We start from the raw sequence: 119,649 nt of genomic DNA, 5'->3' as shown, positions 1-119,649 counted from the left end.
GAATAATGATACGATCATATTAATTATTGAGAGTACTATGATAACATAATTTATTATTACACATACAACGAAAATTAGTCGTGTTGTGTTTTGTAAAAAAAAAAAAAAAAACAAAAACCCAACAAAACAATGAGGGACATAATTATTTTTTAGTATGATTAGACTCCTGCTTTAGCTGAGTATCTACTGCAGGCGTAAAACCATTTCTTAGCACCTACTATACAGTGTCAGGGGATGTACCTATACGTAAGCGATGCCGGATGCACCGCAGTGCGCCTACAGAATTACGCAGTAGCTTATTGACTACTCGTTTTCAAATAGAGTCCGTTCGGTCGTGATGGTCACTGATGAATGGATACGAAACACGAATCGGGGCAAGTTTATTTATTTTTCGTTCGTTAATTTACTATACAATAACACGATCTGACCGGCTCTATATAGGTACCATATACGTATGTATAAATAAATTATACGTGTAACATTGTAACTGACTTATAACACTGTACGGTACCTCTTTTGAAATTCGAATTAAACGTCGGTTTGTGCGAGCGATATATATATATGTATATCTTCCGACGTAGGCGTGTGCCATTGTACGAGCCTTAAAAAGTGTGTCCATTGTTAAGTCAATACTGCCAGTGGGTCGTTGCGGCTACGGCGGCTATATTCGTATGCGCGTTCGCGATTCCGCCGCGAAACGTTCACCTCGTGGATGAACTCGTTTGGCGTCCGATATTATAAACGTATTATATACATATTAATATATTATACTATTATTATTAATAGTATAGTAGAATAAGTATAACCGTCATGGCGTCATTGTCATATAGGACCGCGCGTGTATGTATCATACAATATTAATATTACACGAGCGTGCACGTCGAACAAATTCGTGGGTAGAACAATTATTATACTTTTGGACTTGACCTTTTATCTATTTTTGAAGTTTTTTAACACGACCTTGTATATTATACATACAAAATATACGTACCATATATGAATACATTGGCACGCACGTAGGCGGATTTGAGGGTGAGCATTGAAGGGGGCTTAGCCCTCGTCATTCGATACGCGAATTATAGACATATTATTAATAATATAATAATTTAATATTATAATCAGTTTTAAGTTAAATGATTTATTTTCTCTTGGTAATTAAAATAAAATGTTGGTCTTAACTATAAGGCCTGTTGAAAAATACCTTCAAAAGTTGAAAGTGAAATTATAATATAAAATTTTGTACAGTTATTAAATTGTTCAAATTACCATAACCTCCATATCTTTTTAACTCATTATCATAGACTTATTATTTTTAGTTTAAAAAGACAAAGTTGAATATTTTAAAAATTACATCAAAATTTCTAAAAACAATCATTTTCTAAGCAATTTACTGTAAAAAGGGTGATTCTCATTCAAAAAATATAAGTTTGTTATCGCCAACAAAAGACTCTTTGTATGGTATAAACAATCTATGTACCTAAACCTATATAGGTTATAATATGGTATTTTAGTAATTAGTATATTTAAAAATTCCAAAAATCACAGTTTGAAAGAATGCGCATTATTAAAGTTATGTAGTTATGAGTATGAGTGAGCATCCTTAGTGAACGGTGATATTCACCCTGTATTGCATGTAAACATGTAATTATTAATTATTATGATGTCTAGGGCCGGAGCTATGCTCAGCGTTTCCATTAGTATAGCTCCACATAATTTAAAACGTTTTATAATTAGGAGTTTGCGTTTTTATAATTTCGGAGTTCACTATAAAATGCAAGTTCACCGGCGTTTTCCGACGCAAATGAAAATACCGCGTATGTCTACTCGTCCAATATTTTAAAACAATTCATTTTGAATTCGAAAGCAAACACTGTGAAACATGCGACTTATGAACTGCGGTGGAAAATACTGTACAAACTGCAAAGTTCCGGCCTTTGACGTAGATATAACACGCGTCACGGTTAGGCACACGACGCACACAGTTATAAAACCAACGACGAAACAAATCCGATCTATGGACGATTGTCATTCATGTCGTATTAATTTTTTAATTTTATTATGTAATGATTCAATATAGTATTTTTTTTTGTATTCTTATCGTGTATTCGTGTATGTGTACCTAAATTATATATAAGTAATATTATTATAATTTATAATCAGTAATAACTAGAGTACGAATTTTAAAGCAATGAAGCTATAAAAACCAAAAGAAAAACACTTATAATAAAGCAAATAAGTTTTAAAACTCATCCAAAAAACCTTAAAAAATCGTATTAAATTTAAACCATTATAGCTTATTAAATAATTTAAAAAAAATTATTATATTAAAATAAATTTCTGTTCACAAGCCTACTATATTTTTCTTTTTCCACAGTTAATTTGTAAATTAATTTATTCTGTTCAAGATATTTTATAAAAATAAATTGAATAATAGTTACAATATGATCTAAGTACCTATGTTGGTTGAATTGGTCGAATATTAAAATTGTTTTTAAATTTTCAAACAAAAATAATTATTAACCTTTGAACCTTTAAAATACGTTTAAATCGTTTAATAAAAACGTACTCAGAAAAACATTATTAAATGTTAGGTACTTAAAAGAAAAAAAAATACTCCAAAAATATTAAAATACAAAAAAACAAAGTACAATTTCATACATTTGTTTCTAAGTATAGTATAAATCCAATTTATAGCTCACAGCTTTGTTCCAGAACAAAAGAAAAAAAAATGGCTTCAAAATTCGTTCCTTTACTACCTTTACTCCTTTACTCTAATACCTAATTTTGTTATTAACATATTTTATATAAATATCAGAATATGTGACATGCAAGAGTTGTGTTTTTTGTTATAATTTTTTTTTCAATTTTATATTGCTTTATTTTGGAAATCGGAATTCGTCATTAGATAACTATAAAAAAAACCCAAAAAGCATTAAAATGTTATTAAAACGTCTAGACATTTCAAAAAAATACTTAACTAATATATTTATATCATTCGTAATCCATGTATTTTAAAAGTGGATTTTTTTAGGCGGCATATATATTATTGTTCACGTAAAATACTTAACTAATAATATCTTTATAATATCACTAATATTGTTTATCGATTCTAAAAGTGGAATTTTGGGTGTAATAATGTAATATATTATACTAATATCGTAATGTTAATATGATGTAGACTACATGTGGATTTATATTTTTTGTTATTATCTTTTATTGTTGAATGTTGCATTATTTTGTCTTTAGATAACAATTTCAAAAAAAAAAATATAATCTAAATTGATTAAACATTAAAATGTTATTAAAACATCTAGAGTCCAGTGGTTTTCAAACTGGGTGCCGCGGTTTTTCCATAAATTATCGATTACATTGAATTGTGATATAAGAAAATAAATTAATAATTAATTCAAAACAATTTTGTTCATCTAAAAAAGGGTCAGTGTGCCGTGAACATTTTTTTAAGTTTACAGTGTGTCGTGTGTAATAACATTTTGAAAACCACTGGCTCTAGACATTCCAAAAAAATACTTAACTAATATCTTTATATCATTCGTAGTCCATCTACCTATTTTAAAAGTGGAATTTTTAAGCGTTATATAGGTATATTATTATTATTCATGTAAAATACTTAACTAATATCTTTATAATATCACTAATTGTTCATCGATTCTAAAAGTGGAATTTTGAGTGTAGTGTATTAGGTACCTATTATCGTGATGTTATAAGAATAGGTATGTGATGAAAATACGCGAAGTTGTTATTTTTTTTTGTCATTTCTGTTACATGTTGTATTGTTTATAATTCGTCTTCAGATAACTATCTTTTACAAAAAAAAAAAAAAATATTCAATCATTATTTTCAATTAAAATATTCTTAATGTTGCCATTTTTTATTGTAATATTACCTATATCTTAGTTAATATTATGCTGCAGACCCGGAGGAGATATGATACTTTATGATATACCTCTACGCGTTGGTGAACGGCCACCTAGATCCCGTCCAAATGGATCCCTATGATTTAAATAACACAGTGAAATTCAATTGACAGGGTCTAGGGGATCTAGTCGACAATATCTTATTTGGGGATTTAAATTAATCTTATATATTAGTCAGTCTTATCGATTGTCCTTTATAAAAATCAATAATTTACTATTTATTATATTAGATACGCAGTAAGAAAAATCTACCGGAATTTATGTGGAGAGGCACTTGCAACGTAGTTATGCGTACAGAGTTTGCGATCGATGAGATTTTTGATATAATGATTTTGCCAAACTTTATTGTCTTGGTAGACGGCATGCGGTTTATCTTATTAAAGATGGTTGGACGTTTGCGAGCTGGCAAAGTGTAAATATATTATTTTAATAGTTTGCAAAATCTTAACCTTTGAAATTGGCTGGGTGGCTTCTTTTGCAAAAAGCGCATCTGGCTGGATATTACAAAGCAGTAATGTGTATTTTATGTATTTTCTAAAAAAACTAATATTAGCTTTTTGAGTTTATTGAGAATTTAAACATTTATTCAACCCCACAAAAAATATTTTAAAACCAACATGATTTTATTTTGGGATTTTATCATTAGGTAATTGAATATTTTCAAATGTTATTTGTTTACTTTTATTGTTACCAGATAAATTATTTAGAATTATTCATTTTATTTTAATAAGTGCAAAACAACATAATACGCAAGTGATTTTCAACCCTGAGTCACTGTAAGTTTCATTATTTTGGCGAATGATTGGATTTTTCAAAATAATGTTTTTATACAACATATTATCGTGACAAAAAAAAAAATAATAAATACTTAATATGTTGATTTATTTATTAACATATTATGTTAAATGTATATTATGTGTGTGTGTGTGTGACATGTCCAATGTTTTTACAGACAATTTTAAGTATAGAGAGGTTTGTTAACTTACCCCTAAGTGAATGGTTGTCACTCAACCAAAAATATGTATATATATTTAAAATTCAATTTTTTAAGTATTGAACTTTGGTTAGAATTAATAAAATAATATTTCATTATTCAGTTCAGCGCACTGAAATTTATAGCATTAGGTTATAAAACCTGTCATTATAGATTTAACTGATTTAAGTTTGTTTTTGAACATATAAATTATAAAGTATAGGAACATCGGACCAGTGCATGATGGGTCACCTAATATATAAAATATTCATTTATTTACCAACATTCTATTATTATATCATTCAAAAGATAAAATTCTTATGTGCTAAAAAATATTTCTTGAAAAGACATAATTTGTATTAATGCAATAATAAAACAATTTTTTAAAAGTTTAAAAATGTCCTCGTCATTATTTAAAATGGGGTAAAATTAATGAAGATAAAAACCATAACGTAATTATTTACAAATGTCAAAATATTTTTTTTATATTTCAGTTAACAATTATAAATGTGTAGGTACCTAAACTAAATTATAAGGAGCGTGTTTCTTGTATTGAGTAGGTAGGTCTCTATAATTGTAACTGACATTCAAATGTCTAAAAAAAAAAAATGTTGGATTATGTGTATTAGTAGTGTTTTTAAATTACCGTAATCATATAACCAATGATAAGTCTTATATTAAATTTCTAAGTTTTAGATATTAATATTGTAAATTGTATATTTTTCTATCATAATGTATCTAATTCTATCTAATTTTTATCATAATTAAATATCATTAAACATCATTTTAGTGGTGTTGACGAATTTTGTCAAATCTAAATGCTTATAAATATGTGTCCTTAATGTATTCTTATAATTAATTTTATCTAATTTTTATATTGATATAATAACAACTTATCAGAATCTTGTATTAAACTTTAGAAGTTTTAACTTATGAGATAAATATTAATTATCATAATTTATATAAAAAAAACTAAATGAAGGAGACAATTTAAAATGTCTATAAATTATTCTATGAAACATTAATATAATTTTAGCATAGTAAAAATTTTAAGTGTCTTTATTTTATGGTATTTGTACTCAAGCTTAAATTACAACAAATATAAAGTATCAATTTTTTCGACAATTGCAGGTGTTGCGTAAATAATTATTCCTGTGTTTTGTAACTTTATTTTTTAGTTCTTCCGATTGTTTTGGTAAGTGAGTACCTATTTGGAATTCTTTATTTTTGAAAAAATATATTTATCTAGATATTTATAAATCCATTTTTATACTAGTAACCACCATCAAAGTAGTGTATTGAAATGTTTTTATTGCTCCTATAAAGTTGATATCGTATATACTTATAATTGTAAAACAAATATGTCTATCGCTCCGTTCAGAACCTTTAACATTCCTTTTATGATATTTCTTATAATTTTATAAGTTTTAATTACTTTTAGTTGTATAGCCAATTTCAGGTATAATAGTTATTAGTTTATTACTTATTAAAAAGTTATGTACAGTTAGTTTGTTTTAAATGTTTAAGTTGTTTCTGAATATTTAATAACAGGAGGCATTATGTTTTACATTATACTTTATATGAAATGTTTCATTTATGCCCCTCATCATTTAAATTGAATCTTCAAAATTGAAAACTGTATTTATTTTGGGTAAAATTTAAATAAGTTGTACAATAAGTGAACACGTTAAGTTTTTTTAAAATTGATAAATTAAAAAGTAGCTAATTATTTCTACTTAATTGATTAGTTTTTTCGTATTGTATATTATGTAAGTCACTTGTTGATGAAATTTAAAAAACACGGTTTCTATTTACATTATTAATATCTAATATCAGTAATTACTGATTTATTTTCATATTATAATCTCATTTATCATCATAAAATATTTTAAAGAATATTTCCAAACTTATATTCGTGGTTATATCGCTAACTTTGGTCTCTGGAAGAAATCGCTTGTCCCGTCTTACACCAGGCCAACCCACATTCCCCTATCAGGCGTATCATTATAATTTATATTAAATTCTATTAGTTGGTCATTAAATTCAAAGGGTTCATAAATCAAAACAGTGTTAATTATGATCATAAAATAAACAACGATTTTTTTACATCCGTATGGCGTATATAGATAATAATAATATGATTTTTTAATTTAATATTTGGGGTCAAAATGTAGAAATATCATCAATAATTATTTTAAATTGGTTTAACACTATGGCACTATGGTCGTCGAGGGAGATTGGTAATTTATACTTCTCTCTATAGCCATAGAGTAGAAGATAAGTTCCGGAGGTAGTTTCAGATTAATTTTGTACCCACAGTACTGAATTTATACGGGCACTCCTGCATGTAGTGCGTAGGCAATATATATCATATATAATATATTAAGCTTTATACACATTACACGCTTGTGACTTGTATATACTATATATTGTTTTGAATGGTACAAAAAAGTTTGATGGCTGAAAAACAATTTGTCTCTTCTCATTTCACCACTACACCCTCACATTGTATATTCCCTTTTAGGCTTTTAGTAGTATTAATAGGACTTACATATTATAAATTTAATATATATATATATATATATATATATTTGTAAACATTATATAACAGGAAGCTTGTGCGCAAATGGCCGGAACGTCCGTAGTTCGATTTTCACGGTAGATCGAACGATGCCATACAGATAACTTGAGATAAGTGTACCATTTTGTACTTGTACACCCTTATTAATATTTACTTGGGGTGTATTGTGTCTAAATATATATATATAGGAGTATATTGACCTCGAAAATTACTATCGGATCGACGGTTGAGGAGTATCTTATACATATAATATGTACCTAGGTATACTAGCTAGATGCATCCGCATATGATGTCACTATATTAGTGGTGTTTGTTCGCTCATAGATATACAATCGTGCGCAGATTGTAAAAGCTGCAGTCAGTGCTAAACAACTGAACCGACTTACTGCTGCAGTCGGCAGACTTATAATAAATATTAATCTCGTTTTTAAATCATCTTGGTGAATTTGATTTCATAAATTCAATGGGAAAAAATATCATTATTTATTGTTCAAAAATAAAAACAATAATAGGTCCAAAAGGTTTAGGATTTGAAATGCTGATCCCTTCGTGATTCTTAAGCTACTATTATATTTATAAATAATAAATGTCACACCCTATAGTGTAATCTTTAATAAAATATATTCATTTAGTCAAAATAACGTTTATACATTATATTTGTTTGTATCTTTTTGTGAAGTGGATAAAATTAAGTACATTTATAAATTTTGCATACTACAATTTTGTTATATAATATTTTTTATAATATTTTATTAATTAATTTTTTTTTTCATGTTAATTAATATTATTATTTATTACTATAGAGTATAGGTACAATATGACTATTGCTATATTAATATAATAATATTTAATAATTACTTGGTAAAATAAGGTATTGATTTAATTATTTGAATAATTTTATAGTATAAATGCATAGGTATACCTACAAGTTACAACTTATCGAAATTAATTTACATTATATTTTACGTACTAAAATTAATCAAAACCAAAATTATATTTATTGAAACAACGTACAATGCGACAAATATGACTTTCAACTTTCAAGAAAGTCAGTCGGCTTGTTACTACAGCAGTACGGCACCCGTAACACGCGACCAATATTTTCCCGTGTTTTTCGTTCCATTTCTATTATGTATACAATTTTATTCAACATTTGGTACTCTAATTTTATGCAAACCTTATTTAAAATAAGTTATTGTTATATATTAATATAATATTGTTTAGAACATAGTATTCAATTAATTACTTATAAAATAATAATCATAAGATAACTAATAAAAAGTAAATGTGCTTATGTCATATATTATTAATAAACATAATATATTCAAATAAAAAAATAAGATATTACACAATAAGGATACACTTAAATTCATTAGAGAAATGGTTTTTTTAAAGTCAAACAAATTGTCAATATAGTATAGAAAACCGTTTTTTTCATTAAATAGATATTATATTTTATGAAGTAGACATCAACTTCAAGAAATGTACGATTTCACCGTATAAATGCCATATATTATATTATATTTATATTTTTACACTTTATACACCTACGTGTATAAATGTATAATACTCGTGTATATAAATGCGTACACAATGTAAGCTATAACATAAATTATGATAAATACAATATAATATTAATATTTATTATTATTTATAATAATACAATATCAGAAAGATCATAGCGATAGTCGATAGGTCAGTAGACACCAGGAGTTAATAAGTAATATGTAGTTAAATATTAATAATAGAAACGCTATTATATATGTTCTGATGTTCAATACTTCATCAATAAATATTATAAATTATAATACCTAATACCTGGTTGAAATAGCAAAAATAATTTATTCAAAATTCAAGAATATGTTATCAGTAAATTTAGTCTTAAACTCTTAAATTTTAATTTATTGATTCATGATTGTAGTGTATGTAATTGCTATACTTATAACTTATTAGCTACTATGATTTTTTCATTAGATTAGCATAATATCTATTTATTAGTCATGTTGATAGGTTGAAACTAATTAATTTAATTATATGTTAAATATTAAAGTTAATGTAGATTTAAATTATATTATATTGTGTAATTAGACTAAAGAGCAAAGGATTAAAAGTTAAATACTATTGAATTTATTTAACGTGTTCAATGTCCTGATGTTCAAACCTAACTTGATTTTTAGTGTGAGTTTCAAAACTAATTACTATAAAATGTTATTATATAAATGTCATACCTCTATATTAGGTCATTACATCCTATTTTAAGAATTTGGTTTTTGTTTTGTATTGCGTTTCTCAACTAATTAGCTTTTCAATTATATTTGAAAAATCATCGTATATGTTTTAATATTGTAAGATTTATGTTTCAGAAGTATTTTTTTACGACCGCGATGGCAATGCAGGTTATTAGTAAATTGCTCTCTCTAAGTCCGTTGCCGGCCGAGAGTCTAGGAGTTAATACCATATCGCGTGATTAGGTTGCATTTTCATATATAATATATATTGTAAGTACAAGATACAAATAATGTATGAAAAAAACATCTGTCCTAAACTCCCATACACTATTAATACTTTACACTTTAATATTGTTATTAAGTAGATGCACTAGTTGCAGAAGTCATCGCGGAACCTCGTTGCAATCGCTCAGTCTTGTTCTATTTTGTATTAAATGTGTTAATATTATATACTAATTTAATTTCATAACAAGCTACATAAATTCACTGAATTGCTTCTTATTATCTTTGAGTTGTAATTACGTTCTGGTACCCATTTTTATGTGTGTAAATATATGTATTTTTTTTTTGCTGTTGCCGAATTACCGCTTCTCCACGATTTTGCGTTTTTTTAAATTTAATTTTTTTTACGTCCAATTATTATAGTATTCGAAACGACCTAGTAAATCAGAAATATAATAATAATTGCATCCCAACTCAGGTTTTATACCAGCCTTTATGCACTTGCAATGTTTCTTAGTAAATGGTTTTTTCCCCATTTATTTTTAATCTGTAGAGGCCTTTGTGGACCTTATATATGTATAGAGTGAATTAATATTGCTACAAATTCACGAGCTTGAGTGTGCGTTAATTTTGACGGTCGAATATAAAATAAAAAATAATTACATTCAAGAGTTCGGACAAACACCAAATTAGTTCGTGATTTAGAATTTTTTAGTTTAATTCGGAACAGCTGTACTTATATAGAATGTTAGAGCGAGTTTTATTTATATATGTATATAAATTATATTATATAGCTATATATGAACGATTTCTTATACTCACGTGGTCCTAACCAGTAACATATAAATAAATATAACCTGTAACGCAATTATAGATTTAACTATAGATTTAAAACCTACTTAATTTAATTTGACGATGGAAATAACTAGGAATTATAATCATTATTATGATTAGGTACGATTTATTGAAATGTAGATACACTTCGTAATTTCTCATTTTTAATCAACATATAAATATTGTAATCTAGTATCATGCGTATTTGTAACTATATAGTCAGTGTTGCATACATTTTAAATACGTTTTTTACCTAGTTGTATAATGTGTTTATTGCAATTTGGAATAAAATATAGAACTTTCTCAAAAACTTTAAAGTTTTACTAAATTAGTTTACCAATTATGCACTGTCAAACTTTTAAGCCATACATATTATTATTATATGAATACAATATTATAAAGATTAATCACAAAATTATAATATTTCAAAATGTTGCATAAAAAAAATAATAATATGTTTTTGTTTTTATACAATTCTCTTCGATGACTATTGAGTAAATAACATTTGAATTTGATTAAAGCTCATTTAGATTCTATAAATTATAGAAATTCTATATAATAAAACAACTTACTGTATTGCTTAGATATTTATATCTAATTAAACATTTTTCAAATATAAACAAAGTATGTCAAAAATATATAATAGTATTAGGTATAACAGTACATATAATAATAGTTGGTAGTTGATACGCTTTTGTCAAAACTATTATCATATTTTTACACGCGATTAAAAATAATTAGTTATGCATATTATATGTACGTATATATTTATTACGCTTAGGTTTCAGGAATATCAGAGAAAAGGTACCCATTATATAAAAAACAATTTTCTCGGGTGTTTAATCGTGCATTCGTAATGAGTGTGAGTGTGTGCCACGTGGACACTGGCTTGTAACGGGAAATATTAATCATTTTTTGAGTGCTTGAAAAACAACAAGTATTTACCAGCAAAACTTTTTTTCATTGAGAAAATGATATCTTCAATTTGTGTTCAATAAAATACAATAAGTAATAAGTATAAAAAAATGAAAACTTACCGAAAAAAAATAGATAATATTTTATAACAAAGGATGATTATTATTATAGTCTCATAGAAAATGATAATAAATCAAACATTAATATTTATTGGTGTAAAAAGAAAAACTTAAGTGAATTTTTAACTATATCGTGAATCGCTTTTCTAGTTTATTGTTTTTTTTTCTATAATATAATATTATTCAAAGCATATAGTGTAGTATAGTATTTATCATATTTTTGAATTGTGGAATCATTCGCACTTTTCCTTGACTTGGAGTTGATACCTTACTCGAGTGATTGGATTGTATGTTCAATGTTGTATACTTGTATATATAGATATTCAAACAAAACCTCTGTAGCGAGATACAGCGCATGGTTTATAAATTGAAAACTAAAATAATGAACGTCAATATGTAATTTTTGTTAATAATAGTAACACGTGCACAAAATTATAATTTAAAAATTGTTAAGTTTAAACGGTTAATCGAATAATTGTCTGAATCGAATTGTTGTTTAATTAACTTAATTGGCTATACGTTTTGTTTAATTGTGCATATAATAATATTAAATATATTAATATGTATATTGAAATTTGTAATATACATACGCATAGAGTGTGGATCGTGTATGCGCAGATATCTCGATTCAAAATTTTAAACGATCGTCGACTTCGTTAATACTCGTATTATTATTACAATATTAAACACTGTAAATCGGTGTCATTGTACGGTTTGATATTTACTCTCGAAGACCGTAAAAAAACGGTCTATAACTGATAAAGTTCTTCGAAATTTCCGTTTGGTTTGCTATAGATTTGACACGCGATCCCACCAAAGATCATACGGCGTACACTCAAACAATCTGACGCAGGCCAAACGTAAAGCTAAGCGTTGGTAATCGGCAGTAAAAGTGACGGCCGTATAAACATGCACACACGCGCACGCCGCGCAGTCTTTGTGTCGTATCTGCCTGACGTGTACCTACCAATGTCCTATACACAAGTACAGTATATTATACTATTATTATTAAATTGAACCGTCAGCTGGTCGTTGTGCTGACCTAGAAATCAAAAACGGTATCCGTCCGCTCCCCCACTCGCCACTATTCTACGTCCAACGGGTTTGAATGCCTGTGCGGCGCGGTCGGGCCGCGGCCTAGTAATGACGGTTCCCGGAATCGATTTTCGGAAATCATTTTTCTCGTTTGGAATAAAGGAAAAATAAACACGGAAAATGCGCGTCGGCCGGAAAACGGAAGACCGCGGCCGAAACACTATACGTACACTTCGACGGATATTCATCAAATCGTTGGGTACTATATCGCGTCGTCGTTTCCGCGGGATTATGCCTTATGGCTTTCGACGGCGATCGATGTGTGAAACGTGAACAAAAATCGGAAAAAATCGAAACGAAATATAAGACGTCCGAGAGAGTAGCACAGTGGCTCGTGACGCGATCGAGTGTGAGGTTGTTCACCTTTCACCCTGGACGACGGGCACACGATGTTGACCCAGTCAGATTTCCCCACTCTCTCCTTTATATACGTACGCCACACAACCAACTTATCTTACTCCTGTGTAGTAGTGTATTATTAGTAGTAATAGACAATAGTAATGGTAGTAATGGTTGAAGTATAGTAGTAATATTGTAAGGTGATAGTATATGACGAGTAGTGTGTACGTAATAAAAATAATGATAATAGGTACGTATATATCAATCGAATGTAATTCGTAAACAAAGAATAACGTATGCAATTGACTTGAGGCAAGGCCACAGGGAACACGGGGTGATTTATTAAATTAACTCACCCAAAATCATTTAAAAAAGCTTAATATTACCCAGAATGTATTGAATGCGTTTAAAATGTTTTTAATGTTTAAAAATTTACATATTGTTTCATATTATTACATGCTACTTAAAAATTATCTCTTCCAATACGGAACTGTATTCCGTATTTAATCGATGAAACGAATATGACGGCTGCTGCGAGTGCTGCGACGAACAAAAACTGTTTAATATCGTATGACGGTTTTCAATGGTAAACGGCACTGCAACGAAACTGTTTTGTGTTGGTCCGATGATGCGGGTGCAGCGATCGATTGACAACGAAGTTATGAGTGACGACAAAATGATTAATACCTGTCTTTTTAATTTCACATATAAAGGCCTTCACATTCACTACTACAATAGTTTATTGAAATAGAATATGTGGCCGATGTATTCGTTCTATGATTGTGTTCTAAAAGTCAGAAACCAAAATGGTTGGAATATGTACAAAAATTAACCGAAGAAATCTTGGGAATAAAATATAACGTTAATAAATAAAGTGTTATTATTACGAGTAGGTACCTACTTCATAATGAACAATTATAACGTGGTTCTCAATTTTTACATTTTATTTTTCACAAAACATATACCACTATATATTTAACATTTATTTATTTAAATTTTAGATCCGTTGGTTAAAATTCATCAAGGAACCTTTTTTTTTTAATGATTTCGATAAGATTAATTTTATGTATGTATAGACGCTTGTTAATAATAATTAAAGTGGAATTGAGAGACTTAGTATAATATTGTACCGCAGAATGGGAAAAGGACGTGCAAGTTAAAGTAATATAATATTAATATCAAACGATTGCGGTTATATAGGTAGATATTAGGTAATAGTTGTATATAATATATAATTTAACAGTCAGTCGTGATGTTCACAGTATACCACTGATGCCACTCGTGTTAGAAATATCTATGTATTATATAGGTAGGTAGGTACGCATAGGCACAATGCACCCATCAGTGCACGGATCTATGACGATAAAATACCGTGTAAAAAAATAATATTGCGTAAATTCACGCTGCGCGGGGTCAAGTAAAAGTGTGTACCCCGCATAATCATAATATTCCAACTAATACTTATAATTTATAAGTTATAAAATGAGGATAATATTGCAATATAATATTATAATAAGAGGACGATTTACACACACAGCAAATTCGTTATGATAAATTTTAGAACCCTGCCATCACTTTTATTTCCATTCCCACCTCTAAATAGATCTGCAGTGGCCAATGTGAGTGAACCATTCAATAAAAGAATTCTCACTATTGTAATTGGAAGAAGGGGGGTTTTTTAGTGGTGTAAGTTGTATATAATATGTATACACATATAAATTGTATATGTATGTATTGTATCTGACCTATCTGTATGATTTCAGTTAGCAACAGTTGGTGGATACGTGGGAGAAGTATTTTCGTTATAAGTTAACACTTCAGGTTAAAACTCTGCTTTTCAATAAACATATTATCCAAAATCTAGAGTTACTGCAAAGTAAAAAAAAAGTCGAGATTGTTCGAGACCTAATCTTTTTAGTTTTTTTTTGTTTAATACCAAACTTCCTAACCTAACTGCGAGTAGCCATAGTCTGATCTCGTTTATTAAATAAACATTACAACTACATAGTACACATTAATTGCAGTTAAATAATTACGTACAAACATGAAAAATGGGGGCTTCTAACCACCTTAATTTTCTATTAATTTCTCGTTTCCGTATCTTCTCAGAACACATAATGACCATGACCCTCTTCGTGTATACATAACCTAACTCAACTTAACCTAACCAAATAAATATGGCAGAATATATAAAAACAAGCTATGAACTAAATCAAGTAAAATAAAGTTTGATTAAACCTATTATACAAAATAATTTTATAATTTTCTGACATGAAATTCTGTCGTTTATTATAGCTTTTTAGACTTCTTTAGTTATAGTTGCCAAAGGAGTACCTATTCTTAATAATAAATATATATTTTTTGATAGTAATTTTATGGCGTTACCTAAATTTTTTCCTTGGAAAAATTTACATTAAAAAATAAAAAAATTAGCACTAGTGCCGGAGTTTACATGCGTCCGAAATGAGCACGATTTAAAATTTAAGCCTTAAGGACAAGCCGGCGATGGCCTACGACATGACTTGAATATACATTATGTTTATAATATATTATCATTTTTATACGTGTATTCGCGTGGGAATCGCGTTTCGGCTTTTCGCTTTACAATGATTTGGTCTAATTTTTCGTCTGTTTGATTGTATGTGTATATTATATTATTATTATATATACTATCGGGGAGACGCCGCCGAGTTCACTAGCGTTACTAATTTTTGGTTCTAGTAAAATCAGCGAATGTACCACGTATATATAAATATAGTGCTGAGATGTGTTTTTTCAACTCTACTCTCTATTATATACATATAAGCAACGACGATCGTTTTTTGTTACTCAAATTTATTCTTAAAAAAAAATCACAAGCGTATGTACTATATATAATATATATAGTAGGTTTCTATTATAGGTTATTACTTTATTAATCTATTATAATATGTATTTAAACTTACCACCGCCATAGTATGCATTATTATTTCCAGTGGTTTGGTGATAATCATTGCTACCTATACATATATAATAATAATACGTATTAGTGAAGTAACATATTATAGAAAACATGACACTATAATATATTTTATATAATCCTAAAACAGTTGGGTGCCGGAAAATAGTGTTCGTCTAAAATAACGACTGTATTGGTATAATATTTGCTACGTTAACAAACATGTACTAATTTTAAGTACCCATATCAGTATTTTGTGTAATGTAAGGAAATCATTCTCTTGTTTATATTATATTATTAGGTGTTTTTTATTCAACGTATAATCGTGAGAATTTGATATCGCGGTTTTACAATTGAATTATGTGCACTACGTTATGTATCTATGCAATGTACTAGTGTCTAACGATTAACTTACTATATTATAAATTATAATATGTAATGTATTTAATATAAATTATACATGATATTATAATGCAATGCTATCATTTATTTAGAAGTTATCACTTAGTGACACAATAATTTCTACGGTTTATTGCTAAACAATTGAATTCCAAAATACGCAATGAAAATAATTTTGATTATTGTAATACATTTTGATGATTTATTTGGGTTTTGAATATTTAATTTATATGAAAGAAATCTGCGTATGACGTAGGTATCAAACCAAGTTTTTTAGAGAAATTAAAATAAATATATAATGGATTAGTTTATTTATTAAATTTCACGCTAGGTTATCAAATATAATATTATGTACACGTAAACAATAAAAAAAAGATAATTATTAGAAAAAAAACATGTGTATAATATTACATGATATTTAATGTAAGAGACTTACTATATAATATAGGTAGTTGTGAATAGTGACTTTATTTTTATGAAGTGTCTATAACTAATATATATTAATTTGCATTTGCCCTACTTATAAATTCGTTAAATACATATGAGACATATTCGTTCTTCGTTCCGTTTCCCATTGGCGATTGGCCAATAATTGTATAGTTGTAACTCGAATATAATACGTATATATATGTGTCTCATACAGTAATATATAACCATCGTATAAATAGGTAATATATTTGAATTTAAAAACTCTTTAGGGAAGTTCGAAATATTTAAATGAATTGTTTTTTTTTTAACAAATCTTCTTAACTCACCCATTAGGTATTTAGTAAGCAAAACGTTTAAACGTATAATAACCCACAGCTAAAATTATTGTCTTGTTGGAAAATAATCAGCTGTTCAGGACATATCGCACTATACCTAACATACACGAAACTACAGTGTTTGTATTATATCGAGTACTAAAATATTTTATTAATATATATGTGTCAGCAATACATCATGAATAATTTTTTTTGTATAGGTACTTGTGTGTATGGACAGTGACGACTGGCGATGATTCGTATATTGTGTGCAACACACTGTAACAAAATATATTATGTTTTAATCGCGTACTATACCTATGTTACTACTATTTCACCTCGATTACTAAGCTTGTAACCGTGCAGGTAAAGACGGCGACAGCAATGGTGCAAGTGTACTTATACCAGTAAGTATAGTGTAGCCAGCGTATAGGCTAATACAAAGGAACCTATTGCTTATTGTATTTATTTATACCGGGTGATCTATTTAACATAAGACACTCATATTTGTTGTGTATAATTATGTTTTTTATTATCTTTGAAATTTTTATATGACAACATGTATTTTTGATTCCCTATTTCAAAGCATCATATTTTTCGAAGTACTTTGAATACCTATGTTATTCGTTATAATTTATAAGTATTTACTATTTATATAATATTTAGTTAAGCGGAAAGAAGTGACAAAGATGTTTTCCTCTGCAAAATGTTAGTTCACAGGTTCACTACTCCACTTTTAGAAACATAAAATACTTATAAAAAGTTATAACAAATAAACTACTTGTCTAAAATTTAATTTTTATAGATAAAAAAATACTCCTATAATATTTTTTATCAGAATATGAAATTAAAATGTACCTATGTTATCATTCAAAAAAATGATTAGAAAATTTCAAAAAAGAAATATTTTCAAAAACATTAGTGCTCATTGAAATTATGTTTTACGTTTAAATGGTTCAACCCGTACACAGTGTAATTTCTTTTAAAGATAACGTGAAATATTTTTGTCCTGTAACCTACTTTGATTGAAATAGAGCTAAGAAATCGTAATACTAAAATATACATTTTTACTAGAGCTACTTATAGACAGCTAAAATTTTCGATTTTTCTTAGTATTTTTTTTATACATATCGATAAAATATTTTTGGCTAAGTCAAAATACTTGGACATTTAATATAAAGTTCCTCGTAATTTAGACTTATTGTGATTAAAAAATGTTAAGAATACGTCATAGTCACAATTTTTTTTTTATTAACGTTTGAAGTTTAAATATTAACGAAATTTGTCGAAATCATAAATATTTACAAATGATTTTCTAGTGAAAAATTTATAAAAAATTTTGTATAAGTAGCTAAAAATTTAAAATTTAATACAAGATTTTCCATAATTTTGGCTTAATAAGACTCCCCAAGTTGAGAGTTGGCCGATAAAAAAAAATAATATCTTAAGATTAAATTTTTACGAAATCAAAAAATCACGCGTAAAATAAAGATTTTCTGTCAAATTATTTTAGATTATTGTTGTAGGTAGTTAAAAATTACTAGTCGTAGAAACTTGAAACATACACTAGTTGTTTAAACTGGTATTTTCTGTACCTACATGATTTAATTTTGGTGTATTCAGGTCATTAAAACATAAACCACCTTTTCACCACTCAGTATAAAATACATATCCTAGGTTGACAAATCATCTCCGTTCAGAATCGTTTTTTTTTATTATACAATTTACCTACATTGTTTTCAAATTTAACACACCCATTACTACACAGCAGAGCGTTACCCACTTGATCATCCTTTTAAAATAAAAATTATAATACGAATTTTCAACACCACATAATTTGGATAGACCTTATTTTTTTTATTTCTTATATCCACTGAACCATTGATCTAAAACCAAAATTGACTGAATTAAAATGCGATAAAGTTTAAATTGAAATGAATGAATTACTTAGATTTTCAATAATCGTACTTTAATTTTTAGCGTTACTGTCTTCCCTTCATTTCAATCCAATGTCACCGAGCAAAAACATTTCGTGTTACCTTTAAAAGGAAACACACTATATAATTTATTATGCATATGGTATACAGTGTATATTGTGTGTTGTGGGTTTCTTCGACGGCAATAGCAGCGGCTGCCGTGGGTGTGGGTTCGATGTCCCGTTATGCTTTTATCCCGCCGTGACTGTGCACCATCGTCAGTGGCGGCGAAATTATCTGCCGGCGGGCCACGCGCGTCGTCGACGTGGTGTTATTTTGCGTATTTTTTTCTTCGTTCATATACCTATGGTCCCTCGAGCTGATGATATTAGGTATTATTATATTATTATTATAGCATTGTGATATTATGATCGAAGCCAATTCTGACGATCCTGCATCACCGATACAATGTTATATAATCTGTAGCAGCATACACAGGTGTACGGTACTATACGGCGTATCGCGCAGTTATTTATAATATAATATAATATTATTATGTTACCAACGGATTTCGCTCTTGGCACCCTCTTTATTGTCATAAAATTATACGCGCCACTTAAACGTGTCATCGTAATAATCACTATAATACATTGCGATTTACAGCGGTCCAGTGCTGCAGGCAAGCGTATATTTTGTCGCGAGGCTTGGAAATAGTATATACTATTATGTATATTAAATGTTAACCGTTTTGCGTTATCGCGTAGAATTATATAGCTATCACAGCTATTATTCAATTCTATACTATGGCCTTCTCCTTCATACAGGTGGCTCACACCCAACACGCCACTATTTGGTTTTAACTAATAATGCGTTGTACCTACCTATATTTGTGTACAGTATTATATGAGCATGATAATATATTATATATAATAGTCTCGCTGGTCGATTTATAATTTATATACCTATTCCTATTTAGAATGACACCATAAAGTTCCAACGCGTAATATTATAGTATAGGTATACCTAGGTTTGCCTGTACATATCTACGATGTTTAGCGAGGTGGTTATGGGGGGATGATGATGATGCGGTACGAGTTTGGTCTGACGGCGTTAGTGATTCCACATTTCCACGTCCCAGACCCTGAAGTATAATTATTTGACTCGTCCCGCGCCAAGTTTAATTGTAAAACTTTTCACTTAACAGACTCAACAGACATACTATACGCATTGAGTATGTACAGTTTCTGTGTGCATTGACTCGTTTTAGTACAGTTTCTCTTTTTTGTGTGTGTGTAATATGACTTCCCGATCCTCACGTATATATACATTATAAAATATACAAATGCAATGAGAAAATAAAAAAAATACTGGCGTAATAAATTGATTTTTGTGTAAAAATCTAGAGTTATAAATAATGTACTTCAATCTATATAATAAATATATATTTTTTTCAAAATCATAAAAATCGTCTTATAAAATTAGTGTAACTTGTTATTAAATGGACCACCTTCAACCTTGTATTACGTTTCTATATAAAGCTATGTTATGTGGTATATATTATATTATGTGTAGTACATATCTATGATGGGAAACAATCGAGGAAAAATACATTCTATGTATTAATATAATTTTATAGTGGAAACACTCGTTGAACAATGAGAAAAAGCAAAATCACATTATTATAATATTATGTATTACGTGTATCTACGCAGCGATGTACATTTTTCTCAATGTTTTTTAAAGACTTCCTCGTCGTGGTTTGAAAGTTATCTGCGGTTGTTTGTTTTTATCAAATTCCAATCATTTTTCTTTAGAATATTATAAGTTTTTAGTTATTACACACTATACACAGGATAAAGGAAGGTAGGTACCTATTATTATATTATGTAAATGTTTTATTTGACGATAATTTTACCGCATAGTATTTACCTACAATTTTTTACACTTAAATAAATTATTTTATTAGGAGTGACGAAATAAATACATAATACAGCAAAACCTCAGATTAGCAGACATTTTAGGTTACCGAAATTTTGTCTACTATCGAAGGTGTTTGCTATTGGGGGGGGGGGGGGGGCTGTAAAATTTTGAAATGTATAAAGGGTAATTGTGTTAGAGGAAAAGATATTGGCTAATAGCTATGCAATTACAATACTATTATTTAATGTTTTAATGATATAATAGTTTTAATATTTTAACAATACATACTTAAAAAATAAAATAAAAAAGAATGCATAATATATAAAATTCAATTTGGTGTGAAAAATTGATTTGTTAATGAGTTCGTTATCATTATAGATTTATATAGTAGTATAAGCTCGTTTTTCTGTAGTCGTTTTGTAATTATTTTTAAATTATGTTTAAAATAAATGTCCTCTATTCCACTAAAAGTAATAAAAATATCTTCGTTCCCAAAAAAAACGTCCACTATTAAGAGGTTTTTGTTAGGAAAGTTTAATTGTATTATATATTACGTAAGTTTTCTAAAAGTACGCTCGAAAATTTCTATATTGAACAATATAATTTGCTTTTAAATTAAATATCATATTATGGGCACTAGGCAGACCTCTTGTTCAAGAGATGCCCGCTGTTATTATTTTGAAAACTTTTTTTTTACGTTACAAATATAGAAATTTTAAACTTGAAACAAATTTAAAACAACTTGAATCCATCATAAAAGTTATTTATTTATCATTTTTATTTTAAAAGTGTCAATACTTTCCAATACAATTCAATGTCTATCGTCTATGTATTTTAATTATTGAGAAATTATTCGTTTGAATTTTGAATTAAGTCCATCAATATTTTTAAAATAAATATCCACTAAATAATTTATGGTAAGAAGGGAGGTTCTGATTTGATAAATATAATTTTGCATCAGGAATACAGAACATCACTTAATTTGAATAAAAAATTGGGGTAAAAGTAGTGGTGAATCACCTTGTATAAAATAGTAAGTACTTATAGGTATACACATAACACATAGATATAGTATACATATGTATTATTATAATAAATATGTATGTAATATATAATATGCAGGGTAAACATCAAACAACTAGTGAACTATGAAACATATTATAGCCATCGTTTTTAAATACTAGCTGGATAGAAGTTTTGTGTTGCAAATTGAATGAGTGGAATGTATTATTTGAAAAGTTTTAAGTTTGGTCAAGACTATCCCTCAGTATAAATACCGACGATCGTAACTACAGCGCTATACACTTATACTTTAAAATGTGATAATTGTCATCACGTCAGTAACTTTGAATGCGAATCATTAACTATAGTAGTGAGAAACTATATTTAACCATAATGATGCCAAGTGCCGTGGTTTATTGTGTAGATCTAGAAACTCGACAATCATCGTAATAAACGTTTAGTGAGATCGAATTCCTCGGAGTAATTCCATTTCAACACAATTATTATACCCTATAGCGTTAAACGTTCATCGCCTAATACTTTTTGTAAAAAATTGTAAATAATTTTTTTTTAATTGTAAAACTGTAATTAATGTATCAATCGAGACTCCAGGTCTTATTTAGGAGGTGTGGTGGCCGATGAAGTGCCTCATACAAAACTTACAAAAACAAATAAACTAATTTTATATTACACACTTACTCTAAACAACTATTTTTGATTTTAGCAAAATTGTCTAAAATATTCATTTCATAAAGGTAAAATATCATCTATTCTATAAATGATTTATTAACTAAATGTTATTATAAGTAAGCCCTCAAGCTTAGTGAGGGGGTGTGGGCTCAATTCCTCTGGAAATCATGTGTACTTTATATGCACTCAAAAGAACCGTCATTGCAATCGTAAATAATATTTATTTTACTTAATTTTTAAGCATTATATAGAATTGTACATATTTATTGAATGTATTTTATAACTTTTATAACTTTGTAATAAGTCCTTGTGACTTTGATTGGTTTATAGTTTTTTTTTAGTAATTTTATACCATAAATGGTAATTGTATAGACTAGGATTTAAGTATCTTAATGACATGTTAGGTATATACGAAGTATATTAAAGTAGTCCCATTAAAAATACATTATTTTTAATTAGGAATATAATTTTTAATTTTTTTTTTTTAATATACAATTTCATACAAAATAATAAAGGTTTTAGGATAGTTAATTTCTTATTGTTAAAAATTTTAAAGATAAAAAAAAATATATTTTGTTAATACTAAATAAATAAACAATGATGTTTATTTTTTTTCTAAAAATTGTAGGTATGTTATACTACTTATTCTTATTTGATAAAAATATAACAGCTAGTATTTAATACATAATTTATACCTAGATACACATATTGTCAGTTTATCGGTTATTATTTGGGGAAAAAAACAATTACGAGGAAATCAAAAACCCAAAACTAACTGCGCTTATAATATAGTTTAGATATTTATTTATTTGTTTTAGTTTTATTGTTGTAAGTATGTTTTTACATCCATATTTAAGTTTCAGAAAAAAACAATAACAATTAAAAGACAATTTATGGATGAATTTTTTTAATCAATAATTTTTCACATTTTTGTCTGAATAGATTAGGATACACATTATTACACTGTATAGATATTATAGATACTCAACAATTTAATTTTAAACACAACAAAGGACTATTATTTTATAATATATGAACAATGAACATGGATAATTTAGACGTATTCATCACAACTTACTATTACCTACCTTATCTATATAATATTAATTAATTTTATGTCTGATTATTATGTTCTTTTTTAATTTTTTCTTCCCGATGACCAATTCTATTATTAAGAAATGACGGCTGGGGGAACAGCTTTATGATTTAATCTGTTTTAACTACCTAATTTATTTTTTGCAGTATAATGAAAACATAAATTTTCAGAATACACGTTTCACTGAGTGCAATTTTAGCTATTATTGCCTATTACATCGCATTATTATAATTTGGTATGCGCACAGTTTATGCTTTATACCCACCGGCCACCGACTTATTGCTGCTGCATATCTCGGTATTTGTCATTTGGCTAACCGCAATCAGTGGTATGACCAATCCCAACGTCTGTTTGTAACGGCCAGTTGTTGACTTATAGCTGTAGGTAAAATTTGAGTGTCATTAATTATTATATAGTTATTACTTATTACTTACAAGCTCATTATATATTATGTAGAATACATTGAACATCTGCAGTGGGTGAAACATTTTTATAATGGTCTCAAGTCACGTTGGTTTATAATATAATATTACGAAATATTTAAATGGTATTATAGGTATGTTACCGATTAAATAGGTCTATGGTATACCTAAGCTAACTAAAATATTGACAAACAGTTCTCAATAATCATTTTATAACCAAATGTCACATTGCCACTTAAGAATTTTGAAAATTTTTACTTATCATTCGGATCTTGCCCTCATTTTTTTTTTTTGCTTATCATTAAATGTATTTAAGTTATATTAAGTTATAATTACATTATTATAATATGTAGGATGTTGATATTTAAATATTTATTATTTCTAGTTTAAGAACTTTAGTTAGAATTAAATAATAATGAAAATATAAGCAATTATTATTTATTATAAAAAAAGTAAAATCTGATATTTTATTTTATTTGTATTTTGATGATGATCGTATATCGTGGTTTAAATCAATCAATAATAATTTTGATGTTATTTAAAATTAACAATAGAATGTTAATATTTCAGGATCTATATGGTAACCTTCAGTCTAAAATCATTCAAGTGAATATCGTATACGTTCATAATAATTTGAATTTTTTTCGAGATTTTCTTTGTCTATCAACTATGTGTGAGTTAAGGCTTTGAGCGTTGAGAACCACTGCCATATAGACTGGAGTATTTACTATAATAATAATATAATAAACAAAAATATAAGTACTATTTTTGATACTACTAAGTAACAACTGAAATATATTAGTCAGAATACCTGGAAAATGATTTTAACAGAAAAAAAGAAAAAGAAAAGAAATAGTTTTGAATTTCAATCTAGATAACTTTTCGTGCATTAGAAAGAACGGATTTATAAAACTATCATATTTTGAACTTTGTTTTTAAACAATTATCGTAATAGTAATTCGTCAGAAGTCAAATTAATATGTAAAAATATATTTTAGTTTATTTCTACAACGATAAAATTACAATAATTGTTAGTCATTCAAACAAAAACAAAAAGTATTAAGTTATAATAATTAATTGATTATAAAATTGAAATGTTTTGACTGTTTTGAGATAAAGAATTTGTTTGTGTTATACTCGATAGAGGATTTAAAATTACTTTTTACGATGGATGGAAATATTATTATATTTAACATAATATTTTAAAAAGGTTATCACTGTTATCAGATAAAAAGTAATTAGATATTTTTGTTCTATGGAAGCACAATAAGTACATAAATAATAAAATATTGTATTAAATCATTTTATGTAATTCTTATAAATAATAATATTAAAATAATTTTTGCATCGTAAAAATATTAGATTGACATACTAAAAAGGTCTATGGACTATGAATCAATAATCCATATTATCTATCAACATATACATAATATATTATTAAAATATCGTAATTTATATTTGAAAACAAATAAGGTACTTTATGTTCTTTAAGTTCTATTACATCTTTTATTTTCATCTAATATACTCGTACCTTTCTATTTGATATTTTTTGTGTTGTACACTTTGATGATCATTGTCTATAGAGTAGATGGTATTAAGAAAATAAGTACATTCAAGTTCTCAATAAAAATAACAATTTTGATGGGAGGTTATACATTCTTTTACCTATGCTTGAGTAGTAACTTTTAGCCTTTAGGTACACATATATTAAATTATCCTAAATTGATTAAATTCAATTTTTCATTGCTAAAAAGTAAAGAATGATAGAATTTACATAAAAATATATGTTATAAAAAATTCTTAAAACTACAAAGTTTTTATCGTGATACGTGTATATGTAATGGTTAACGTTTGTTAAAAACTTATTTTCAACTATATTTGTAATGTTATAAAAATAATTATGTTGATGATAATTGATAATATATTTGTACCTATAAACGATTATGTATTATTGAATCATATTGCATATTTTATTATGTACCTACTCCATAAAATCATAAACATATTTTCAGAAAATTGAGAATGTATAGAATCAAAATAATTTACTTTTTTGGTTGTTCAAAACAAATTTATTTTATTTATACATATATTATGGTTAAAAGTCGTTGTATCAGTCATCAAATAATAAATACTATTTATTATTTAGATAGTTTTTTCGAATTTTCTGACATTTATGTTTTAATGTTAATTTAGCCAAGTTAAAAAAAAATAGTAACAACACAAAATATAACCAAATACTATAATTCTAATTTCTAGTTACTATAAATGGATATTTTTTGCATTAAATTCAAACAATAGTCTTATCGTATGTCTGCATGCCTGTATTATAAGACTATCAAATTATTTGCTTATACATTATAATGCTTCAAAGCTTAAATACTACTCAATCTAAGGTTAATTTTGTGTGGAATTATTCAGTCTAAATATTTATTTAATTATAAGCATATTTTAAACATATTGTTTTATTATCTTTCTTGCGCAATATGTATTCTGCGAGTGAAACTACGCAATACATCCTTAAATGAATACATTTAAAAGATTTTTCATTTAATTTGTATGTGTAATATAAAATTGAAAACGTAAATATTAGGGTAAGTCTTTTGGAATTTAAATTTTAAATTAATAACATGTGTTATAACAAATTGTTTTATTTTTGGCGATTGATAAGATAAAGAAGTGGATAGGTCACAAATCTTGATAATCAGTAAAGATTAATTAAAGCATTTAAAAAATAAAAAAATAGAACGTTACCATCGTATACTAATGAATTTGAAATAATGCATAATACAGTTTAACAATTTATATAAAAACAGGTTTGTCACAGCATGTATAAATAATATTATTATCAGTTTTCATATGGATTTTAAATATTGCGCATCAGTTTTTACTTGACAGTAATATTTATTTATGAGTAGCAAAGTTATAGTGTATAATATCTCTAGAGGAAATCATTTTTCGATATATAATATTATATTCTATTATTTATCTTTGTTTTCTGTAGTGTGTTTATTGTTTATTTGTTTGTAGTTTATACTTAGATATAATGTTCAGAATTGACTATTAAATACACATATAACATTAAATATTTTGACTACCTAGTAATAATACGACATACATAATATACGATTTTTAGTCTGAATTTATTTTCGTTATTCTCGTACACATACTATTATAAAAAAAAAAAAAAAAAAAACAATAATAATTCATAGACACGTGCCTAGTATTTTAAAAAAGAAATTTTACTGCTACCAAAAGGTACCAAGGTAGGCAAGAGTGTGTAAGTAATTTTCATCATTCTATATTTACTATATTTATTTGACAATATTATAAATGTCAATATGTATTATTATATTGTTTTTTTAAATACCTATATAAAAACATATTTTGGTGTTTATTTTTTAATATACACTTTACCAATTAAAAATTTGTTCAAAAGGAATAATATACCATTAAAATGTTTATTACTTACAACACTTTAAGAAGAATATATCGTTGAACATAAAGCAAAAGATAAATAGTGTGGCTAATGAGGGAGTAACTACCGAATTTCAAAACTTTATAGAACTTCCAAGGATAAAAAAAAATAAAAACTGGTAAAACGTTCTACTTTTTCATTGAGATGTATATTTAAGATTTAACATTTATACGAGGATTTTTATTCGTGTCTTTTTCGCTTAAGAAATATTTTACCAAGTTTTTTTACTAAAAATTTGGCATTAAAGTTTTGATAAAATTAATCGTGTTTTGAGTTTTAAACTCTTAAATGATAAATTGACAAGGAAATAAAACGGTTCGATTTATTTATTATTAAAAAATGTAAAGTGATTTCTCCATGATATATTTCTAGGTAATTTCGTAAGATATTAAGGAAAATTCAACGACTATACATATTGATAAAAATTTAGCGTACACCTTTATTTTTGATTTGCTTTATTTTAGACTAGTGAGCATATAGGTGCCAAGTTTGTCAGACCTCTTAGCAATATATACTATATTATATTATATACATATATATAATTATATGGTATGCAATAGAATACTATCTGTTTAGTCGTCTAGGTAGTATATTTTAAATAAATTGATTATGATGGCGATACAGATTACTCAGATTACTGATGACAGATGTAGCCATGACGTATAACTTAACAACTAAATGTTATTTTAACTCTATTAAAAATTAAAATGATTTGGCGTAGTTGGGACGGGTATTACACTAATACTAATACCTATACCGAGCAATCGGCGCCGAATTTATCAGACCTCTGTACTACTACGTTATTAGTATTATTACGATTGTCACGTCGTAGATGTCCGGTATATAATAAAACATATTGTATTAAATTTAAAATATTTATGTATCTGCAGGTATAGTGACATACTATTGGAATATAAAAAAGATATTGGTCATTAGATACGGCCGGGCGTGTACAGATTTCTGTTTCAGTTACTTATTATAAATTAAGCTCGTTTCTTATACATAGTATATACTTTATACTTATGTAGTTATGTGTTTTAAATTAGTGGTTCTGAAACTTTTACTGGATTTCACTAACAAATCTTACGAAAAATAATAATAATTCTCAGTTTTTATATAATATAAATTAATCAATTTTAAAATATTATTTTGTTTAATATAACATATGTAATGCATGTAAAATACTTGCTATTGGATTCCATGCTCAATAATAAACGATTATTGGTTGTATATTATACATAATTATAATATCGTAATATTAATGTAACTAAATTTTTATTTTATTTTCTGTGTAAGAAAATATTCTTATTTATCTTATTTATTAATTGGTATAATCATAAATCATAGATTATCAACTCGATAAAACTAATTAAAAAGTCTGATAACTTTTTCTTAGAAAAATAATATAATTTAATTTTTACTCGGTGACTCGATTAAAAAGAGTGCATAATATCCACTACTGTTATAATGAGCAGGAATTAAAAGAACTAAAAATTGTAGGTATTTAAAATTTAAAGATTTCTTTGTTTAGAGAACAAAAAAGATTTATGCTACAACTTTTTAGGGTTTTGTATACAAATTTTGCAAATTTTTTACAAAAATTATTTATTACTCAAAAATGTTTTTTTTTTTTTTTTTTGTTTCAATTTTATCGACTGCTAATCATTAATAAATAATTATTTCACTTATTAATAAATTTATATTTTGGGTGTCGTGTGTAGTGGTACCGGTTACATTTTATCGAATTCACTTCTAAAATTCTAATGCATCTTATCGCGTTTTTCTGTCAAATTTTATCCGTTCTATTTATATTTTGTTTTGCGTCACAATTCACAATAAATAGGGATGTTCACTGAATATTGTTCAGTTATCGTCGCGATTTATAATAATAAATAGGTAAACGACCGTTTTATTGCCATTTCACGGAATTTAATATATTAAGTATAATATTATCGTTCGCGCAAATTCGTTTGGCGATAAAATACAAGACTGCAGTTTAACTGTAGGTAGGTAATATCCGAACGCGACGTTCGGTATTCGAAAAAAAAATGTGAATTCTGCAGCAGACGTGGGATTTCCGTGTACTTCGGTACCCGATCTGTACCTACCTACATACCACCCCTCATCGACGCCCTTAAGAATTATTTTATATTTTACTTGTGACCTCGTCGCGTTGGCGCCCGGCGGGTGGCTGAGGGACGGACCACGGCGCGGTGTACAATGCGTACCCGGCGCCGCCGTATTGCACCGGGGCTGGAGGAAAACGAAACACACAATCGCCCGCCGTCCCCCTACTCTACTTATCCACCTACCCGGCCGAAGACGAACCAGTTGCCCGAGACCGTGCGTGTTGATATTATATTATGGTGTGTACCTGTGCACGAGAAAAAAAATACTTACCTACGGCAAAGCAAACGCGTATAATACCTACCACTCGAGAGTCGAGATGATAATAGACGACGATCCGGCCGGGGGACGTCATCGCGTCGCCGTCCAAAGACGTCCGAAGCGGAGTCGTTCGTCCGTCGGTCGTCGCGCGAGCTCGGCCGCAGTGTGCGTGCGTGCAATCCGGTGCCGAGCAGTGTGCGTGCGTGCGTTCGTGCGTGCGCGTACGGGCGAGAGAGCGGCGGCGGCGGCGGCGGCCGGCTCATTCCAGAGGCGGCAAACGCAGTCAACAAGTAGGTAGTGCCGCGCGACGTCTCCACCGACCGGCCATCGGTAGTTCATACTGTTTCATAGTAGTAGTGACTTGTACGCGCGCGCGCGACTACGACGTGTGTTTCACGTTTCGTCGTCCGACCATCGTTCGCTGTGCGTCGTGGTGTTAATAATATCTGATAATTCGAAATTCGAAATCCGTTATACGCCCCCGTGTAAAAATAGTGCGTGCAGTAGCATAGTGAACCTCCCCCCCGCGGTCATCGGAATCGTGATATTCTAAAACCGCGCGTCTTCGCGATTGTTGTGCGTTTTCGGTCCGTTTCCTGAGATTTTTGCGCCGCAGAGGATTTTTTTTTTTTATCTGTTTGCGCGCGTGTGTCTGTGCGCGACCGTTCGCTTATTACCCCGCCGCCGACGCGGGTTTTCCCGGGAACGTGCGGCCCGTTGTAATGTTCTGAACCGACCGCGCCCGCACCACTTTGAACGCGCGCGCGGGGCGATGGTGACCCGACGAACGCCGGGCACGGTGGCGGCGGTGACGTTGCGCTCGACGCACGTCTTGGCCGCCACTGCGGCGGTACTCTTGCTGGCAGCCGCGGGATACGGTCGAGACGCTGGTGAGTTCGACGACTTTTTTTTTCTTTCAAACATCATAATATAATAATAATAATATTATTGTTATCGAATACCCGATTGTTTATTTTTTACTTTTTTTTTTAATGTTATCATCGTGAACGATGAGCGTCTATAATGTAACGTAAACTTTGACCAAACGGTTACCCGCCAGGACCTACCTATACCGCTGATTATTGAGAACGAAATATTGAGCTAATATACCGCAGGCAGGTAATGAGAGGAACGGATTGTGTCGTGTCGCGTAGGTACGTCGTAGTCGCTTTAATGGATTATATTATAATATTTTGTGTGTCTGGATTATAAACTCGCGTGAGTTTGTCGTCGAACACTGCGGAGGGATCCGCTGATTCTGATACAATTACATCAATCAACCGCCCGCGGGGTCTCTTATATTATACTACTACTACTACTACACTGTTATATTATATTATATTATTATGAGGAGACTCGTTTTTTATTTTTTATTATTATTTATTATCATCGTCATCATCATCATCATCACCGTCGTCGTCGTCGTAACTGAGGTCCTGCCACCGCCACCTACTCCATGAATCGTTTACTGTGCGGCCGCCGGCCGGCCAACGATTTGAATACGTATCCCAACAACAATGTAACGCCGCGTTACGACTGCGATATTATCCGTGTATTGTGTGTAGGTACCTAACGGAAATCGCGCCGGCGGTACTGCGGTAGACAACGTATACAATCCACTGAAATACTGGATCTACCGATTCATTTTTTTGGTGTTTTGCTTATACTATAAAACTCGACGCGTGGATTACGTTTGAGTCCCGGGGTTTTTGCTGTAGAAAACTGAGACGGAAAAGCACTTTCGTGGCCATAAAAAACAGCACTAACAGAATTAGGTATACTTAAACATTTTATCAAGTCGCGCGAACTTATTGATATGTTGTATTTAACTGCTGATATAAACATTTTTAAACTCGCTTCATTGTTCAGTTTTTGGGAGGGACAAATCTACGGACAAGGTTAGAGTTTACCGACGTTTGACTGAAAACGAATTGTTTGAATGCCCCCCTGTGCCCATTTCTATTAGCCCCCTCCCCCTATGGCAGGTCGTCCGGTTGTATATTGTGTATGAGTGCACGTCGATCGTCGGTGCTGGTTGTGCAGGTGCACGGTTTGTGTATTATAATTTATAATAATATGAATATGAGAAAAAAAATTGCACAGCTACTCTGCGATAATTGATAGGTATAACTGCCTCGATAAACTCGTTATTCGTCGATACGGGATACTCACCGATTGAACTTCGAAGTTCACCGATGATTATCTCTCATTATAGATTACCTAATATGTAGGTATTATAATAACATTATTTCTATATAGTTATTCGCCAGTTTGTTTAGGTTTTCAGTGATGATTTATTACTTTTAATATAATAGTCTTCTATTCAATTTATCGTCAGCATTTATATGTCACAACAATATCACGAACCAACGTAATGAATTTAGAAGCACAATGATTTTACAAAAGAATATTTAGGTTGTTTGTAAGACGAGTTTGATAAATAATATGGAATATAATAACTGTTAAAGTGTTAACTATATTATGTATTAGTTGAAAATGTCACGCTGCAACTTATAATCATAATTTATTATTATGTATTTTAATCATCTAGTAGTTACTAAATATAGTATAAAAAATATAACTTTAAAAGCAAACAAGTGTAAAAGAGACATTTATAAAAGTTAAATATCTAACTTAAAATAAAAATTAGAAAACAAATTGTCTTGTTTTTTAAATATACTATTAATATATACCCATGTTGAAGGTGTGATTTAATTAACCTACTATAAAATCAGCTTTTTTAATAATAGTTAAATATTTTTTCTGATTTTTTGAATGTGGGTTATTTCACGCTTAGTGACGAATAATCATATTTGGTCTTAAAACTGCGGGCTGTTAACATGTTACAAAGCGATAATAATGAATAAATTAAAAAGTTTAAACGTTTCGCGATTTGTTTTTACAAGCTTAAGTAGACAACACAGACCATTTTTTTTTTATAAAAAACCACAAATTAAATGAAATCATAAAAATCACTGACAAAGGGTTTTTGAAGAGGCGGATTACAGATAAAAAAGTTGGTTTTCAGAAGTTTCAACAACTAAAAACAACCATTTTTACTAACATACTTTCACACGTGCAAATAACATTGTGGTTTTATCTTTTAAGTAGGTATGTTAAGAGTTTAAGACCATATTATTTGCTGACTATTATGTTATTACACTGGTATCGCAGGTTTTCTACTTTATAGTATTGTGCAAATACCTAATTTAGTTATTTATTTTTCGCTCGTTATTATACCATTCAATGTTTTTTCACAATAGAACGAAAATTAAATAATGGATTTCATTTTAATTGTTCGTTTTTTTCTGTCTTTCTTTTTATTTTTTTTTTCCATTATTATTTTAGAGCCTGTAATCGACTCGCGAATACTTGTGGACAATTATCGAGAATCAAGTTTCGTTTTAAATCTATATTTTGAATTCAATGTAGATTATAGTAAAACGGTTTTTAAACGTTGCGATTAAATGCATACGTATGACTGTTATTTTAACATTGGGTGAATAAAAATATAACACATGTCGGACGATCAAATCTACATAATATATGATTTATGATCTCGGGTATAGTGCACTCTAAGCTTAAACTTAAATCGCGGTGTATGTGTGTGTGTGTGACCATTATAACTTCTCTGTTCTATGGTTATCGTCACTGTTAGACCGGATAAAAACTTCATAATATAATCTACATTTTCCTAATATATATCTATATATTTTTGTTACCATGCGGCATACGGATACGAGTTTTTTATTCCAGTGCACACGATACCGCGACCGACTGGAATCATCTGTTTTCCGTTAATTCTCTACCTGTGATGACAAATAGGAAAGATCACACGGTGAACAGTGTTGTAGCGAATGACGACAACGCTTCCCCTCTACTCATTCTTAATAACTCTTATAGTGTATCTTGGCTCGCCCTCGTAAAGAGACTTTATCACTGTTTGTGGTGTTAACGAGTGAACGATGTACACAATGATAATTAATATATGAATCTTTTGGGCCCAACTCAAGAACAGCACGGATTTAAATGACGATTAAAAAAACCGGTCAATACCGTTACGCGAGTACTAGTCGTCAATATTATACTGGTTTTAGTTACAATGAGTAGTGGAACGAAAGAAAAAACAATATACAATAATTTTACGAGGAAAACGGTTGTTTTTTTTTTTTAAATTTAATTCATAGTTTCTGCTTATTACACTTGGTATAGTTTTACATCCTAATTCTGAGCAAACAGGTATATACTAAACATAATGGTCGTTCGTCGCAGTAACGCGTTATAACAACGACGAATATTATAATAACACGTACACGATCTTGTTTACCTATACCGTTATAAAATATTAACGTAATTGACTGTACTCAAATACAATACGTATTTTTCAATATAATAATATAATTAATATAATACGATTTAAACCATCCCCCCACAAATTCGCAACTTTTTTTTCAAATCGTCTGTGGTTTTTAAATGGATATGACAAAAAAACGGTTTTATTATTATTACCTATACGTACATGACGTATATTCGATCGTTTAATCGTTTTAATATAATATTATACTATATTATGAAGTATACGCGGAGAAACTTAATATTATAATTTGACCGTAAACTATTGTTATAATAATTATAATATCAATCGATGTGTTATAATTTATTAATTTCGTATTTAGAAAGCGGATATTAATATAATATGTTGGTACCTAATAATTATGCATTTGTTTTTCTACCGTATATTCTTTTTAATTTTCCGAGTGTTAAACGCGTGCCTTTGCACGGTTGACATGTCAAGTGTTTCAATGCATTAAAGTTGGCGTGTTACCAAAATACCCACCGTCGTACGGTATGTTGTTTGGAGAATAATAAACGTGCTGATAACGAGAACCTATATCTAATCAGTCTCAATGGCCTATGCAATTGGATTTCTTTCTCGGAACGGGTTCCCGGGACAACCGGTTTTTCGCTAGCCAATATAATATAACGCCACCGCCGCACACACATCCGACGACGTGCTTTTTCCCCGCGAGTTTTATATTGTGCGTGTGCGCGCGCACACATTGCGTATTCGAAAAAATTACATTGCACTTACACGGCACGAAAACCATGACATTTTTTTTTCCACGAAACCATCAGACTTCTAGAAGTCTTGGAAAGGGCAAGGTAAACCGGCTATTTATGTATTTTTTTTTTTTTTTTTTGTTTGCTTCCCATTGTGACGCCCCAGCGTTGATTTCGTTTCGTTTTTTTTTTTTTCTTCGACAATATCAAAATAATATGTATTACGTCTTTATACGCGCATTAACGACGACAATAATGCACGACGCTAGGTTTTGAGGGGGTGGTTTTCGAACAGCAGGTCATAAACAACATAATATATATTACGGTCATATTGTACGCGTAGTGTATCGCGAGGATTTGACATTTTCTTAGGTATATAATATTCGTTATGCACCACCTTTTGTACTGCACTGCTGACTCATACACAGCACACACTGATATTAATCCGACCAGGATTGCTTTTTTTTTTTAGCTATAGTTTACGCTTCCTTTAAGAAGATTCTTGTCGTAATGGTTTTACTGTGTGTTACTAAACGACGAAGGACGTCGGTTACTCGTATATGCAGGGGGAGGCTCTCGCAGCGTGACAAACGTTGCTGCTGCAGCAGAGAGCACAGTGAGTTTTTTTCTCTCGTACGGTCCGTAACATGTGTTACCTAAATATCCAATTCACTTTTTATAAACTTATTCGCTTATTTTCGGACGAATAGATACGTACACTGCGATATAATATTATGTGTGGCAGTGTGGCACTTGTATCGTGTTAACGCGATTCGGACGGCGGCGAGGAAATCCCGTTCGATATTGTCTGATTAATGGTAATTTTTTTAAAGGTAATTTCCTCGACGTACGAACGAAAAACAAATTATTTATTATGCATCACGTACAACGACCATGTCATCCATAATATTATAATATATTTAAATAAAACAATATTTCTAAACAACCGCCAAGTCTGTTTCAAATGTATATAACCGTATAATAGGTATAACTATTTGAAATAACGTTTTATACCTATACGATATTCTTGTCATAGTCTTGACTATTGATGGTATTCGTAAAAAATTATATGCTTCTACTACGCACATGTAGTAACAATGGGTGTTATCTATATAGTTAATTTTACAGAGTCGTACTTGTATTATGACGTTGTGTAAACGTCCGTTAATGTTCGGAGGGGCTTATTGCGAGAAGCGATTTCGTATTTTTCCATATTTTGTACGACCATTATAACACATTTATTCCGACATGAGTATTCACACACAAAACCTCGTTTTATGGGTAGGAAATCGAAGAATACGTTTTTTTCCTTATAGTTCCGTGCTACGATAACGCGCGATAGCACCATTTGGGCATTATAATATATTATGTTGTATGTGTAACAAACGGGAAAAATATATAAACAGTCGACCGTGAGATCTGTTATTATGCATTTATGATATTCGCGTACGCGACTTCTTACTGAACACAAAGATTTATAGATAGCTTACTAGGTAATAAAATCGCAACATGAATATATCTATGGGCTCTTTGCGTGCCGTTATATTATTATAGCTATAATAACATGTATGAATCGGATTGCGCAACATTGCGCTTTTAATATACAGAGCCGTGCCGCGGGGGGCCTAGGGGGCATACGCCCCGGGCGCATGGTTTAAACTGTTTGAAGGGGGTGCCAAAACATTTTTGTAGAATATTAGGGGGCTAATATTTTTAATTTTGCCCCGGGCGCTAAATCTCATCGGCACGGCACTGATAATATATTATCATTATTTGCAACAATTAAGACAAAACGCCACGATATAGGTGTTGTAGGTACTATTATTATACGAGACGAACGCGTACAGGACAAAATGCGCCTTATTATTAAATTTTTTGAGACGAATTATGATGCCAGCGTGCGTTTGCAAGTATTATTTTTACATACGCTATGGAATTTGCGGTATGCACGTGTATATAGCGCTTATATTATTTGAGTTGACACGATAATCGACCAAAGATTTTTGTTCGAATGAAATAATATTAATACATTTATGGTTGAGTATAGTTTTTTTAAAACATAAGTCGTATACCTTAATGATGAACAATAGCGTTTGTTGACGAGTCGGTTTCTTAGCGACAGACTCAACTTATTATTGATCGATTGATCACCTCCCCGCCTCACACCTGCCACTCGTCGAATGTAATATGCGAAAACTATGTAACAATTAAAATATTATTTATTTTCTTCGTCGGCACCTTCACTGAATTAAGACAACAATGGGTGTTCTATGCGCCCACTAAAATGTTTAGTAATATACTTCCTATTATGTTATTATACATCACGCGTGATTGGCAAAACAATCGACTAACGAAATATATATTATGTATAATATAATATTCATCGTACGTTGTATCCGGTTATTTTTAAAGGTTTTGAGCAAACATTTATTTACACCAATTTTAGAATCGCTACTTCTTGAACTAATGTACGAGTATATGAGATGAACTTGAATATATTAGTTATTAATATTAGGTACTTATTGCACCTTATTTATTTATATTCTCTCTGACATTGATTATCATTAGGTTTAATATGTTCATAAATGTTATGTAACTACTTACTCAAACGAGTAAAAATAAATTGTGGTAGTTCATACATATATTAACGAAGATTTTTTATATTTCAAGGTGATCTTGTTTCTCTTGTAGATTCAATAACATGAAGTTAACAACAAGAAATTCTTTTATTTTTATTTTTATGCAGTTTTTAAAATTCAATCACGATACGGTAATAGATTTTCGTCCGTTGACGACGTAATAAATTTTCATTTCATAGAGATGAATTGCGGTCACCTTCTATAGGTATCGCATTACTTGTTGTGAATACATAAATGACACGGACAAGTGCAGTCACGGTCAACGAAAATATGGCCGGCGAGATATATAGTGGAGAGATGAGGAAGAAGGAAAATAAACCTAACCTATACATACCATTAATTAATATCCTATAATCTGAATTATGTATATAATATGTATGGCTCAATAATGCTCACGGTAAATTATTTATGTTTAGCTATAGAGTATAGACTAAAGTTAATACATGAGTTATTACTATGTATTGTCTCGACTAATTGAATATATATTGATTACAATTTACATGCAATACTAATTAAAATTGGCCAAGAATTCATATAACCTATTTATCTACGTGTCATTATTACCCAATTAAAAGATCAACAATTCTTACTTATTTTGTATTCAATGAACATTTTTAAATTGAAGTCTGAAGAATAAAAAAAAAAAACTCAATAGATAATATGTATAGATGGAGTAATTAGCATATTAAATAGTTAAAAAATACAAAACTAAAATGAAATAACTAATTAAATATATTTAAATATCATTAACGTACGTTTATTGATGTATGTTTAATGTTTATATAGTAATTGGAAACAAAAAATATTCGATTGAATAATTCTTAAAATAAATAATTATATGTTTATACATATATTTTTAAAATCATTAAATTTGAATTGTAACGAATTAGAAAATTGTTGATGTCCCTAGGAAATAGAGTTGGTTAGAAATTAAGAAATTGATAAAGTACCTACACTTTGCACTATAGCTAGGTACTACTAATTAGTATTCTTAAATTTGTCTTCAAACATCTTTACAAGATACTTTCTTACATCGATCAAAATTGTTTGTTAGAACTGAATTTCTGATGTCTGTTGAGAAATAATAATAGTTTTGAAATAATTGTCAGTGAAAATATAGCCCTTTCGTACCTAATAGTACCTCCAGGCTCCAGAGTTTGAAAAATGTTGTATTGTATTTACTTTAGATACATACGTACATTAGTGTAGCTGTGTAAAGCTATACCTCTATTGCATATAGTGGATTCTATACACTAAGTGCGATTACTTGTACATTTTTTGTTTCTGTATATCACGAACTGTTGTTATTAAATATCGAGTGATGTTAACCTGAGTGTTGTTATTGAAAAATGACACTCGGACATTTATTTATTTCCTATGCTGTAGACGCGACACTGTATGTGATAATAATCGACCGATGACACACTTACGGTGGCGTCGGGTTTATAAAACAATTCAATTTTACCATTCGGCGTATGAAGTATACAAGAAGAAAAGTCTACAAGTGTGTCACGCGGACTAAATTATTATTGTTATTATTATTACTATCATATATTCATGTATAAAATAATATCGTTATACTGTGGTGACGTCTGATATGTGCTTGAAAAAATACAAATGTCAATGTAAACATATATTTTTAGGATATTAAAAAAAAAAGTTAATGAGCCTATTTTATGTATTGAAAATTACAATGAGATTACATTTAGATTTTTTATTATTATATTTTTATCTGAGCGGACATTGTTGTTACGACGAAAAAACTATTTAAAATTTATACCTATTCAATTTTTTTGCTATTGTTATCAGGGTAGAAATATAGTGTTTTATACTATTTTATTTTCGAAACCGTTGTACAATCGGATATCCGGTCGGTCGGTTTGTACGTTCGATGTGTGTCAGTGGCGACCGTGAAAATCGGACTTGTCCACAACACACGCGGGCCACCGGAGAAGGGGTGACCCAGTTATTGGCCATGAAGAGATCACCAAAGCTTAACGATAAATACAAATTTATTAATACATAATATTGTACATGTTCATACTACAATAGTATGCTGGTATTATTAGATATACACAAGTATAATATTATGTTAACATATTATTCCTACCAATAATATATTTAATATTATAATATGCACCTTATATTGTATATTTTTTTCTAATTATAATTTACCGGCAATGTGTTTTCAAAAGTATTTAACCTACTTTTTTAAAAAATTCATGCGTTATACTTCAGTTTTGGATAATGATTTAAAAATAGATATCAAAATAGTCGCTTTGCTGGCTTTATTTTTTTCTAATCATACATCAGTTTAAGACTCGGGTAGTATCGATTTAAACGAAAAAGTAAACAATTTCTACGCCTTATCTAAGATAATGCTTAAATGTTTAATGATATATCATGATACAGTTCAATTAATCAAAGCAATCTTAAGTATTTGTATTGTAGATATATTAACACACCTATACTCGTATGTACCTAATAAGTAAAATCAAATCAAGTTTTTAAACAAAAAATATTAAAAACCAACTTTTATTTTAAAAACAACATTTTTATATTTTTATTTTTCTCGTATTTTAATTAGGTGTTACTAATATTACAGTACCTAAAAATAAAAACCACTACATTTAGACAATATATTAATATTTAATAATAACCTGTGGAATATTATGTATTATGTCTGGATATTTTTACATTTAGGATTTTCATTTTTCATTTTTTATTATAAATTGAATATTGTTACTATTTAATCAGTAATATTTTTAGTTTACGATTGCAGTGGGTCAGTGGGAATAATTAAGTAAAACTAAACATACTGTGTGATTTAATAGTAACATATATTTAAACGGGCGCATGTAAACTCCGCCACAAGTACCTACCTTTTTTTACTGTAAACTCCGCCAGAAAAAAAAAACAGTAAAATTAAGCTCATGTAATCTCCACCACTGAAAAAAATCAGGTAAAAAAATTGAGTTCATGTAAACTCCGTCAGTGAAGAAAATCAAGTAGTAGTATAAAATTAACATGATATATTATTAAAAAAAAAAATTACAATATAATATAATATCATATCGTTCACATTAAATATTTAAATCATAATAAAAAAATCTTAATACCTAAATAATCGTTATACCTAATAATATAAAATCATATGTTTTAAAATAATAATTAATAATCGTCTACATTAAATATTTAAATTAAAGTAGAAAATCATAATAAATAATCGTTATACCAAAAACTCCAAAAATATATAGTTAGGTATGTCATATGTGTAAACTAAAATGATGTGATATAATTTGTAAATATTCTAAGTCTTGTATTACTCCATTAGTGTACCTATTTATAGCATCCTGAAACACTGTCTTTATTTTTTTTGATTTCGAATTTCGAAACTAACGGAGTTTACATATACCCATTACAGGTAAGAAAAAAAAATTGCGAAGTTTACATTAGACCTTTTAATACCTTTTATCTTGACCAGTATTCTGGCGGAGTTTACAATCGCCCATTTAAAATTTTTTTTATTAATTACATTTTATCAATATTCTTAATCAGTTTTAATTACTTCGTTAGATTTCATAGAAGTCAAATAATATATATATTATATTGTGATACTTTAACTTAATGGATTAACTAATTATTTACAATTAAGCTAAATATTTATAACTTTATAAGCATTATAGTTACATGGAAAAAGCTATAATAAAAAAATAATAGTAATCAACTAAATTTGAACTGTTGAACGTAAATTTGTAAATTATATGCTTGTATAAGACTCATTAAAAATATGAATGTGTCATTGTATAACGATATAAAAATAATTCACAATAAATAATTATAATTATTTAGTATAATTTTATCTATAGGTACCTTTATTATTTTTGAATATTTAAAAAAAGGTTGCTATAAAAATTGGTATTGTTTTCCATTAAAAAATAGCTTATACAATATTTTTATATTAATTTTAGTCTAGAAAACAGAAAAAAATCGTAGTTGTGCCACTGCAGTGTATAATAATTTAGTTAAGATTCTAATCAGCGTATGGTGCATTGTCCTTTATAGATTTTACACACTTACGTAGAAAATGTATTTATTTAAATAATATTTTCTATTTCATAAGTGATAAATAACATAATAGATGATATATTTTTTCTTGAAAGTTATACATTTTGATGAGATTTATGACTGAAACAAACAGTATTTATTATTTTTACTTGGATACTATTATTTCGCATACAAATTAAATTATTAACTTACTATTAACACAGTAGAAATGTACAAATCACAAGTATTATGAGATTCAATTTTGGTTTGGTCATAGTATATGTGATTGATTGTGTGAAGTGTGATGTGTCATCATTTTAACTATTCGTCCGGTTCCTTTTTATATACATGTATACACATTACATAAAACCCTATTAAGTTATTATATTTTGTATTGTACAGAAAGCAGATTATGGTACATCTCCTATTATATATTCATATATACACACGTACTTATTTACGATAGGTATAACCGCACGTTTTTGCGTTGTTTTTCTCGTCTAATTTTTTAACTAACCTCACAACGTTATTAGTTAATACTGCGAAAAATGTCAATGACGAATATTGTAATTCGATTAATAATTTATTAGAAATCATTCAAATTATCAAGTACTCAAGGTATTTGTTTTACATGTAAGAATGGTTTTTTTTTTCATATATACTTTTTGCTTAATCAGTAATCAATAACCATACACATTTTCCATAAGCTATAAAATAAAATAGGTACCTGAATAACAATAATAAAAAAATAACTAATGGAATTACAAAAATAAATGAAAATATTAGTAGAATAATTATTGTTCGATTATGTATGAATTTAGATCCACTTTTAAAACATCAAATATGGTCGAATGTTCTTATTTATTTTTAATTATGCAAGAGAAAATATTGAATAGCTATTTATAAAAAATTGTGTCCATATTATAATTACATTTATGGTGTGTTCATTTCTCAAAAAGTTTTGTGTGTTTTATATCTATACCTATAGAATTGAAAAAAATTTTGAATGTCTGTGCTAAAAAATATGATTGTTATTATTTTATAATCCTATTGATTTTTGTATTATATAGATCAACAAAAATTATGAAATAAATCATTTATATATTTAATATTTTTATCACACATGTTTGATTCGAACATATATCTACCAGATTAAAAAATGATACAAATCAAGAGTTTCACACGTAGATGTAAATTTTTCATATTCCTGTGGTGTTGCTTAAAAAAAGCGAGTGGAATTTTTTATTTTTATGGAGTTTACATTTTTTTTTTTTTTTTTGGATTGGTGTGTTATTAAATCTCTATGATGAGAGTTTACTCGATGTGCACTGTGCAGTGTGAATTTTAACAGTAATTGGACAAAGAACTGTCGAGTCGTTTATTTTTCTCATCTGTGCTATAAATTATAATACAACTTATTACGTTTTGAGGAAAAAGCGTAATTATATGTGTGAAAAAAAAAGACAAACCGAAAGATTTCGAAAGTCATTATATTTTGTTAGGAGAACGGTGCTCTTAGACCGCATATGAGTAGTATAATATTCTGTTTCAAAACACTTTGGATTTCGAGCTCCAAAAATGTGTTATAATAATCGACATTGATTAGGTTACATGTCGTCCCTACTTATATAATATTATATGCACGCCGGTTGATTAAATCTCGGCTTAATCATTGCGCAGTATTATATAGCTGATATTATTATTGTTTAGTGTAGAGAGGTATACTATATTAATGCGTCGAGGAGTTAAACAAACGAGAAAGTAACTTAAACTCGCATCGTTCAATGGTGTTAATTATGCATATATGATGTACGATGTTCGGCGGCGGCAACACCGACGGCGGCGTAAGTGAGTTATAAGCTCGTTGTATAATACGCACGTAATATACTACTATTATACAGGTGGTATAACACCATCATATTGTAGCGCGCGAAGCGTCATCGTAATTTTCGTCCCTTTTTAATTGAACTACATATTATTATTATTATTGTATTATATTATATACCAAAATTGAATTTCCCGCCGGGGAACCGTTTCCAATTAATTACGCGATAAAAAAATCAAAAAAAATCTGTATAATTATTCGGGTTGGTGAACCCTTTTCGAATGGTGGGTGTGCGATCGCCGCGTCAAGGTCGAAACCGCGGGGTACACGCATCGCATACTTTCGTACACCGTACGCACTGTACATAATATTTTATTGTGTGTACATTGTGCGTACGCACATAATACACGCGAGTCGACGGCTTCTTTGTACGATTATTATTATTTTTATTATTAATAATGTATAAAATACACCTGTGTGTGTGTGTGTGTGTGTGTAGACGATGACGTAGACAACGCTCAAAAGCACTCGTACACCACCGTTATTGGTGAACCCTTCTCATAGACGATGAGATTGCCTTTGACTGAAGAATGCGCGTAAGCAATTTATTTGTACAATACAAAAAATCGTACGCGTAAGAAATGAAAAATATATATAGGTATAGGTAATTCGCGGATATAGGGTGATTCACCTAGTATAATATGCTCATTGCTCACCTTCGCCGTTTTTCCTTTTTCATAATGCATTTATTTGAATCCTGATTTTTGGACTTTTTTTTATATGTGATCCTAACATTTTTAAACATTATGTTTTTAATTACTTTCATTTTTATATAATTAAGTAGCGTCTTATGTGACAATACAAACTTTTATTTCTAAAATGAGAACATTGAGAATCACTTTTTTCTCTTTTTCTGTGATAGTTTTTTTTTTTTTTTTTTTTTTTGAAATATCGAGGTATAGATATCTGAATTGAAATTCGAATTAGTAGTTTCCAAGTTTCATTACAAAAAATCTAAGTATGTTTCATTATTTGATTTAAATATGACAATGTAAATATATAGTTTATACAAATAAATTAAGGTGGTTCACATCCTTACAAGATTATTTTAATGTAAATAGTGTAACTGTGAGAATATATAATATTTAATATTACTTATATACTAGCATTGGGTTATAATTTATAATATATATGATATAAATATATCGTATGATATATTGGTATCATGACAAAAAATATGGTATTTTAGTACCTACTTGAAAATTTCAAAAATCAAAATTTGAATAAAATGCATTATTAGAGGAAAATAAGGGATTTGTGAATATGTTTACGAATCACTATATAATAAATATCACTATATATCCTTTATATACCACATATTATTATGGTGTCTGGACGTGCGTATACAACATAAATCATTGCAGGATCATGGGTCAATCGATTTATTATAATTATCGCGTACGACGATATAATATATAGGACACGTTGGGTCTTAGCCCTTAGGTTTAAATATATGATATTACTATATTGCCATTGCCCACATAATGCTATTTTGGTCGTTCTGTGACGTTGGTAATGATATCCTCAGATCCTTTTCGATTGATGATCGATCGCCGTCACAATGATGGCGTGGCCTTTCGCCAAGTAGTAGACGTTCAAAGAATTTTTCGCATCGCTATACTTGGCGGAAAACGAGTAGAAAGGAAAAACACCAGATAACTCGGCAATAATCGAATTAGTTACATCGTCGGTCGTACTGCAAACGAGAATCATGACAAATCTGTAACAGATCGTCGCCAAGTTTCCGTATCGGTAAATTCTAAGCTCGTTTATATATACAATATATCTATATATGCGTGCGTGTGTATTGACAAGACGTTGGCTGGGTGCCTCGTAGTGACAATTTTTCAGTGCTAACTGTTTTACATCACGATTCCGGCATTTTGTTGCACCGTATAAATGTATAAAATATATTATTATCTTTATGATTATTACGTTTTGCGTAGGTATACAGCTCGAAATAGTATTATAAAAGCATTGGTCCGTAACAATGTAACACGCACGTTCTACATCGAACTCTTGTACAGTCACTTACAGTTTTTCAATTTCTCATTTTAGGTATTTACGGATTTGTTTGAAGACTTAAGAATAAACCGATTTCGCAGTGTACGAGTGTTGTGTTCGAGCATTATATAAAATATTATAACTACGTCATATAAATAATTGTGGGTTTCCGTTAGCAAAGGTTATTTTTATAATAGTCAATTCGTCGTTCTATTTTCACACATACATGTATAATATTGCAATTTAAGAAAAAAATTGCTCACGGTCTTCAATACAATAATCATTATTTTGATTGTGTAATATTGGATCTGTCTGGCCAAGTTATATCGACCGGAAGAATGTATTTTAAATGTAACAACGCGTAAGCGAAACGAAAATATCTTTCAAACTTCTGCGGTGCTCGCGTATTTTTGTCAGACATTTTCGTCCGAGTGGCAAGATTATGATGGTTCCGTTGCACGTTATACATCAATTATCATTTTTGGTAGCACTTCCCGCACTCGTATTTAACATAATATTATAACATCCACAATACACGACACAGCTTATTCTTCGTAACAATAATAATCATATTAATAACACGGCGACCTATAAATGTTAACAACCGCTGGACCGACGGTGTGTGCGTATCACTTAACTCTATAAAAAGAAGTGTCTAAACTAATTCTTCCGGCCAATTTGGTGGTCATCGCTCGTGTGCGAAAGCCCCCAGGTCTTACAATAATAACGTATACTATGTATGTGAATGATAATAATAATAATCGTTGTCGCCCTCCGGTGGCTGGAAGAAATACATTTCGTTTGAACGGCTGTCACTTCGTCAGGTCGTTATTAAAATAATATTATGATTAAATTATTTTTCTTCATTACAGTTATTATATTTTACTCAGATATAATGATAAAATCTTCGTTTCACCGACGATACTCATGACGTTAAGGTCCTCTGGGTTTAATGCTAAGTCGCGCGCTCTATACGAACACGGTCGTTGTGAACGCTTACAATCGAATTGTGGCGATTGGAATCATTCGGGATTCTGTATTAAAATAAAAAATAATGACGGTATAATTATTTATGTAGATGAAAACGGGTTGTACGGGTAAAATGTAATATGTGTTACGAGCAAAAGTCGAAATCGAGAAATCCATAGAAAACGTGAATTGCAGTTCGCGGACTCATGGTATTTGGGAAAAACGTCGTATTTCGACTATTGTTTGGGTAAACCTAGTTGTATTCAAGATTATTCGGTGAAACCGTAGACTGATAAAAACTGGAATCTGTACATTTGAATATTTCACAGCATTATAAAGTACAAAAAAGCGTCAGAAATATATTTTTATTATTAAATCATAATATGCTATTTTAGGTGTATATATAATCAATTTATTCGATAATAATTAGTTAGTGAATTTCTTTATAATTTTTTTTTTAATTATTAGAATTAACATTTTCTTGATAATGTATAGTATACAATTTTATCCGTACAATAATAATTTTATTGTTATTAATTTGTAATATTTAAAAAAATCTGTTATGAAATATTTAAATGTACCTATAGTTACTTTGGTTTTGCTAAAATTATGTTGATCACAACTAGGTTTGACTGGGCGAAAAGTTCTAGTTTTTTCAAACATTTTCTGAGGTTTACTGCTTTTGAGTTTTACTCGATATATATAAATTATAACATAATAATATGTTGTCAGTGTAAGGTGTTAACGTGTTTTATTTTTACCCTGTCCACGGCTTGCGAGATGTGGTAGTCATTGTCGACTTGACTTAAAGTCAAAATATCGCTGATCCGTGACGACGAAGACGTTCCTTCGAAACGATAAAAATTAAAAATCGAGGTAGAAATTCATATAATTTCAGTTTAAACGTGTATAACACAAGAAACGAGGGTGCCTATAAATTATAATTCGAAGGTATTTCTGCAGTTATCGTTACTTATTAGCCATTAATTTGTTTTAGGAAATATTTTTTTTTGAATGTAGGTACCTATCCATAAAAAATCATGTCGAAATAATAATATATGAATTATGCATTTACGACACATTATAAAACCACCGTGATCCCAAAATTGAGGTTGTAGTCTGAGGTTAAAATGAATCACTGAATGAGTGAGTAATGGTATTTTTATTATAACTATGTAATCCAATTAACATAACTTATTTGTTTGAATTTTAAATAAATTAGTCATCAGTTCATACGTATTAACATGAATTAACAGGTAAATACTCTATACCAATTTAGAGTATTTTTTACATGGGTTTTTAAATCATAATTTAACAGGTTATACTTTATGTTATACAAATATCGAGTTATATTTGAACATTATTATGTCGGGTAAAAAGTTTTTAAAATTAATAGGTTTTCGGATCAATAACAAGTTTTATAGTCAGTAAAATATGAGTTTTTATAATTTAAAAATATATTACTTTATAATAATTAAATAAAATGTATAAAAAAATGCATTTATATATGATAAGGTTTTATAACATGTTTCGTGATACTATTTTATGCACGCACAGAGGTATAAAAAACTAAAATTAATTTGATTAAAGTAGAGGCATTAATAATTAGAAATAAGTGGTTAACCTTTGATTATTGAAACTTGTATAGTTCATGTCAATTATTTTATTTTTTTTCAATCATATTAAAGTGAATGAATTATTATGATGACATGTAAACATGTAATTTTGTCCGAATTCATATATTATTATAAAACAAGTATTATTTTATTGGTCAATTAACTGAAAAAGATAATATATTAATCATTACCTACTAATTAATTTAACCTAAGTTCCTAATGTGGAGTATTTCTTAATATTCGGTTAATATTCATAATACTATTAAATTGTAATGTATTATACCTAATAGAAAATAATATGCAACTATAGATAATAACTAACATAAATGTATACAATTTCTGATTATTTTCGTAAATTATTAGTCACGGAATGTTCATATTGCTTATTTTGCAGCTTTGCCTATTAGGCTGAGAAGTCATGAATTATATTGGCATTTCATATTTCAACTACAAATTTTGTAGTATAAAAATAAAATTATGTTTAGAATAGACAACAATTTTGACATGTGTACCAATTTGGTTATTGTTAAATTTATAGAAATATTTATTTCTGAGGAACATATTAAAATGTACTTTTGTTAAAACTAATATAAAAAAATTTCTTTTTTCCATGATTATTCCTATGTATTTAATATTAATCGTACCACTATGATTCTGGTAGAAATTATATTAAATAATTTAGACATTTTAATAGACCTAAAATTGATTAGAAAAGAAGAATTACAAATTATATATAATATAAATTATATTCTAGCATTTTATGCTTTCGTAAAAAAAATATTCAAATTAGAATCTTGGAATATTAAATACCTATTACCTACAGTATATCAACTTAGGTATATTTTATTTTAAAAATAAAAACAATTTCCAATCTTAATATTTATTTTCGACCAAAAGCTCTAAAATCAATATTTTTTATTACGTGTATATTTGATATTGAATTATATTTTAATATTAATTATATTATATTTTTCACTAATTTTACGATTATTCAAAATATCAATGACCTAATCCGTTACCTATATATATAAAATTATATGTATGATAGGACCAGATGTAGTGTGTAGGTGATGTAAGCACAAACCTTAGGTAGTAAGGTGCCAATAACATCTTTTTGAAGGATAATCAAATATTATATTATAATATAACATTTCTAGGTAAAATATTCATAGATTACTAAAAGCAAATACTAGGTATGTCTTGATTCTTGAATAATGCAGTAAAATTAGTTTTCAATTTACACAAATGAAAATTGAAATATATTTTTAGACGGAATAGGTAAATAATATTTATTCTATTTTTCAAATAAAAACCAATTACTCCAAGTTATGCTATTGTATTACAAGTATATGCATTTTGGTTTATTATAGAAGAACACTTTTCTTACTCTGCTAGCTGGTATTCATATTTCATATTATCGGCGTTGTTTGCAGCGTATTCATAGGTAACTGCTACAAATAACAATAATCCTGATCAATGTACGAAATATATCACGTTTAAACTTAAAACTGCAAATAATTATAATTTTACCGTTATAGGCATCAATTCTAATATGCGTATATAGTAATTACACTATCAAAAAACTTCAGAAAACTGTATAGTATATACCATAAACCATAATCGACTACAAGCGACTACCGGTTGTTACAATATTATGGGTTGGGTCGTTAGGAGGTATGTATACCTAATATACATCCAACTTGGTATTAATAATAATTTAATAAATTACTACGTCAACGATGATGATAATATAATACTAATAATATAGTAATATAGAATGCCTATACGAGTGAAATGTACAATATCGATGAAAGAAAGTGGCTCATTAACGAGGGTATTATTATTTTAATAACTATAGGACGCATTTTTTGTACACGTTTATTATGTTTACATTACATACAGTTTGTGTCAATGTGATTGTTTCCATCAACACTTTTATTCAAAACAATGTTTTTTTTTTGTTGAAAAAGCACGATTTTGAATTATTGCATATGAAAAAATAATCGTTATAGTGACTTGCACGAGAAAGTTTTGTTTTATTTGAGCACAAAATTAAAATTAATTAATTATATTTTATTTCGGAAAATTAATTTTGTTTAATGTAAAATTATTCTTTACTGTTGTATATTGTATAAACTATTAAGTATTAAATTTTGGTGTACACTAACATGTACACACATGGTGTAACTGATTTGACATTTTGTATATTTTATGTATGCCAATTATTGTTATGGTATTTGTATATTATATATACCTACATAATAAATACTAATATTATTACGTATTTTATTATTTTACATATTTTACGTATTTTGCGGTAAACGAGAATTAGGATAAGTACTATATTATATACACTATAGGTATATTATAATATAGTTTCGTGTGAGATTTCCGAACGCAGCTGCGGCCAGTGCCAGTGTCCAGTGATGCTGCTCTGCCCGCAGGACGACTTACTAAGTGCGTCAATATAACGATGGACCAAGGACGTCCGTTATCGATCCATGTACGACGAATACATACGTCGTATACATAATATTATAATAATATTATACACCTTATATAGATGCAATTACCGAGTGTGCAAAGCGCACGCACACACACATACTCGCGCACGCGCAATGACGTATTAAGTATTTTATTTTTCTTATAGTCATGCGGATGTTTTCTTTTTTTCCAACACCTTCTTATTATTATTTCTCGCCTCTTGCCGCGCAATAGCGTTGTCGGTCTACGATGACAATGCGAATTTCGGACGTTTTTACCTACCGCCTATATACCTATACCTGTCGCCGGACGACTAATCTCGCCGGGCAATTATTCACGTTGTTGAACACACGTCGTGTTTGTCGTCACACAACGACGATGCATCCGTGCAGGAATATGACCTCGTCGTTATTATAATAATTTTTAAGCTTTTATAATGCACATTTTATACATATTATTAGCACACGTGCGATAAAATTGCCGCCGTATAAGAGTTTGCGCAGACCGTAATGACTTCGCCTCATCAAATTTCCGTCCGGTATGTGGTCGGGGTCGTACAAATTACAATTGTGTGAGTATCAGTAGGTATATAAATCCTATGCCACTGTCTCGACACTTCACGCGCTCCCGTGAGACTTACGCTTTACGTCTTCGATCACCCTCTGTATGTATAGGGTCAACGTCACGCGAGATTCAATTAGTTATCGTTGTACAACAACAACAACAACAATATTATGTGTAACAATATGTCGAGAAATGGACTACCTATAAGGAGTATTATATTGTTATTAAAATATTATCGATCTATAGATGGATATGGTATAGGTATTAAGTACCCGTCGAGATATTGTTTTGTATAGCCAACGAGGACGCGCTTCATGTGTGCGGCGGACGTCCTGCAGCGACGGCGACAGTTTGTTTACATAGTGCCGCGAGTCCTTGAGAGATCGAAGCGCGTGGCGTCCGAACCGATTTCGATCGACCCTCAAAAGCATTATTGTATCGGCGGCGTCGGTGTGGCGGGACCAATCTACTCGTATAGAATGACTGACGATCATAATCTATGAGATCGGTCGTCTGAATAACTGGAAACTTCCAGGGCTTAGAGGGGTTTGAAAAAGGGGCAATTGTCCCGGGCGTCAAATTTTCGGGGTTGGTATGTGTATTTTAACAAGATCTAGTGCAAAAAATCATTATTATTATTTTATTGTTTTTTCTAATACATACCTTTTGTGACAGCACTGGTTGAATTATTATTTGTTTTGAAATACATAATTTATATAATATATGCTCATAGTAAAACTGAAATAAAACGACTTAAGAACTAAAAACGTCGCTGCCATTTCATATAATTTGTAATCTTATGTTTTGCTGTTGAAGCAACCGTTGTCCGCCTATGCATTACAATTTTGAATAAGTTGGGAACTAGGGAAGGGTCACAAGTCTGTTATATCGTTGGACCAATCTATAATCAAAATGTCTAGTTTCGCCTATGTGCTTGCGATAATATCACCGTCGTGTATATAAATATATAATAGGAGGAGCGTGCACGCTACACGAATGGAATTACGAAACATGCGGAATTCGTGTCTATTACGTGTCTATGATGGCTAATTGAAGAACGTAAATGCGCAATTGCGTACCAAATCGTAACTATAACGTAGGTAGGAGTACTATAATATATATGCATACGCCCGAATAGACGCGAACCCCACATTATAATTTAATATATTAAGCGCTGTAGTCCTTCCGCACCTTTTCGTTTCCCGACAACGCGGTTTTATTATTATTGGACCCGCGGGCGCAAAGTGGTCGATTCGTTACGATGTAGGTATATTACTAATTACTATTATAATCTCGTGAAGAAAATCGCCTGTACGGCTGTGCGCCTTGCACGTCTGGTGTATTCGATACTCTACGCACAGCATATAAGTGCATACTATTGGATAATATTTTATACTATGAAACATGAATACATAATATAGTTACAGTGCAATTGTTTATTATATATATATATATAGGTACTTGAAATACTTGCACCTGATTCTAAGTACCTGCAGTAGTGCACTTTGTGTTTGTAGTTTATTGTTTATTGCTTAACAATAGTTTAACGAAAATAAAGTAAATATATTTACACGAATATACATAATGTCATATTGTATACAATATATTGTGTCTGGCGATCGTAAACAAAACACGTCGCAGTTTCAACGATAAGTCCCCGAAAACATTTTTGTGCAAATCGCTCGAACGCAACAATTGTTATCGTAAATCCTATATACGCAGGCACACTCGTCCGGTCGTTTTTGCTCTGAAAATATAACGCATAAATATTTAAGGTAGAAACAGACTTGGTCTCGCGTGACGGACGTGTGCATTGCATATCAAAGTACCGTATAGTTTGTGGCTAAACTGCTGCTGCAGCGGGATTATAAAACACGATCGTGCGCGCGTATACTCATAAAATGACTAGAGAAATATTTTTGTGCTCGTTGTCGGTGCGGCACAGTATGAAAACGTTATTCATCACGGTCTTTATATTTTTCGCGACTTTCAACGCACACTTTTGTCTCCTGCAGGCCTATTATATGTACGATTTTAAATTAGAAATCATATTCTCTTATTTTAGGTTTCAACTACTATGCGTTGTTCGTACACGGCGATTGGTGCGCGAAAACGGGAGTGAAAAAAAAACCGACCGTAATACCGTATCACGACCAATTATTATTTATAAATAATAATTCCAGTGCTTTTCCCTATTTGTAGACCTGGAGCGCTACTTTAATATACGCTTGTTCGAAAATCAATAATAATCTATGCGTTGCGATTGCGTCACACCAATGATTGATCATTATGGGGAAAGCACTTTAAATAAGTTGGTATAGCTATTATAGGTATATTGTAAAATTTATTTTGGTTTTTTCCATCCTAAAACGAAAATAGGCGACGCACAGTCGGCGGCATCATGTGTAATAATAATATCTAATGTATTATAATAATGACTTAGAAACGCGTTTTGTGTGTGTTGGCATGTCATATTTTGTAATGTTCTGTGGTTTTACGCATGTGTTTTACGCTGAAATAAATGCAGTTGGACCGCAAAACCCACGGCGAACGTTATACGTGTTTTAATAATATAATATACACACGTGTGGACCAAAAAACGTGTGTATTTAAATTGATGTGTTTTGACCGAGAGAGATTTGATTTTTCAGACAATCATTTATCTTTATGATATATCAGCTTAATATGTTTTAAATGAAGTGCGAAAATCGTGAAATCCGATACGACCTCCCAATATATATATTATATACGTAATGCGATTGTTGCATATAGAATATTTATTGTAGTTGTAGATCAGCGGTTCTCAGCCTTTTTATATCTTAGTACTACCTATTTACATTTTATTTTGAAATACTGTTACTCTAATGATGTGTCGTAAATAATTTAAACAGACAACGTTCGATAGGGTTTTGAATGAACAAAGATTCGACATTTTTAGTTTTATGTTGGTAACTTTAAGTCTTAAATCATTTTCTTTGTTCAATTATCCATTCATATTTTTATTTATATTATTTTTTATGTAAGTATATATATATATATATATATATATATATATGTATATTAATAAGTGGGAAAATGTATTTTTACACAGGTTATTGATACAAATAAAACGATTAGAAACTGTATATAGAAGAGTAGATAACGCCAATATTTAATGTTGATAAAAATTTGAACTTTTTTTTTATTAATCGAGATTTTCATTTTTAATTTCTTATAAATGAGCTTTCTGCGTACTTCAGGTTAATCATTGCGGTAAATCTAACAAACATATATTATAATATACTGTATATAGTGTCTCTGGCCGCCGGCGTTAAAGTCACCGTGGCGTATGGTTGATAATCGATTTCGTTAAGCGGCAAACGCGCGTTAATTAAAAACTTGGATTAGGTACTGGGTTCGTATAGAGTCATAGAGGTAATAGACTATAGGTGTATATAGGTATCGACTGTTATTGTATCGATTATTATTATTATGCAACAGTATTTTTAGCGGAAAAACGATAATCTTACTTAGTTACTATGTTAAGTCTTGAAGTTTTCTTTTTTTTTGATGATGATTAAAGAATCGTTAAATTTAAAATCCAAGTTATTTTAATTTTTTTTCCCGGAGATTTATATTCCAATTACCACCTTTCATCATTCCGTACCTGCAAATTTCAAATAAAAAAAAAGATACCAAAAGATTACTATAAAATAATGCGGATAAAGTTCATATAGGTACTGGTCATTTTCGATGTGAACACTATAATGTATATTAAACCTCAATTTAAATCTTGATTGTCAGCACTCATATAAAAATATACATTACGAGATAACCGAATTTACTGCTGCGTCCTCTCGAAGTGAGTTTTTTTTTACCGTTAGACTTGTCGGATTTTTGGTTTATTTATTATATTATAAAGCGGTATGGAAAAAACGGAAACCATTTACGTTATCGCACACTTGCCGTACTCTACATAATATTATATACATAATTCAGTAGGTAATAGGTATGTAGGTATGTATATTATTATTATTTTAAGTATACGATTTGTATCTATAATAATATTATATAGTTGTGTTTACGGCGGTGGCTTTGCGGTGCCGCTTAACTCTGCAACCACGACCACCATTCGTTATAATATTATTATAATAATATGACGTGTGTCGTCGTTGTCGTCGTGTTCAGAAGAACAGAGCGATTTTCAGTCTTAAATTAGAGTTAATGGTGTTGTTGTTTTTTTTTCAAAAATCTCCACCGCTCGCACGGGCCACCGATAACAATCACAACCGTCCGGGTTCGCGGTACCTATATACGTACCAGCTTACACCACCCGCGTTAATGGCGTTTTAACGATAAACACACGTATAAAGTTATTATCATATTATATATCATATACGTGTGCTTATAGGCTTGTGTGGTGTGCGTACACGACTCGGCGTCGGCGCAGCGCCGCTTACCCGAGTCATAGGCCCCCCTCCTTCCAGTGGCGTTGTTCTCCCTGCCGGGTACGAAACCAGTTAGAGGTCGACTCCGCGCAGATGGGTGTGACCTGGGCAACCGGGTGAACGAACTCTGGGCCGCTCTCGGGTTGGATGCAGGTCATGTGTGTTTGTGTGTATTATGTACGTCTTTCACGAGAAAAGAAACCAAAAGTACGGCAAAAACGAATGAAAAATGTTAGGTATATATAGGTATATTGACATCGTGAATCGGTAGATGGTCTAGAATATTCGGGGTAACCTGACGCGGTGTCTCATGTACAGTTTTTTGTTTTTTGTAATATTTAATATTGTTTATATTATATTTACAATAATTTTTTCGGCTTATTATTTTTTTTTTTAACGAGTTGTACCTATTATCACGAATTGCGATAACGTTATACGTGTACTATTTATGCGTGGCGGAGCAGTGATGCCGTCCTTCGATATCCACGCGGCGCACTATTTTCGATGGAGAGTGCGCTCGCGAGCTCACGTGTGCGTGCTTTACGTTTCCTGTAATTACCGTGTTTGATGGCCCTTCAACGATGGTATGCGCTCAGTAGAACTGTTTTTCGTTCGCGTTCGTCGACAATATTGCAAACTGTCCGCATTCCTATATGATCTATGGATTAGATTTTTATTGACGACATTAAACCATTATAATACTGCACTGCAGTCATATTATATTATTTATCCGATAATAATGTTGACGTGGACGAGAGGACTTAACCTATACATGACTCGTCCAATCACGATAGTCAACGTAATATTTTATCGCTATCTCTGTGGCTATGATATTAGTGATATTGTTGCGGGTCGAACGAAATGTACAAACGCAGTAGCCATGTGGGAAAAGACACGAAAAAGTCTGCCCCGAACGATAGCTGAAAACAAATTCTGGTTCTGTGAAAGTAGAGTATAACGAACGTTATAGATGGACATTTTCTCCCCGTGTACCTGTATTGTACGTGTACATTTTACACGTGGTGAGCATTAAAATTACTTCTCTTATGTGATTTAAACGTTGTTCAATTCCTTATTTAAAACTCGTCATTTGCTAACGACACGGCGTTCCTTTATAGCTGTCCCCTTGCACTCCGTTTCCTGTAAAAAATACCACCTTTTATAATGTATAGGACTTGTTAAAACTTATTTCATTATTGAATTACACTGTAAACTTTGTTAGTCCCCAACCCATCGCGTCATATTACCCACCCCCGTGATTACTTCGTTTCGTTTGGCGTTTTTGTGACATATTTTATTTTTGCTCAACCCCAAATAGGGTCTTAGCCTAACCTGCTTAACCTTCTTAAGAATTGGTCTATCCAACACCAAAATAATTTTTTAAATCTGACTAAATTAAACTAAACTCATCATCTTTATTATATCTATACGGTATAGATATGTATATAATTAAATATACACTTATATAAGGCTCATAGGCTTGGAAACCAATGAACCAATTGGTATCAAATTGTGCGCAATTATTGTTTAAAGCTAACGGAGTATTCATAATTTTGGTTTTTTTTTAACCCTTATTAGTTTGTCATAGGGTTTTAAACACATTAATTTCGTTTCGTTTGACAAAAATCGAGTATTTTTTTATCTATACCATAGACAGATGGCCTATATCGATCGGGTTCGCAAAACGAGGACGCGAAGTAAGCTAACGCTATTTTTCTTGTGAACTGTTATTTTGTAATTTATTGATAGAAATACAAAATAATATACAATTAAACTTTGGGACTAGACTAGAGAATTACTGTTGAGTATTCCTACCTACTTACTTATTGTTGAATGACTGGACAATAATGAACAAAATATAAATTATTGAGACATTATAATATAGTGTTGGTGTTATCAAAAATAAACCATACAAATATCTTTTCAAAAAAAAATTCAAATTTAAAAGAATATAATACGTGAAAAATGAACATTAAAAAGCATATACATATTATAAGCATGGAACATTTTAATCTTTATAAATAAATTAACAATCATACATACTTTTTCACTTTAGCAGTTCTGTATTCCATTATTATACTATTATAATTATAATCTGGGCAGAACATATTTTCCTTCAATTCAATTGTTCCTAATGAATGTAGAAATATGTAAAGTAATGTATGATAATTATATTGGTATCATTAGAATTGTTCCTATTTATAATAACCACGCACACCCGTAATCGAATATTAATGTTTTAATAGAATTTTATAGAACTTAATGATATTTAACCAGGGGGGGGGGGGGTCATCGGCTATTTCGTTATTTCCTCAGGTGCGTCCATTTTGTTCTTTTTATTTTTGACGATAATTTTGTGACGTTTTTTAAATGTATAATTGTCACGATTGCGACAATGCAACAACGCGCGAATGTGTATACTATATGTATATAATAAATGTATGCTTATATGGTGAGGCGTTTAATAGCTAGTGTAATACTGTAATATAAAAGTATAAAGGTACACATGATGTGAGATAAATAAGAACGTAAGAATTAATTATATATTGTTGATATTTATTTTATATATTTTAGATCAAAATGTTTCTATTTTGACTTACTGTATCAGTTTTATTGATATTTTTCGCATAAATTCAGACCGTCACCAATTTAAGTATATACACAAAAAATACATGAATAAAATTGCGTTTAGATTTCAATGAGTTCATATTGCATGATGCTCAATTTCAGAAATCAGATGACCTGCCAAATTAATTTTATGTGCTACTGCTTACCTGCATGCTATATGTATGCTATGTATTATGATGGGCGCATGTATCATCGTCAATAATAACTTCTTCGATTATCGTTATAATATCTGTGTAGTAATAAGTAGCAGTATATCGAATTAACGCGAGAAAACGAAGTTCTGAAATTACATTTTAACGAACCAGGTTTAAATAAATTGATAAATATCGTGTTTTAGGTACTTCGTGAATCTGCAGCGGTACGAAATGATCGTTTCACCAGAAGTGACGTAGTGTATTATAGTAAACTATATTTTCAAAATTTTCTGAAAATTCAATCATTGCCATCAAATGTTTTTATAATGTACACGCTTTACATTGTATTTTTACGTCCATTAGCCCACTAGTCTGATGCTTAATGATTTGAGCCTAATGGCCTAATGACTAAATGTTCGGTTTATACATTCTCTAGCCATTCCAGCATATGCGTGAAATCGGTGACATTGATATTTCGAAACGAAACGTATTTTATTTTAATAATATAAATATATTCTGCATCGACATTTTAACATTTTATGTTATAAAACGATGTTTAATAATGTATTCAATCTTGAAATAGAAAATATTATACATGCAAAATTTTGCTTGTTGAATGTTGAGTAGTGTGGGTCTGTTAAATGAAAAAAAAAATGGTATTAACAATATTAATTCGAAAAATGACGTCACGTTCGGAAAATACACTATCCAGGTCGTTAGTAAAGAAAACGAAAAACACGCCAATTATTATGGTCATAATATAGACGAGTATAGGTGATTATATATCTATATTTATACGTTATGGATTTGTTTTTTTACTGTGTATAGTGTATTATACATTATACACCTATCGGGGTTTCTCTTTTGCGAAGACGAAAATAGTGTCTGTGAAAACCATTATAATCGAATTTTTTTTTGGACATTTTTTGCGTTTTTCCAGCCATTATTGCATTACACGTGCAATTTCTTAAGTTAACCTATATCGTTATTACACGTATGTATATATATTTATACGTATACATATATAGTAGCACGGATACGTGGACTGGAAAAAATTACGAATCGTTATATTGTTATGGTAAATTTGCTTTCACTTCGGATGACACCGAAGAGAGGTGAATGTTGTGCGTTCTTTTTTCTTTTCGTTTTATATTATTATAAAACCGCGACCACCGCGCGAAAACAGTACCTTCAACCTTCGTTGCTCGTCACGACTACATATTATATACGTGTAGTATATTGAATGTGTGTGTCATGTGTGTGAATATGCAAATATTCTAAGAATCGTTTGATGAGTATTTCCGACAAAGAGAGCACGCGAAGGGGTGTAGGGATACAAGGAGAATGAACAGAGACTAGAGAGAGAGAAATAAGAGGAACGAATTTTTTATTTTGCTTATAAGATATGCGAGATTCCGAAAGATACGACGAACACTATTGTATTTCGTGATTGATTAATCGTATCATATATTGTTCATAAGACTCATTGTTTGTGTTCGATGGGTTTTCGGCCGTCCTGATGTTGAAGGTACACGAATATATTCGTCGATTATATTAGATATATCTACGCTTATAATATACAGAAATATATAATGTTCGTCTACTGCAGAAACATCAGTTTTAAAAATTTTAATTTGAATACCTTCTTGTAATTATACAATGTAACTGTACTGTGAATTATTAAAATTTTTTCAATTTTTTTTAGAGCTGCAATTTAAAACCCACAAAATGTATAGTTAGATTGGGTTTAGTTTTTATATATATATATAGTTGTGTAATTTTACCGAAAATTATGAAACAAGTGTAGACGTAAACATTTTAAATTACTAAACGAAATGACGTAGTTACTTATATTGAGTTACGGTCATTATATTATTATGTATTATCAAATTTCTGTTTATCTTTGTTGTATTTTTTGTTATATACAACCACCGATCAAATCGTGCTTGGTCGGTTGGAAATTAATCTGTTATCATCATTTTTCCGATGTTATATTATTTTAAACTGGTATTGTATTCGCTGTTTTTATATAATTTAAAATCGTAATTTTTTTTATGGAAAAAATGACAGAATAATGTAGTATAATGAACCAATCTGTCATCGTTTTTCGTGATGTTCAATTTGATCATTATTGATTTTTATTAATATATTATCAATTAATTTTTTTTTCCAAAAAAATATAATACGATAGACTTATATTAATATGTTTTTAGTTAAAAAGTTTTTTATGGGTATTGTTATTTCAACAATTGGCTGTATTATATTATGAGTATAATGATAAAAACGATCCGCACGAAGTTTAAACTAATGGTTGAGTAATGTTTCTTATAATGCTTCTTCTTTTATGGTGTTTTCTTCATCGAACACACGTAATAATTACACATTTATTGGAATATAGCATATGGTTAATTATGCATTAATCGTATTGAATATCAACGTTATCATATTATATAAGTGTTAATTTTAAGTATGCTCAAATAACCCGACTTTAATTTTATTTTTTTATATGGCTGTATAGTGTATATAGTGTTATTTTAATGTCTTGAATTCTGTATAATTTGTATGTCACGCAAGTATAATATAATATTATTATAACTTGATATCATGCTCGTGTAACGTTTAAACGATGTCATGTGTGCATCCCGTGATCATCATCGGGTATAATATAATGTAATAATTTTTCGTACCTAGTCGGAAAAAATAAGTTATTCTCGCTGTCGATCTGTTGTTGTATCGTTTTGTGTACGAGGTCAACACATTTTTGATGCAAGGCCAATTATTAGATAGATAAATAATAATAATTATAATAAAAAATATTGCACGAATTAAAGTTAAAAAATTTATGCAAAATTGAAAACAACACCTATGTTGTAAAATTATATGGATATATTTATTGAATTATTATAATCGTCAACAATTCATTCGTTGGTGACAAACCGTGATTTTCATTATTTTTAATAAATACAATTGTATACATACATAGATATAGGTAATGTCAAATATATTTATACAGCACAAGGTGATCAGGGTTGACAATATTATATATGGGTACATATTGTCCATTCTAAATGGGAATACTTTTTACGAGACCCTTTAGTTCTACAAGGTCGCGCATGATAAATTAGGATTCGTAAAATAATTGTATTATTGTATAATTTTTTTTTTTTTTTTGATAAAAATTAAAATAATATTTCAACATAATAATGTTACGCGTATATCATTATAATATGTTGCCTTTAATAAATTGCCAGTGTATAGGTACGAGAGATAAATAAAATAATTAGTTACAGTGGGTTAGATAGATGATATTGTATAGAATATCATGCTGTTGTTGTTGATGTTTATGAGATAATAATGTTTTATTTTTTTAATCGCCATATTCGTTAGGGATTTTATTTTGTACGATGACAGTATGACACAGAGAGTTTTACGTTGTAACTTATAATAAATAATAGGTATGTTAAATTACATTTCATGTTGCAACGTTGTAATTAATATTAATTTGATATTTTATACTAATATTTCTAAATGTTAAAAAATGTCAGTTAATATTTTTTGGAAAAGTCTAAACACGAGCGCTATGTACTATATATACCTATATCATTATATTATAATTATGTTGTGAGTATACATTTATTCATGTATCGTTTCTTCAATTTTGAATTGCATAGATCTTATAATTCATCCCTAACATTTATATCGTATAATATATTATAAGTTTAGTCAGCTTATACATAACCAAATAAACCTCTTAATTTTATAATAGTAGTTTTGTTGAATTCTACGCGTAATACATAGGACATAGATAATGCTTTTAAATTATAATATATTTGAAATAAACTTATAAATTGTATCTATTAAGTAGGTATTATTATTTTCTGACTATAACATGTAATATATAAATAATTGTTGATGTTATGTCATAAAAAAATTTAAAAAGTATTATACCAAAAATGTATTCGAAACTTATATTTGTGTTTAGGCCTGACACGATGACGCACGATGTACGGGTTTATTGATTACCTACTAACTACTTAGGTACTTACACGTTTTACTAGTCCAGTTGTCCGCGCGGTGCATAATGTTATACTCATTAAAGTCACTTATAAGCATGATAACCTCCAACTCGTATACTGTGTATTCAATACGCTTGGGGTGGTAACAAAATGTCGGTCTGTACTCTGTACGTTTATTTGGTGTCCAACTTTGTGTCGACATGGTCCAACGTATAATTTTAACTTATAGTTTACCCGACATTACTATCATGCAATTTTATAACGATGAGTTTGCGTGTGTTATACGGTAGCTGTAGGATAGATGAGACCTCTCGTAAACCGATTTTAATGATTTCTCATATAGACTAATGAAAAGCTATAAGTAGGGCGACGAGTCATATACTTGAGCGTGAATATAATGTATAATATTATGCGTTTGCCATAGTACGCACAGGTACTCACTACGATGTATGGTTTTTGACATAATATGTATTGTGCTTACACCCCGATAGCATGTTTGTGTCAAAGGCTGCATTAAAATTTCATATTTGTAGGGTGTGTATTTAATTTACGCGCATCAGTGGTGACTGATGAGTGGGTTGGTGGCGCAAAGATAACATCATATTTGCGTTAATGCTTTTTATAATTAATTTCCTGTTACTATATTGATTTATCAATTAGTGTTATAAACTCTTGCTATAAGAAACAATGTTATAATATAGTGCTGATACTTTTAAAAGAGGTTGTTGTATTTATAAAGGATGTAAGAATAATATATAAGAAGAACTAACCAGAAGTTAAATATTGCGATAAACCTAATATAAATAATATTTTATAAAGTTCTAAAACTTAAGCTCCCCCTCAAAAAAAAAATATATATATACATTATACTCGTATACTGAATTTTCGATTCATTGTATTGTGTCGCTTATATATTGTAGACTGTATACATACATACACACATGTATATTATATACTATATAGCTACCTAGTACCTATATAATATAAAGTAAATTATGTCGGAGAAAGTCTTCGTCGTAGACGACTTTACAACGGCCGCATAGCACGAAAATGGTACATATATATATATATATGTATCTAATATCTATATTATTATTACGAACACTGTGACACCGTGAAAACGTTATTTGATTGTTCCTGTAGGACGCAGGTATAATGTATGTATATATAAATATACATAGCACACACGAGTATACTATGTTATTAGAATACATTACACATTTACATATTATACTATAACTTTTGCGAACCCGCCGTATAAATGCATAATGTATATTATATATTAATAGAGTACCTATCTATACACATTACGTGTGTTCGATTTTCCAGTGTCATTACGGTGGAGTGAGCTAGAATATTTTTTATAGTTTTTTTTTACGACGGGGTGTCGGATTCTGATAAGAAAAAAAAAGTAATTTGAGAAGTGTATAATATCGCGGCCGTTGCTATTTGATGATGTATGACTTAAACATATTATTATAAGACTGCTATACAATACCACATAAGAAATATATGTAGACTCATTAGACTCCTATATTGTGCTGGTATATAATATATATGTATAATATGTGCGTGTAATAATTATATTATTACTATTTTAATTACGCAGGTATAATGGTATATATATATTATTGTTATTTATTCGTTCGTATTTATAATAATATAGGTATTATACGCGATTGTGAAGGAATAATTGATACGCCTGTATATAATGCGTTCAAAAATTATATAGCATATTATATGTACAGACTTGCAGTCCATATTTTTCTCAGTCGTTTTATTCAATATATTTTATGGGCTTATGATTTTTACATACATTGAATATTATAATACCCGTCTCAATTTTTGTGTGGCGGTGGTGTGGTTATCACCAATTATTAATAGTTCAAATATTTTCTTCTATGAAAGCTGTTTTTCTTTCGTATTTTAACACGGAAATAGTAAAAGAAAATTATATAACAGTGGTTGCAATTTTGATCCATCTATAACAGTAATTTTTTTGATGCGTTTAACGATAAAAAATATGGAAATAGAAATATTCCTATTATATCAATTATAATATCATTGTATCTGTGTGTTAATTTTCTTATAACGCCACGATGATTTCTATGACTTCATATTATGATATAGGTACAATTATTGTAATCGAACTTTTCGCGTTCGCTATCCGCAATAATATTTTAGTAGTGTGGGTTAATTCACAAACGACCTGATTTCGCGGTGTCCGTAAAATGCGGGCCAATATAACAATAACACAGAACAAATAATTACAATATAATATACACTCATGAAACAAATTTTTTTTTATTGATGTCCAATTATAGTAAAAAAAAATCGTACTTTTTTCCCCTTCAAACAATACTAGCGCACGCACCACACTCATAACGGTGGCGGTGACTATCGTTCCATATAAAATTATATTTCAATGTATATACTATATTTATATATATAATAAATACATGCTTATAGGTATAATGTATATAAATGCGCTTATTGTGACCGTGCCCGCTGCCACTGCCGTGTTTCAGTCGATTCATTGGTTCGTAAACTCACGAAAATCGTCCGGTGCAAATGTGCTCATACTGATTATATTATTATTCTTTTATTGTCAATCATTAAAGAAAGTATAGGAAATTAATTTTTTTTAGAGTTTTTAGAAGTGTATCGATGTCACTATATACTGTATAGAAAAATGTAAAATATATATAATATAGGTATATGGTATTAAACGTTTAAAAAATTTGTATTTTTTAAAAATTCTTTTATTGTATTTTCTGAGATATATTTACTTGGTTCACAATAAAAGAATTTATTATTCTATATTACATTCATAATTATTTATAAAGTATGGGATATCATATTATGTATAGACATGTGCAAATTTTGGTTTAGGTACATTATTCATGATTGTATAATATACATGTATAGTGTTTACCTATATAAATAACCAATATGTGTAATATGTGATAAATTCCTGGTCTTACCTGCTCAAAATTTACGTTTACTGTTATTCTGATCAAGTGACGATATTTAGTTCTTGTATTATTTAGTAATTGATAGAAAAAATATATTTTAATATTTTATACTATTCAATACTATTTTAATAATATGCGTCTGAACACTCCGTTTAATTTAATAATCAATATTTTACCTGCGACATTATATACTTCAAAACTATAGTTATTGTTGTTATTAATAAATGAATACGATACTATCACACAATTTCATTTTTCGCGTACGTATGTCTATCGATATCTTTTGTTTATTTTTTAACTTTTATAAAACGCCATTTCATGTTTTAAATTCGTAAATTATCTTATTTTTAACAATTTTGTTTAATATGAATGTATTTAGCAACTGCACCAGAAATCCAAAACCAAATTTTGACTATATTTTTCAATCTGTAACGTGTTATTACTAATAGTAACGCCGCGTCCATCTATAAGTCTATAGATCGCAGTTGGTACGTTTACATAGTTGTACTATGTAGCTATTCTTACTCTAGAGAATGTCACCTATGAATCTACTTAAAAGTGTAAGTCCCAAAGTCTCATTGTCACGCTGACTGCATCAACGCATATTGATTCCTGTATTATATCATATATAGATCGTATACATAATCGTACCATAACGTTTAATTGTAAATATTCAAGAATAAAAACAAAAAATATGTAGGTATCTGTTTATCGGGCACGGGCGTAAGTGAGACGTGTCTTATTCGATTATTATTGTTATCATTATCCGTGGACGATGACGACGACCACCGGTGCAATGGCGACGGCGCGAGGTATAACCTACGTGTTGTACATAAATAATAATGTAATAGTTATATTATATATATAATATATATAATATATAAGCAGACGAACCAGTGATATATTTTATTACTTACCTGTAGTAAATGTATATTAACGTATAGCCAGTATTAGGTACACATATAATAAAATACTTATATACACGTATATACATGTATGTATATATATATATGTTTCTGGCGTCCGTCCGTTTGAAGGTGTGCTCGAAACACAATGGTCTCTTGTACAATATAATTTATATATACCTATGTTGTATATCGTAGTGTGTTCGTTTATTGTAGACCCGGTACAGGAGTGCCCAAAGTGTACATGACTGCGTATTGTACGGTGAAAGATTTTCGTTTTTGGGTGTTAAATTAAAAATTGTTCGACTGTGTGTATTAATCATTTTGTTCTCGTTTTTTGTGTTTTAGTAGTCGCCGAAACGACGACTGGTGTTCCGGTGACGACGACATGCGGCCCGGGGATGTTTCGATGCTCGGACGGCAAGTGCATAACTTCCGACTTGCTGTGCAACATGCAAAAAGACTGCGACCGGGGAGAGGACGAGTTTCAGAGTTGCCGTGAGTGATAATCATAATAATAATAATAAAAATAATAAAGGCAGTCGACAGAGTAGTGTAGGTTCATTATTTTTACGATTAGGTTTTTCACTCTGGTCTAATACGTAAACTTTTAATCTTATAGACAGCGCGTACTTGATTTTATTTTTCTAGAAGCTTTAGTCAGTTCGTACTTGTTTATTTTTCTATTATAAATATTTTATAAATCTTTTAACCTAACAATAAGTTTTTTTTTTTTCATAATAGCCGCATTTTATCGGTTAGGCACCTAGTTGTTTTAGTTTCGTGGTATATAATATAGTGTCGCCGTGTCGGTGACACATAATGTATAATATAGGCACACCGACCCGTCGCATCAACGCGTTGGGTTTGACACGCTGTGAATTATACAGAGTGGTCAGCGACAGAGTGAAAAACAAATAATAATGTCGTTTCATGTTTGATTTACCATTAGCTCCGCCCGAGTGCGAACCCACGCTGCTGCCGTGCCGCCAGTACCATTGGAACAAGACGTACTGTTACCCGCCGCACTATCGGTGCGACGTTACCGTAGACTGTGTGGACGGTTCCGACGAGGCTGATTGCTGTGAGTATATCATCATATACCTAACACTTGACCCAAACTTTACCCGTACGCTCCTAACTAAATTACTTACCGATAATTTGAAACGGAAAGTATGATGTAATAAAAATATCGAGTTATGCCATTCGTAATATATACTTGTATATTGCCCGTCAAAGTTTGAACATCAGCATATCGAACGAGTTGTTGGTAGAGTACATAACTTATTCAAAGAACTTTTAAGAAAGTACTAAATTTTGTAAGATGAACTTGAAAATTAAATAATTGCTGTAATTCATGTATGATATGTCAATTTATTAGGTATAAGTACTTGTATCTTTCTAACCTTTATAACATAAACAATTTAAAATACATTTTCTTGTTCTCTTAAATTTTAAATACTAGTTGTATAATGTATAGTTAAAATACATATATCTATAAATTATGCTATACTATGATAACAATTTATAGGTTGGCCATGGTTACGAGTCACCGGTGCACTTAAGTTATTTAATCTTGTCGTATAGTATACGTACCACTCCCATTCGTTTATATTTGTAAACAGAAATACCTACTTACAAAATATTTGAAAATATAATTATTACGACTGTTAAAATGTGTTAAGCTATAGGTACCTTCTAAGAGTTAGTAAACAACTTGCACTTTTGAGCGTTCCTAATCAATGTTACAACTATAAAGTGAATTTTGATTTTGGGTCTAAGCGTGACTATATAATATATATGAATGACCCCGATTTATGATTTTTACATCTATTCTTGTTTACAACATTTGGGAACAATAAATTGTAGATTAGCCGAAGATTCTATCACTTTTATAGTATCAAACTAATATACGAATTTTTTTTTTTTTAATTAAAAAAAAAAATATATATATATATATATTAGCTTCTTAAGTGTTGAATTTAATTTTTTTGGATTTCCTTTCTCTATACCAGTACTATTGTTAAATATGCTGATGTGCAAATTGTGTACGATAATTAAGACATAAGGTAGTAGGAGCTGCGCAAGCGATGCGCATAACCCAAAATTGAAACGATTGCAACAGAGTTACAAAATTGGTCAAAATGAACAATAGTGATGCACAAACAATGTACAACTATACATATTATATAAATGAATCGATTCATCCGCAATATTTACAACTGCATTACGGCAGACTATGTACGTTTAAACATATTATGTCTATTTCTGAATGCGACCGTCAGCGGCTTAAACGAATTGTGATTTTAGAAAAATCCGATGAGGTAGGCTGTATAACATTATTTTTTTTTTCACTTATCTCCCTCGTAATTCTTCAATATTATTCGAGTGTCCGTGTACACCACGTATTATATGCTATACTATAGGCGATCTGTCGGGAGAGAAAAATATTAAATCGAAGTAATATATACTTTGTACGTGCATTCCTTGCATACGATCTATTTACAAATTAATCTGTTTGATAATAATTATGGTCTTTAAGTTGGTATACATACGTGTAATGTTATCAACATGTGCAACCGGTGTAATAACATCGTCGTATTGAAATAATGGAACGATCTTCGGTGATGAGGTTTTTTTTCATTAATTAAACGCCTATTTGAATATTCGCGAATGTATGAAGGCTGCAGAAAGGCGGAATAATATACATTAAACGACTTGTAATAATAAATAACGTACATTCAGAGAATTTTCAAAGATTTTAATCTAAAATTCGATTATATTGCGTGTAGCGAGCATATAATATAATAAGTGACAGCATTATATACACATTTTTGAAATAAAAAGAAACGGGCAACCATGATGCGCGGGACTTAATCGTTTCATCACATCTGTAGTACGAAAACAATTTGTGGAAACAGGACGAGACTTGCGGAAATCATTCGTCTTCGTTTATATTATAACTTCGTGTGTTGAAACTCTCGCAAAACCTATCGCACTATCAGTCGTGTATCGTGAAGTGTTTTGATCTCTCCGGTGCTGCTGTTTTGTCAATTACGGTCGGGCGTTTTCTTTTTCACGTCGCACACGTTTTGATAATCTTGGGTCGTCGTGATTTATCTTTAAAGACACATTATTATACAACGCGATATATTATATTATTACAATGTGCATTATGTGCAATTTATTGCTTAGCGTACCGAAAATGTCAGACTGAAGACTTCCGGTGCGAGGTGAACGGTCCGAGCAGTGGTCCATGTCTGCCCAAGCACAAGCGGTGCGACGGTTACTACGACTGCCGCAACCACAAGGACGAAGAGAACTGCGGGTCGGCAATGAACATATCGTGTCCACTAGACAAATTCCGGTGTCTAAACGGACAAAAATGCATCGATCCGAAACTGAAATGCGACCATCAAAACAATTGTGGCGACAACAGTGACGAAGAAAACTGCAGTAAGTATTAAATATATATATATATATATATATAAACACATACAAACTCGATGATCTGTAGATGGTGGACGTCTTCGTCCATTCTGTTTTGCGATTTATCTATTGGTTTCACTTAAACGTTTGATTTTCCAAAAGATTTTGCGGCTTGTCACGTCGGCCAGTTTCGGTGTGGCAACGGGCTTTGCATTCCGCTCAACTACCAGTGCGACGGATACGCCGATTGTCACGATGGCACGGACGAGTTGAATTGCACTGCGCTAGCTTGCCCGGGTAAATATCTATGTCCCCAGGGCGGACCGAACAAACGGCCCAAGTGTATAAACAAGTCGCAACTGTGTGACGGGCATAAGGACTGCGATGATAATGCCGACGAAGAGGAAGCTTGCTGTAAGCGTTAAAAAATAAATAAATATTTTCCCCCCTTATTGTATTTTATACTTACGTGTCTTGTTTATAGCTTCACTCAGTTGTCCGGCTCTGGGCTGCGAGTACAAGTGTCAGGCGTCACCAACCGGTGGCTCGTGTTATTGTCCGGAAGGAAGAAAAATTGCAAACGATTCAAAAACGTGTATAGGTTAGTACTTATAGTATATAATATAGTATTTGTATTATTTAGAGGTAGTCAGGTCATGAAGTGTGACGTATAAGTCGGTTTACGACCATAGCCATTAAAATTTCATTACTTTTATTGTTTTGCACAGTACATCTCATTTTTTGTCAGTACACCTAACTCTGCATAACACTTTTCAAAAAACCTGAAAATATTTTATTCTCGCGACAATATTTTAATTTTTAATTTCTATATATCTTATAACGTCATTTAAAAAAATCGCAATTTCATAGATCTATTAAGTTAAATTTAGTCGCAATAGTTCAAATAAAATATATTGTTTTTCTTATCGGTCGGTTTTCTATACGAGTTCGACGTGTCAGCGTGCCGACGGCCTCGATTAGGTTAATTTCAGGTAATTCATACACTTTGAAATATTGTATGATTACGAATTACGATAAGTACCTGATTATAGAATTTCCTTTTCAAAAAAAAAAATAAAAATAAAAATATGTAATAAAAAATAATACTATAGAAATTTTGTTGGCAATCGATGATTTTTCATTGATAAACGGTAAAAGGGACGACTCGTGTCCTACGCTTACGAAAACCCGTACGACGTGATTTTCAATGGCGTGATCGCGGGTGTGTGTTATAATATGTTATGGTTATACTTTCAGATCGTGACGAGTGTTCCGAATGGGGATTCTGCGAACAGATGTGCAAGAACTCTGAAGGATCGTACACGTGCAGCTGTTATCCCGGGTACACGCTGATGGAACGGAAAAAGTGCGTAGTCAACAACCGGACACAACCGTTCCAGGTGTACTTCGCCCAGGACAGAAACATCATGAAAATGGACTCCAAGTACCAAAACCAGGTGGTGGTGGCCAACGCGACGTCGGCCAGCGGCATGGACTACCATTACGCATTCAACACGCTGTACTGGTCGGACGTGAAGCTGAAGAAGATCAAGTCGGCGAGGTTGCTCGACGTGGACAAGTTCGTGCGGGACGGCAACGCCATGCCGCCCGAGATCACGTTGCCGGGAATGTGGGAACCCATTTCGGTGGCGGTGGACTGGGTCGGCAACAAGCTGTATGTAGTGGACGGCGTTGGCCAGAAGGTGGACGTGTTCGAGCTAAACGGTCGTTGGCACGCGATCGTGCTGAGCAGCAACTTGACCAACCCGTCGGACATCGCGCTCGATCCCACCCAAGGGTACATGTTCATAGCGGACGGCAACCAGTTAATCCGCGCCAACATGGACGGTGGCGACACCAAAGCCATAGTCACCGACGCTGTGTACAAGGCGTCCGGCGTTTCGGCCGACATACTCGACAAGCGGTTGTACTGGTGTGACTCGCTGCTTGATTACATCGAAACGGTCGACTACGACGGAAACGACCGACACCTCATACTCAGGGGGCCGCAGGTGCCATCGCCGTCCCGACTGGCGGTGTTCGAAAATCGCGTATACTGGTCGGACGGCACTAAGCAGGGCATACTGAGCGTCAACAAGTACGACCCGACGAGCGTCTCGTCCGTGTACAAGAATCGCGACATCAAGGACCCGAAATCGGTGAAAATCGTCCATTCGCTCGTCCAAAGAGAAGGTAAGTGACGTGTACAACATTTGAGTCCTTAATCTTTATAGCTAATGATGAATACACCTAATATAATATATGAATAACCGTGGGAGACCTCTTCATTTGTTACACATTATCACATATATTATTACTACAGACCATCAAATATTCCATAATTATTTTACTTACTAAACAACTAAAAGCGTGCGTAAGTTTTATACATTTGCACGTACGTGAAGTTTGTATCCCAACATTTGGTTCTAAATTAGTGTTATTTTTTTTACAACTAATTCAGAAAAATTTACTACGTCAATAAAAAAAAAATTTAAATCGATTTTTTCTGCCACTATAGATAACATTACTGAGGTGCTAATTTTACGTAGCACCCCGTCTATCCAATCGATTCTTGCATTTTTGCATGCATTACGGTAATACTGGTATTATTTTTTTTATCAATAATAAAGTATAGTTATAAATTGGTAGGCATGTAAAATATATTCTATATGTCTACTCACTCGTGTGCATTTATACTATATATATATAATATAAATAAATATGTATATTTTTTGACTAAAAAAAAAAATAGTTTCTAATTTTAATTACTATAAAAAACATGTGATGAGTAAAAGCTATAGAAGCTGAAACCGCAATAGATGCCTTATTTTTCAACAAAATTAACAAAAAAATTTTTTTATTTGTATTCATTTATGAAACTTAATTCACATGGCTTTTATCTATTACATTGTCTTCTAAGAAAAATGTTCTAAGTCTTTTCATATTTTATCGTCTGTGGTTAAAAAGTTGTATCTAAATCTATCTTCTACTGTTGTCACCTTTATAATCGCAATTTACTGGTATAACATAATTATTACATAATCATCCCGTATAATTGTATTAGATATCAATATTTAAACATATTTAAATAGTTTTTTTCATAAAAAATAAGTATAATATATAACTATATCGTCTATATCTGAATATCTTAAAATTTAGTTGATGTACTTAATGATGTGTTTTTGTACGGTAGGGGACCTGTCAATCATTATAACCACAATATTATAAAATATAATATTTATTATCAGTGTTTTGTGTTCACAGTATCGTCACCTTGCAGCAAGATCAATGCCGGTTGTCAACACATGTGTATAGTTACTAGGGGCAGCGACGGTTTGTTAGCCCACAGGTGTGCTTGTAACATGGGATATCAACTTGCGCAAGATATGCGCAACTGCGTTTGTAAGTATATGATATATCCATAAACACTCGTCCGTGATTCGTGTATTTATCGAATAATAACGTCTATATGTGTTTACCTGATGTTTTTTATTTTTATTTTAGTGGTCGACGAGTTTTTATTATACTCGCAACAAAGGTTCATCAAAGGCAAAGTCTTGAATAAAGTTTCGCAAGGGTTTACTGATGCCATACTACCGGTGTCCTCGAGGAGAGCGAGGTTCGTTGGTCTAGATTTCGATGCTCGTGACAATTACATATATTATTCCGACGTTCTTCAGGACGTTATATACAGGATACATAGAAACGGAACAGGTAAGCGTTTACGCACCTTTTCACGCTTAACGTTGTACTTATGTAATAAACACGTTTTAGTGAAAACACCATTGTGTACTAGCTTATAACCGTGGAATATTTGCAGGTAGAGAAATTGTATTGGCGTCACAGAACGAGGGCGTGGAAGGCCTTGCCGTTGACTGGGTGGCCAAGAACCTGTACTATATCGACAGTAGAAAAGGTACATTGAACGTGTTAAGCACTCGCAACGTGACTAACAAAAGAGTGCTATTGAAGAATATGAAAAGACCAAGAGCAATTGTTGTTCACCCTAACAAGGGGTAAGTGTCGTAAGAAGAAAACATAATAATTTATGACTGCATTCGAGTCTGATACTCTGATAAAAAGTTTTACGGGTAACCTGCAGTACCTACACTATACAATATAATATAGTTTAGATCCTGTGAAAATTACATTTTACTTTTAACACTGACCTAAATCATTGTTGAAAATGTTTGTGCCAGATGGATTTAATTTTTACAGACGTTATAAGCAAACTTTTTTTTGTTTTTGATTCGGTAGGATACCGTTTTCTCAAAAATAATTGGTTTAAATTATGATTTAAATAGCGGCATGCAAAAATTATTTATTTCAATTAAATATATATGTACTGGGATGATTTCGCTATGAATTTTAATTGTATACAATTACCATGTAGTGTGCCTAATTGTGTTTAAAGTGCAAAATTTGATTATATCAAATCGTTATGTAACGACGCCGTGTTCATGACTTTTCATTATTGTATATTATTTAACGACTCCGAACATTATAATATTATGGTTAATGGATTTCAGGTATATATTCTTTTCGGAATGGGACCGACCGGCCAACATTAGCCGTGCGTACACCGACGGTTCGAATCTGATCGTGTTCCGTAACATCACACTGGGATGGCCAAACGGTTTGGCCGTGGATTTCGCTACGGACCGACTGTACTGGTGTGACGCACTGCTGGACCACGTCCAGCACTCGAATTTGGACGGAACAGACGTGAAGACTATCAACTCCACGCTTATACGACATCCGTTTTCGATAGTCACACATTACGGTATGCATTTCAATGATTTACTTGGTCTTAATTGGGCGTTTTAAGGCATTTTAAGTAACCCCCTAAACGACGATTCACAGTATTGAATAAAATGTTTGTTCCTTGATTTTAATTTTATAAAACACGTAATCATTGCGTCATCATTATACATACATATACAGTTGGTTAAATAGTTTGGTAAATTAAAAATTAAATTAACTTTTTAAGTCAACATATATGTATTATTAAATAGTTAATGCTTTGGTTAAGTATACGTATTGTTTCCTACTTGCAGAAGTACAGTAATTTGTGTTACATAGTTTCAATTTTGTGCAGTACCTAAGCTTTAATAATAGAGATAATGGACCTATATTATTATTGTAAAATTAAAAATTACGATAGATACTCAAATGACGATTACATTATTGTAAAAAACCCACCACAAAACACTCATAACATTCTTGCCTATTAGATTGGCTACAGTGGTAATTTATAACTCTATTGAAGTTCATAAGCTGTACACAAAATTGGAGAACCCACCGGAACACAAATTTGCTATACTGTCTTTGCTACTGGTCTTTACGAGTGCCGACCTTGTAGGGTTTGTTCGAAAACCCTGTAGGGCTGCTGCAGTTGGCACGGTGTGCTCCATTGACTGTATGGTTTTCTCTCGTAGATTGGATGTACATCACCGATTGGCGACTAGACGCCATAATCAAGATACATAAGCTGACCGGAGTCGTTTCCAACATCGAGGTCCGGGAGCCGCAGAACAACCGGCTGTATGGCGTAAAGATTTACAGTGAACACGAACAGCTGATCGACTACTCTCATCCGTGCTCGGTCGCGTCCAACTACGGTGGTTGCCAAAAGCTTTGTTTCGCGTTGCCGTCCAATAAGTCGTCGACGTCGTCGCTCCAGGCACAGTGCGGCTGTCCGTACGGCGAGAAGGTCGACTCGGACGGCAAGACGTGCGTGGCCGACCCGAGCGCCGAACCGCCGGTGACGGCTTGCCCGAACACGTGGGACTTCACGTGCAACAATATGCGGTGCATACCTAAGGCTTGGGTGTGTGACGGCGACGACGATTGTCTCGACAACTCCGACGAGGAACAAAATTGCACCAGTGAGTACAATATTATTATTAATACAATAATAATATATTTTAATAGTAGGTACTTACCTGAGTACCGACTTGTTGCGGTGTAAGTACTCGTTTTTAATGCTCACTTTAATAATATGTCACCATCATTCTGAACCGGATGTTATGGAAGTATTTAAAATACATTTAAAATACTTTTAAGAAAAAGTACCTATTAAAAAACTAATACAAATACTTGGCAGTATTTAAATACTTTTCAAATATTTTTTTCATTTTACTTTTTGTTAGTTTGTAATGTTACATTCAACTAATTATTATTAGACATTTTTGTAAAAATATTGTAAATAAAGTATTAAATCATTAAAAAAAAAAAAAAAAATGTCTGACGATACGTTCTGTCATTAAATATTATCCAACTGAAATCAATGGTACAATAATTGATAATTTTTTCATGTGTTTCAATTATTAATCTTCATTTCTCGCAGATAATCAATATTTTCCGTTTTACCCGAACGTGTAACGTATTATTTGTTGTTCTTTACTCATTTTCATAATCGTTTTTCAGAACCTACCTGCGCTCCGGGTGAATGGCAGTGCGGTTCCGGCCGTTGCGTACCGGGTACGTTCCGGTGCGACGGTGAAAACGACTGCGGCGATTACAGCGACGAAACGGGGTGCACGAACGTCACGTGCTCTTCGACTCAATTCTTATGCGACAATGGCCGCTGCGTACCGGCTACGTGGAAATGTGACTCCGAAAACGATTGTGGTGACGGTTCGGACGAAGGCGACTTTTGCGCTGAAAAAACGTGTGCCTATTTCCAAGTAGGTTCAATGCCGACCGATCGTTGACGGTTAGTCAAATAACAGTAATAATATAGTCGGAAATTCGTTGTCTGTTTTCAGTTCACTTGTCCGAGGTCCGGTCACTGTATTCCGCAGACGTGGGTGTGTGACGGCGACAACGACTGTTTCGATAACCAAGACGAAGAAGGTTGTCCACCAATCACGTGTTCACCGACACAGTTCAAGTGCGCCGACCTCAGGCAGTGCATACAGGAGACGTACAAGTGTGACGGCATATTGGACTGCAACGACGGCAGTGACGAGCTCGGTTGTCGTAAGTGCAGCTCAGTTCAGTTATTACTATTATAATTGAAAACGCATAATATTGAGAAAACATGTTGTATATTATATTGCGATATAGTTCTTTTAAAAATCATTATTTAAAAATTTTTATCAAATGGATTTGCTCACTTATGACAATGATAAAGTTGTACATCCAAAATACGATCAATAGATTCATATTAGAATTTTTTTTCTAATTATTTAAATATATTTTGATCGGTTAAAAATGCTCAATTGCTTATATACTTGATACGCAACATGTAATTGTTATCAAAAAAAAAAAATACAAATACAAACAAATTATAAGAATACGTATTATTTTTTTTTATTTAATTTAGCTACATTGGCTCCTAATCAGTGTGACACCGAAAAACAATTTCGCTGTGAAAAGTCAGGTATATGCATACCAAAAACGTGGTACTGTGACGGAACCGCTGACTGCGACGATGATTCAGATGAACCAAAAACTTGTGGACAAGTTTCTTGCCAGTCAAATTACTTTAAGTGTAACAATTCACAATGTATTTTCAAGGCATATATCTGTGATGGAAGAGATGACTGCGGTGATGGTTCTGATGAAGACTATAGACTTGCTTGCGGAGCACCACCATTCAAGTTAGTATATGAAAATTTGTAATTTTCCATTCAGTATAAATTAAAATTTTTTTTAATTAAATATATTATTTTTGTAGATGCATGTCAGGTGAATGGCAATGTCCCAATACAACAAACCGCTGTGTCAATATAACAAATGTATGTGACGGAATACCTCATTGTCCAAATGGTGCTGATGAAGGACCTAATTGTGATCTTCCTGAATGTGACAAAGAAGGCAGTTATTGCTCAAATGGATGTAAACAAACGCCAGTAGTAAGTTAGTTTAGATTGAATGGCTAATAAAATGTTGTACTGACTTTTAGTTTATATTAAAATAACAAAAATTATAGGGACCACTGTGCACATGTCCTCACGGTGAAGTCTTAAACACAACATATGAATGTATGGATCTTAATGAGTGTGATCCACCGGGTCTTTGCTCACAACATTGTACCAACACCAAAGGCAGTTATTTCTGTTCCTGTGCTTCTGGCTATATTTTAGAATCTGATAAACACACATGCAAAGCTTTAAGTAAGATGATACCTTGTTTGAAATAATAATTATATATTTCAGTTTTGTGTATTTTTTATTGGTAATTTTTATTTCTTGTTTTTTTTTTTTTTAGATCACAGCGCAGCGTTTTTAATAATTTCCAATCGTCATTCGATATTGGTTGCTGATCTCAAGGAACAAGGCCTAGAACGAGTCCCTATTATAGTGGAAAATGTTGTAGCAACTGCATCAAACATGCATACTGGAACTATATTTTGGTCAGATATGAAACTTAAAAAGATATCCAGGCTGGACAAAAGCAGCGAGCCTAAAGATGTTTGTACATATATATATATGTATTATGTTTTAATAATATTAATGTGTTTTTGATATTTTGTTTAGATAATTACATCTGGATTAGATTTGGTTGAAGGTTTAGCTTATGATTGGATTGGAGGACATATTTATTGGCTAGATTCCCGACTAAATACTGTTGAAGTGGCCAATGAAAATGGAACTAATCGCATTATTTTGCTGAAAGAAAATATTACTCAACCAAGAGGAATGATGTTAGATCCAAGTCCAGGGTAAGTTATTTAAACTTCATGAGAGTCAGTGAGATCAAATTAACATAAACTTTAAACATTTTTAGAGCCAGATGGCTATTTTGGACTGACTGGGGAGAAAATCCAAGAATTGAACGTGTTGGTATGGATGGCACAAACCGTTCTGTTATTATTAGCTCAAAGATTTATTGGCCTAATGGTTTAACATTGGACATTGTTAATCAAAGAGTATATTTTGCCGATTCTAAACTTGATTTCATAGACTTTTGTTATTATAACGGAACCGGTCGTCAACAAGTTATTGCTGGAAGTCACTATTTACTACATCCTCATTCACTTACTTTATTTGAAGATACACTTTACTGGACTGATAGGCAGTTGAATAGAGTAACATAAATTATAACTGAGTTTGTTATAATGTCAATTGTCTATACATTTTTTATTTTACTTATAGGTATTGTCAGCTCATAAATTTAAAGGAAAAAATCAAACTGTTGTTTCTCATTTAATTTCACAACCTTTAAGTATTCATGTACATCATCCATCTTTACAACCAATTACACCAAATCCATGTGAAAATGCTACATGCGAACAACTCTGTTTGTTGTCTCCTTCATCACCCAGTGGTTATACATGTAAATGTAAACCAGGATACAGAGTAGATAATGGCAAATGCAATGAAAGTAATAAACGATATGAAAATTGTATTTTTTTATATTGTCTAATAATAATTTTTTCCTAGATGAATCACCGTTTTTATTAGTCATGCGAGGTTACCAGATCATTGATGTCAGCTTAACACCCGGAGATAAAACTACAGGACATATTGTTCCAATTGTCGGTATCGAAGGAGGTACACAAGTTGATTATGATACTGAAACTAAATCATTGTTTTGGGTAGAAGGATTAAAAGTGAATGAAGAAGATGAAAGTATTAACAGCGTCAATGTACGTAGTCTTTGTTTTTCTAATATAATTTTATTTTTATTAATATTTATGTAAATATTTAGTGTACATTAATGATGTCCCCATATCACGGAGGAAATAAATCATCATTGTTAGGTGAACTCACTGGTTTTGTTGGTGCTCCATATGTCATAGCTTTTGACTGGAATGGTAGAAATTTGTATATTGGAAATAGAGAGTCTTCCAGCTTAGAAGTAGTCAAAGTAGATGGTATAAATAAATACAGAATGGTATTATTATCAAACAACGGAAAGGACATATCTGTGGCAACACCAACTGGTATTGTTTTGGATCCCAGTGAAGGGTAAGTGTTATCAAATGTTGTTTTTTTGTATTATGAACGGCATAAGATGTTTAGTTTATTGAGTGTGACCTTATACTTAACAAAACTTTTATACTTTTACAGAAAACTATATTGGGCTGACCAAGGAGGCTTTGGCGTACCCCCTAAGATAGGTAAAATTAATATGGATGGATCCAATCCTCAAGTGTTAATTAATGATGGTCATACACCAGAAGCAATTGCGATTGATTTAGAACAGAAAAACATTTATTACAGTACACAATATCCTAGCAATGTAAATTATTTGAACAAATCTATACTCACAATAAGGATGTTTCTGAATAAATAATTTAATTTTTTTTTCTCTCTAGATAAAAGTCATGAGTGTGAATGGCATGAATCATCGAACATTAATGAGTGATTATAATAGTATTGCTTTCCCAAAATCAATGGGAATTTACGATCGGTATCTATATTTCATAGACTCTAGATATGATCACCTTGTAAGAGTCAATGCTGAAGATGGTTCTGGGATGGAAAAAATTTTAGATAATGATCCAGATCTTAAATCATTGAAAGTGTTTTCAAAGAAAACCAGTGAGTTTCTAAAATATGTTTATATTTAAATGGGGAAAATTTATCTAATCAATACATTTTTTAGATGTAAATCATCCATGTGCTGTGACGAAGAATGGAGGATGTCAACAGTTTTGTATTCCGAGTGAAAATGGTAACAGAGTTTGTGCTTGCTCTGTTGGATACAAGAAGGAATTTGATATAAAGTGTACACCTCATTCTTCATTTGCGGTTGTTTCTCAAGTAGATTTAGTTAGGGGATATAGTCTTACTGATACACTTGATGCTATTGTTCCAATATCGGGACCAGGTAAATAATATAATACGTGAACTGTTAATGTTTAAGTCATATCTCATATGTCAGTTTAACAGTTTTTTGTCTTATCTCAGATAATTTATTGTAAAACCTGTTGAGAAAAATGTCAAAGTAATATCCTAAAAAGCTTAATTCTCTATTTAAGTTATTAACAGCATTTTTTTTATGAGATATATATGCATTTTTTAGTCTTCATAGTGATTTATGTCCTTCAATTACACTTTATATTATAGTATGAAGCAATTATCCATATTGTCATAGAACATGTCTCATATTGATAATCTAGGTACCTATATAATTTGTTGATTGTGGGTTCACAATTTTTATTTTGTTCAAATTAATGTACATTATGTATTTATATATAATCATTTATATCTTCACTACTTGTTGAAAGTAATGTTCAGTTTCTGCTATAGTTTTACGTTATATGAATTTTAAAAATTTTAATATTAAAAACTCTTTCGAAGACCATTAAATTAATTATTAATGATATCAGTAATAGGTTGGATAAAGATAACAGAAGATAAAATGTCTTAACAATTTTTTTGTGTTAGATTATTGTATTGCTAGTATTAAAAATTGCTTTATTGGAAAAATAACAATGACAATTTTAGTACATTTGGATATTCTTGTGATTTTTTTGAACTAGGCTCAACATTATATTTTATATTCGTAAATTATTCGCTTCACTTAATTGTTAAACTTACCTATCTACCTAAAAATTATTTTTTATATTTTTTATCTGATTTTTGTTCTAATTTTTAGATTGTGAAACTATTTTTATACACAAATTCGTTTATTTACTGTTCATAAATCATTGAACAACTTCAATAAAAACATGATGTCAATACCATAACTCTTAGAATTGAACATACTTAAATACTAATACCATACATTTTTCGTATTGTGTTCCCCAAAATATATTTTCTAACTTATATTTATATTTATACTTACTTCAAAAATATTTTATAGGACATCATATATTACATGTGGACGTTCACGTGTCCCAAAACTGGATATATTGGGTGGAGTTCAACCGTGGTATATGGAACGGTATTTACAGAATACGACCAAATGGTACTGAGCTTCAGCATGTAATTAAAGATGGAATCGGTTCTAATGGCATACGGGGTCTAACGATTGATTGGATTGCGGGAAATATGTATTTTACGAACGTGTTCCCGCATGAAAATTACGTAGAGGTATGTTGGCTAGACGGTTCCATGCGCAAAGTTCTTGTCAAAACAACAACGGACGCGCCAAAAGAACTGGCAGTGAACCCAATCAAGCGATTGTTATATTGGATCGATTATGGTCAGTATCCGAAAATTGGCAAAGCATATTTGGACGGATCTAATTGGATGCCAATTGTGACCACCGGAATAAGTCAGCCTAGGGATTTAACTGTCGATATGATCACTCACGATGTGTACTGGGTGGATGCCAGATTAGATTTAATTCAGAAAGTATCGTCCAGCGGAGGTGAAAGACAAGTGAGTCTCGTAAACCTTTTTTTTTTTTACCCAAGTCGTGTTTCTAATTTCTATAAATATGTTCGTTACGTGTATAAATATTATTTTTTAAATTATTTTTTTTAGATCGTTCGACGAAATATTCCAAATCCGATGGGTATCGCCATACATTTAAGCGATATGTATTGGGTCGATAGAAATTTAAAGACTGTATTTAAGGCTTCCAAACTCCCAGGAAACAATTCCATGCCTATTCCAATTAGAACTGGCCTCCCTAGATTGCGTGATATAGCTATATTTGACGTTAATACCCAACCTCCGGACGAGTCCAACTCTTGTTCAAGATTTGGTAATGGGGGATGCGATCAATTGTGTTTCTCGTTTCCGCCTTCATACTCGATAAATAAATTCTTGTTCCGCTGCGACTGTGCCACTGGAGTTATAGCAGCCGGCACTGGAACTAAATGCGACACTGTATCCGAATACTTAGTGTTTGCCACAAGGACTGAAATACGATCCGCAAGTTTGGACCCTCTGTCAACTACATTGCCATTTAAACCAGTAGTACGTATCTCAGTTGGTTAATGATTATAATTATAATTATAATTGATAATTTATATTTGTTATTTATAAAGGGTAACCTATCGAATGTGGTTGGTCTGGACTTTGACTATGCGGACAACAAGTTATTCTTCACTCAAATAAGACCGATGTCTCAGATATCATCTGTGTCAAGTAATTCGCCCAGCAACAGTCAAATAAAGACGATATTAGGCCGACGAATCAATCCAGAAGGAATTTCGTACGACTGGACTCAGAAAAAAATATACTGGACGGATTCATCAAACAATTCTATTTATGCCATGAATATAGATGGCACTGAAGTGGTGATGATTGCTAGAGTTGAAAGACCTAGAGCAATCGTAGTCGACCCGTGCAATGGGTTAGTAAAAAAATTTATAATTGTTAAACATCTTGTTTTTGTTTATTAAAAATCGTTTTTTTCTTTAGAACGTTGTATTTCACTGATTGGGGACGTTTCGGTACTGCCGGAAAGATCTTCAGGACTACAATGGCAGGATCCCTGAAAAAAGCCATCATCGACAAAGACTTGTCACAGCCCAGTGGTTTGACGATTGATTTTGATGACCAAATGTTGTACTGGTCTGATGCCGTCCGAGAAAAAATAGAAAGATCTACACTGGATGGCGGTAATCGTGAAGTATTAATAACTGCAACCATCTATCCGTTTGCTTTGACCGTCCATGGAAATTATATATATTGGACAGACCTTCAACTAAGAGGTGTTTATAGGGCAGAAAAACACACCGGAGCCAACATGATAGAAATAATTAAAAGATTAGACGATTCGCCCAGGGATATAGCTATATACTCAAAAGACAGGCAAAAATGTTCGGTAAATCCTTGCTCGATTAGCAACGGTGGGTGTACTCAGAGCTGTCATCCCGGACCCAACGCTACTGCTGAATGCAAGTGTGATGATAATTCGAAACTCGTAAATGAAGGCCGTATGTGCGTTAATAAGAACATCACTTGTGAGAGTAATAAGTTCCATTGTCGTAACGGCAAGTGTATCTCACGCATGTGGTCGTGCGACGGCGACGACGATTGTGGCGATAACAGTGACGAAGACCCTAAATACTGTGGTACGTATAGTTTATATACACGGTTTCCTAAAATCTAACCGTGATTGATATGTGTTTTTACAGTAGAATTAATAGTACATCTATAATTATCAATTATATGCAATATACTTGAACTTCATATTACACTGCTAATTCAACTAAAAAAAAATGTAATTATAATAAAACTATTTTTATTCTTATAGCATACCATTCGTGTAGTACTAACGAGTTCCGATGTGCCAACGGTCGGTGTATATTTAAAACATGGAAATGTGATCATGAAAATGACTGTAAAGACGGATCTGATGAAGTTGGATGTGTTTATCCACCATGCGCAGATGGGGAGTTTACTTGTGCAAACTCCAGATGTATTGCTATGTCACAAGTAAGTTTGCATTTAAGAATTAAAATTATTATTATTTTCAAATATATTGTTAATCATATATGTATATATTAATTAATGATTAAAAGTAAAAAAGATAGAAATCGGTGAGAAAATAAATATTATATCAATCCCAAAACAATATACCTATTAAAATTAGGTACAAATTTTAAAATAATTGGAATAACCTTTAAAACAAAATGGCAATATCTTTTATATGGTGTAATATCATAATTGGTAATCTATATTCTTTGTGATTGGCGAGATAAATTAACGCACTTACAATGTAGGTGCTGAAAGTATACATAATGTATACATTTCAACGCTGTATAACATTTATCTGTATTTTTTATATTTTCTGTTTGTTGTTTTTCTAGTTCCTTTTGAAACTTGTTTATACGGATTTTATTTTATAGATATAGTTACGAGAAATTGATAATGCTTGATTAAGGCTATATAAAGTTTTGTTAATTGCAAATTTTTTGTACTACACAATCCATATTAAACCACCACATCAATGTAAATTTTTTTAAATTTTTAGGTATGCAATGGTGTTAACGACTGCAAAGATAACGCGACTTCGGATGAAACCCACGACCGGTGTCCGAAGAATATAACGTGTCCGGCCAACCATCTGAAGTGCGAGAAAACGAACATATGCGTGGAACCATACTGGTTGTGCGACGGTGACAATGACTGCGGTGACAATAGTGACGAGGACTCTGTGCATTGTTCCCAGAGGACCTGCCCGACGAACAGTTTCCGGTGTCCAAATCATAGGTGTATACCAGCCACGTGGTATTGCGATGGTGACGATGATTGTGGTGATGGATCGGATGAACCACCCGAGTACTGCAAGTCAGAGGGCCGTACGTGTTTCGGTGACCTATTTACGTGCGACAATGGCAATTGTATACCTAGAATTTACATCTGTGACGGAGACAACGATTGTTTGGATAATTCCGACGAGGACATAAGACACCAGTGCAGTGAGTATAACTATTTCACTTGTTTAGTGTTTATCAGAAGGCCGTATTTAAGAAGGATGTGAGGTGGCAAAAAAGGGCTGTTGACCCGGCTAGTTATATATATATTTTTAAAATTTTCATTGTTTTAATCCTTAAATAACTTCATTTGTTTATTTCCTACAGTAATTATTACATTTTTACATTAATTTGTAATTTATATTATTAAGATATTAACAAAAATCCAATAGCAGTTACCATTGAAAGGGATCTTACCTACACAATCAATTATTATCTTAATAATTAATTAATCATTTTCTGAGTTACAATCAAAGAAGAAAATTTAAATTATTTAAATTTCTATTTAAAGAAAATAGTTCATTATATTATAAAAATTGTTTTTTAAAACTAATATTTTTTGTATAATTAACTGTTTTTTTGGTCCCTGGACAGGAATATTTCAAATACAACCATTATATTTTATAATGCTGTCTAATTTTTAGGTCTACTGTTGGTAAAAGTTATTTAATATGTTTATCTAGCATAGGTTCGGATATTATGTAGTATTGCGTTTAAAAAACAGCGACAAAAATGTTAAAAATTTAAAAATAATTCAGTCTCCTCGTATTGTGATATTAATATTACTTTTTCCCCGTAGACAACCGTAAATGCGACGAATCGACCGAATTCACGTGTCTGGCGAACAAGGCGTGGAACCGGGCACAGTGTATACCTAAAAAGTGGCTGTGCGACGGCGACCCGGACTGCGTTGATGGAGCGGACGAGAATGCAGCGTTGCTCAACTGCACGACGGTAGCCAACTGCACTGCTGATCAGTTCACGTGCGGCAACGGGCGGTGCATCAACCGTGGCTGGGTGTGTGACCACGACAACGACTGTGGCGACGGTACGGACGAGGGCAAGGACTGTCACTCTCAATACAAGACGTGTTCGCCGCGGGAGTTCGCTTGTCAGAACTTCAAGTGCATCCGGAACACGTATCGGTGCGATGGCGAGGACGATTGCGGCGATAACTCGGACGAGTTCGGATGTCCGGCAGGTGGCCGGAACGGATCGGCGACTGCGTGCGGCACTGAACAGTTCCGGTGCGCCAGCGGGCAGTGCATTAACGCCACGTTGGTGTGCAACAAAGTGTCGGATTGCGCAGACGACAGTGACGAGCCAGCCCACTGTAACGTGGACGAATGCGCCCGAGTCGAGCTCAACCAGTGCGCTCATCGGTGCATAGACACCCCCACTGGGTTCACGTGCGAGTGCAATGAGGGATACAAGTCAGTCTTAATTTTTTTATCGTGATTAATCATTTTTATTCACATACATAAACGACAGCTAACTAGACGTGTTTCGTGATAAAAATCCATTCCAAATTCTGGACCAGAATTTTTTAGTTAGGATACATAATACTCGTGCACTAGTTGCGGTCCACATTATTATTATTTTTTCGATATCTATTAAAGGTTACTTATGAAAAACATATTTTAGACTAAAATAGTTTATTTAAATCTATATTATAATATTGTCGATTGACGTTATTTTTAACAAGCAACGATAATATCATATGTATGCATTTATAATACACACTGCTTAAAATAGTAATTAGTAATCGGGCCAAAACTAGGATATAAGTTATTGACGTATAAAAAGTTGAATCGAAGTATTAGTATAAATATTCAATGAATGAGTAATCAATTGTATTGCACATTAATTTGATTACTCGGTCAATTTTATAACAAACACGAATTATGTATACTTCAATTTCGTACAATATTATTAATTTATTTGTTAATATATTTCATGATAACTGTTATGCATCATGAGCTTGTGTCTTATCATTCATTTATAGATACGTATATTTATAGATGTTCAGTATTTTAAACGTTTCTATGTGTTTTATTTGTCTTAGGCTTATGGAAGACGGTAAAGCGTGTGACGATATTAATGAGTGTGTGGAAGTGCCAGGGGCTTGTTCACAGTATTGCCTGAACACTCCGGGATCATTTTACTGTAAATGCGACGAAACTTATTACGACCGGACGTCTGATGAACGAACGTGCAAGCGGCGTGACAGAAACAAACCTTGGCTAATATTCACCAACAAATATTATGTGCGAAACATGTCGTTGGACGCATCTGAGTACTCGCTCAACCATCAAGACCTGTTGAACGTGGTCGCGTTGGATTTCGATTATGCGGAAGAAAAATTGTATTTCTGTGACGTGAGCGCGAAAACCATTTACAGGACGAAAGTGGGAAGTACGGAACGCGAGAAGATCATTAGACATGACAGCCACGGTCTGGAAGGCATCGCTGTAGATTGGGTCGGCAGAAAATTGTATTGGCTCGACCGACACAGTAAACACCTGGAGGTGGCCGAGTTGAACGGCACCAATAGGAGGACGCTGAAAGCCGGCATTCAAGATCCAAGAGCAATAGCTGTGCATCCGGGAACTGGTTACTTGTACTTTACAAGTTGGCATCTTCAGGTACGCTATAAAAGTTACTTTTTTCTTTACTTGATAGAAATATACATAATATATTTAAAAATTACACGTGGTATTAAACTGATTAAGTTAATTTCCTTGTAAATTTTCGAAAAATATATGGTATTTATTTATAACACTATTTGTAGGTATAGCTTTAAAAAAATAATATATATTTTTATCGTTAAATTCATTTCGATTTATTTGACGAATAAAAAAAAATTATAAAGTAATAATACAGATAATATTTATTTAAAAAAAAATTGTTATTAGAAATTAAAATATACAATATAGGTATACATAAGTTATATAGTTTTTTTTCTAGTCGAATTAATGTATAAAGTATTCATTTTTTATTTACAGGCTTATATAGGAAAAATCGGCATGGACGGAAGCAACTTTACGCAAATTTTGACACATGAAAATGACATCGCTTGGCCAAACGCCCTAACCATTGATTACTTCACAGAACGCATTTATTGGGCTGATGCTCATTTAGATTATATAGCTTCGGCTGATCTGGAAGGCAGACACAAACACATTGTACTCTCTGGAGAACGCGTGCCACACGTGTTCGCACTCACGTTGTTCGACGACGAGTTATTCTGGACGGATTGGAACTTGAAAGCTATCGTCAAGTCGAATAAGTTTACAGGTGGGTTATACAATAAAAATCTATGTTCATCTCATTTTTATTCAAAGCTACTTAAAGACCATAATTAAATTTGAAAAAAAAAACTCTTTAACACTTCTTTACAATATTTGAATAGGTTTATAATATTATGTATACTTAATATAGTTGGTCAAGATTGTAGCGTTTGTTAAGTGTATTAAACACATTTTAAAAGTATTCTTAACAATATTGGTGGACTCTATCTATCCAAAATCAGTCAAACGTGACTAACTTTAAAAATGTGTTTTTTCAGGTCACGATTATAGAGTACTTAGAAACACCACGCATCGGCCGTATGATTTGCACGTCTATCACAATTTGCGACAAATTCCGTTTGCCAACCCGTGTGGTGGCGATAACGGTGGCTGTTCACATCTGTGCCTCTTGCGTCCTGTTCCCGGAGTGGATACGTCTCCTGACGGTTATTTGGATGCCAAGAGTCCAGTATCGTTTACATGCGCCTGTCCTAACCAGTTCTACCTGGACCCTCGAGATAACAAGACCTGCATATCCAACTGCACCGTTGGTCAGCATGAATGCAAGGAAAACGATCAAAAGTGTATTCCATGGTTTTGGAAGTACGTTTGAACAAAAATAGATATTTCCTCGTTTATACCATCATTGTGTTGAAAATCGAGACCAATATTTTTATAAATTTCAGGTGTGACGGAGAAAGGGACTGTGCCGACGGAACGGACGAAATCCAAAGTCAGTGTCCCACGAGATATTGCCGCGGAGGAGCATTCCAGTGCGCAAATCGGAACTGTACGCCGTCAGCCACAATTTGTGATGGTGTTGATGATTGTGGAGACGGATCTGACGAGAAAAACTGCGAATTACCTTGCCCGAGTATCGAATTCAAATGTCGTTCAAATGGAAGGTGTATATTGGATTCGTGGAAATGTGATGGTGAACCTGACTGTAAAGACGGTAGTGACGAAGATCCGGCGATGTGCCGTAAGTGCTTTTGATAATTAATTCGTTCGTAGAGCTTTTTTAAACTATTTTATACAATTAACCTGTTTCACAATGTTTTACAATTAAATTTAGTTTGATTACCTAAAAAAAAAGTTATATTATTATCTTATTTTAACATAGATATGTTATTAGGCCGGCTAAGAATTTTATTTTTTCTATTTAAATGGATTTTCGTAAGATTTTTTTCTGACCGATTTTGCTTTACAGTTTACTTAAGTTGTCCCTTGCAACTTATGTATTAAATAATTACATTACCATAATAACCTCGTTGATAGGTTTTTTTAAAAATTATATAATTATATTTTAGCTATTCAAATTTTTTTGTCTTTACTAGTTACACTATAATTTATCTTTATAATTAAATGTGTTTTTTTTATTATTATTGTTTTACTCGCAGATAATAGAGAATGTGATCCGAAGTCAGAATTCTCGTGTAAGAACGGTCGATGTATACCAAAATTGTGGGTTTGCGATTTTGACAACGATTGTGGCGATGACTCAGATGAACCGGCCTACATGTGCCGACAACGGAACTGTACGACCGGATGGCAGAGATGTCCAGGAAAGACCAATTACCGGTGCATACCGAAGTGGTTGTTCTGTGACGGCAAGGATGATTGCCGCGACGGTTCGGACGAGCTTCCAGAGAACTGTCCGAAATGTCAAGCTGCGACGGACTTCCAGTGTAAAAATAATAGATGTATACCAAAGAGATGGTTGTGTGACTTCGAAAACGACTGCGGTGACAATTCAGACGAGTCGGAAGACTTGTGCAAAGGACTATATCGACAGTGTTCCGAGTCTGAATTCCAGTGTTCCAACGGAAAATGTATACCGGGCCAATGGAGATGTGACCATGACGATGATTGCGGAGACAACTCAGACGAACTCAACTGTGGTGGATTCCAGTGCAAGAATGGTACATTCCAGTGTAAGAGTGGACATTGTATCGCGTCTTACTTCCGATGCGACGGTGACAGGGACTGTCGGGACTTCAGTGATGAGATAGGTTGTCCGCCCAGGTACCCCGACGGTCGGTACTGTCCTAAGAACAAGTTTGAGTGTAAGACCACTAAGCTGTGTGTTTTCAATTCTGAGATCTGTGATGGGGAAGACGATTGCGGTGATGGTTCTGACGAAGCATCTGAACTTTGTTGTGAGTTTTTTTTTGGATTTATAACAAAATATGATATTATAATTCATGAGCACCTATCACCAATAATATATTTTTTTTTACAGCCAATATGAGTTGTACCCTCGACAACCGTTTCTCTTGTGATAACAAACACTGTATCCCGATGTACCAGCGTTGTGACGGCGTGGACAATTGTGGAGACGGTTCTGACGAAAATGACCTGAGCGTTTGCGGTATGATGCACAACATTAGACAGTGTGATCATTACACAGAGTTCACATGTGCAAATCGCGAATGTGTCAACAAGTCAAAATTGTGTAACCTCCAGTATGATTGCGAAGATCTATCAGATGAAAAAGGATGCCGTAAGTTAATAAATGCTGTACGACTGTGATCAGTTTTGTGACGTTTGGTGTTTTATCGTTTCAGACTATTCAGGTACGTGCTTAGAATCTACAAAAGGTGGTTGTGAACACTACTGCTTAAACGTTACGTCGGGCAAAGGATTTAGCTGCGCTTGTTATGCGGGATACGAGATTGGAGAAAACAGTAAAAAATGTGAAGGTAAGTTTGAACAGCAGTTATGCAACATAAAAAAATCTCTGTGTTTATACAAGTAATATAAATGTCTTAATACCATTATAGATTTGAACGAATGTGAATTGGGACTTCACCATTGTTCTCAAGACTGTACAAACATAAATGGCTCGTTCATTTGTTCGTGTCGCGAAGGTTTTGTATTGAGCGATTTGTTTAGCGGCGTGTGCAAAGCCGTAGATCCGAAATTGACTATAGTATACACTAATGGTCCTGAATTACGTGGTTACGAATCCAACGAGAGGAAACATTTGTCGATCCTCGGCAATGAAAAACGTATACGAGCTATTGATTACGATCCCAAAACTGAAATACTTTATTGGGCCGATTCGTACGATCATTCGATAAAACGTTCGTACATGGTGGACGCCAAGAGTGGACAAGTGAAAGTGGGATACCCTCAAGATCTGGACATGGTGAAAGGACCGTTTAAGCCTGTGGCGGTAGCCATAGACTGGATGGGTGACAACCTCTATTGGGCTGAGGTCGACCTATCGAAAGAGGATAAACCAGCGGGTGGAATTATGGTTTCTAAACAAGACGGAAGATATCAAAGGTCAATTATTAACAGTGGTACGTATATATAATATGTGAAGGATAGATCCATACAGTTATTTAAATAAAATTTAGTTACATTATACAACTAAACATCTGTTTATTTTCTGCAGGATTGGAAACACCTTCCTCTTTGGTTTTGGATCCCGAAATGGGTAAAATGTTCTGGGCGGACGTAGGAGAAACCCCAAAAATTGAAATGTCGTGGATGGATGGGTCTAGAAGAACGCCATTGGTCACCACCAGATTGCACTACCCGACAGGATTAACCGTTGATACGGCTATGGACCATTCCTTGTATTGGGTGGATACTAAACTCAATGTCATCGAGTCAATTAAATACGACCAAAAGAACAGAGTTGTTGTGATACGTGGAGGTGAGTGTCGATTTACACGTAAAGTTGTTGGAAATTTGTTAGTTATTTATCATGCTTATCGTTTTATGTACAGAACATTTGCATCACCCTATATCGCTGGATCTGTTTGAAAACCAACTGTATTGGCTATCTAGAGAAACCGGCGAGTTGATGAAACAAGATAAGTTCGGTCGTGGAGTCCCAGTCACCATTGCCAAGGACTTGGTTAATCCAACCGGCGTTAAAGGTTGGTTACTCTCAGAAACCGTGTTTTTTCCTATTAATCAATTAATTCATAAAATTATCCATTTACTTTAGTTTACCATCGGCAAAGATATAATTATACAATGCCAAACATGTGCCAATCGGCCGGATGTTCACATTTATGCCTATTGGTACCTGCGGGCGTATATTGCGCATGTCCAGACCATACTCATGTACAGCAAGGCGTTAGTGAAAAAATTTGCGACGCTGGTAATTATAATTTATATGTTTTAGACCTACACGAATGTGATATAGGTAATAAGTGAATTTTAAAACTAAAACTATGCTTTATCAATTGCAGCCGAAGAACCGCCAAAACCAGCACCGCGAATTTGTCGCTGTCTAAATGGTGGTATTTGTACCGAAGAAGGGGAGGATGGCGAACTCAATTGTTTGTGTCAACCTGATTTTAGCGGTCGTGTATGTGACATCACTTCGAAACGGATCAGACGACAGGGTATTTTCAGTTCCATGCTTATCATTCCATTGACTGGACTTTTGTTACTGTTAGTCGCTGGTGCGATTTTCATTTTCATTCGCAAGAGACCATTGTATGTATAATTTTTTATGAGTACTTACTAACGATAAACAACTATTTATGTTATTGTTTTCGTTGCAGTGGTAAAGGAGCAGTACTTGGAAGCTTGACCAACTCTCAAAGCGTGTCCTTTAGACAAGGGACGAATGTCGAGTTCGGTCCCAATGCATTCAACAACGGTCCTGGAGGAGGGGTAAATGAGAAAACTAAGAGAAAAGGTAAAATTGTAATTTGGTTTTAACGCTGCTGTGTTTATAGGAGCCATTGGACGTAGAGTACAACATGACAGACATAAGTGGCAAGAATCGTGACTTCAGCAACCCGATGTACGATGCCCTCGGCAATATGGAATCCGATGCCGGTAGTGGCATATACGAGGTGCCTTTGGACGTTACCAAGACCAAGGGTCTAGTACAAGAGCCTGCTTCAGCCATACTAGCGCCGTCCAGTATTATACAGAAAGCGTCGCCCCAAATACAGAGGAGACACAGAGAATTAGAACCGGCTACAACGGACACAGGAAAAGACACTCAGATGTTAGTTGAAGAAACCGACGACTAAGAATACAATAGTATATAATTTGAAAAACGCAATTTAATTACCCCTCCCTCTCCCCGGACGGAAGAACCTATCTGGTGCGTGTATTAATTTATTCAACTTTGAATCCCCTAAAATGATACGAAAGTTAAACGTATTGTTTTGATAAGTTTATTTTATTATTTTTATTATTATTATTATATATATTTTTTTTTGTATAATATTTTCATGTTTGCCAGTGTTTAACATCGTCTTTGTTTTACTTCTAGTTTTTGTTTTACTAGTAGCGACTGACCAATACCATGGTGTAAGTATATAATAATTATAAAAAAAAACATAAGCATTATTTTTGTTTACACCATGACCAAAACGCGTTAATCGTTTGAACTTGTGATATCGATTATATATCATACTTTAAAGAATAATATTTTTGTTAAGTGTATTATAATATTTAAATTACTATATATTTTTGTTTATGTACATTTTTTTTAATTACTACTAGTGACAAAATGTGTAATTTAACAGCAAAATTAAGACAATAAAATTTTATGAAATTTGTTGATATTCCTATAATGGTTCTTTATTAAAAGAAAATTATATTACTAAAAATTATAAAACAAATAAAATCTTCACGAATGGTGGTAATGGACATACAATAATATTATGGTAACAATAAAATAAAAAATTAAAATTAATAAAAATACACATCAATCGACTTCCAATTTCCTGAATGATCCGGTTAGTTCTTTTTGCATGTCGTCGAATTCACTAATTATTTTTCCTTTTCCATTAATGTTAATTTTCATGTCGTCTAGAGCCATTAACATTTCACGTTTGGCTCTGAGTTTCTTCTTCAATTCAACTATATAAAAAACGAAAACAAAACAAAACTAATTAGTGACAGCATAAAAGTTATTAAACATAATATAATAATATAGACGTATAGTATATTATCAATATTGTAATTTAAATAGGATTGTGTTTAAAATGAATTAACAGACACAACATAATGTCGGGAGTGTTGAAATCGAGACAATAAAAACACAGTAACATTTTATAATCATCTCTGCGTTAATTCGTTTATGCAAAACGTTACAAACCTATCATTGTGGCCAAAGGTATTTCACCACCGTACTCTTTTGGTAGATATTTGGGGTCGATGAATTTCTGTATGTCTTTTTGACCGCTGAAGAACTGAAAATAACAAAACACACATGATTAGTAACATTATAGTATATATAATTAATTAAATATACTGTCTTTAGAATTAATTAAAATTAGTGATCACATTGTGTAAATCAAAAAAGAAACATAAATAGGTATCATTATATTTTAAAATTTTTTTGTAATTGTATTTCGGCGATAGTATATTTTCTATGTCGTAAATGGGGAAGGGGTTTTAGCCCCTTACCACCCAATCCGTGTTTAGTATGTCTACGGCTCTGATTAGTAATTAAATCGTGACAATTTCAGATTGCAAATAGGTACTATCGAATACATAGGTGTAGGTTTCGTAATAAATATAGGTAGACATACCTTTACTCGGCTCTTGAGTTTGGAGTTTAAAAATGAAACCGTGGCCGTGAAAAACTTGTCTGCGAAATTAGGGACGTTTATGAAGTACGTGGACTTGTGTCTCATTGGCGTTGAACTCTAAAAGAATAATAATAAAAAAAAAATGAATAAATAGATCAATTTGAGTTTGGTAAATCGAACTATTATTATTAGTATTATTCGCTGGTATTATTGAGTAATATGAAAATGTAATAAACGCGTACTTGCAAACACCGTATGATGCGTTTTAGATCTGAAAACGACCACAGCGTCATGTGTCCCATCAGCAATCCGGACTCGTCGTTGACATAACTGTACCCTGTGAGAGAAAATAATCTGTGTTAATACAATTATTTATAACGAAAGGAAACCGCAGATGATCTTCAATGCTCAATGTGTACACCGACCTTTGATCTGGTTTTCGGGGTCGTCCATAAGGCTCTCGCCGATAAGCGCGTGCACACGGGCCATATCCGCTGACGTGTACTTGTATGGATCGAAACGGCCGGCACACGAGAACATTACACACCTGCCAAATTCATCTCGGCCCGGCAACGGTACCAGGTATCTGTCAATAATAATACATAATAATATGCGTTTAATTTACAGAGCGTGGTCCAGTGATAAGTATAAGTTACGATGTGCGAGTTTCAATATTTGTGTGTGTGTGACGTGTGTGTGACCTTTAAGGCTGACATTTAATAAAAATATATTTTTAATAAACTTAGAACCTAACAGTGTAAAAGCGAGTGGATTGACGAACCAACTCAGGGTCACTCACCCGCTGTCTAATATGTCGGATATGACCGGGTCGTCGACATCCAGTTTGGAGAACCACTGTGGATACAGTTGTCTGATGACCAAGTACCGTTCCAGCATGTCTTGTGCCATGGGAACGCTGAATTTTTTCGTTCTTAAAAATCGTAACAGGAACGGTGCATCTGAAAAATGAAAAAAAAACAGAAAATTAATAAAGGGGCTCAATTAAAGTGTTATCAATTATCAACGATTGCAGGTATTGTGTTCATCGACCAATCAGTAAAATATTATATTGTTACAAATATTTTGAATTTTTCTAACACTTATTCCAATAACATTTCTTCCGCAACTGTAACTACTTTTTACTGGCTTTTTAAAATATTAAAAATGTATTTAAACAGTTAAAAACTATTGTAACAGAACAATACAAGTGATGACTTGTTTACATTTTTACAATTACCAATTATATATTATTATAATTGTTATATAGGTACTAATATGTTTATTTGTGTGTACTGTGAACACATCATATCATGTTGTTATTATACATATTAAAATCTTTCGTTACGTTTGAAATAAACTAATAAAAATGAAGTCAAAAAGTATTTTTTACAAAAAAATTAGTAGTTTTCTGATGACAGCCATTGGACGAACTTAATCTGTTTTTTATTTTTTTAAACATATAAGTGGGTATATAATATTTTGATGACCTTAAAAATTTGATGAATTGTTTCTAAAATATTCATTGACGGTTTTTACTATGTAGAGTGTTGGCAAGTTTTTTCGTTATTACCTGTGCGACAGTTAACGATGTCCGGGTGTTTCCTGATCCAGTTGCGCATTGCTCGCAACGAATGTGTCCTGATAACATCATCCTCGCGCAACTCCTGTTTGGCCACTAATCGCAGTCCGTCGGCCAGTGGACATTCTTCTACGGTATTTTCGTCGCTATCGTAACCCTTACCCATCTTGATATGTTTATGTGCTTATCCTGCGACCGAAAGACTGTACTTGTCAGATATGGCCGCAGCGCTCGTCCTGATAGGTGCCTATTATTATAGACCTAAAATCAAATCATTATATTTTAAAAGACCAATAAACAACTAAAAAATATTCATAAATTATTAAAATACAGAAAATATCAAAACAAATATGAACAGACATATTTTAAGGCCGTTCGCAAAATGCATTTTTAAATTCCTTTTATTAAGTATCGTAAACAAACTACTTCAAACTGTTAGTTAACTTATACTAATTTTGAAATGTATTTACTAGGACTTTTTAAACACCTATTTCATCTCAATGCAAGCTGAAATAATTGTATTAAAATCGTATAACGGATTATGTTTACGGATTAATGTGGAAGTCAAGATTGAAAATATAGTGTGACGCGTTGCCTATTTGATTTCTAATTTCAACTTCCACCTAAAAACAAATGTCTGCTATAACTAGCGACTACACGGCTTATATATACTATTTAGATTACTCGTATATTATTCTGCAGACGTTCGAGGAAACGAAAATTATAATAAATTATGATGTTTATGTAAACTTTGCCGACTCCGTAGTCCGTAACGCATAATATTATATGGAAAAAAAAACAGCTGGTGGAAGCAGTTATAGTATATAGTATATAATATATACCTATTACATTACGCAATATTAAACGTGTAATACTCGTATGGGTACGTGAACGGGTTTACCGGTATCGATTTTTGTAGCATTTATGTAGAATATAATATACGCCAACTCCTGACCACCCGGATGGACGATTATTACGAGTCAAATTTGCAGGATTAGATTTTTAAATGACGCGCGAGGTTCAGAGGATTATAAATTATGATATACATCACGAATCCAAACGGACAACGATAGATACTTTCGTCAACGACGCGAAATTTGATTTAAACACACAGCTGAGTCCTGTGAACTATATTTACCTTAGATTATTGTCATTGTATTTAAATGTGACCGATGTGCTAAAAATATATTATAGTTACAGACTATATATGGGTTGTGTTATATAATCAACTAACGGATCGTTTAATTGCAGTGAACAGTGAAATGACTTGTTTGCGGGACCTATAAGAATAGGAGCGCTGTTAAGCCAGTGGCGAAGAACGATAAACCGCAAACGTGAAGAAAAAGAGGTATTATATCAACGAGTTTATAGAAAAGCGTCTCATGATCGAATAGAACAATACCATTACGCCGACTGAAACTTTGCACTGTTTAGCGGTGACACTTTTCACATGGGCACATGACTCGCCTTTGGTACCTACCATAATAGACGTCCACTACAAATCGTAAACTATAGTTTTCTGGTAAAAAAAAAAAAAAGAGTTTTTCAACCGACATTGATGTAGACATTACGCAAACATAAAATACGAGTGCACGACGGACGTAACGGTATAAATGTATAATACAATATAATATTATGTCCAGAAACGCGTTGGCTCTGGTTCACGGCGCCATAATAGGTATATATAATATATATATATTTTACCCCGTGTTAGTATACACGGTGTACTTGTCTACACGTTATACATGGAAGTCAATGCATGTATATACGTAGAATACGTACACCTATATGTGCAAACGCCGATCGCCACCGCCACCGCGATTCACTTCCTGGCCCGGAAGGATTATCCCATCACAAAGCGATTGCGCAACACACACCGGTTTAGCTGTATAGCGGTGACCGCGTAATAGTGTTTTACGACGGTAAAAAACGCGATCAGCCGTCGCTACGGTGGTGATAATAATAATAATATTATCACTGACAATAACGTCATGTGCATAATATATAAATATTATATTGCGATACATACATACATACATATATATATGTATATATATATTTTTAGGCGACGCGTTATTTCGCGGATATAATAATATGTGTGATTGCATATTATTATATATTATATTATATATAATATGCATCGTAATATTGTATTTATAATTAATAAAAAATCGTCTGTTGTAGCCGATCTCTTTTGATGAAAAAATCAACTTTCATTAATGATATCGTGGAACAAAATATTATAATGATAATACAGTAATATGTGCGAATGGACAACACAGTGCCTTTATAAACACGTCATATAATGCCATATAAGCGGTGTGTCAATTTCAGTCAACTACTAACGGGTCGTTTATTAAAATAAAATAAAAAACATTCAAAACATTTGCTCCGGAGTTTTCAAAGAATATACGTGTATATAATATAACATATATTAGATATATTATCTAACAGAACTTTAACAACAATATTATAAATTATTATAATATCAATTACTAGGTAGGTATGCATTATAGAATAATATAGTCAAAACAATAAATATATAGATAATAAACGACTAATATAATATATTATTATAATTTATCATCAACGTAGAAAAAGTTGACTCTAACAAAAGAATAGTATAATATTGTTTTTGAACAAAATATATACATTTTCAGAATATTTTTCTATTTCAGAATATTTATGTGTTTTTATATTATTAATTTTGCGTCGACGTTTTCATCAATATTAGATTCAGATTATAAAAATGAAAGTATATAGAAGGCACCTCCAAGTCATTATAAAAACATTCAATAACCTAGATATAGTTATAAAACATTTGATTTCATTATTGTAAAAGATACAATAGTGATTTGAACAGTTTGAATGTATTAAAGATAATTTATTTTTCTTCCATACAAAAATGTTGACAATCTATTTACTATTTTTACCATTACCCCCGTAAATGATCATCAATAATCACTTAAGTGCTATTTATAAATAAGTACGGAATTTATTTCGTTAACAAACATGACATTGTGCATTCATCACGCGTCTGACGATCTGTCACAGAATTTGAGATGTGAGACCTTCGTCGCCTTCCTGTGTTTATTGTTACTCTACAATATATGACGGTCGCGATTGGCCCCGAATTCGCCCTTTTCGTCGAACAAAATTATGATATCATTTATACGTAAATGTGTATACACATTCGATAGGTTACTGAAAATTTCACGGTCGTTGTCAATAAAAGTCTTTTGGTCAACAATATATAATATAGTAACACGTGAGTTGTTTTAAATTAAATGAACCCAAGATCGTTAAATTAGAAAATAATATTATTAACTCACTATATATTTTAAAATTAATATGGTGAAAATATTATCTCAGTTTAAAATAAGTTAATATATTTTTTTTTAACAAGTGCGCCGATCTCATAATAAGATTATTTTATGTCCATCTGTATAATATGACGTATACTTAATATTATATTATCAAGAAACATAAGATATTGTAGTATTATATTACTTTTGTATTAACGATCGCGTGTACAGCATAACTAACGTATAAAAATCGTTTAGAAAAAAAAAAAAAAAATACAGTTTTCAACTTTAGCTCAAAGGGTTGTTTTTAAATTAAATGTAAAAAAGCCAAGTTATTTCAACAATTAATTAAGCAAGCTAATACTAGATAGAAAACCAACTAATTAAATAAGTGAAAACAAAAATTGTTTAGTTCTAGTTAATGCCTCCCATTTGCTTATGAATATTCCTGGCGTTGGCGTGTCTTGTACTAGTCTATTACGTTATTCACACTGTAGCGTGTCGTATCGTGGCGAGGTCCGCGAGTCGTCTGTTTCCGGAACGGCATGATCGACAAAGCAGAGATCGTCGAAAATCGTTAGCGGAAAATCTCTAACCACGTCGTATATATTCACATTGGAAAGCGCGAAACGGAAAACCTCAACAAAGATAAACGGATAGCGGTCGTCCCAGGTTACGTGTCACACAGCGGGTACCATTATAGTCGTTGAAAAAATATAATCGTTACATAATCGGCAACGTACTTTCACTAATTCCGCGACGACAATAATATAACGATAACGTTATTATGTAGGTAGGCACCAATATTACGTTCTGCCGGTGCGCCCAATGTGAATGTTAAGAAAAAAACCGGAAATTCTTGGACATGAAAAACAATATGTAACAATAATACGACAAGTAAGCACTATAGTATACCTATATGCACAAATTTGTGGTGAGAGGCGTGATTGAGGAGGTTGGAGACGGCCAGAATTTTTGCAGTCACTGATTTGTTTTTGGTAAATACATTTATTATCCGATAATAGATAGGTACTCAATATACATTTTTAACACGGTTTTTGGTAAAAATTATGTTCTACTACCAACAAACCTATTCACATTCGATTTTGTTAACACTCTGATATTGCTGTTCCAATAGGTTAAATAATCATCATAATGTCATAACGATAAACACATTATTATACGCAATTCTATTGGGATTTCCTTATTTCAAAGCATATAAAAAATCGGATGTTCGCGACACGCGAACGCTCGGAAAAATATAGTCTCTACACCAAGGGCATAACGTGATATAAGTACAGAATGGAATTTATTTTACTGGACATCCTCCAGAAAGGTTTTATTCCCCCGTCGACATACTCGAGCGCAGGACGAATTCAGGAAAAACAAATACGCATGCGTACGGACATTTGGTTTTAACAACGCGTTAAATTGATGGGCGGTAAAAAATACGTCGAAACGAAAGCGACGGTGAACTCTGGAGAGATTGCATAACCGAGTACGTAAAACCGGTTGTTCCGGGCCGGTGGGCGGCGGCGGCACCGGACGCGTCGGAACGCCGAAAACGGACACGCGCATAGTCCGTCGTCGTGTGATGCAATATTATAACATTGTCGATGTGATAATAATGATAATAACAATAATGGCGAGTAAAAAAGTTGTTCGGCGTTGTAACAGAGTGTATTATATTATATAGGTACGATATTATATATATGGCCAAAGACGTACGGCCGGACGGGAAAACGTGACTACGCAGCTGCAGGGCGAAGTAATAGTTATGTCAAGACTCGTAAAAATGTCGGTTATTATTCTCCCGCAAGAGCCAAATCGGGGCATAACCTGCAGGAACACGTTGCAACACGGAAACGACCAATTTAATTTGCCCGAAATGCGATCCAAACCGTACCGATAAGAAGTACCTTACCGATATTATATAGACATTAGAATACCACGGTACCTACGCCTCTGACCGTAAACGATACGCGATTACGAAGCCGATGTTTTCGGGAATGCCCCTTCAAAATTTGTCCGACTATTGCGGCAAATGTCCAAAATGGGGGATAACTCGATTTTAAATGGGCCGTACTGCACATAATATTTTTGCATAATATAAAAATCATATTGTACGGCAGGTCGTCCGCAGAGTCCGCCTTATATACGGATTCGCGGTGTTGCGACGGAATGCAACTCGGACGATTCTGCTGCTGCACAGTGTACATCACGTAATGCGTATAGACATTCTTTGTTCTAAAACAGCTGCAACCGCGACGAAAATCGCCAATAACAATAACGATTAATAATCGTAGCCCGTCTGTCGTAATTGTTCAATCAGATTTTCGCAATTTTTTATTCCGTCGCACCCTAACAGACCGACCAACACATACGAAATCGCAACGTTCCGCGCCAATCAAGCGTGTCGAATCGTTGACATCCCGCCGGGCCGTCAAACGCGTGTCGCCCAAAGTTTCGTAATTCCCGTTTTGCGCGTCACTCATATTGTTATTTGTAATGGTATTGTAATAAGTGTGCTCATAGATGTGTGTGCGATTTTTTTTAACGCCATAGTGTCGAAAACCCTATCATATATTATGCACCCGCAAGCGTTCGTAAATAATAGCGACAACAATACAAAAACCGAAGATAGAGGCAATTTTATCATAATATACACTATAGCTATTATTTGAGTATAATCAAATATATAGTAAATAAACAGTTAACCATATATTATAAATATCATTATTTTGTAATAGTGTATAGGTATTCTAACACACAAGAACAATATAATATAATGACATAATGTATATTATATACACTATAAATATCTCCTGCAACGGACACCTCTAAAAATCAGAAACCGAGAGTGGCCGGTATTTAGAGGTTTCCTTATACTCGTTTTGGTGTGAAACAAGTGTAATATAGTATACTTTATACCTCCTTACATTCCTTTCATCGGTTTTTTCACCATCGATCTCCCCCCCCCCAAAAAAAAAAATATAATCGTAATACTTGTAGCGGTTTCTTAGTAAAATTCATAATGTTTGTATTTTTTTCCAAAGTCACTCGCCAGTCGCTTGACTTAAGGTAAAACGTAAACATGGTTTGTGAAATTGTAAATAATAATTACGCGTTTATGACGAGTGAATTATATCATAAAAAAGATGAAAACAAATCACGGTAAACTACCAGATTATCGAATTCGTTCCACTTGAAAACTTAAATGAAATATTTTAATGCGATTTGTTTAATGAAAAATCGATAAAGTCCGGAAGATGTGCTAAACGCAATTAAGTCTGAGAACGTATAAAAATATCATATTATATCGTGTCAATGCCCAAAAACAATTACACAACAAATACGTTTTTGACAAATAATAAATTAAGCACGAAACTACGAAATCATAAATTATATCAAACGACTGTATACACTGTCATATCTACTCGTCTAAAAGTTCGATAAGAGTACATCCATTTCACGTAAAACATTATATTTTCATCTCTAGCCGTGTGTACCTATATATAGCATTACCTACGTTTTATACAAAAACCGAGATGATGATTTATTGATATTTTACAATGCAATAAAATTAAACTCTTTGATTCCACAAGAATATAATATCCATACACACATCAACAATTACCTATAGGCACATTGTGCCATGCACTCTCTGCAGACGCACCTCAAAATCCTCCACCACGACGATAATTAATTGTTCGTTTTTACTTTGGCCTCCGAACGCGTTGTGAGATAACCTGCGGCTAATACACACGATGTGAACGCATATAGACACGTGATAATAATAATATTATGCGTGCGTGACTCATATTATCAGCATTTCTCTAAGAAACTTACTGGAAAGATGTTGTAATTATTGTATAAAAACTAAAAATACAAGCCGCACTTTTCAAAAATTATTATAACGTTATTATCCACAAACTATACAAACAACCTTGGGGTCGCGTTTTTCTTTCTCCGCACCCACTTTTACCTCTGTAAGTTGGTTATGTACGATTTATCACATACACTGCACACATACATGGTGGCGCGCTTGCAATAGACGACGGCCTCCACCTCGTTTTCAAACTCATTCTATCCATATACATAATAATGTTATGTATAATATAATGATATATTATAATATATATCGCCTGATCTCACGCCCACGTCAATCGACCTAAATCTTTTTCACTCACAGTCAAATCCAAAATCCGAAGGACGGTATCTTAACGCATAACTTAATATCACGTAGGTATATACTATTAGAACGACGGTGTCAGTGAACCTATTTTGTACTTATACAGCGATACAGTCGTAATAATGTTATTAATGTTAATGAAAACAGAAAAACGAAGAGTCGCGTAAGAGATTTGTTTGTCGGTTCGTTATTTTTGATTCTGATTTTGTATTTACCTGCGAGCTCGTAGTGGATGCGGTGACTCCGAACTGGACGGCTGCTGGTCTGGAAGTACTAGAAGAAAACGGACGAACCCGGTCTGCCGAGGATCCTCTCCCTTTCTCCCGGCGGCGTCCGGTCGTTCCCTCCACAAAATGCAGTGTCACTGTATTACGATATAGGTTTACCGACTTAACACGGCACGTACTTTGTATTAATGTGTTATATACAATGCCGCCGCTGTAACATGTGATTATCGCACAATATAATATATATTTATATATATATATACATATTATATTGAATACTGAAACGCTGTATATGCTGCCTGCAGTTGTGTGTAAGACTGAAATAGAAAGTGGGGGCTTAGGAGAGCTTATTCCTTCTCTAACTAATAAAATATTTTAAATGTAGTATAGTAGGTACATCGATTTTATAATAAAGCGTTTTTTTTTAAATGATAAAACAATAATATTCTATCGTTCCGGATACACCAATAAACCAAAACGTTCAAAAGTTTAAAAAATAAATTCGGACGCGGATTGTGTTTAATTTTTCGATTATATTATAACATATACAAATAAATAAATTAAAATTTAAACGCGCACATTGGAATCGTTTGATTAGAAATAAATATAAATTTATAAATTTGAATATAGATACAACTATATTATATTATATACTTATTAATTATTATGTAAGATGACCTTAAAATCTTTAGTAGTGTTGACACATTAAGTGACTGTAAAGCAAAGTGGTAGGTACTGGTAAATTGATGCAGGATTATTGTAGTCTAATTATTTGGGACAAAGCGTTAATGTCTCAAAAAACTTCAGTTGAAACTTAAAATAGAACGATGCGAGACTTGCGTCATAATAATAGTCCTATGGGTGGCTGGACTGTGTTGTTCTCTGGAGACTTCCGTCAGATCTTGCCTGTGGTTACAAGAGGGACAAGAGCTAATGAAGTCAACGCGTATTTGAAAATATCCTACTTATGGCCTTATATAAAGATATTAGAACTTAAAACTAATATGAGAGTGCTATGTACAGATCAAGATATTAGATAATATACATTTTGTCAAAGATTTACTTTTAATATGCAAAGGCAAATTTCAAGCAACGAATGATAAAATAAATATTAAAAGTTTCTGTATAATTCAGTATCCATTATAACAAAATTGATTCAAAACGTGTACCCGAACATTTAAAATATATTTTCTAAATCATTGAAATGGTTTCAAGAAAGGGCTATTTTGTCATCAACAAATGAGCAACTCGACAAATTAAATGATTTGATTTTATCTAGGTTTGACGCTCAAACACAAATGTACTATTCAGTTGATACAGTTTTAGAAAAAGAGGATGCAGTCCATTTCCCAACTGAATTTCTTAACTCTTTAACGTCTTCTGGAGTCCCACTACATACACTGATTTTAAAAATAGGGGCACCTATTATTTTAATGATAAATTTGAGCCAACCCACACTTTGCAACGGCACAAGACTACAATTCAAAAAATTGAGAAGTTCATTACTCGAGTGCATAATATTAACAGGCTGTAGTAATGGAAAAACTGTTTTAATGCCAAGAATACCAATTATACCCTCAGATTTACCTTTTAAGTTTAGACGTATTCAATTTCCCGTTAAATAAGCATTTGAAATGGCTATAAATAAAGCACAGGGACAAACACTTAACGTTGCTAGAATTGACTTAAGCGTTCAATGTTTTTCTCACGGTCAACTATACGTTGCCCTGTCACGTGTGACATCCAAATTTAATTTGTAAATTTTTGCCCCCGATCCAGAAAAAGTTGATAACGTTGTTTACAAAGAAATTTTTTAAGTATTTGAATAATCATCAAAATACTGGCATAATTCATATCTTTTGTTCCATCCATAGTTATACCTACAAAATGTACTTACACAATTTACATACATACCTATACATTTACCACTACATACAAAAAAATTTGTCTTAAACATTATGAAGAATCCGCGGTGGCGACGCTAAATTTATATGGCTACATTACCACGAAGACGTGACCAAAAGTGGTCTAAAATAAAAAGACATCCAGAAACATCCAGAAAATAAATAGCAATTTAATATCTGAGAAATCTTGCAATAGCGAAGCATTGCCGGGTCAGCTAGTTACTAATAATAATGGTATATTTAAAAAAAAAAAAAAAAAAATTTAATTTCAGAGTAAAACAACAATACGATTTAAACTACAATACATACAATACCAGAAACAAAACATAAATAAGTAAGTAGCAATAACTTAATAATAGTTATTATTATTTAAATATTGTACTTATAAATTTTATTATATTTACATAATGGCCGTCTGCCACGTCGAGATGTGCACAATATGGACTCCCGAATGAACCAGCCAAGGCCGATGGCGACCGTCTTGTTATAGAAGTTGGACAGTTAATCGTTATTTCATTATAATAACAACTATTATTCTATGTTGTTGTTACTTTCTTGTTATTATTATTATTATACGAATAAATCAATTACATTTTCGTCCGTTGTATAACTGTGCGCTATAAAACGATCAAAAAACAAAAAGAAACATATTTTTAAATAATACGCCATATTATACAAAAAACAAAATAAAAATATAAATTAAAAATTAATATTTAATATATTAAAAAAAAAAAAAAAGAAATATTGGCTAATAATCTTAGCAGTTGAAGCCGGTAAACTTTTTAAGCAATAATAAAAAAAAATAATAATAATATATGTGCGTTATTGTTATTGTGAACAAAAAGTAAAAACGAAGATTTTACAAAACCACATTATCAGTAATTTCGTTAAAACTGTAATTATTTAAATTATTATTACTATGTTTCGGCAAACATGACCTATGTATTAAATTATTGTTGTTCCCGTAATGTCAGGGAATCATTTTTTTAGGGGGAGGGGAGTGCCTCAAATGGGAATTACACTAATACTAAATTTTCATGGACTGGTCAGCAATTTGGTATCTTCCGACTTAAGCTGTAGCTCATAATCGTAAATCATTGTCATTTTATTTTAGGCATATTATTATTATTATTATTATTATTATATAGCTAATTGAAATGCTTATTGTTTATTATAATTTCTAGTATTTTTACGAATCCATATTATTTTATTTTATTTTATATCATATTATATTCTATAGGTACGTGTCTTACATTTTCCCCTGCCGCGACCAATCATCGATTTAACTATACCTGACTCATTTTTTGATGGCTTAAAACAATACTAACAATATTAATTTTAAATTTAAATATATTAGTAATAAGTAAGTGTACTACTAAGTAAAAATAATTATAGCACAACGTATAATATTTTTTTTTAATCAAACTGTATTCGAACATCTATACCTACATTTATTTTGTTCCTAAAAATAAAATGTTTAAAATATAATAATAATTATTATTATTAATCAGTTATATATTATTTAGATTGAGGCATTGTCAATCAGTACTAATATAGTTATTATATAACGGATAAGAAATAACAAATAGTTTTTTTTTTCATTAAACTTAAGACTACTGGAACTAAAAATAAGAATTGTCAAAAATCGAAAACAACTTTATTATGTCAAGAATATCATTCAGATTTTGGTTTCAGTTACATCCCTGTAGCACAAGTCCCCACAGATGCGTGTAATACAATATTATAATATAATATATATATATGACGTACCTATGTAGTCAGTAGCCACGTACCAAACATTTCAAACATATTATAATTATGACATTTTATTGTGTTGCAACACCGCAGCGGCAGTATAATCCGTGTTGTTTTTTACGTCTTCAAATAATAATTAAAAATTACGATAATAATTATTATACATCTACTTGTTATAAAGAGTATAATGTGTGCATTGCAAATAATATTATATTCGTATGTGCGTGAATGAGTACCTAAATTAAAAAAGATGTCGGATGACGCAACGGCTGCTGCACCGGTCGATTATACGCATAATGTTATATATGTACACATAATTTTATTAGAAACGGTAGTCGACGCAAAACAATCGCCACTCACGTAGTGTAACATAAACCTACGTAGGTAATACATACATATTATTATTATTACAGTCAATGCATAATATAGTAAATAGATGTTGTTGTGTATTAATGTATTATAATATAGAAAGGCGATGCTATTCCGGTACGAGATTTGGCGATTTTATACGACGGCAGTATGATAAAAAAAAAAAAAAAAATGATCGTATTATAATATTCTCATCGGGAACGGAAATCGTATAAATATGTATATCATTATAAAATATTACGACTTGCAATATTTATACCGCACATGAAGACATATTATGTTACATTCAAATTAATATATTGAGCACGGGGACAGCGTCGTTCAAGCTGTCGAGGTGCGTTACATAAATGCCATATTATAATATGTGCCTGTATTTATATTTAAGGTGAAGTTTTTTGCAATTAATATTTTTTTCGTTTAAATCGACCGCATATTTTGATTATCGATTTTTAAAGATTCCATTACAATTTCGTAGTTAATCGTTATAATTATATGTAATTATATGTAATATTACAAATTGTATATGGGACATAGGTAACTAATAACTATAATAATAATAATATCGTATTCAACTGGCGTGTTAGTCTTGGTTGGGGTGTTAACATATTCATTATAAATAATGCCAGAATTATTCAAAAATAAAAAAACATATTCCTTAATTTTTCTGTGAACATTTTCAGAAACACTATACCGTCAAAAACTCATAATTTACTATAAATGTATTAAAGTCGGTATATATTGATATTAATATTAGGTACTTATCAAATTGTTTGAGTGTGCTTAAGTTTAAATTCTCTAGTGCGTTAAAAAACTTTCTATACAATACAGTAGAACTCTGATTATCCAGATTATAATTAATGTCAAGGGTGGCCCGGATAAGCAAATATCCGAATGATTGACATTATTATGACATATCAAAATTCAAAAGTTATATAATTGTATGAATATATTGTATACGTATGTATTTATTATTAATATGTTTATATGTATGTAATATAATTTAAAATTCGTAACCATAAACAAATAATTTTATTAAAATATTTAACTGAAACAAAATAAGCTTTAATTATAATATACTAGCTGACCCGACACGGCGTTGCCCGTGTGTTACTTTCTTTTTTTGCATTTTCGTATGCCGTGTGTTAGTTTTTAATTTAATCGTATTGATAGTGCTAATATTACGTCGAATTCACAATTTAATTTTGTGTGTGTGTGTGCGTATGTTTTGCTATAAACATAGCACTAGTAGATTCATTGATAACATATATATTTGTAGGCCGTGAATATTATTATATTTTTATATTATTATTGAAGCGCCTCCTTATGTAATACTACAATGGTTGTTCTTCCACTCTTGGGACAAGATTGACTAAATGTAAATGTATCAACACATAAATCAGGTTGTTATAGCAACTATTTATAAACAAAAATTCCATCGTAAATCACAAAATCCCCGTTTTAGCAACTCTTTAAAATGCGAATTTTGAAAAATCCTTTCTTATTGCGCCTCTGCGTTGCTTAAGGAACCTCTGTACAAAATTTGAAGTCCCTATACCCAGCGGTTTGGTATGGGCGTTGATGAGTGAGTCGGGGCGGTCTCTTATATGTATATAGAAGATTACATGTGACATATTTTAAACTAAAAAGAGCAGACTTGGCATATTTCTTTTTCTCGTCCGGTTAATTGAACGTCCAGTTGATTGGCGTTCGGATAATCGGAGTTCTACGGTATATTATGATATGTTAATGACAGTTTCATTCCTATAGAGAATCACATAAAATAACATTATAATTTTTGTAGATTTGACAGAAATTTTGCAGAATCTGCCAACGATACCCAAAGACATGATGTATCTACTCTTTCGTAAAAGCATATCTCTAATTTTTTATACCATTATAATTATAATGTTTACCCTATTATATATGTTATTATGTATATATTATGTGGTATACTACACATGGTTACACAACAGAATACAACAAATCTGAACGAATCATATAAATGAGGTAAATTATGAATAAATTAATCAGTTTGAGGATTATATTTTTACTTGATCACCACGTTTTAATAGACTTTTGAACTCTTAATATATTTATACCTACAATGTAACGTAAAAAACAATGTGTGTATTGGTCTCAGTTTGAAAAATAAAAATACATTCGATCAATGGTACCGACCAAAATGTATTATTATTTGTATTGATTGCATGTATTATATATAAATTACTATACTGATTAGCAATATATAATATAATAACTAGTGAAATATTTTAAAATTGTTTATTTTTAAGAGTGATAATAATTGTGATAATTGTTGGTAATGGGTAGTATGGTCATGCCAGGTATGGAAACAGTTTTCCCCCCGGATACCTGCAAAATGGAGGGTGATGTTGAAAAATTTAATGAAGTCATAGTAGAAAAGTTGATAGAACCATTGTTCATTTATAATTTGAAAATTCTGAAGTTTAAAAATTTTTACTTAAGTCTATATTAAACTTTTAAAATACTTTTTTTTTTAAAGTAGGCAACTCTAATTCAGTCACTGCAGGCCATAGTAATATTATGTTGAGGCATAAAAGTAAACATGAGTTATGAAATTATTTAGACAGAACGACTAGAATTCTATGGCCAATTAATACATTCAATAGATTTCTTAAAATAAATTATAGAACTATTATATTATTATTGTTTACTTGATTTGTTGTTCATCACTCGCAGAATTATATTAAATATAATAAAGCTCTCACTGAAAGACTTAAACGCTCGCTTAAACGTATAATACACTTTATTCATTCGTTAGTTGAATAGAACCACGCCGTAGGTATATTGTATACTATTATCATATACATTTATATTGAGATTTTTAAGCACATCAGTAATTACACTTTGAAAATAATAAATCATAATCCAGAAATAAAAAACACAGATTATAATTATTGAAAAGAATGGATCTTAACTTATAAATTCATACTTTACAGAATTGGTATTTTTAACGGGTAACAAAGTGCACGGGATCAGCTAGTACGTTATATATAATTTATAATAAGTTTTAATAAATAGTTTATGACTTAATGTATAATTAAAATATGTGAAAAAAAGTTCTTAGTCAAAGTCATAAACTACAATAATATAATCGTCTTATAAAAAAATGATTAGATATATAAATAATTTGTAATAATAGTTACCTATGTATATCACAATTCCTGGAGCATTAGTGTTAGTCAAAATAATAATCTAAATATTTTTTTATAAATTTAATACGTTTTGTATCATATACATTAAGTATATTATAAACTAGCTGTCACCCGCGTGCTCCGACCCTGTGGATAGCTGTTTGGAAATTGTGGGACTGTTTCTTTCAAATTCTGTCTACTAGTAGTCTTATATAACTACTTCAATTATAAAATGATATTAAGTGTACACATCACTGTTTATCGTCAATTTTTGTTCATAATTTATTATTACATGTTTTGTGTTTAAATTCGATTGTTCCGAGTTGCATGATGGGCATAATGTTTAAAACGGTATTGTTGTTTTACAATTATTTATCGTAATTATATTCGATTTTTATTGTTGTCGTTGTTTTTAGGTGCAATTTTAAATATGTCACGTGATAACAAAACAAAAGTATTGCAGTAATATGAAACACATAGGAACACTGTTATAATGGTGAGTATAATCTAAGAAAAATCGTTATAGTAGTGTTTCCAAATGTTTTTTTTCCCATTACCATAATATTATATTATGCGCAATAGTTAGGACATTATAGCTCAACATTATTATAGTTTATTATTACTTAATCGTCGCAAACATTTATAAACAATGAGTAATTTTTAGAATTAGAAATATTCGTTGCTTTAAATTTTTATATGGTGGTTAATTGATGCATATCGTCATTATAATTTCATCACTCTAAAGAATATTTGCTGATTTCTCACTATAGTGTTGTTATTATAGCAATGGTTATTTGATAATACTTGGGTAGGAGAAACGTGACTTTGAACTTTCTATTAATTATTATTATCGATAAATATAATTAAATGCTGATCGAAATATTATAGTAGGTAAGAATACAAATATCTGCTGAGAATATTATAATATACACGAAAGCTGGGGAACTTGAAGTGGTGTAGATGATAATAAATTCAATTTACATTAATGTTCTGTACTATACTATATTTTTAAGTCCATTATCATGATTTATTTAAAGTAACTATTATGTTATTTTATTGTTTTGTTATTATATAATCAGACGTAATTGTAATGTCACTATTATAGTTGTTGAAGATTTCACCTCGTCTCTTAGCTAATTGAATCAGTATGTTGAGTACTGTTTCCTCCTCACGCTCGATGACCGTATACAAGGTGAATATAATTCTTATCTTTTTAATTTCCAATTTTTTATATTTTCAGCTACAGGTTTAATTATTATCTGACATAAATATACACAGGATGACTATTTTATCATTGAACACTCATTATTTCAAAAAGTTTAGACTTTTTTTTACACATTTTTAGATACATATTTTTCTACAACTGTATAACATTTTATCTTTTCCGCCCTTATATTTAATAGTAAAATAATTATCAAAAAATGGCAAACTATATTAATAATAATTGCATAAATTAATAAAGTAATTTTTTCATGAATTTTCACGTTAATATTTTTAATTTTCGTTGATCCGTTGGTGCTTAAAGTTGGGTGGTTTTATAGAAAGTTTTTAGGTAGCAATAATAGTAATGAATTTTATTTATCGTTGAATTCATATTCAAAAATAATCATTTTACTTTATACCTATTATAATTTAAAGCCTGCATGGTGTACACACATTGTGTTATGGGTATAAAGTGTAGCTGAAAACAATTAATTATCACCAATAAAAATTTGAAAATCAACATTTGATAGTTTTTTTGCTATTAAAAAAATTGAAAAATAAATAAAAATTGTATACAGTTGTAGAAAAACACGTATCCAAAAAGTTGAAAAAACTTCTACACTTTTAAAAATAATGAGTGTTCAACAATCAAAAAAATCATCCTATAGGATAGTATAGTATAGTATAGTATAGTGATCGCCGGATAGGAGATAGAAAATTAAATCGCGTTGTTCGAACACCGTGAACAGCGTTTGTTATTGTTTTTCCGGAAGTGTGAAATTGTCTAAACGCTTGAAAAAATACGTATTAACGTCATTCGTTATCAGAGTCCATAAAATACTATGATAATTCATTATGCGTCCAAAACACTTCAAACTGCAGTGAACAAGATTTTGATACGCACTCGGAAGTATAATTTCAACGATTTTATATCAATTTCGGTCTTTTTGTATAAGTCTTCTATTATTTTTTTAACATTATCATCTTATTTTTTTAAGTTTTTAGTCGATTTGATAATACCGACAATTAGGTATATTTTATTTTTACTGCGTCAAGTATGAGTAAAAAATCTTCCGTCATCGATAGACTATATTTTATTGAAGTCGATCAAACTTGTTTAATATCAGCTATTATCTAATACACACATATACAACGGTTTGAGATTTATTAGTTCTATGAAATTGTAAAAGTTCACGAGTTTATTATTCTTAAAGTGGCCAATTATTTGGTTGGTAGCTATATTAAATACATATATAATATATTTTACACCTAATCCATTATGAGGTATATTGTATGACCGAGTTTAAGTTGAATGGTCGAAAAAAAAACCGTGAAAGGAATGACATTGGTACTCTACAACACATATGAAAAAATAATATTGGTGTATATGTTTATATTATACACTATGTGCTTAATATTTACGAATTGGTGCATTATAATAAATCAACCTCGGCGAATACACGGGAATTTATAAGTGAAAAGAATACCATCATCGTGGATTAAACCAACGAATAGTACACACGCAGTAACACTAAAATAAAATATATTCGTTAATGTGTATACAGTGACATTGAACGATATGTAATATAAAATATTATTATTATTGAGCATACAGCGCGTGGTGTGCATTTGAAATCGAGCAATGATTAATTATAAATAATAATATTTTTATTATTATTATTATTATTATAATTACTATCGTCGTGGTCGTCGTCATTACCGAATAGGTGTTTGTGTAGATGGTATCATTATAAATCACACAGTGTGTAAGTTTATGTATGTACTATAATTGTGAAATAGGTACCATGTTACACATTATTATTATCGCGATATAATTAAAATAACTAAATATTGTGCAATGCAATTATTTTGTGTAAATATTTTTCATTTATTGTAATTCTTATTTTATTTTCGTGCAGAAAGGTACACTAAAATCACAATCAAATATGATTGTATAATTAATCAAGCCATTGCAATTAAAATTAAATTTTGACAATTAAAAATGAATATTGTGTATAAATAATACACCTAAATAAAAATTATTAACACATAATTTTAATAATTGTATACTATGACAAAAGCTAATACACTAACATGAACAGACCTTTTTCCAAACACAATAATTTACAGTACCTATAGTACGAGTATACTAATTACAATTTTTAAATAGATAAATTATGGGATATTATGTGTTAGCAGGTAGTTTACATATACAAAAGTAATACTTATAGTATGAATATTGTTGTATGTTGTAACAGATTTTTTTTTTGTGCAGATGAAAATCGATCAAAAATAATATACCGACGTTTTTAAGTTGTGACATGATTGCTTATGCCTGGATGTAATATAATTATAATACATACAAACATAAAGTTCTATAGCTTCCAAGACTCAGAGTGATAATAATAAGTTCATATAAATTGGTTATTTGTTTCGTCTATTAAATGACTGTATTATAGACGTCAACCGTGCTCCTTACATAGTCACATCGCACATCAGTGAAACAGATTTGTATGTTCAAAATAAAAAAATGTCTAAAATCGGTCAAAATAAAAAGTAAATTGTTATTGAAACAAATCATACCACATGTTCGCTAAAAATTTATAAATTGTCTAAGGAGCTACGAGTTTATTTACAGTTTTTATTCTTTTATTATTATTTTTTACAAACTCGTCTTTTATTTTACTTCCGAAAACTTAATAATATTTTGTTAACACTATTGTCTATTTAAAATTGGTTAATCAACAATTTTGATTTAGCTGCCAACGATTTTGAGAATATTAGCGTTGTGAGATTCGAATGTTTACTTTATATTAGTTGTAGGTAGTAGTGTTATTGTAAATGGTTTTGACTAAATTTAAAATACAGATCTATAACTATATATTATTTATTATAATACCTAGGTAACTATTTTATTCTCTGAAATTAATGGTAATCGTATCATACAAAACAATTTGTCGAAACAAAATTTCTGTTTGAGCTCAATCTTAAAATACGAAAAAGCAAGTTAAAAAAACATATGTATACGAATTTTTAAAATTCTTTCTTATCTCATCACCCAGTTTGTTGTTTTCGTACGTTTAGTCAGCAACGTAGGACGTACTTTAACACCAAATTAACGACTGTACCTATTACACATTTTAAACTATTATTATAATCTTTTGAAGTTTAATTTTCGATCAATATTTTTATTTTGTTTGTTTCATTTATTTATTTATTATAAAATAATATACAGGTTGAGCCCTGTGTACAATCAGGTAGATAAACACATACAAAGGAGAATAAATAATAAAATTAGTTATATAATGATATACATATAATACAGTAAATAAAGAAAATATACGTCAATACATATTTGTATAATTATGTGTACAGTTAAAAATTTAAAACATTTAAGATGGGGTTTATTTGACTTAAACATAGTTATCCGATATAATAGTATACAGGTATGTCTGATCGATCCCTCCTGACGCCGTTACACAAATTCTCAAGCACATGTCCCAATCGTCCGCCGATATAATACGCATTAATATCACGCAATCGACATTCCGGAAGTGTTATTTATTGTAATAATGTACACGTGGCCACGCGAATAATTATTGCGAATACGAATAGTGGACGTCACCAGCAAGACTCAAGAACGTTCAACGCGTGTAAAAAAAATAAAACCATATACCTAATATATATATATATATATATGTATATTATATTTTTATTCTATATGATAATACCTACAACTAATTAATATTACCCGCAGCATGGCATAAAGCATTATATATTATGTTGTAGTCGCCGGACACTGATTTCCGGATCGGTGTAGGTCATCAAATATTGTGTTCTAAGTAATGCTGGTGAATTCATTTTTGAAATCCATGAATTCCGATAAGCGGAATCGAATACACGTGAGATAAACTTTATATCGGTACATTGTACACTGTTGGGTGGTTATTTTTTCACCGCAATTAACTACTTACGATAATACGGTTATATCAGTCGATTTTTGTGCCACGCGTATTTAAGAATTTTCTGTCCAGGGCTAAGAAAAAAAATCCTCAATAAATTACAAATACAAATAAGAAAAATGAACAAGCTTAAAACCAGTTTTTGATATAAAATGTATTTGAATGTGCATTAAAAAAATGACAGTCAAAAATTTAAATTTTAAATTGTTAATTTGTAATTATTTAAATCCGTAATAATTAGATAAATAAATATACATCATGGTATCCTGCCTAGTATGTTAATTGTTATACTTCAGATTGATTTACGGTTATAGAAATAGAACCTTCATTAAATATCTACATTATTAATAAAACAGCAAAAAATTAAATATTAAATTATATTAAAAACAAATTTATTAGAATAATATAAATTAAAAAATCTTTTACCAGATAATGTAGATGGCCGTGCTTAGTGAGCGATTGACGATTATAATATTATAGTATGATATTATTAAACGACACGTATACTTACGTCTGATTATTGTTAAAAATAGATTACAAAACGTTTGTTAAAACTTAAAAAAATATATTTATAGATTTTCATAAAATGGTACATACTTTAAACTTTTCCGAAAATGATTAAATCGATAATATCGATAATCGATATGTACCAATTAATTATGTTAATATCTACTTCGTGGTAACGTAAACATATTTTAACGGCGTTTTGGGTATGTAATTTAATAACACTCGTGTGTTGAATGATCGTATTGTCAATATAATACATAAAGCAATATAATATTAAATAATTTATTGTGAAAAATATAGTATTTCAAAATTAAAATGGTTTGAAAAAACATAAGATTATGATAGGTTTTATTTAATTTCATTTATTGTGTATAATGATATATGTACCTATATTGTGACATATTAGAATTTTGTCATAGTGATTCATTTAGTACAAAATCACTCGACTAAAAGCCACTCGACACAAAGCCATTAGAAATTGGTACAAAGCCATGCGACAAAAAACATTAGATAAAAAGCCACCTTACATAAGACCACCATTCAGTTTTGCTAAGTCATTAAAGAAACGCCTCACGCCCGCCGTGTTGTCTCCGACTTACAGGCGCGTAACGTGCAAATTCATGCTCAACAGATTACCTTTTAGTCGAGTTCCTTTAAAAATTAAGAGTGAATCGACCTATTATGAAACATGATGATAAGAACATTATCAGTGTTCGCGGTATGTTGGTTTTACGATTATTCAGTTTTTGAGTGAGTTCTAAGTGGGTACATAAATTTTTAATTTAGTTCCGTATGATAACATAGATTTAAAATACAATGAGGGGATTTGATGATTTAAAAATATTAGGAATAAATAAAAGTTCGTTAAAAATTATAATTCTCAAATAGGTACTTGTTTTAATATTTATATATGTATTTAATATTTTAGTAAAACCATTTTTATAAGGACTATTGTCTTTAATGAAATTATTAATATCTTATTAATAGTTGAGAAATTCGTTCAATTTTTGAATTATTTAGGTGCATTAATATTTTCAATAAAATTATCCACTTAATAATTTAAAGAAGAAAAAGAGGTTTCTAATTTTTTGAATTGAAGCTTGTTATTTGTTTTGTTTTCTAATGTTTAAAAAGTCAAATAAATCATTATTTGAAAAATTCATCATTAGAGAAAACAATTGAGAGAACATGCTTTCTGATTCACACTGTATTCACGCATCACAACAAAGGTTGAAATGCGCGTTTTAACCGTAGTTTATCGTAGTACTTTTTCGCAATAATGTTTATACCTACACACAAGTGTCACAAGTGTTTGTAATGTACAGCATGGTAAATGATAATTTAATTAAAGTTGTAAGTGTTTTGAATAAAACGATTTAAGTGACTTTATGATTTTTGATACTAAATAAAATTTCTAATAGTATTGCGACTTAACCTGCACTTTAGTCTGACAACACTTTAGTCTAAGTGCATAAATAATTAATGCTGAACCATAGTGTACATTTGCTCGTATTGCTTTTAAAAAATAAATAGTGTATTGATATATTGTATAAGTTATTAACTATAAACGTGGATTATAGTCTGATATTGATTTTTTTTCTTTTTTACTAACAGTATTATTTTAAAAAAAGTTAATAATGAAAAAATCATTATATTTTTAAATAAGTATTAATAAATAGTATGATATTTATTTTTTATTAAAAGCGATCTCGAAGGAGTTGGAAAATAATAAAGTTAGAAATAGAAAATGCAATTAACATATTAATATAATAGGTATACCAATACCTATTTCCTATAAACTATTTTTTCATAAATACCACGTAGGGATTTCAGAATGCTACATGCATTAACCAATCAGTAAATAAAATTGGGTGTCCTTTGAACATTTACAATAGTGTTATCATTGTTATCTGCATATTAGTTATAAATTAGATCTGTATCTTAAAAGTAAAAATTTAGCTTTAAATCCTTTACAAATCGGTTAATAATAAGATGATAAAAAAAAATACGAGTTATAATTAAATTTTTCCATACTTTTTTTTTAACCGATTACATGTATAATAAATTTTATTTGATTACTACATAATGAAAAAAAAAAAAATGTATACCCCGCTTAATTATTCACATATTTATTTTATACACAATCACTCACCATTTTAAAAAAGACTAGTTTTAACGTAACCTTGTCATACATTTAAAATAATATATGCTTGTTAGTTCTTATAATATAATGCGCATGAACTAAATCTATTGATTTTTAAACTTTTTATTTAAATAATAAACTTTAAAAAAACAAAAAATAAAAATATTTAAATGTTTAAGTTTTTCACAAAATTATAGATATGTCACTATTAGATTTACAATAAATTAATATTCAGCAGAAACATAGTAATCTTTGTTATTTTAAAGTACCTTTCTAATGATTCTGTAGAACAATTTTCTTCTGGCAATTCGGCTTGAATAGCATCAAAATCAAATAACTCATACTTTTCTTTGATAAAATTATTAAAGTTTTGTTTTTTAATTTTTAACGT

General features: G+C 31.2%; 2 protein-coding genes across 2 annotated transcripts; one reads left to right on the top strand and one right to left on the bottom strand.

The window, feature by feature from the left end:
• Nucleotides 1-30,504: 30,504 nt before the first annotated feature.
• On the top strand, nt 30,505-93,967 carry LOC114129153 (low-density lipoprotein receptor-related protein 2). Its single transcript, XM_027993803.2, has 47 exons — nt 30,505-31,120; nt 66,933-67,082; nt 67,537-67,668; nt 69,780-70,040; nt 70,176-70,427; nt 70,498-70,614; nt 71,271-72,206; nt 73,278-73,415; nt 73,518-73,727; nt 73,834-74,029; nt 74,543-74,796; nt 75,452-75,901; nt 76,443-76,702; nt 76,784-76,997; nt 77,344-77,620; nt 77,698-77,875; nt 77,953-78,136; nt 78,231-78,433; nt 78,500-78,684; nt 78,750-79,050; nt 79,118-79,346; nt 79,406-79,611; nt 79,674-79,933; nt 80,036-80,207; nt 80,284-80,509; nt 80,574-80,798; nt 81,777-82,297; nt 82,403-82,840; nt 82,912-83,219; nt 83,288-83,943; nt 84,126-84,307; nt 84,846-85,293; nt 85,928-86,561; nt 87,194-87,773; nt 88,134-88,425; nt 88,697-89,021; nt 89,105-89,400; nt 89,819-90,577; nt 90,661-90,921; nt 90,986-91,120; nt 91,202-91,726; nt 91,822-92,085; nt 92,159-92,311; nt 92,383-92,538; nt 92,630-92,879; nt 92,948-93,059; nt 93,125-93,967. The coding sequence occupies exons 1-47, from the start codon at nt 31,003-31,005 to the stop codon at nt 93,425-93,427; spliced, it is 13,932 nt and encodes a 4,643-aa protein (XP_027849604.2). The 5' UTR covers nt 30,505-31,002; the 3' UTR covers nt 93,428-93,967.
• LOC114129164 (clavesin-1-like) lies at nt 93,958-104,378 on the bottom strand. The gene is made up of 8 exons (XM_027993814.2): nt 104,231-104,378; nt 96,510-96,779; nt 95,739-95,898; nt 95,365-95,525; nt 95,182-95,276; nt 94,940-95,056; nt 94,504-94,597; nt 93,958-94,265 (listed from the first exon to the last, which is right to left on the bottom strand). Exons 2-8 carry the CDS (start codon nt 96,682-96,684, stop codon nt 94,111-94,113), a joined length of 957 nt encoding a protein of 318 aa, XP_027849615.1. The 5' UTR covers nt 96,685-96,779; nt 104,231-104,378; the 3' UTR covers nt 93,958-94,110.
• Nucleotides 104,379-119,649: the final 15,271 nt, after the last annotated feature.

This window comes from Aphis gossypii, chromosome 1 (genome assembly GCF_020184175.1).
Source record: "Aphis gossypii isolate Hap1 chromosome 1, ASM2018417v2, whole genome shotgun sequence".
Classification (NCBI taxonomy): domain Eukaryota; kingdom Metazoa; phylum Arthropoda; class Insecta; order Hemiptera; family Aphididae; genus Aphis; species Aphis gossypii.
This window is presented reverse-complemented; position numbering and strand designations above follow the sequence as displayed.

Bases quoted from the DNA above. Each gene is read 5' to 3' on its own strand.
- LOC114129153 (XM_027993803.2), top strand. From the start codon at position 31,003: ATGGTGACCCGACGAACGCCGGGCACGGTGGCGGCGGTGACGTTGCGC. The intron at 31,121-66,932 runs GTGAGTTCGACG...TTTGTGTTTTAG, and splicing joins GGGATACGGTCGAGACGCTG to TAGTCGCCGAAACGACGACT. The intron at 83,220-83,287 runs GTTAGTAAAAAA...TTTTTTCTTTAG, and splicing joins GTAGTCGACCCGTGCAATGG to AACGTTGTATTTCACTGATT.
- LOC114129164 (XM_027993814.2), bottom strand. From the start codon at position 96,684: ATGGGTAAGGGTTACGATAGCGACGAAAATACCGTAGAAGAATGTCCA. The intron at 95,277-95,364 runs GTCGGTGTACAC...TTTCTCTCACAG, and splicing joins CCCCGAAAACCAGATCAAAG to GGTACAGTTATGTCAACGAC. The intron at 94,598-94,939 runs GTATGTCTACCT...TGTTATTTTCAG, and splicing joins AACTCAAGAGCCGAGTAAAG to TTCTTCAGCGGTCAAAAAGA.